At 42.7% G+C, this 129,307-nt stretch overlaps 9 protein-coding genes and 1 long non-coding RNA gene across 13 annotated transcripts; 4 read left to right on the top strand and 6 right to left on the bottom strand.

Moving 5' to 3' along the window:
- Positions 1–5,199: 5,199 nt before the first annotated feature.
- LOC306919860 (neuronal acetylcholine receptor subunit alpha-3-like) lies at positions 5,200–18,076 on the top strand (the record flags this gene model as incomplete). Its single annotated transcript, XM_079496409.1, has 7 exons — positions 5,200–5,260; positions 6,334–6,476; positions 11,532–11,576; positions 14,313–14,422; positions 15,203–16,144; positions 16,256–16,559; positions 17,939–18,076. 7 exons carry the CDS (start codon positions 5,200–5,202, stop codon positions 18,074–18,076), a joined length of 1,743 nt encoding a protein of 580 aa, XP_079352535.1.
- A 16,308-nt stretch (positions 18,077–34,384) lies between these two features.
- LOC306920319 (GTPase IMAP family member 9-like) lies at positions 34,385–39,008 on the top strand. The gene is made up of 4 exons (XM_079497034.1): positions 34,385–34,447; positions 36,258–36,373; positions 37,557–38,035; positions 38,626–39,008. The coding sequence occupies exons 1-4, from the start codon at positions 34,399–34,401 to the stop codon at positions 38,645–38,647; spliced, it is 666 nt and encodes a 221-aa protein (XP_079353160.1). The 5' UTR covers positions 34,385–34,398; the 3' UTR covers positions 38,648–39,008.
- Positions 39,009–51,830: 12,822 nt separating this feature from the next.
- On the bottom strand, positions 51,831–55,423 carry LOC306920872 (polyubiquitin-like). Its single transcript, XM_079497833.1, has 2 exons — positions 55,280–55,423; positions 51,831–53,485 (listed from the first exon to the last, which is right to left on the bottom strand). The coding sequence occupies exons 1-2, from the start codon at positions 55,397–55,399 to the stop codon at positions 53,030–53,032; spliced, it is 576 nt and encodes a 191-aa protein (XP_079353959.1). The 5' UTR covers positions 55,400–55,423; the 3' UTR covers positions 51,831–53,029.
- Positions 55,424–56,568: 1,145 nt separating this feature from the next.
- chrna5 (cholinergic receptor, nicotinic, alpha 5) lies at positions 56,569–77,769 on the top strand. Its single transcript, XM_079496172.1, has 8 exons — positions 56,569–56,700; positions 57,567–57,717; positions 68,606–68,757; positions 69,102–69,146; positions 72,056–72,165; positions 73,438–73,615; positions 75,522–76,238; positions 77,304–77,769. Exons 2-8 carry the CDS (start codon positions 57,627–57,629, stop codon positions 77,457–77,459), a joined length of 1,449 nt encoding a protein of 482 aa, XP_079352298.1. The 5' UTR covers positions 56,569–56,700; positions 57,567–57,626; the 3' UTR covers positions 77,460–77,769.
- Positions 77,770–81,175: 3,406 nt separating this feature from the next.
- On the bottom strand, positions 81,176–83,041 carry LOC306919859 (dolichyl-diphosphooligosaccharide--protein glycosyltransferase subunit 2-like; the record flags this gene model as incomplete). The annotated part of the gene is made up of 1 exon (XM_079496408.1): positions 81,176–83,041. One exon carries the CDS (start codon positions 83,039–83,041, stop codon positions 81,176–81,178), a length of 1,866 nt encoding a protein of 621 aa, XP_079352534.1.
- A 5,715-nt stretch (positions 83,042–88,756) lies between these two features.
- LOC306919858 (UDP-glucuronosyltransferase 2C1-like) lies at positions 88,757–90,410 on the top strand (the record flags this gene model as incomplete). Its single annotated transcript, XM_079496407.1, has 1 exon — positions 88,757–90,410. One exon carries the CDS (start codon positions 88,757–88,759, stop codon positions 90,377–90,379), a length of 1,623 nt encoding a protein of 540 aa, XP_079352533.1. The 3' UTR covers positions 90,380–90,410.
- A 4,683-nt stretch (positions 90,411–95,093) lies between these two features.
- On the bottom strand, positions 95,094–99,502 carry LOC306920865 (UDP-glucuronosyltransferase 2A3-like). 3 transcript variants are annotated; one of them, XM_079497818.1, is made up of 3 exons: positions 99,170–99,502; positions 97,819–97,913; positions 95,094–96,852 (listed from the first exon to the last, which is right to left on the bottom strand). In XM_079497818.1, exon 3 carries the CDS (start codon positions 96,737–96,739, stop codon positions 95,264–95,266), a length of 1,476 nt encoding a protein of 491 aa, XP_079353944.1. In that variant the 5' UTR covers positions 96,740–96,852; positions 97,819–97,913; positions 99,170–99,502; the 3' UTR covers positions 95,094–95,263. The 3 variants fall into 3 exon arrangements, with proteins under 3 accessions (XP_079353944.1, XP_079353945.1, XP_079353946.1); XM_079497819.1 differs by lacking the exon at positions 97,819–97,913; XM_079497820.1 differs by lacking the exons at positions 97,819–97,913; positions 99,170–99,502 and adding an exon at positions 96,987–97,045.
- Positions 99,503–111,041: 11,539 nt separating this feature from the next.
- LOC306920873 lies at positions 111,042–112,200 on the bottom strand. Its single transcript, XR_013789703.1, has 3 exons — positions 112,141–112,200; positions 111,766–112,068; positions 111,042–111,376 (listed from the first exon to the last, which is right to left on the bottom strand). It is a non-coding gene; the product is annotated as an uncharacterized lncRNA (long non-coding RNA).
- A 1,577-nt stretch (positions 112,201–113,777) lies between these two features.
- Positions 113,778–115,649, bottom strand: LOC306919856 (UDP-glucuronosyltransferase 2C1-like; the record flags this gene model as incomplete). Its single annotated transcript, XM_079496405.1, has 2 exons — positions 115,532–115,649; positions 113,778–115,383 (listed from the first exon to the last, which is right to left on the bottom strand). Exon 2 carries the CDS (start codon positions 115,374–115,376, stop codon positions 113,778–113,780), a length of 1,599 nt encoding a protein of 532 aa, XP_079352531.1. The 5' UTR covers positions 115,377–115,383; positions 115,532–115,649.
- Positions 115,650–122,564: 6,915 nt separating this feature from the next.
- LOC306920158 (uncharacterized protein) lies at positions 122,565–126,379 on the bottom strand (the record flags this gene model as incomplete). Of its 2 annotated transcripts, none has more annotated exons than XM_079496806.1 (3): positions 122,565–123,888; positions 124,386–124,483; positions 125,976–126,379. In XM_079496806.1, 3 exons carry the CDS (start codon positions 126,377–126,379, stop codon positions 122,984–122,986), a joined length of 1,407 nt encoding a protein of 468 aa, XP_079352932.1. In that variant the 3' UTR covers positions 122,565–122,983. The 2 variants fall into 2 exon arrangements, with proteins under 2 accessions (XP_079352932.1, XP_079352933.1); XM_079496807.1 differs by having other exon boundaries at positions 124,386–124,460; positions 125,976–126,107.
- Positions 126,380–129,307: the final 2,928 nt, after the last annotated feature.

The following is a 129,307-nucleotide window of genomic DNA, read 5'->3' as shown; positions in this document are numbered from 1 at the left end:
ATGCAATATGGGCGGGCTTTGGTACAGTGACGTTCAATGCTTGAGACCTTTGACTGACAGTAGCTCTGACCATTTGCGTCAAAGAGAAAATGTTTGAACCCGCCCCCCAGGAAACTAGATCCATACACAGCATCTCCAGACTCAAATACCACACGACAGTGTGATTTGAGTCTGGCTTATTAGCCAGGCTACATAATCTGGACTTCGTCTGTCTGTCTCTAAATTAAAGTATTGTATCCATTTGTAACGTGAAGCCATATTTATACTCTGTCATGACAAAGTATGAATCACCCTGCTGCGCACAGCAAGTTACGTTAAGTCGGTTGCACCGACATGAAGGTCGTTTGTATCTTGATAATTGCCACTGTCCGGCGGAAACCTTGTATGTCCAAAACCATTGCTTTTCATTAGTTCAATATTTATAAAATCCACATCCATCCATCTTCAACCGCTTATCCGTAGGCGGGTCACAGGGGCAACAGCTCCACCAGAGTGCTCCAGACTTCCCTCTCCAGAGCAACATTAGTGACTTCCTCCTGGGGGATTCGGAGACGTTCCAAGGCCAGTGAGTCGATGTGTTTCCTCCAACTGCGCCTTGGTCTGCCCCGGGGGGTCTCCTCCCAGTGGGACGTGCGTCGAGGACCTCCCTAGGGAGGCGCCCGAGAGGCATCCTAACCAGAATGCCCGAACCACCTCAGCTGGCTCCTTTCCAGGCGAAGGAGCAGCGGTTCTACTCCGAGTCTCTCTTGTGTGACTGAACTTCTCACCCTATCTCTAAGGGAGATGCCAGCCACAGACACACCAGAACAATTTAACTATAAACTTAAAAACATTGCTTTTGTGTGACACTGTAGCATGACAGTGTAGGGCATTAATTCACAAAGAAAAACATACATTGAAATAAATGAAATGCAAGGTTTCTGCCCGACAGTAACACGATGTTATGACTCCTCCTTTGTAGTCCCAGCCAGTATAGTATCACCATGTGGTTGAAATGTGATAGTGGTATTATTACCAAAATGTGTAAATGTATGAAATCGCCAATTAATCTGTGTCATCTTCTGCTCGAGTGAAATGTATTAACACTCCAATAAATGTCTTAAAAGCTGTGGGGACTTGCCAAAAGTCCTTTGTAAATCTATAATGTTCATGTTGATAATAATGTGTCTCCAAGTCAATACGATGTGCTAATTGGAGTGTTTAATCAAATGGCTAGGACAGCTATTCAGCTGAAAGTGTGATTGAGTGACCAAGCAGAAAATATCTTGTGAATTTTACAGGGCATGCAGTAAACTGTTCCTATACTCGAAAAGGTTGCTTTGCATATTATTAGTTGCAGCAAATGTGCAGTGTTATAGGCAACCACAAGTTCTGAAAATAGCCCACTGCAAAAATATACACTTTCAAAAATCTTTTGATCTTCCATTGAGGTTTAAATATTTAAATAAAATGTGTGTGGGGTGTTATGGCCTGGCTCTTGGGCCATAACAAAGGAGGAAGACACACGGCTGTTTAAAAGTGCACAAAACAATATTTATTTACAATATAAATTAACTCAAAGCTTCAACATGATATGGGGTGTGTTAATCAGTGAAGTCAGTAGTGTAGGTGAGTGGATGTGTGCTAAATGTAGAGTGTGGGGTGTTGCATGGTGCAAACCAAAGACAAAACTAAAGTGGTGCTGCCATCAGGGAGAGAGAGATACTGAGTGTGGCCAAACCCAGCCTCTTATAGAGCGTCGCAGTCCCGCCCCCTACCATGTACCAGTAAATGAATCCCAATGCATTTTTCCCATAGACATTTCTTAAAGTATTTATTTAAAGACGGTTACGCCGCGGACAAAGCCAACTCGAGTCGTGACAACTCATGACAACACAAACAATATTTTTGACCAAACAAATAATTACAAAGAAGAAAAACAACAAAAAAAGTGTTGTAACCTGCCGTTTTTTTCTTCTTTCTAATTATTTTTTCGGCCCCAAAAATTGTGTTTGTTGTCATGATTTGTCACGACTCGAGTTGGCTTTGTCCGCGGCGTAAACGTCTTTAAATAAATACTTTCTGAAATGTCTATGAGGAAAATGAACGGAGAATCATTTCCTGGTCCAGGGTAGGGGGCGGGACTGCGACGCTCTATAGTGCACCCTGGGAACACTGGCCAGGTGCTCCCAATGCACTCGATTGGCAACTCGGCAGGACCTGTGGGAAGCACAAGACTACTAGGCCTACCTAACAAACCACACAGGCCCAAGTAGACCAACTACAGGGGCTGTGACAGTGGGGAAACAACAACATGGCAGAATAGTGCGAGATTATTTCAACACATACTTGTAGACAGTGGTTGTCAAACCTTTTCATGTCAATGGCCTCCACATTATGTATTTGGCCGCAGACCCCCATCTGAAAATATGTTGTGCCTGCAGGGACACCCATACAAGATCTGTGCTGTTATAATGTTTCCCCCAAAAGATCTTTTGAAAACTATAGCAGATCTACAAGCGTACAAACGCGTCAAGATGTGATGTGTGAAGCTTGTAGATTGTTGCTTGTTATTTCCAAATAGCCAATGCATGGCTAAAGAGGTTAAACCTGGGGGGTCCCGGACCCTACTTTGAGAACCACTGTGTAGTGTGTAGTGTAGTGTAGTGTAGTGTAGTGTAGTGTAGTGTAGGGTATACTGCTTTATTTGTTCAGTATTATTGACAATATTCTGAGGGGGAAAAGGCACTTGATTGAAGAACAATTTCTGGTAAATGTATTTGCACTGAAAACAATAAGCTGGTTTAAAGACAATCCAAACATAGGTTAATTACTTATTAGGATATTCATTGTTGCTCTGCTATATAGCTGAACTTGTGAAGAATCTACTGTATACTCCTTTCCTGGGGCTGTATTCCTACAATATTCTCTCCAAGAGGAGCTCAAGTGATAAGCTATAGGCAGTGGTGGAAAAAGTAGGCTACTCAAATGTTTTACTTAAGTAAATGTATAAATACTGCAATGTAGAAATACCTGTTACAACTAAGGGTGCACTCACACGGTTCATGCAATTCTCTGTGCTCGTTGGGTGTTGTGTCATGGCCGCCCAGCGGCCCAATGCATTTCCAATGGAGGTCACATGGTTTGACCCAACATTGTGTTGTGTGAGGGGGAGGGGCGCAGTCGTGCGCCCCTCCCCCTCACACAACACAATGTTGGGTCAAACCATGTGACCTCCATTGGCAATGCATTGGGCGGCCATGACACAACACAACATGCATCCAACGAGCATCCAACGAGCAGAGAATTGCATGAAAGGTGTGAGCTCAGCCTAAGAGTCCAGAATTCAAAATGTAGGCTACTTGAGAAAAAGTGCAAAAGTATTGGCGTCAAACCACAAATATTGGTGTCAAAATGTAGCCTAGTCATGAAGGAAGCATGAGTTCAAGTCCGTTGCTCTCCCCAAGTCCCCCATATATGGGGACTAGGTTGGCGGAGGGTGTGTAGAGCCCAGGATCACATTAGATCATTGACACAGGGGTGAAAAATGGGTTACGAAATCGTGGGATAAAAATGTTAGCCTAGTTAAAGTACCAAAAGTAAAAGTAGTCATTATGCAGAATGTCTCATTTCAAGTTGTATAAAATGTATACAAATGTATTAAAAATCTTTTGAAAATAACAGATCTCACAATGCGTCGCATCGTGACACATTGCGAGCTTGTAGATCTGCTATTTTCAAATGGCCAAAATGTAGGCCTATATATAGGCTGAAGAAGTGGTAATACTGTTTATTTTTGTAATAATCAAAACATGCAAAGTAACTCTATGAAGTTTTCAAATACATTTAGTGGAGTAAAAGTACAACATTTGCCTCTGAGATGTAGTGTATAAGTAAGTACTGGACATTGGAAATACTTAAGTAAAGAAATACCTCAAAATTGTACTTAAGTAAGTGTAATTAGTGACTTACCACCACTGAGCTTGGGCTAGCTATTATGATAGTTTCATATATAGTGCCATCTACTGGTGACATGTGTCTGTACATGTATGCACGTATAGCGTTCACAGACGCATGGACCCGGCCGTCGGAGGCGCACGCACATCCAACTGGACCAATAATGCTCAATAAACAAACAGTGCTGAGTGGGCTCGTCGTTATACAGATTCTGCAGACTGTTGCTTATTTTGTGAGAGCTTGATTTAAATCCAGAGATGGCCTATCAGCACCATCCATATAGCAATGCCAGGATTTGTTTTATCTCATATAGTCTCCAGACGTACAAAAGCTCTAATAGCTTAAACATCGATTTCTCAGACAGTGTCGCAGCCTATAGTTGAGAAAGTTACCCCACACGCACGCGCCAATGCAATTCAGCAAAGCTCGGGGAATGAACATCGAGAACTAGGATTGTATTTAGCAATTAGCACAGTCGTTATATTAGAAGTAGAAATGCATGTCAATTGACTTACAAAATTAATCAAATTTAACCAATCGATTGAATTCGATTTTTCTTCTTCTCCACAGTCTGATAGAAATAATGAAAGAGTGTCGAAAAGTATGCACAAAAACGTGCTAATGTGATTTATGAGGAAAGGAAAGCATATAAATAGTCAGCTGAATATAATTGTGTTGCATTAAGTAATTAAGTATAGCGATCAAGCACATTCATTCAGGACAATTAGGCAGGCTATATTGCCGGAGCTGTCCATGGTGCTGACTTTGAAAAATGTGGCGGTATATCTCTGCTTTCCCAGTATTTCTTGTTAAACGAAGGATCAATACTTGCACCAAGCCAGTAATATAGGCTATAGGCTACCGTACCTCTGACATTGTACAAATGGAACCAAATGGTCCCGCAGGTTCCATTTGTACAATGTCAGAGTAAGAATTCTGCAGTGTAGCCTCGAACTCGGCTATTATTATCCACACTATTAACTTATTTGAAATGTTCAAACACTGTCCCACACACATGTGATGGACTGATGGTCATGGTTTTTTTTTTTACATGCAGTTAGCAGCACCCTCCCTCCCTCTCTAGCTCCACTGACTCCCCCGCACACAATGTGCGTCTCTCTCTCTCTCTCGTCCTCCCCCAGCAGATGTGAACTGTCCCCATCACTTTCTCCTCGTCTGTTTGTGCTGCTTTACGCGACGCTATACTGTAACTGTAGCCCAGCGGATTAATTTTGAATTTGTCATTTGGATTCTTTAGCCACGATGAAAGATCCATTTGTCTTCGTTGTCATCACCTGTTCCTTTCATCTCTTTCTTCTGTCGGGTGAGTATAGAGTAGAGCCTTTGTAGTTTATCCGGAGATCTTGATACTTGTTGCGTTACATGTGTCTGCTGCTATTGCTGCATGCTCAATATCATATCTATCAGTATCCTATATGCACGTTGAATTAATAATACAATACATCTATAATTCTAACAGCTGAAGAGATTGTTTGTTACCTTTATGAGACAGTGAGTGGACTATTAAAATGAGTATGTTTCCATATAGTATCCCATCTTATCAGCTATATCACGGTTTAATCGATGACATTTCGCAGCTCTGTCTTGTGTGCGTTATATATGAACGCCCTGCACGTCACGTACTGTGGCCTTTGATTTAAATCCATTCATTTCCCATTCACATCCTATTCATGTAATATGCTCCTGTGATTGACATTCACATCCTATTCATGTAATATGCTCCTGTGATTGCTTCCTTATAGTCATGAGTGAATCTGACCTTCAAAGGAAATCCAAACCATGTATACATAACCAATTTGAGGAGAAAACCAATTTGTGTTATTGAAATAGACATCTACTTAATGCATTATATAGCCTCTGCCTAAGACAACACTATAGAAATGAGTCATTGTGAGTGAGTCATTGTATCATTGTTTCTGCTGAAACAACTGCAATTTCCCTCTCTGGATAAATAAGTATAGCTATAACTATCTATCAGTGGAGAATCAATCAATCAATCAATCAATCAATCAATCAATCAATCAATCAATCAATCAAACAAACAAACAAACAAAAATAAATGAATCAATCGGGCGGCATTGGTTCAGGGGTAGAGTGGCTGGTAGAACAGCCAGATGGATGGAACCGCGAGGTTCCCAGTTCGATCCCGGGCTCCCCCAGAGTTAGTGCCGAAGTGTCCTTATGTGTTGCCTTATACACTTCAAGTTTATCAGTATACATTTTCTTTGCATCCATTATCATTACTAAACAATCAGTCAGTCAGTCAGTCAGTCAGTCAGTCAGTCAGTCAGACATTGTAGTGGTAGTAGTGGTGGAGTTACTACTAGAGTATATCCTTGTCCTTGACCCTGTTTTTGGCCCACTGCTCTGGTTCAGGTGGTACCGGCGGCTCGGAGGCAGAACACAGGCTGTTCTCTGTGATATTCTCCAGCTACAACCAGTACATACGGCCCGTGGAGAACGTATCAGATCCGGTGGTTGTACAGTTTGAGGTGTCCATGTCACAACTGGTCAAAGTGGTAAGTAGTGACTCATATATATATATATATACTGTATGTGGCCGTATGTCCCCTCACTCTCTCTCTCTCTCTCTCTCTCTCTCTCTCTCTGCTCTGATTGGTGTCTTCTGTGACATGTATCACTCCCACTGTTCCACTGCTCCAGTAAACTGTACGCCTCACGCATCATGTTGTTGATGTCGGGTATGGAAACCTCGCTATTTCCAAAACTGTTACTCCCACATAGCAGATCTACATGTTTCAAAACGCTTTGAGCTTGTAGATCTGCAATTTTCGCTACTTTTGTGTGACGCATGCAGCGTGCAGACAAGACAGTATGGCGTTAATTTTAAGAAACATAGAAAGCTAAAGTATGGCGATAAGAGCTTTCTGCCCGACAGCAACAATAAATGTCCTGTACAGTTCTAACTCCACCACAGTGGAACATATTTCACAGAGCTCAATGAGCTCATGTCCTCAGCTGGTAAGACAAGGCATTGCATGAATAAAGTATTGAATGGGGAGGCCCTATATATGCATTGCTGCGTGTGAACATGCCATTGATTCATTGTGATTTATGTCCACAAGGAATACACATGGATGTACAGTAAATGGAGCACAACGTTGCTCAAAACCTCAACCTTCCCCTTATGATATTTAGTTTAGTGACACAACTAACACAGTTTGTGTTTGCTTGAGATTTGCTCCAATTTCCATAAGGCTATAAGAGAAGAAGAACAATAGGAATTGGCTGAGGAATGCTTTTATGAGGCTGAGGAATGCTTTTATGATCATCAAATAGTGAAAAGAAATGCTACTCATCTGAAAGTAGACTTGGGTGGGAACATCAACTACGAATTAAATCTTCAAAATGTTCCTCATTTCGCTGGGGACCCCCTGGAATCCCACCAAGGACCCCTGGGGGTTTCCCGGACCCCACTTTGAGAACCAGCACTGTGTTAATTCTCAAGCCGAAAATGAAGGTAGGAGATGGATGAGTCATGGTTGTCAGGGCCAATTGAGATGCCTTGGATTCTCCCAGCCCCTATAGCTGGAACAAAGGCCCACTTCCAAAATGTCAGCCAGAGGGAAACCGATGAGGGATGGCCTGTCACTGTGTGCTTTTATGAGGAATTGTTGGTACCATTTAAGATCCAATATAGTGCCAATGCAGAGTGGCTCCCAGTTTTCTAAACCTGAGCCATAATCTATGGAAACCTGAGGACATAAAGGGCAGTGTGACATGCAATTGGTCATAAAAAAAGATGGGAAATTTCAGCTCCGTACTCCGTAATCTTCCGTACTACTACTATTCCGTACTGTTGCTCACAGAGCAGCGGTTCCCAATCTTTTTCAGTTTGAGATACAAAACAGATTTATACAGATTTATAGATCGTAGATCTATCAGAGGATCATACCAGACTGAAAGCGTAAAACTTTTTTTTTTTTTTTACACTTTCCAAGTTAAATCAACAATCTAGATGTTATATAAAGGCTTTATTCAGAAGAGCTGGGCAGGTATCCAGGATGTGGCAGGATCTGACCATGACACATGTTGTAGATGTATTACTACTAAAATACTACTAGTGTTGATGGATGGCCGTTATTTCCCTACACGTAACGCTTCAAACCCAGCCAGCCTATGTCAGTAGGGACTGGACTACGTAGATTACAGCAGCGATAGCAATATGAGCTCATTTAAAACGTCAATAGCTCATTGGCTGTGTTGGCTCAACCATCATCTTCCAATAAGGGATATTGCAGTGTGCTGCTGGCTCCCCAACGTGTTTGTAAGGCCTCACTCAGACCTTTACTGCATTGCTGTATGCTTGTTGGATGAATGTTGTGTAGTGTCATGGCCGCCCCAATGCATTTCCAATGGAAGTCACATAGTTTGTAGTCCACATTTTGGACTACAAGCTGTTGTATGGCTTTCGGCTGTGTTTCGACTGCGTCCCTCCCCCTCATACAACACAAATGTTGTGTCAAACCATGTGAATCCCATTGGAAATGCATTGGGGCGGCCATGACACTACACAACATTCATCCAACAAGCATACAGCAATGCAGTAAAGGTCTGAGTGAGGCCTAAGTGGCATGTTTAGACATTACATTCCTTAACCCATGAGGTCACATGTTCAATGCAGCGCAGCAGTCATATATGTCCATCCATGGTTTTCGGCAAAATCCTTTTTGGTAAAATGTGTACATGAGTGTGTAAGGGCTGCAGTGTGTAAAATACAGCAAAGGAAGTGATAGGAATGGGCTATAATTATTATGCACACAGAATAACTCTTCCTACATCAGGGCCGCTTACCTACTTCCTTCACAGGTGTTACTGATTATACTAATTAAGGGCTCTGTAGGTGAGAAGGTGTCTTCACATACTTTACTCTACAGGTTGTGTATTCAGATTTTCAGAACATAATATTAGGAGAGAATATAAGGAGAGATTATTCAGGAACAACTATAAATATGATGTTTTTCTGCTCAGTGTAATGGTTGAATAAAATGTCAGAACAACATTAAAGTGGTGTAACTGTATTCTGCTCAAGGAAGAGCAGATACGAATTTACTGCCCATTATAATTACGTGAAATCTTATTTCCTCTTCAGTTCAGTGCACTGTTTCACCGCCCGCCGCTGGCACAAAACATTAAGAATGAGTGCATCGATACATTTCTATAGAAAAGAAAAGAAAAGAAAAGAACCCTGTCTGGGCATCACTGCCTCCTTGGATGTTGGTGAAGATGCCACTGACAGATGTTTGGCCCGGGATGCCAGCCAGGCACTGGGCCCAATGGAGAGATGGCCCGGGATGCCAGCCAGGCACTGGGCCCAATGGAGAGATGGCCCGGGATGCCAGCCAGGCACTGGGCCCAATGGAGAGATGGCCCGGGATGCCAGCCAGGCACTGGGCCCAATGGAGAGATGGCCCGGGATGCCAGCCAGGCACTGGGCCCAATGGAGAGATCACTGCAGTCCTCTAGCCCATTTTGGGCGGGAACCCCTTTTGGTGTTTCAAGCATTATGTTATACTTTAGCTATTGAAAAATAGCAGATCTACAAGCTCATAGCGCAGCACTCGATGCACTATAACTTGTGTATGAACAGTTGTATGTATGTATGTATGTATGTATGTATGTATGTATTTAAAAGGGTGCCTAGCCTCCTCACAACACTTCACCTTGCACCCAGTAGCCCAGGCCTATAGCCTCCTCACAACACTTCCCCTTGCACCCTAGCCCAGGCCTAGCCTCCTCACAACACTTCCCCTTGCACCCTAGCCCAGGCCTAGCCTCCTCACAACACTTCACCTTGCACCCTAGCCCAGGCCTAGCCTCCTCACAACACTTCACCTTGCACCCAGTAGCCCAGGCCTATAGCCTCCTCACAACACTTCCCCTTGCACCCTAGCCCAGGCCTAGCCTCCTCACAACACTTCACCTTGCACCCTAGCCCAGGCCTAGCCTCCTCACAACACTTCCCCTTGCACCCAGTAGCCCAGGTCTATCCTCCTCACAACACTTCCCCTTGCACCCAGTAGCCCAGGCCTATATCCTCCTCACAACACTTCCCCTTGCACCCAGTAGCCCAGGTCTATCCTCCTCACAACACTTCCCCTTGCACCCAGTAGCCCAGGCCTAGCCTCCTCACAACACTTCCCCTTGCACCCAGTAGCCCAGGTCTATCCTCCTCACAACACTTCTCCTTGCACCCAGTAGCCCAGGCCTATATCCTCCTCACAACACTTCCCCTTGCACCCAGTAGCCCAGGTCTATCCTCCTCACAACACTTCTCCTTGCACCCAGTAGCCCAGGCCTCCTCACAACACTTCCCCTTGCACCCAGTAGCCCAGGCCTATAGTCTCCTCACAACACTTCCCCTTGCACCCAGTAGCCCAGGCCTATAGCCTCATCACAACACTTCCCCTTACACCCAGTAGCCCAGGCCTATCCTAGCCTCCTCACAACACTTCCGCTTGCACCCAGTAGCCCAGGCCTATAGCCTCATCACAACACTTCCCCTTGCACCCAGTAGCCCAGGCCTATAGCCTCCTCACAACACTTCCCCTTGCACCCAGTAGCCCAGGCCTATAGCCTCCTCACAACACTTCCCCTTGCACCCAGTAGCCCAGGCCTATAGCCTCCTCACAACACTTCCCCTTGCACCCAGTAGCCCAGGCCTAGCCTCCTCACAACACTTCCCCTTGCACCCAGTAGCCCAGGCCTATAGCCTCCTCACAACACTTCCCCTTGCACCCAGTAGCCCAGGCCTATAGCCTCCTCACAACACTTCCCCTTACACCCAGTAGCCCAGGCCTATAGCCTCCTCACAACACTTCCCCTTGCACCCAGTAGCCCAGGCCTAGCCTCCTCACAACACTTCCCCTTGCACCCAGTAGCCCAGGCCTAGCCTCCTCACAACACTTCCCCTTGCACCCAGTAGCCCAGGCCTATAGCCTCCTCACAACACTTCCCCTTGCACCCAGTAGCCCAGGCCTAGCCTCCTCACAACACTTCCCCTTGCACCCAGTAGCCCAGGCCTATAGCCTCCTCACAACACTTCCCCTTGCACCCAGTAGCCCAGGCCTAGCGTCCTCACAACACTTCCCCTTGCACCCAGTAGCCCAGGCCTATAGCCTCCTCACAACACTTCCCCTTGCACCCAGTAGCCCATGCAGGCCTAGCCTCCTCACAACACTTCCCCTTGCACCCAGTAGCCCAGGCCTAGCCTCCTCACAACACTTCCCCTTGCACCCAACTCTATTACGGGGTTGTGAGTGTCAAAGTTGAGACTCACTGACTGACGGCTGTAATCCAGTGTGTGAGTCCCCATGGCCCACTTGGTTCCAGCTCTTGGCAATGTGTTAGGAGGGCTCAGGTGTTCACTGAATGCTATTCTCCAGGAACAGTACAGTTTCAATACAACTACAACTCACGTAAATAATATTGTATGGGTGAGATGATCACCTGTGACAGCTCTCAAAATGTATTAATTTATTATACTTAAGCTCATGCTGTATTTCTTTAAAATCCCATTTTACTCATCGGATCAATTCTTATTTGTTTTGCAGGATGAAGTCAACCAGATCATGGAGACAAATCTGTGGCTGAGACATGTGAGTTCTCCATCGCCGTCTGTTTAAATGGACCTTGAGCAAGGTCACCAACTACTGGCCTCTCTGTCATATATGACAGTATACTGTAGGTAGGCCAACAATTTATTTAGAGGTCTAGATTGAATTACTGATTCACTTCAATTTCTGAAGAAGGAGCTTTCAAAAGGATTGATCACCCTTGCCCCAGTCAGCAAAGAGTTGTTATGAAGATGCACACACTACGACACTGTATATTTATATTGAATTGTTAACTTCTTATTAAGAAGATAAATATATATGTCTTTATCTAAGTGCGTATGACTGTATATGAGTACATAGAGGATACTTGAGCAGTACTATGAGCAGTACTTGCTAGTTAGCCTACTCTGTAGCTAGCACATACGGTACATCTCTTCTCCTTCTAATTACTTGACCACATTTACAACCTTGCACTTTGTAAGTGTCTGCTAATGCCTTGACTGTAAACTTACACAGGAAACGTACAGCAAACGTTTTATTACACTGAGCTCATCTTGCCAAATAAATCTTCTGAATGAACACGTGGAAAATCACAAAACAAAATATTTGTTTAACCCATTAAAACCGGGGAAATCTTCTGTGTCATTTTAGTTTTTTGCGTTCAAAAATGGCAGATCTACAAGTTCATAGCATGTCACTTGTGCCACGCTGCGAGCTTGTATGTCTGCTGAAAGTGTGATTTAGAAGGCATTTTGTAGAATCGGCCTCAAAGCTTCATTGGGTTAAACGTCCATGAGAACATCAGATCTGTGATCCAAAGTGTTAAAAGTCGCCCCAGAGATCCAGGTTGGCCTTGAATGATGTTCGTTTGGTAAATGGTAAATGGTGCATTTATATAGCGCCTTTATCCAAGGCGCTTTACATAGATTGTGCATTACATTCACCCAATCACACACACATTCATACACCGATTGTGGCGGAAGCCATGCAAGGTACCAACCAGCACATCGGGAGCAATTTGGGGTTCAGTGTCTTGCCCAAGGACACTTCGACATGTAGACAGGAGGAGCCGGGATTCGAACCGCCGACCCATGGATCATTGGACGACCTGCTCTACCTCCTGAGCCACAAATACAGTTGTATTTTAGAACCATATTACACAGCTTGGTGGTTTTGTTACGCGCCGGCTGATCCCACATACTGTAGTGGCAATATATGCCATGATGGTGCATGATGGCACAATGAAGGCATTCTGAGGGAAATGATGCAGTACAGGTCCTCTCTGGTACAACAACCACTATATCTGCGCTGGGTTAGCATTATGTCTATGGTGCTCACCAGCTGTTTATACAACCATAATAAGACCTGCATGAGGCCGATTTTCTCACACTTTCTTCCTGCCAAGGACCCCCCCCCCTCCCCACACACCAAAATGATATTTGGCTGCCGACCCCCATCTGAAAATGCTTTGTGCCCCCAGAGACCCCCAGAGGAGTGTGTTAAAAAATAAAGTTTTATTCATTTATTTTTTAATCTGAAATAGCAGACGTATACAAGCTCGCTGCACACTGTGAGGCGGACTTACCATTGGGCTAGGGACAAGGGTGGGCTATTTTTTTTTTGTAAGATTTGAAATTGTAAAGTATTGCAATCCAATTCAAGTGAGATTTATGTTTAGTTATTGTACATTTAGTATTATGGTTAAAACATTAGGAGCATCTGCGCTGCTGTCTGCACTGCAGACAGTGACGCTGTGTTGTGGGGTAGCTGGAAATGCATGGCGCAGACCAGGGGGGCCCTGAAATTTTGTCTAGCCCGGGGGCCCTTGGGAGGACAAATCCGGCCCTGACTGTGAGCTTGTATATCTGCTATTTTTGAGAACCACTGGTCTAAATCCTAAGAGTTTTCTGCCTGGGGAAAGAAAATGCTATACAGTATATAGCTAAAATCTAAAATGACACAGATGCTTTCCCAGTTTTAATATCGGAACATTTAATGGCCGAGCATGGAGATCTACAGATGGCAATGGTAAATGGTGCATTTATATAGCGCTTTTATACAAAGCACTTTACATAGATAGTGCATGTAAATTACATGTAAATGTAAATTCACACACACTTTCATACACCGATGGCAGAGGAAACTATGCAAGGCAATTTGGGGTTCAGAGTCTTTTACTCAAGGACACTAATTCGACACTAACTCTGGGGAGGGCGGGATCCCCAAATTGGGATGGGAACCTGGCGGTTCCCATCCGGCCACTCTACCAGCCACTCTACCCCTGAGCCACCGCCGTCCCCCTGTCGGTCAGTGTGGCTTCAAACCACTCTACCAGCCACTCTACCGCTGAGCCACCGCTGTCCCCCTGTCGGTCAGTGTGGATTCAAACCTCTCACTGTAGGCCATAATAGAGCTAAGGAGCAGCATGGCCTCTTTTAGACGTGTTCATTCATAAATGTATAGTATGAGCTTTTGACATATAAATAAAACAGTTGCATGAGTCATGACAGGTTAAGATAAATAATTTGCATTACCAATAAAACATGTATCATTAACACTCAGAATAGTCACTCTAATATTGTCTCCGTCTAATACAATACATGTTGTAGAGATACCAAGTCACACACTTGATTGATAATTAAGTTAGATTAAAATAATGATAATGGCTTTATTTATGGCCAGAATGCAACATAACTATAATATACTGCTAAAACGGAATGCTACTCTCATTGCAGGGTTTGCACAATGTTGACGCCTGACTTTCTTTCTCTCTTACAGATTTGGAATGACTACAAACTCAGATGGGATCCCAAGCAGTTTGGTGGTGTAGAATTTATCCGCGTGCCGTCGAACAGGATTTGGAAGCCAGATATTGTTCTTTACAACAAGTGAGTTCAAGAGGGAAGTCACAAATGACTTTATTGATTGCTACGGTTTCATAAATCATATTATGCACACAGTGTGCACAGAGAAGTATATCACACCACATTGTATACATGGGCTCATTGTGTGTGTATGTATAGATTGTGTTGTTCTTAATGGAGTGTAAAAGAGCAGACTGCAATGAAATGATGCTGCAGCCAGGCCATAATATGTCTGGTTAATGGCCCTGTGACACACTAGTCAATTGTCTAAAGCAGGGGTGGGCAACTTTGACGATGGAGAGGGCCACTATATTTCCACACTCACTCACTCACTCACCATATATTACTGTCGTAGCAAAAATAGCTGATCTACAAGCTCAAAACACGTCGCGCTGCGACGCGTTTTGAGCTTGTAGATCGGCTATTTTTGCTATATTCGAATTGAAATCTTGCATTATTTTTTGCTATTTTTGAATTGGAATCCTGAAAATTAACATTTTTATGTAATTTCAAATGCCTTTAATTATACGTGTGTTGAGCATTGAGCTACTAATTTAGAATGCAGTAATTAAAGCGGGTCAGGTTTGCATGTTGTGGAATTGTAAACAGCTGAAACCAATATTATATCAGTATTCTGACATTAACCTGAGGGCCGTATTAAGTGAAGGTGGGGGCCGCATGTGGCCCCCGGGCCGCCAGTTGCCCACCCCTGGTCTAAAGCCTTCCAATGTAAACTTAATTGACTCATCTGTTCGCCACCAACTTCTACTGTGTCTCTATCCGTTTCTCCTTCTCATTCCACAGTGCAGTCGGAGACTTCCAGGTGGACGACAAAACGAAGGCTCTACTTCGTTACAACGGCGACGTCACCTGGATCCCTCCCGCCATATTCAAAAGCTCCTGCAAGATCGACGTCACCTACTTCCCCTTCGACTACCAAAACTGCACCATGAAGTTCGGCTCCTGGACCTATGACAAGGCCAAGATCGACCTCGTGCTGATCGGTTCGAGCATCAATCTCCGGGACTTCTGGGAGAGCGGCGAGTGGGTGATCATCAACGCCCCGGGATGGAAGCACGACATCAAGTACAACTGCTGCGAGGAGATCTACACGGACATCACCTACTCCCTGTACATCCGCCGCCTGCCCCTCTTCTACACCATCAACATGATCATCCCCTGCCTCCTCATCTCCTTCCTCACCGTGCTGGTGTTCTACTTGCCCTCCGACTGCGGCGAGAAGATCACCCTGTGCATCTCCGTCTTGCTCTCCCTGACCGTCTTCCTGCTCGTCATCACGGAGACCATCCCGTCCACCTCGCTGGTCATCCCGCTGATCGGAGAGTACCTCCTCTTCACCATGATCTTTGTCACCCTCTCCATCACCATCACGATCTTTGTGCTGAACGTGCACTATCGCACGCCAAAGACCCACACCATGCCGTGCTGGGTGCGCAGCGTCTTCCTGGGGCTGCTGCCCAAGGTGATGTTCATGACCAGGCCAGAGAGGGAACCGGAGAAGGAGAATGCAGCGTCTGGGTCTGATCAGCTGCTGCCACCCAGACCCTGTGCCGTCCACTCCTCCTCCTCTGGTACTTTACCGCAGAAGCACAAGCCTCAGACCCTCGCCGCCAGCGCAGTGTCCAGCCTGGCCCATCGTCAGCGGCTCTTGCTCAACACGGAGCTCTCGAACCTCAACAATCTGAGCGGGGGGGATCCCCGAAAGGCTCTGGCCCCTGGGACCCTGTGCAGGGAGGCCCCTGGGACCCTGTGCAGGGAGGGCCCCTGGGCCCCTGGGACCATGTGCAGGGAGGCCCCTGGGACCCTGTGCAGGGAGGCCCCTGGGACCCTGTGCAGGGAGGCCCCTGGGACCCTGTGCAGGGAGGGCCGCTGCACCTGCTGCTGGCACCAGAAGTCTACCAAGCTACCGTCAGACTCTGGGGGAGGGAGCTGTGGGCTGGGCAGCCTCGGGGCCCTTAGCCGAGGTGGGGCTGCCGGGGTCGCGGGACACGGAGGAGCTGAAGGAAGCCCATGCTCCAGCTCTGAGTCTCTGGATGTAGGACTCCTGTCCCTATCGCATCTATCGCCAGAGATCAGGGACGCCATTGAGAGTGTCAGGTACATCGCTGAGAACATGAGGCTACAGAATGAAGCCAAGGAGGTGAGTCTATCTATAGCCATTTACCGTATTCTAACATGGTGGCCATGGCCATTTGAGGGAGGTTGAACAGGGAAGGAATCTTAAATATGTTTACTCTAGCTATTAAAGGATAAGCAATGAAAAATGACTGTGACCTTGGTGAAAATAAATAAATAAAAATACTGAAGTAGTTCCTCGAATGCAACAAAATAATATTAGTGCTACTTAACACGGAGCCCGCCAACAGCATAGCCTACGTTTTCTAGTCTTTATATTCTTTAATTCACGTTTTGATCGGATCGCATCGGATCGGATCAAAACCAATGTACAGGCAACAGGATTCTAAAAGCAATGTGTGGTTCAAGGTATCAAAAGCTTTCGATAAGTCAACAAATAGTGCAGCACAAAATAGCTTGTTATCCAAGGCTGAGGCAATATCATTTAAAACTAATGTCGTAGCAGTTACTGTACTATGCTTGGCCCGGAAACCAGATTGGTAAGGACTCAAAACAGATTTTTTTTTGTAAAAACACCTTAAGTTGATTATTTACAAGGGATTCAAACATTTTAGCGAGACATGAAAACTTGGAGATTGGACGTTATTTGGGTCATTTTTATCTTGTCCTTTGTGCAGGGGAACCACATTAGCCGTTTTCCAGGCTCTGGGTATGATACCAGATGAAATGGACAAATTAAAAATATATGTAACAGTATTATATACAGTTAAACTCAACATACAATAACGTCTTAGCTTACAGTGTTTGTTATGATGGTTGGTGGACTGTGCTACAGTATCTGTTGTATTCCTGTATAATTATTTTTTATATTGATTATGTAATGTTTTCTAGTTTTGTGTATTTATATTATTGTCTTGGACCCCAGGAAGACTAGCTGTTGTTTAGGTGTCAGTTAATGGGGGTTCCGTACTGTATGAATAAACAATAAACAATACAATTTACAATTTACAATTTAGGCATTTAGCAGACGCTCTTAATCCAGAGCGATTTACATTAGGCAAGAACAAAAGTATGGGAATACATCACATATATAAAATGCATTTATCAAGAAACATGCGTAAGCTAAGAACGTAACTAGAACATATCTATATAATGACGCTATACATATTAACTATACATATACTATACTATGCTATACATATGTTCTATGATGTGCTATGACTACATACAATGCAATTATTGTACTGTCTACATGACATGCTATAAGTCTGTTTCAAATGCTATCTAAGTCTAAAAAGTGCTATCTAAGGGGGTAGGATAATAAGCGCAGAAAGACGGCAGTGTGGTACAGTCTGCGTTTTGCAAAACCTCAGCAGGCACCTACATCAGACAATGTCACGACTCACGAGGCAAATGAAAATGTATTTTCACTTTGTATCCCAGGTTCAAGACGACTGGAAGTACGTTGCTATGGTGATCGATAGGATCTTCCTGTGGGTTTTCGTCCTGGTGTGTATCCTCGGAACAGCTGGACTCTTCCTGCAGCCTCTGTTACTCTTTGAGGACATCTTAGCATACTAAGAGACTCCAGACTCTTGAAGTACATGATAACACATGTATCTCCATATTTCAACTTTGTATGTTTTTTTTGTTTTTGTACATTAATGCCCTACTTTGTGATACTAAAGTGTCACTCAAAAGTAGCAAAAATAGCAGATCTACAAGCTCACAATGGGTCGCAATGCAATGCACTTAGAGCTGGTAGAACAGATTTAATTTGCTGTTATTTCTTTACGTGAACGTTAAAGTGGCTACATCTGTGGATTTTATAAATGTTTAACCAATGAAAAGTAGGCCTATTAACAAGAGCTAAATAATAACTATGGGCCTCAAATGGCCAACCTATGCATTAATTGGAACTCCCTTTTTCCCATTTTCTGAAAAGTAGCCTAACTGTTATGGACATACATGGTTTCCACCCGACAGCGACAAAATGTAATTTCCGACAGGCACGGCACGGCCCCCCCACAAAGAAGAAAAGATGGTTCCATTTGTGAGCTGATCCCAGTTGTTGTCTCGCCTCTGTATCTATACATTTTGATGGACTGTATATTTTCAAACGTTTCCATGTCAAGAACCCCCGAATCGATGCGCATTTGGCCGTGGACCCGATTTCATGTCAAGGACCCCCGAATCGATGTGAATCAGATTTTGTGCCAGGGACCCCCACAAAGATCTTTATAAAAGGAACACTTGGGTTCATGCAATCTGAGTACCAATTGGCAAAACAAAGGAAAAACAGCGCCCTCTATAGTCACAGTCTGGCTTGAGAGACTAGGGTTCATGTGGTTAAGCTGCTCAAGTATCTTCTGTAAGCTACAGGATTAATTATGTTTTCCTTGAGGAAAGTCTGATTGGAGTAAGAAAATGTGAACTGAAATTCTAATCCAGGTACAGGCCTACTGTATATGCAAATAAAGAAAAATGACACTGATGCAATGGAGCCAGTTTGTACTACTGTATACAGTATCCAGTCAGTGTGCTGTAAAGATGGAGCCAGTTTGTACTACTGTATACAGTATCCAGTCAGTGTGCTGTAAAGATGGAGCCAGTTTGTAATACTGTATACAGTATCCAGTCAGTGTGCTGTAACAGTGTGTACTACTGTATACAGTATCCAGTCAGTGTGCTGTAAAGATGGAGCCAGTTTGTACTGTATACAGTATCCAGTCAGTACTGTAAAGATGGAGCCAGTTTGTAATACTGTATACAGTATCCAGTCAGTGTGCTGTAAAGATGGAGCCAGTTTGTCATACTGTATACAGTATCCAGTCAGTACTGTAAAGATGGAGCCAGTTTGTACTGTATACAGTATCCAGTCAGTGTGCTGTAAAGATGGAGCCAGTTTGTAATACTGTATACAGTATCCAGTCAGTGTGCTGTAACAGTTTGTACTACTGTATACAGTATCCAGTCAGTGTGCTGTAAAGATGGAGCCAGTTTGTACTACTGTATACAGTATCCAGTCAGTGTGCTGTAAAGATGGAGCCAGTTTGTAATACTGTATACAGTATCCAGTCAGTGTGCTGTAACAGTTTGTACTACTGTATACAGTATCCAGTCAGTGTGCTGTAACAGTTTGTACTACTGTATACAGTATCCAGTCAGTGTGCTGTAAAGCCAGTAATTATTGTATTAATTAAAGCAACATTTTGTAATGTAAACACAACAGCATTGGTTACATGTTATTGAATATATTAGTAAATATACATGAATGGTTCAACATAAAAGTGAAATTACATTTAATATGTAAAATACAATGATTTTCAAAACCCTTCATTGGAGTAACAGTAAATGTTCATTTTGTCCATTTTCAATAAAACTTTTAAGACCTTTAAGACTTAAATTTAAGTCTTTGAAGACTTAAATTGGAAGGGCTTAACCCATTTTGGGCGGGAACCCCTTTTGGTGTTTTAAACATTATGTTATAATTTAGCTATTGAAAAATAGCAGATCTACAAGCTCATAGCGCGCCACCGAGTGGCTCGCTACGAGCTTGTAGGTCCGCTATTTTTGAAAAATCCTTAAAATGTGCCTCAAATCTTTCAGAAAATTGTCGTGATTTAGAAGATCTTTTTTTAAATGTCGACGTCAGGTCCAGTTCCAGTCTTAGAGCGAGGTCCAGGAGGTTGCCACGCTTTGCTCTCAAGCAAGCTTGTTTCTTACAATAAATAGACATAAATTACACATTTAAACCTGTGATTTGTCTTTTCTTTAAACCCATTTTGACCTGAGATCAGATTCTATAAATGTCTTCTACATCCTGACAGTTTTCTGAAAAAGCTATGTTTCTGTGTCAGTCGTTCAATTTTTCAAAAATAGCAGACCTACAAGCTCGTAGCGCGCCACTCGGTGGCGCGCTATGAGCTTGTAGATCTGCTATTTTTCAATAGCTAAAGTATAACATAATGCTTAGTTAAAACACCTGACGCCGATTCTAAAAACACAAGTGGTGGAAAAAGTACTAAATTGTTTTACCTAAGTAAAAGTATAAATACTGCAATTTAGAACTACTCTGTTACAAGTAAAAGTCCGTAATTCAAAATGTATTTGCGTAAAAGTACAAAAGTATTGGCATCAATTCAAAATGTACTTAAAGTACAAGGTTCAAATGTATAAAATAAAAAAGCAGATCTATAAGCCCACATTGTGGCAAGATGCGAAACACTGTGAGCTTGTACATCATCTAATTTTAAATGGCTGAAATGTATAGGGCTGAAGTGGTTAATGTATATTTTGTAATAATGATACAAATCTACAAATTAACTAGTAACTAAAAGTAAACTAAAAATGTAGTGAAGTAAAATTAGAATATTTGGATCTGAGCTGTAGTGGCGTAGAAGTAAAAGCATAAGAAATTGAAAATACTCAAATAAAGTTAAATAAAAACATTGTACTTAAATGACAAAATAAAAAACCCAAGCCTTTACTTACTGTACATGACTTTCTCCCAGAAAGCTATCCAACAACAGCAAGGTAGAAGAAACTAACATATTGTCAAAGTAAGTTTTTCCAGTAATAATGACGTCTCATCCAAGTCCTCAAGCCTCCAGTCGTAGTCGTAGTTAGCTCCAGTAGTAGTTCGGTAGCTGATATAGCCTATGGGGCTGCTGATTCCATCATATAGGCCTACACTTCTCTGACAATCAGCTTGATCAAAGGCTTCTCTCTCTCTCTCTCTGACATCAAAATTAAACAAGGTAGGTTAAATTAAATGAGGAAACATATTGTAACAATCACAGGAACCGGGAGGCAGAGGCGTAATTCACCAGTTCAGGTTCTCTATTTATTAATCACCAGTCCAACTTATCCTGTCATTTGACGTAACTCTCTACAGGCAACTCGATCTCTTATGTGTGTTGATCACACATAACCGGATTCTCACAGCGACTTTTACCTGGTCAGTGACGAAAGCAACGTGAACAATGGAAAGCGTCCTGGACACGGAATATGGGCTATTCAGTCCTTGTTGGCCCGAAGAGACAAGCTCCAGCTTAGCAAAGGGAAGAGATCTTTCTTTCTCATTATTTTGTTACTGTCTGGCGACATTGAAAGTAACCCTGGTCCCGTGAACACACGACAAATGACAAGACTACTCCGGAGTGAACAAGAAACCGGAGAGAACAAAGGAATCCCCATCGACTCAACAACACCAATGCCGACCAGCCAGGCGACGACCAACAACAACAACAACACCGCTAGCATCATTCCTCACCACCAGCCAACCTGCACACCCATGCTGGATATACACGCTGATGTCCCGGCTGTGAATAATACATTCGCAAGAGCCGAGCGCGTCCCAGACAACAGCAGGCGGAATAATCCTACATCGGCGGCAGTCGAGGCAAAAGACACGGACAACACCACCATCTACAGGCGTGAAGAGTCTCCACATCCAACCAAGGGGGACAAAGCGGCTGGAGACGGACACCGTGATACTTTACCTGCTATTTCTGCTGTTTCTCCGGTCGACACCATGGCTCAATCGGCCCCACCAGCGCCCTCAACAAACCTGGACGAGGGACCCCATCCCCCACTCCCGCCACCCCACGACGACCCCCACGCACCCCCCACCCTCCCCCCACGGCACCCCGCGGCTTCTACAGACATCAACAATGGCCCTCCGCTCCCCTATTTCGCCATGGAGGAAATAAGCACCATAGTCAGAGCCAACGGACTTCATATCTTTCACCTGAACGTCAACAGCATTGGACCCAAAATGGCTGAAATCAGGCATATGTTTCAATGCGGTAAGGCGAACATCATTAGCTTCTCTGAAACCAAACTTGATGAGTCAACCAAAGACCCAGAAGTTGAAATAGAGAACTATTCTTTGATCAGAAACGACAGAAACAGGCATGGTGGTGGCGTGTGTATGTATATTCACAAAGACACTGAATATGTTACTCGTACTGACTTACAGCATGATGAAATTGAAACTGTGTGGGTTGAATTAATTTTCAAAAAAGCTAAATCAGTATTAGTGGGCACCGTCTACAGACCGCCTGACCAACATGGGTTCTATGATATACTTGAGGGGTGCTTAGCTGAGGAGGAATGTGTAGAGAAAATCCTGATTGGCGACTACAATACAGACATGCAACGAAAGGAAGCACCTGTGTTTAAGTCATTCAGTAAGTTCTGTGATCTACATAGTGTCAGTCAGCTAATTACCCAACCCACTAGAGTGTGTGATTCTACTCAAACTGTCATTGATCTCATTCTGTCCTCGGACAAATCCAGAATCTCCAAGAAAGGGGTTATTGTATGTGGGCTTAGTGATCATTTTATGATATTCTGTACCCGCAAAATACAAAAACTTAAGACCGGCTGCCACAAAACAGTCATATCAAGGGACCTCAAAACCTACTCTAGTGAGGTCTTTAACCAAGTATTGGAGAGTCTGGATTGGTCCGATGAGCTTAAAAGCACACATGTCGAAGAAGCTTGGCTTGGCTTCAAAACCAAATTTACATCAGTACTGAACAACATGGCTCCTTTGAGAACCACCAGGGGCAAAACCCGCTCGGAACCATGGATGAATTCGGACATACTGGCTGCAATGAAAGCCAGAGACAAAAAATGCTCTGAAGTTCTAAAATGCAAGTCAAAGCTAGCCAAGCGCTTCGACAGTGTTCGCCAAGCTCGTTTGAACAACCTAAATACACAACGAATCAAACTACGAAACAGTGTAACTGCCATGACCAAATCAGCTAAAAGTAACTTCATTAATGATAAAGCTGAGGAAAACAAAAACAATCCTCATGAGCTCTGGAAGCTACTAAACAATCAACTAAGCTATGGTCAGAAACTAAAAACCAGATTTTCGAACATAAACATCAAATCTGACAACACTCTCATCACTGACAACCTTGATGTGGCCAACTACTTGAATATCTTCTTTACAAACATATCAACAACTCTGGTTAACAAACTGCCCTCCCACTCTGGGCTCTTTGGTGTAGAGCACATTACAACCTTCTACAAAAACCTAGGTGTTTGTAAAGACGATTTTAAACTAGTTATGGTAACAACTGATGAGGTAATTAAGAAACTGAGTGCCCTCCAACCCCACAAGGCCACAGGACATGACAACATTCCCTCCAAATTTCTCAGAGACTCAGCCATCTCTATAGCTCCAATCATCACCCACATAGTAAACCTCTCCATCAAACAGGGACAGGTCCCCCAAGATTTCAAACTGGCCAAAGTAACCCCCTTGCACAAGAAAGGGAGTAAATTAGACCCCGGCAACTACCGCCCTATTTCTATTCTTAGTTCCATCTCGAAAGTGATGGAAAAAATAGTCTATGAACAGGTTGAAAAGTATCTTGCCACTAATAAATTATTGTACGAGTTCCAATCTGGCTTCAGAACATCCCACTCCACTGACACATGCCTCCTCTATTTGAGCGACCACATCAAACAAGAGGTGGACGCTGGCAAATACTGCGGCATGGTCATGCTGGACCTCCAAAAGGCTTTTGACACCGTGAACCACTCCATACTGGTTAACAAGCTAAAAGCAATTGGTTTCGATAGCACATCAGTGAGCTGGATGCAATCCTACCTGGAGGGGAGAGAACAGATGGTGGAAGTGAACGGAACACTGTCCCCCCCCCTCCCAGTGAGCTGTGGCGTTCCACAAGGAAGCATACTAGGGCCTCTACTGTTCCTAATATATGTAAACGACATGACTTCAGCCTGTGACTGCAACTTGTTCCTGTTCGCAGATGACTCAGCACTGCTGGTCTCGGACAGGGACAAACTGCAGGTTGAAAATGCCCTCAGCTCTGAACTCGGTAGAATCTGCACCTGGCTCGCTGATAACAAACTATCTTTACACCTGGGAAAAACTGAATCCATTCTCTTTGGCTCTATTAGTAATCTCAGCAAGGCAAATGGCTTCTTGGTTAGAGTGGGTGACAATGTTATCACACGTAAAGATGAAATTACCTACCTAGGTTCCATCCTGGAGGCTAATCTTTCCGGTGATAAAATGGCCACCAACGTAATCAAAAAAGTCAACCATAGAACAAGATTCCTCTACAGGATCTCCTCACTGGTCAACAAAAACACCTTGAAGACCTTAACAGGAGCCCTTGTACAGGGTTTCTTTGACTATGCATGCACCTCCTGGTACCACAGCACCTCAAAGGCCCTTAAAACCAGGCTCCAGACTTCCCAAAACAAACTGGTCAGGCTCCTACTTGATCTAGCCCCCCGAACCCACCTCACCCCTGCCCACTTCGACAGGCTGGAATGGCTTAGGGTCGACGACAGAGTACAGCATCTTGCAATGGGTCTGGTCCACAAGATTCGATACACCACCAAGATACCCATGTACCTGTCTAGATACTTCCTTAATGTTAACGAAGTCCACACCCACAACACCAGAGGGAGTGCAACGAACCATGTACAACCCAGATTCGGCACAAACAAGGGACTAAATTCTTTTCGCTCCTATGCCACTAAAATGTGGAACGCCCTACCAACTGTCATTAAGACATGCGAATCCCTTGACTCTTTCAAAACCGCTCTCAAAGGGCACCTACGGTCGGCTGCAATTCGAAACTGGCCCCTGTAAAATCGGAATCCCTCAAACACGAACGCAAGGACAACACTAGAGACGGTCGCGGCCACACAGCCAACTCAAGGTATGGCCACTGAGCCAACTTGGGGACCCAACGCAAGGACAACAAAAGAGACGGTCACGGCCACACAGCCAACTCAAGGTACGGCCACGGAGCCGACTTGGGGACCCAACGCAGCTCCTCCAAGGAAAACAAACAAATTAACGGAGCTGAACGTGAATCCCCCCCACCGCCCACCCCTTTTTTCCCCCTCACTGTATATGTTTCTTTTCCCTTTTTACCTCCTTTATGATGAATTCCTGTTCTGTCTATAGAAGTGTCTATTTGTACGTCTCTAAATGTTTTGATGATTTGAACATGGTGGACCCTGTTGGAAACAAGTGTAATGCTTAATTGGGTCGTCCACTCACAGTTAACAGCCTTTGTATTGAGTTTGTGCCTGAAATGTACTGTAATTCTGCAAACTGTTAATAAATTCTTCAATCAATCAATCAAACACAACAGCATAACCGGTAGCGCACACACACAGTCATACAACCGTCAATCACTTCCTCACTTGGAAATGCATTGCGAGCTTGCATCAGTCAATAAATCTCATGCATCAGCTATACATCAATCTGTTGCGAAGGTGTGAGTCAGGCCTATGTCTTTCTCGACTTCCTGTCTGCAACTCTTGTGTGAGATTTGACTCTTTCTTCATTAAATACTTTGAGATCAGCCCTTGTTTGTTGCGACTTTGCATTTGGGTTCAACTCACACTGTCTGCATCCATGACAGTATTTCTTTAGAACATACATAATGTACTTGTAAATTCTGATGATTCAATAAAGTAAAATAAATAAATATGAAAAGCAGTTAATTAAAACACATTTAACAATTAAAGTTGTACTATTAGTTGCATCTGTGGTGGACTATACTTTACAGATGCCATGCAAGCAATACTCCATAGTGTTTAAAGGGTGACACCATGTGGCCACTTTGTGATACCACATGTGAAAATCTCCCAAACAATTGTTCAGGGGTGGGTGGGTGTGTGTGTGTGTGTGTGTGTGTGTGTGTGTGTGTGTGTGTGTGTGTGTGTGTGTGTGTGTGTGTGTGTGTGTGTGTGTGTGTGTGTGTGTGTGTGTGTGTGTGGACGTACTGTACTGTATTACCCATGGACACGCCTGAAGTCCAGTACTGATTTTGCTTTTAATTTCTTTCTTGATAATTTTCTTGCTGTGGTAAACAAACGCGCCCCCCTTAAGAAGGTCCGAATTAAGACCAGGTCAAATCCCTGGTAAAAATGGCCATTATCAATGGCATTTAATGTTTGTTAGGACAATGTTTGTGTTTACGCACACCCTCAAAGCTGGACTTTAAAGGAGAATTCCATGCTAGAAGGCTTTCTTACCTTTATTTGTAGTCGTTACGTCCCCACCAAAGAGGTCCAGGTGTTATTTTGTGCAAAAGCGCATTATTGGCTATTTCCCCTACCATAAGCCCTCAATGCAACTTGTTCCTGTTCGCAGATGACTCAGCACTGCTGGTCTCGGACAGGGACAAACTGCAGGTTGAAAATGCCCTCAGCTCTGAACTCGGTAGAATCTGCACCTGGCTCGCTGATAACAAACTATCTTTACACCTGGGAAAAACTGAATCCATTCTCTTTGGCTCTATTAGTAATCTCAGCAAGGCAAATGGCTTCTTGGTTAGAGTGGGTGACAATGTTATCACACGTAAAGATGAAATTACCTACCTAGGTTCCATCCTGGAGGCTAATCTTTCCGGTGATAAAATGGCCACCAACGTAATCAAAAAAGTCAACCATAGAACAAGATTCCTCTACAGGATCTCCTCACTGGTCAACAAAAACACCTTGAAGACCTTAACAGGAGCCCTTGTACAGGGTTTCTTTGACTATGCATGCACCTCCTGGTACCACAGCACCTCAAAGGCCCTTAAAACCAGGCTCCAGACTTCCCAAAACAAACTGGTCAGGCTCCTACTTGATCTAGCCCCCCGAACCCACCTCACCCCTGCCCACTTCGACAGGCTGGAATGGCTTAGGGTCGACGACAGAGTACAGCAACTTGCAATGGGTCTGGTCCACAAGATTCGATACACCACCAAGATACCCATGTACCTGTCTAGATACTTCCTTAATGTTAACGAAGTCCACACCCACAACACCAGAGGGAGTGCAACGAACCATGTACAACCCAGATTCGGCACAAACAAGGGACTAAATTCTTTTCGCTCCTATGCCACCAAAATGTGGAACGCCCTACCAACTGTCATTAAGACATGCGAATCCCTTGACTCCTTCAAAACCGCTCTCAAAGGGCACCTACGGATGGCTGCAATTCGAAACTGGCCCCCGTAAAATCTGAATCCCCCCCCCGCCCCCCCCTTTTTTCCCCTCACTGTATATATTTCTTTTCCCTTTTTACCTCCTTTTTGATGAATTCCTGTTCTGTCTATAGATGTGTCTATTTGTACGTCTCTAAATGTTTTGATGATTTGAACATGGTGGACCCTGTTGGAAACAAGTGTAATGCTTAATTGGGTCGTCCACTCACAGTTAACAGCCTTTGTATTGAGTTTGTGCTTGAAATGTACTGTAATTCTGCAAACTGTTAATAAATTCTTCAATCAATCAATCAATGAATTGAATTGAATTGCATTGAATTGAATGGGGCATTGGTGTTGTGCTAATTCGCTTATTTCCATCGCTCAAAAATCTTTTTTTTTGTATATATCCTATCTTCATAATGTAAATAGTATCCCAAGCGGCACACTTTACTATGGAAATAATATGGATGGAAATAAGCGAATTAGCACAAAACCCCAAACCCCATTGAGGGCTTATATTTGGACCTCTTTGGTGGGGACGTAACAACCACAAATAAAGGTAAGAAAGCCTTCTAGCATGGAATTCTCCTTTTAAGTGTAAGAGACAGTCGATTTGGACCCCTGGTGGTGGTCCCCTGGGCCCTGACCAGAGAAAACGGTGATATGAATTCCTACTTTCTCAGTGTTTCACCGTTATTGAAGAGGTGGATGTAACATGGGCACCATGCAGCAGCAGCAGCAAAGAAGCAGCGGGAGGATATACCGTAGACATGATTAAAGAAAGCCGCTGTGGGGTCTGTGTATTACACGTTAATACTACGCTGGCTGTCGGAGCTCGCCTCAGCTTATTGGATAACAATCACCACAGAAGGGGCGGTGATGAAGGACCTCATTAGAGCGGTCTCTGGTCTTCGTCTCCCCAGTGCAGGCGGCCTCCAGGCCAATAATAAAAATAAAAAAACAATATCCTGCCCATATCACTACATGTATACCACTAGCCATGGTGGAAAAAGTATCAATCAACACTGCAGAATACTCCGTTACAAGTAAAAGTGTACAAAAGTACAAAAGTATTGGCATCAAAAAGTACTCATTATGCAGAACAAATTTTCAAATGTATAAAAATCTATTGAAAATGTTCAAAATCTACAAAGTAACTTGCCTCTGAGATGTAGTGGAGTAGAAGTAAACGTACTGGAAATTAGAAATACTCAAGGAAAGTACAAATACCTCAGAATTGTACTTGAGTAAATGTACTTAGTTACTTTCCACCACTGCTAGCCACCACCACCACCACCGTGGCGTCCACCACCACAGTGTCCTGAGCAGTGCAGTGTGAGCTTCGCTATGAGCTTCGCTATCATTTCAGTGTTGCTGATAACGAGAAAAAGGCATGGTTGAGCTTTCAGAATATTGTCCTCATCAAGGATAATGTATGCACGGGAAGTAGAATTGGCTTGATGCAAGAATACAATATTTGAAATGCAACCAGTCGCGCCCTACATTGAATAGAGTCGACAGCAACCAGTCGCGCCCTACATTGAATAGAGTCGACAGCAACCAGTCGCGCCCTACATTGAATAGAGTCGACAGCAACCAGTCGCGCCCTACATTGAATAGAGTCGACAGCAACCAGTCGCGCCCTACATTGAATAGAGTCGACAGCAACCAGTTGCGCCCTACATTGAATAGTCGACATTGACCTTTACTTTTTGAGCACCAAATTGGATCATTATGTCAGATAGCAGAATTAGAATAATCTTTATCGTCACATATTAGATATAGACAGAGTTACGCAAACTGCGTTCACTTTATGGGGCTTCAGTCCAATGGAGGCTCTCCTACGTACATAGACTTCTATTGGCTTCAGTCCAATGGAGGCTCTCCTATACATAGACTTCTATTGAGAATGGGGACAACCAACTGGGACAACATCAGTTGCAGCTTTAATGATCTTAAATCCCTTTATTTTAGATTGTTTTGTAGTAATAGTACAAATGACATACTTTAAAACAGTTGTCATGTTGCGCACATTGCCTAAAATAGCTCTTATTTGCGCCGCCCTCGTTGAAAACAATGTATTTCTAACTCCAGCTTGTCTCAGTTCAGGCTGCATGAACAGCGCTCGGTTTCTGCCCCCTCAATGTCGCAACTCTACATTTAGATGGCTCTGCTCCAGTCTAGCTTGGTCACGTGATCCACCTGCTGTGTTGATTGTGGGTTGTGTTCAGCTGTTGTGTGTTGAAGAGAAGAAGAAGCAGGTTTGTTGTTTAATCACTTTTATTAGCAACAAACTATTTTAAGGCCTATAATCTGTCATCCATTGTTGGATGCTAGATGTAAACAAAGGGTTTGTTTACATCTTGCCCCAATGCATTTCCAATGGAAGTCACATGGTTTGACACAACATTTTTGTTGTACGGCTTTCGGCTGTGTTTCGACTGCCCCCCTCCCCCTCACACAACAAAAATGTTGTGTCAAACCACGTGACTCCCATTGGAAATGCAGTGTGAGCTTGCATCAGTCAATACGTCTCATGCATCAGCTATACAACAATCTGTTGTAAAGGTGTGAGTCAGGCCTAAGGCCTTGTTCTGTGCTTTAGTTTTTAACTTTTAATTTAAGTTATAGCATTAGTGTTTCTCAACCTTTTCTGGATCAGGATCCACTTGAAAATCTCAAAAGCGTTTCGCATTTTCAAAATGAACGAGTGGAACTAACGTAGAATAAAAATCGATTCGAATTAGAATCGCGATTCCGTTATGAACGATTCAAAATCGATTCATAATTTCCAAAAATCGATTTATTTATTTATTTTTTGGTTACAGTTACAGGAGTTTTCACTACATGGTGTCTGTGATATGAAATGTAAGCTTACTCTAATCACAGTAAACATCATGTCTTCAGTCATTTTCAAGTTACTGTAGTCACTTCAGTTCAAGACTGGAGTAGATTGTGATGAAATCCTATGTATTGAATCGAGAATCATTTTGAATAGAAAATCGTTTTGAATCTGGAAAAAAAATGCTTTTGAATTAAAAAAAAAAATCGTGGGACACCCAAAGATTCACAGCCCTAATGTATAGTAACTCTAATTATTTCTAGTAACTGGATGTTGGCCCAGCTATCAGAGATGTTCACGTTGGGTGAGGTTAGGTTGATGTTGGCCCCCAGCTATCAGAGACGTTCACGTTGGGTGAGGTTAGGTTGATGTTGGCCCCCAGCTATCAGAGACGTTCACGTTGGGTGGGGTTAGGTTGATGTTGGCCCCCAGCTATCAGAGACGTTCACGTTGGGTGAGGTTAGGTCGATGTTGGCCCCCAGCTATCAGAGACGTTCACGTTGGGTGGGGTTAGGTTGATGTTGGCCCCCAGCTATCAGAGACGTTCACGTTGGGTGAGGTTAGGTTGGAGCTTAAATAAAGTGGCCTTAAATAAATAAATACTGGAAACTGTTTAAAGTCAACGTCTGTTTTATCATTGGTTTCCTAAATGGAATGTTTTAACGCTTGATTCAACCGTCTTCCTAAAGGTCTGAAGCAGGGGTGGGCAACTTTGACGATGGAGAGGGCCACTATATTTCCACACTCACTCCCTTGGGCCATATATTACTGTCGTAGCAAAAATAGCCGATCTACAAGCGTTTTGAGCTATATTCGAATTGAAATCTTACATTTTTGCTATTTTTGAATTGGAATCCAGAAAATGAACATTTTTATGTAATTTAAAATGCCTTTAATTATACGTGTGTTGCGCAATGAGCTACTAATTTAGACTGAAGTAATTACAGCGGGTCATGTTTGCATGTTGTGGAATTGTAACAGCTGAAACCAATATTATATCAGTTTTCTGACATTAACCTGAGGGCCACATTAAGTGAAGGTGGGGGCCGCATGTGGCCCCCGGGCCGCCAGTTGCCCACCCCTGGTCTGAAGAATGGAGACACACACCAACGGACCCACATGCAGAAACAACGGTCGGACATATTAGACAGAAGCCCGTCTACAAACACACGCCATGTTTAGCCCTCGACAGTAATAAACAGTATACAGTCAGTCATCAGCTCTCTGATATAAAACAATAAAGTGTGTGGACTTTAATCCACAATCATTCCATACGACAGGTTATGGTTAATTAATGATAGAGTATGTTTGAGTGGCGCGATCCCCTCCGGTGCATGGCTTTAGAAAATTATGTCATGCATGGCAGCCAAGGCTATGGACTTTGTTTAGAGCACTTGTGACGTGAATCGAATGGTAGTCAAGTCTACAGACTTTTAAATGTTTGTTCAGGGCAGCAGTTAAACAAACATTGACGACGTGAGACGTCATCTGGCCGATATGAATACAGTGGACACCCCTCACATCACATGTGATTTATTATTTACTTACTTATACGGGTATACTTATTGGGTCCCAGGGAGAAGTATGTGAACCCCTGCTGATTCCAATCTAAATGCAGGAGGAATGTAAACATCTCCATTCTCTCTGATATAAACCAATACAGTTATGTGGTGTTATCAGCTCTTCTCCATTCTCTCTGATATAAACCAATACAGTTATGTGGTGTTATCAGCACTTCTCCATTCTCTCTCTGATATAAAACAATAAAGACGGTGGACTTTAGTCCACAGTCTTTCCTTACAGCGGCTCAACGATTAAACAATGTTCTCCATTTACAGGAATCAGCTGTCAGTCAGTCGTACATGTTGACACTGGAGCAGCGAGCTTAGAGAGAGCTGTTTCTACAAAGACAAACTCTGTAGACACCGAGAAGGTAAGAATGAATATAATATATATTATTATTATTAATAATGGTAAGATCTGACTATAGTCCAGTCAATTTGTGGTTTAATTGACCCAAAATAAATTGCAACAGTAATCGTTCCAGGTATTTTTTTATGATCCTTAGGGTCATCCAAAATTATATTCTTAGTGGATTAAGGTAAATTCAGGGGCTGAAATGTGGGGTCTTTGTGCCTTCAGTGTGACACAAACTAGAGCATATCTCAGCTTCTGAACATCTATTTTCATATAATGTATAATGGACACGTTTTCAGTATTCTGTAACACTAATAATAAAATCACACCCGTGTGAACTGAGTGGTGTAAGGTCTTATATAGACTGATCAGCTGTGGTCTGACGTAATGTCTGACGTAATGAAATCACACCCGTGTGAACTGGGTGACCATAGCAACCGTGCTCATTTTTTGAGCACAGACAGACAGACAGACAGACAGACACGTAAACTAACAAAGCCAGTTGTAGGAGTGGTTTACACCACTCAAAAAACACTGAACTGACTATACTAGTGTTGCTATTGGTGGAAACCTAGTAGGCCTATGTCAGAAACTGACTTTTCTGGATAAAAAGATCAAATATTCTGAGTTCCAAATATTTATTTAGTTAATTATTATTAGTTATTATTTATTCACAAGATCTTGTTAATACTTGTCATTGGATCAATATTAATTCATAAAACCCTCAGTCAGATGATCAATGTGGCTCAAATATATATCCGATCTACAAGCTCACAACGTGTCTCAATGCAATGCTTTGTGGGCTTGTAGATCGCTACTTTTGCATCATGATGAGGCAGGTCATAAAAATAAATCATAATAAAGTTTAAATATTGTAGATACAGTACAAGGTTTGAGCCTAAACAGAAACTATATTATAAATCAAATTCAATCACATTACATTAATGTTTCTAAAGCACTGATTTAACCATAAATGAGGTCACATTTAGACCAATCCAACCCTGTGCATTGGAACGGCGAATCATCGTTATCAGCACGTTTGAATGGTGCCAAAATGTCCATACTGGCATCCTCACCACATAGCCTGGTCAAGGTTTCCCCCTGGTGGACGTGTCATTTCCAACTATTGTCGGTGCATGTAAACTAGGGGCTACTGATATATACTATTCTCTGCCTATCAGGACGTAACTCAGACGGCGCTGAGTCGGGTCTGGTGGCCTTCGCAACGCTCGACACGGCGACTCGCTCGGCTAGCGCCTCGCTCGGCGGTGCCTCACGTAGCTCATGGCCACCAGACACGGCGCGCCTCCGTCAGGACATCAGTGATAATGACAATCGCTACAATCGCAGATAATGACATACTGAACAGTGAGGATGCCAGTATGGACATTTTGGTGTGTGTGTGTGTGTGTGTGTGTGTGTGTGTGTGTGTGTGTGTGTGTGTGTGTGTGTGTGTGTGTGTGTGTGTGTGTGTGTGTGTGTGTGGTTGTTGTGACTAAACAGTGTTTTCTCTGACAGGAATGGCTTACCTCAGGATTGCGTTGTTGGGAGAGTTTCAGTCTGGAAAGAGTTCATCAGGAAACACCATTCTGGGAGGAAGTGTTTTTAAAGCTGCAGTTCTTTGGTCAGTGCTGAGTGTAAGACATGGTGAAGTATCAGGGAGACATCTGACAGTGGTGGACTCACGAGGCTGGGACAGCTACGGACCACTACAGAAGAGACCAGAGATGGACAAACTGGACATCCAGAACAGTGTGTGTCCTGGACCACATGCTGCTCTTCTGACGGTTCCTCTTCGTGAAGCATTCACCAAACAACACAGAGTAGCATTAGAGGAACACATGTCACTTCTGTCACAGAGCGTGTGGAGTCACACTATAGTTCTGTTCACCTTTGGAGACCGTCTGGGAGGCAGAAGCATTGAGCAGCACATTGAGGCTGGAGGGGAACACCTCGGCTGGCTTGTTGCCAAATGTGGGAACAGGTATCATGTCTTCAACAATGAGAAGAGAGATGACACTCAGGTCACACAGCTGCTGGAGAAGATAGAGGAGATGGTGGCAGGAAACAGAGGTGGACACTATGAAGTTGATGGAGATGTTGCAGAGAAGTTGTCCGAGAGGAAGAGGAACATGAAGGAACATGTCCTGACATTGATGACCAAGACACACAGACACAGAGCTGTTCTGAAAGCTCTGTTTGAAGGTAATGAACATCAATCAATCAATCAATCAGTCAGGCTGGTAAATTATTAAAATAATAATCGATTCAGCAATGTATCGCGATTCAATAATAGATGCAGCAACGTGACTGTTACGAAACCCCTAGACCAAATAGTCTTATGACATGTCTAGAGGCTAGGGTTTCACAACAATGTAAGAAAAAGGGATATCAAGCATTGGAGGTGCAAATAAACGGAGTCAACACAGGTTTAGAGTCACCAAAGGTGATGTGCTTTTTTACTCTTGATTTGAGGTATATTTACATGTGGTCAAAAATATATGCATGAAGCATATAATAAAGCAAAAACAATTAAGCCACTACCAGGGGACACGGGTGTTGCCAAAATAACAAAAGAAGCAGCTAGGGAAACAAAAGACAGACTAACTACAGTATCTAGTAATTAGTAGTAGTGATTCGTGAAGCCTAAATATTTATATATCATATATAATTATAATATAATTATAATACCGTATATTATATACTGTATAATAATTCTAATTAAAATATGTTGTATCTATATATATGTGTATATATCTTGTATTGAGCGCTGCGACATGTTCTCAGCTTGTAGATCTGTTATTTGTTATACTTTTGTGTGACTTTTGTGACTTTTGTATGATGAAGTAGGGAGTTATTTATGGAAAGATACATGATAAATATGTTATCATGGCATAGCATAGCATGGATATGAAGACTGCTGTACAGTCTAATAAATATGTTTCTGTCTCTGACAGCATGGATATGAAGGCTGCTGTACAGTCTAATAAATATGTTTCTGTCTGACAGCATGGATATGAAGGCTGCTGTACAGTCTAATACATATGTTTCTGTCTCTGACAGCATGGATATGAATGCTGCTGTACAGTCTAATACATATGTTTCTGTCTGACAGCATGGATATGAATGCTGCTGTACAGTCTAATAAATATGTTTCTCTCTGACAGCATGGATATGAATGCTGCTGTACAGTCTAATACATATGTTTCTGTCTGACAGCATGGATATGAATGCTGCTGTACAGTCTAATAAATATGTTTCTCTCTGACAGCATGGATATGAATGCTGCTGTACAGTCTAATACATATGTTTCTGTCTGACAGCATGGATATGAATGCTGCTGTACAGTCTAATAAATATGTTTCTGTCTCTGACAGCATGGATATGAATGCTGCTGTACAGTCTAATAAATATGTTTCTGTCTCTGACAGCATGGATATGAATGCTGCTGTACAGTCTAATAAATATGTTTCTGTCTCTGACAGCATGGATATGAATGCTGCTGTACAGTCTAATAAATATGTTTCTGTCTCTGACAGCATGGATATGAATGCTGCTGTACAGTCTAATAAATATGTTTCTGTCTGACAGCATGGATATGAATGCTGCTGTACAGTCTAATACATATGTTTCTGTCTCTGACAGCATGGATATGAAGACTGCTGTACAGTCTAATAAATATGTTTCTGTCTCTGACAGCATGGATATGAATGCTGCTGTACAGTCTAATACATATGTTTCTGTCTGACAGCATGGATATGAGTCTGATTTAATGACCAAATTATTGATATATTCCAGGCATTAATTCATGTTTAACAAATGTACATAATTGATCACATCAGAACATACAATATAATACTATGTGAGTAATATGTTAGTTATACTGTTCTGTGGTCAGTGTAATGAATATACTGTAGATTAATCCCTGAATCCAGACCTAAAGTGTGTGTGTGTGTGTGTGTGTGTGTGTGTGTGTGTGTGTGTGTGTGTGTGTGTGTGTGTGTGTGTGTGTCAGGAGAACATCAGAGTCTACCAGATGTGAGGCTGATGTTGGTTGGATGTAACCAGGGTGCGAAGAGCTGGGCTGGAGATCACATACTGCAGGAGGATGATGTGTTTACAGGAAGGATGGTGAGTAATATTATATGAACTTCATGTTATAATGAGTAATATTATATGAACTTCATGTTATAATGAGTAATATTATATTATATGAACTTCATGTTATAATGAGTAATATTATATGAACTTCATGTTATAATGAGTAATATTATATGAACTTCATGTTATAATGAGTAATATTATATGAACTTCATGTTATAATGAGTAATATTATATTATATGAACTTCATGTTATAATGAGTAATATTATATGAACTTCATGTTATAATGAGTAATATTATATTATATGAACTTCATGTTATAATGAGTAATATTATATGAACTTCATGTTATAATGAGTAATATAATATTATATGAACTTCATGTTATAATGAGTAATATTAGATGAACTTCATGTTATAAATATTCTATATTCTATAAATTGCCCTATGTGTGTTTATCGATGCCACATCTACAGTAAAGGCTTAACTATACTGTGTCGCACTCCGTAAATATCAGATCTACAAGCTCACAGCGCATCGCAGCATGACACACTGTGAGCTTGTAGATCGCCTATTTTCAGGTTAGAAATGTCAAACTAAAGTAGTTTTCTAAATGTTTGTCCCTGCCTCTCTAACATTCTCTACACATCCCGGTCTGTGGTCTTACTTCCATATTGTAGCTCTATACACTGGTGGAAGATGGTTAATAATTATTAATGTATGAACCATCTTCATATATAGTTAGGTCTAATGATTCTATAGCCTATAGTCCAGTTTAATCTGTGTTGCTGTGGTGCTATTAGACAAGGAGGGTGTCTGTATTTAGGACAGATTAGTCGACAGATTAGATATGTCAGTGGTGCTCAAACTATTTCATGTCAAGGAGCCCCAGAATTATCTGTATTTGGCTGTAGACCCCCATCTGAAAATATGTTGTTCCAGGGACCCCCCAGAAGCAAAGATTTGCTCTGAAAGAATATATATTCAAAGATTTGCGCCACATTTTCACATGTTTTCTAAAATAGCAGATCTACAAGCTCGTAGTGCGGCACTCGATGCCGCGCTATGAGCTTGTAGTTCTGCTATTTTTCAATAGCTAAAGTGTAACATAATGCTTAAAAACCAAAATGGGCTAGTTTAAAACCTCCTAAGTCACATGTATTGATTATTATAACTAACATACAGTAAACCTCATATTCCAGCCTGAACAGACAGAATGTGTCAGACAACAGAGACGAGTTGCTGACAGAACAGTGAGTGTGGTGATGTGTCCAGACTGGTCGACTACACCTCCATCACAGAAGATCAAAGATGTCCTTCTACACGGTGTGACTCTGTGTTCTCCTGGACCCCACACTGTCCTGCTGAATGTTCCTGTCTGGTACGGTTTCTCTGAAGCTGACAGGAGATCAGTGGAGGAACACATGGAGCTGCTGGGGGACAGAGTCTGGAGACACGCTCTGGTTCTGTTCACAGGGGGATGGTGGCTGGGAGGGAGACGTGTTGAGGAGTACATCGAGGCTGAAGGAGAACCTCTGAGGAGGATCCTGGAGAAATGTGGCTACAGGTACCAGGTTCTAGACTGCATCAAAAAGGACATCTCAGAAGTGAAAGAGCTGATGGAGAAAGTAGAAGACATGGTGACGAGGAACAGAGGACACTTGGGACCTTCAAACTCCAGAGAAGACAGGTCTGTCAGAGACACAGGACACCTCAGGGAGGGACATGAGACGAGACAGAAGACCCTGTTAGAAAGACTGACAGGAAAGACATTTACTGATGAAGAATGGAACGGACGAGAAGAAGAATTCAAGAAGAGAGAGGAGGAAGGGAGGAGGAGAGAGGAGGAAGGGAGGAGGAGAGAGGAGGAAGGGAGGAGGAGAGAGGAGGAAGGGAGAAGAGAGATGGAGGAATGGAGGAGGAGAGAGGAGGAAGGGAGGAGGAGAGAGGAGGAGATGATAGAGAAGGTGTTGCAGTTTGTGGAGAAGGAGCCTGAACAACCAACCCTGCCACCTGTCAGGAGAAGGATGAGCAATGAGTTACATAATCCAAGCAGTGAGTATCAATAGAATTGATCTGATTACATTTTTCTCTATTTCAATTCAAAGAAGCTTTATTGGCATGTTTGAGAAAACATACATTTACATTGCCAAAGCAGATGTCGTCATTATTCTTATTACACACGACTTGTGTCTCCTTCTGCTGGAATTAAGGGACACATAATAATAATAATAATAATAATAATAATAATAATCAGTATATTGTTGTCTTGTGTTTCAGTGAGTGGTGGAACGCCATCTGAAGCAGGAAGTTCATACGTCTGGTCACCTGACAAGGTTCGTGATTGGCTGCTGAAGAGACATGCTGGACCAATAGCGTCCTCTTCAGGATATGAAAGTGAAGTTGCCAGCCAGCTCGATGCGATGAGTGTGAGAGATGAAGATGATTCATAGATTTAAATAACAACAACATTTAATAAGAACAATAATTTCACCAATCAAATCAAGAATCATTATGCAGTCATGATGAAATGTACAATATAACTACCAACAACTGTAGCAAACATACAAAAATACACATTTAAGTATTTCCAAATGTGATTAATCATAGTTTGGACCAACATTACATACATTTAAATCATATATAATTGTGTAAAAACAAAAACAAAAACATATTATAGTCTGGTAGGAAGGGGTCAATTCTTGTCCCCGAAATATATATTTTCCTATTAAACAGGTTTACCGGTGTGAAGAAGTGGGTGAATATTTTTTATTTTTTCCCTTTTTTTTGGCAGGCTCTATCATTTTGTAGTTTTCTGTGAGAAGAGAGAGGATAGAGATAGAGTGAGAGCAGAAGAGAAAATTAATGTGGGATAGAAACACACACCCATGCAGGTGTTCTTGTAGAAACAGAAAGAGGGGGGGAGCTCCAAGAAACTTACTTTATTAAAGGCAAAAATGCAACGTTTCGACCCTCTAGGAGTCTATAGGTCTTCATCAGGCAAATCAGTCTTCATTGCCTGATGAAGACCTAGTGGGTCGAAATGTTGATATTTTTTTGCCTTTAATAAAGTAAGTCTCTTGGAGCTCTAGAAACAAGTGTGCGGATGTTTCTTCCTCCTCTTTGATGTTTGCCTTGATGCCTCGACATCCATCACCTAAATACAGGCAAGAGATGTGCACACAATCTTCTCTGTGAACTTGTAGAAACATTGGCATTATAAAATAGCTCAAGGCTGTATTGCTGATTACTTAGCTTAGGACCCCCGCAGTGGTGTCCGGTTAGAACTTAAACCAGGATGCTTTGACTTCTGCCTTCTCCCTGAAGCCGACCCTCTATATATTCTCCGACCAGGCTTGTCACGATGACTAAGCCAGTTAGGTCTGTCCATATATGGTTCTACCATATTTATCTGATATCAACACTAGGTCGGCTCGGGCCCAAATATAGGGATTGTCATACTAGACATGTCATATGTCATATAGCCCAACGTCCTAGTCAGAGTCTTCGTTACAGCCACCCCAGATTTCACGTTGAAATCTATACCGCATCCAGAAGACTCAGACAATTTTCCTTTCTTTCGGCTACGTTCTAACAGGCCAGGCCTGGTAGTTATCCAGCAAGGGAAGCTCTCGAAGATGTTAATCCTCTCCATTAGTCTGCTGACGATCTGTGTATGCTCACAATCCGAGCTATTTGGCGATCAATGCTCCCTCAATATTATTGACTTGGTTTGGCTGTACGGCAGGAGATACCTCGGAAGATACAGCCACCCCGTGCAAAACTTGAAGATCTCTCATGATTCTGATACGCAACTCTTCAGGTTGACCCTTCAATCCGACCTGCTTGGCAACTGTGTGTAACAAAATGGTTCGCCCTGAACCATCATCCAGAACTGCATATACTTCCATTACTTTTCCACAATTGCAAATTAGAACTTCGCACACCTTTAACATGACATTTCTCCCTTTAGGCGGTGGATAGCCCACATGCAAGGACTCTCCTGCTATAGTCAGGATTGTAAAAGCTGGCTGCGGTAATTCCTCTTGTACATCCTGTCCCGTCTCGATCTTAGGTGTCCTAAAGTTCCACTTCGTGTTCGCCACCCCCAGATTTCCCATGGAAATCTGTACCATATCTAGAAGGCTTGAACAGTGGACCCCTCAGGCCACCCCAATACAAGCATACGGAGTGGAGGCTTGAACATCAAACGTCAGCCATTCAGGCCACCCCATTGAGGTCATCACCAGTTCCCTCCCTCTAAGACAGATAGTCTCTCTCTCCTGCACATCACCAGTGCTCTCTCTGCTTCTTGCCATCTTGCTCGTTACTCTGTGTACGATCGGCAGAGTTGGGTGCTGTTCGTCTCCGGTTATGCGCATGGTCATTGGCGAGAGTGACCGTCCAGCCTCCTTGCTGGACTACTTCGGTCCCTGTGAACCTGGACTTCTGGTCTAACAGCTTGCACTTTCATCTCGATACGAGACCTTCGTCGTCCTACGGCTGTTCTATCTTTCGTGGAAGTAATGACGGAATCCCAATATTCTCGTTCCTCATTCCGTCTGGATAATCTGCTCTCACGGTGCTCCCCAGCACCTTCTGACTCTAAGGGCCGGGGAGGTCTCACGGCTCCGAGATTCTGGCATCCAGATTCTGGCAACAGGGTGGGTCTCACAGCTTCGAGACGCTGCTGCTCACCTAAGGAGCAGCCAGGACCGCCAGAGCGTTCATGCTCTGGCGGCAACAGGGTGGGTCTCACAGCTTCGAGACCCTGCTGCTCACCTAAGGAGCAGCCAGGACCGCCAGAGCGTTCATGCTCTGGCGGCAACAGGGTGGGTCTCACAGCTTCGAGACCCTGCTGCTCACCTAAGGAGCAGCCAGGACCGCCAGAGCGGTCATGCTCTGGCGACAACAGAGTGGGTCTCACAGCTTCGAGACCCTGCTGCTCACCTAAGGAGCAGCCAGGACCGCCAGAGCGTTCATGCTCTGGCGGCAACAGGGTGGGTCTCACAGCTTCGAGACCCTGCTGCTCACCTAAGGAGCAGCCAGGACCGCCAGAGCGTTCATGCTCTGGCGGCAACAGAGTGCATCTCACCGCTTCGAGATGCTGCTGCTCACCTGCGGAGCAGCCAGGACTGCCAGAGTGTTCAGACTCTGGCAGCGACTGGGTTACCATCTGGTTAGAATCTTGCCACTGAGTCATAGAAGCTACTCAAGGTATATGGGTTGTAAAGCCAGATACCTTGGTTCGTATGTGTCTGGAAGACTTCAGCATCCCGTTACTGCGGTAAGCCCTAATCCGTACTCAAGAAGGACCATATAAAATAGCTCAAGGCTGTATTGCTGATTACTTAGCTTAGGACCCCCGCAGTGGTGTCCGGTTAGAACTTAAACCAGGATGCTTTGACTTCTGCCTTCTCCCTGAAGTCGACCCTCTATATATTCTCCGACCAGGCTTGTCACGATGACTAAGCCAGTTAGGTCTGTCCATATATGGTTCTACCATATCTATCTGATATCAACACTAGGTCGGCTCGGGCCCAAATATAGGGATTGTCATACTAGACATGTCATATGTCATATAGCCCAACGTCCTAGTCAGAGTCTTCGTTACAGGCATCTTAGCAGTTACAGTAAAACCACCTCAGGTGAAACCACACCAGCTACACAAGGGAAGGTTATCTAAAAACCAAAATGACACAGATGCTTTCCCGGTTTTAATGAGTTAACACTCGGCCAGCGGTGGCAGAACGGTTTGCGGAGCGGTCTTGATACCGGAAGGTCGCCAGTTCGCCTGAATCGCTAGCCACGCCTATTCAAAAATATGTTCATATGAAACTAAATGAAGATTCTGGCTCAGTGTCAGGCTAGGTCACATGACCGAAATGCATAGCAAACTGGGGGTCCTTGAAATTAAAAAGGTTGAGAATCACTGAACAGACTAATCACTGAACTATTCACTGAACCGACTAATCACTGAACCAGTGTCCAGGCCCAACGTTTTAGAGCGAGTGTCGTGACATGCAGGCACTCGTTTAATCTCACCTTGATGGCTGCTCATCAGTCATTGATGGCCGAGTGCAGCAAAAACATAAAATAAAAGTATCTTCCTGAGCTTCAAATAGAGTACAAACTACAAAGAGAATGTATATATTCTCCCTATTTCCCATTTCATCATTGGTTTTAATATACACACCAATCTATCTACATTGTAAAATCCTTTTTTTTCTCTTTTCATGTCGGTTCATTGTCATTGTTAATGTGAAATGAAAGTAAAAGTGTCCTGTAAGTCCATATGGGCTGGGCTTCCTTGGAAGCATGACACTTAAATAAAGACAAATCAATCATCAAAATCAATCATATATGGAGGTATGCCTGTCTGTCATGGCTCAGAGTTGCTGAGAGGTTACCTTGCAATTTAATAGGTTCCTTTGGGGAAATCTGTCAAAGTAAACAACCAAACTGTAGCCTACTCACAAATGCATTCTTGTTTTATTCTCAAACACTTTCATGTGAAGGACTCCCAAAATGTATATGTATTTGTCCACAGACCCCCATCTGAAAAGACCCCCAGAAGAGTAGATTATAGTAGTAAATCAATTTTTTTTGAGTGGTGCAAACCACTCCAACAACCAGCTTTGTCTGTATCTATGTTTGTGTCTATGTATGTGTGTACCTGTACGTGTGTGTACCTGTACGTGGGACCCAAAAAAATGAGCATGGTTACTATGGTCACTGACATTACGTCAGACCACAGCTGATCAGGCTATATAAAACCTTGCACCACTCAGTTCACACGGGTGTGATTTTTTAAAAGCGTGTTGCAAAGCTTGCAGAAGTATAAAATAGGGTTAAAGTGGTTAAACTGATTTTGAGACTATATCGACTATTTTTTTCTGGGACCCCCTGAAACCCCTTCAAGGACCCCTGGGGGTACCCAGACCTCGCTTTGAGAACCACTGTGTTAATGTAAACAGCCTCATTGTCTGCACTCACAAATAAAATAATGGCATGGATCCCAAGTTCATGTAACCTGTCTGTGAGGCTATGACTTATATACCATGTATCACTCTATATTTGGGCAAAGTTTCAGCCTGATCCAAACTGCTATTCACTTCCATTATAAGATTAAAAACTCACAGACCCTCTCACGGACAGCTTGGCCTCTACAGGAGCCAGTAATCATGTAATGTGATGATGATGATGCTGAAACATGCACTTCATGCGGCACTTTATATATTATATCTTAAGCACTTTTTTGCTTTCTTTTTTTTAATCTCTTATTCTTCTACCTGCACTAGATGCGACCATACCTCTGTTTATGCCATGGTGTCTCTTGTCTGTTGTTGTCCTGTATTGTTTGTATGTCGGAAACCACTACTGTTCCTGTAAACACAATTGCCCTTCTGGGACATTAATAAAGACCTTGAACCTTGAACCTTGAACCTTGGTAAAAATGTAATTAGCAACAACCCTGACGTTAATTAACTTAACACCTTAATGTGTTGTGATGTTTAGTTGTGTACTTCAGGGGTTTTCAACCTCTTTATACTGAAGTACCACCACAGAAAATATCTGTACCACTACAATAATTGATGTTAAAATACACGAGCAATAGACCTGCCACATCCTATTCAGCTATTATTAACCCAGGAGGAAAATATCATTTATTCTTCTTGGTCAGAACTGACTGGATTAATATAAATATTTCATTCCACTATTGTCTTTTTCCCCCCTTTTTTTGGGCGACTCCTCTGAGTACCACCAGAGGGCGACTCCTCTGAGTACCACCAGAGGGCGACTCCTCTGAGTACCACCAGAGGGCGACTCCTCTGAGTACCACCAGAGGGCGACTCCTCTGAGTACCACCAGAGGGCGACTCCTCTGAGTACCACCAGAGGGCGACTCCTCTGAGTACCACCAGAGGGCGACTCCTCTGAGTACCACCAGAGGGCGACTCCTCTGAGTACCACCAGAGGGCGACTCCTCTGAGTACCACCAGAGGGCGACTCCTCTGAGTACCACCAGAGGGCGACTCCTCTGAGTACCACCAGAGGGCGACTCCTCTGAGTACCACCAGAGGGCGACTCCTCTGAGTACCACCAGAGGGCGACTCCTCTGAGTACCACCAGAGGGCGACTCCTCTGAGTACCACCAGAGGGCGACTCCTCTGAGTACCACCAGAGGGCGACTCCTCTGAGTACCACCAGAGGGCGACTCCTCTGAGTACCACCAGAGGGCGACTCCTCTGAGTACCACCAGAGGGCGACTCCTCTGAGTACCACCAGAGGGCGACTCCTCTGAGTACCACCAGAGGGCGACTCCTCTGAGTACCACCAGAGGGCGACTCCTCTGAGTACCACCAGAGGGCGACTCCTCTGAGTACCACCAGAGGGCGACTCCTCTGAGTACCACCAGAGGGCGACTCCTCTGAGTACCACCAGAGGGCGACTCCTCTGAGTACCACCAGAGGGCGACTCCTCTGAGTACCACCAGAGGGCGACTCCTCTGTGTACCACCAGAGGGCGACTCCTCTGTGTACCACCAGAGGGCGACTCCTCTGAGTACCACCAGAGGGCGACTCCTCTGAGTACCACCAGAGGGCGACTCCTCTGAGTACCACCAGAGGGCGACTCCTCTGAGTACCACCAGAGGGCGACTCCTCTGAGTACCACCAGAGGGCGACTCCTCTGAGTACCACCAGAGGGCGACTCCTCTGAGTACCACCAGAGGGCGACTCCTCTGAGTACCACCAGAGGGCGACTCCTCTGAGTACCACCAGAGGGCGACTCCTCTGAGTACCACCAGAGGGCGACTCCTCTGAGTACCACCAGAGGGCGACTCCTCTGAGTACCACCAGAGGGCGACTCCTCTGAGTACCACCAGAGGGCGACTCCTCTGAGTACCACCAGAGGGAGGCTCAAGTACTACTAGTGGTACTAGTACCAGTGGTTGGGAACCCATGGTGTACTTGACCTTTACTAGTACCACTAGTGGTACTAGTACCAGTGGTTGGGAACCCATGGTGTACTTGACCTTTACTAGTACCACTAGTGGTACTAGTACCAGTGGTTGGGAACCCATGGTGTACTAGTGGTACTAGTACCATGGGAACCCATGGTGTACTTGACCTTTACGGATCATTAACATGTTTTTATTGAGACTTGTTACATACATATATGTGTTATATTATGTGTTTTGAGGGACGCTAGCCCCTCCAATACATGGCTTTCCGAAATTACATCAGTAATTGTGGCAGCCATGGACTTTTAAAGGTATATTCAGTGATTTGACTTAATTCAAATATCACTTATTTTTTCATTTTTTTCTGGATAATCCTCCCTACTATAGAGTGTGCTGACTATATAAGGAGTTCCTCCCTGTCCCCAGTGAGCCCCTGGGGTCAAAAAACCCTAGTTTCAGTTTTGGTGGCGGGTGGCAAAGCCTTCATCCAATCAGGATGAGAGGGGCCTTCCTCCAATCATGATCGAGTGGGGGCGGGCCTTGGTGCACATGCCGTTGGCCTGTTGCACTTCCCCCCACTGTAGAGCGTGCATGTGCACATTTTGTTACCGGGGCGGACTGGGTGGTTTTCCAAATCACCCAAATCACTGAATGCTCCTTTAATGTTTGTTTATATTAACAATGTTTGTTATTAACAAAGTTTGCCAGCCAAGTCTATGGACTTTAATGTTTAGTGCAGTAAATTACATGGTAAGACGTCTTCTGGTTGATGTGTGTGTGGACCCCGGAGCTCATCAGCTTGTAGATCGGTTATTTTTAGCGAAGACATTTGGTGTACTGTACTGTACTGTACTGTACTGTACTGTACTGTACTGTACTGCGTACAGTGAAAAATGAGCGTTCCATGCATGTGCGGTTGCAACTTACTCAGGTCAGTTTTGTGAAGTATAGAGGGTTTAAAGGACCACTTCACCACTTTTCAACCTATCTTCATATAATAGGTTTGTTTTTGATTGATTGAAAATTGTATTAACAGTTTGCAGAATTACAGTACATTTCAAGCACAAACTCAATACAAAGGCTGTTAACTGTGAGTGGACGACCCAATTAAGCATTACACTTGTTTACAACAGGGTCCACCATGTTCAATTCATCAAAACATTTAGAGACGTACAAATAGACACTTCTATATAGACAAAGAACAGTACAGGAATTCATCATAATGGAGGTAAAAAGGGAAAAGAAACATATACAGTGAGGGGAAAAAAGGGGGGGCGGTCGGGGGGGATTCAGATTTTACGGGGGCCAGTTTCTCACTAATAATCATGAAAGAAATGGTGCAATTTTTTTCTACTCGGTCTGTGTCTCATAGGAGGGCTGTGGGCAGTTCAGAAACCGTCCTCCAGTGACATCATCGATGGGGAATACAAGCTAATAGAAACTGCAGGCTTTCTAGTCCTGAAAAGTTGCAATGCGAAAATGGAAGCCATCGTTCTCACGATAATGAAAATGTAATTTTTTTGTAAAAAATTCTTGTTTAAAAAAAGAAAATCTTCCTAATGATGATGTCACTGGAGGACGGTTTCTAAACTGCCCACAGCCCTCCTATGAGACACAGACTGAGTAGAAAACAATCGTGCCATTTTATCAGTTCATTAGTGAGGACCTATTCTATGAAGGTAGGTTGAAAAGTGGTGAAGTGGTCCTTTAAGTGTTTAAGTGAATGCTGGCAGACACACACACAGACAGATAGCACTATAGTAGCTTCCCGTCACATCAGATGAGATAAGATTAGCCGCAAGGCTAATGAATTGAATTAAAGCCAACGCAGAACTCATACCAGGGATGACCAAACTAACTACGTGAGGATTGTAGAAATGTCAAACAGTCATTTCAGTGTCCATTATAATCCATCACAATTCACAAAATCCACATGGCAAGACATGCCGGGCCCCCATCCAATTCCTTGTACAGAATACAGGCTCGACAATCCTTAGATTCACTTGACCGACCCAGTGTAGTCCTTAGATTCACTTGACCGACCCAGTGTAGTCCTTAGATTCACTTGACCGACCCAGTGTAATCCTTAGATTAACTTGGACCGACCCGGTGTAATCCTTAGATTCACTTGGACCGACCCAGTGTAATCCTTAGATTCACTTGGACCGACCCAGTGTAATCCTTAGATTAACTTGGACCGACCCGGTGTAATCCTTAGATTCACTTGGACCGACCCGGTGTAATCCTTAGATTCACTTGGACCGACCCAGTGTAATCCTTAGATTCACTTGACCGACCCAGTGTAATCCTTAGATTCACTTGGACCGACCCAGTGTAATCCTTAGAATTCACTTGGACCGACCCAGTGTAATCCTTAGATTCACTTGGACCGACCCAGTGTAATCCTTAGATTCACTTGGACCGACCCAGTGTAATCCTTAGAATTCACTTGGACCGACCCAGTGTAATCCTTAGATTCACTTGGACCGACCCAGTGTAATCCTTAGATTCACTTGGACCGACCCAGTGTAATCCTTAGATTCACTTGACCGACCCAGTGTAATCCTTAGATTCACTTGGACCGACCCAGTGTAATCCTTAGATTCACTTGACCGACCCAGTGTAATCCTTAGATTCACTTGGACCGACCCAGTGTAATCCTTAGATTCACTTGGACCGACCCAGTGTAATCCTTAGATTCACTTGACCGACCCGGTGTAATCCTTAGATTCACTTGGACCAACCCAGTGTAATCCGAAATCCAAATCTGTTCTCTAGTTAGTAGTAGTAAACAAGGGGACCCCATATCTTTTTAAATTTCTCTTTGTTTTTCCTTTAAGAGAGTAGATAATATTTTCCGTAAAAAATTCTTGTTTAAAAAAAGAAAATCTTCCTAATGATGATGTCACTGGAGGACGGTTTCTAAACTGCCCACAGCCCTCCTATGAGACACAGACTGAGTAGAAAACAATCGTGCCATTTTATCAGTTCATTAGTGAGGACCTATTCTATGAAGATAGGTTGAAAAGTGGTGAAGTGGTCCTTTAAGTGTTTAAGTGAATGCTGGCAGACACACACACAGACAGATAGCACTTGGACCAACCCAGTGTAATCCGAAATCCAAATCTGTTCTCTAGTTAGTAGTAGTAAACAAGGGGACCCCATATCTTTTTAAATTTCTCTTTGTTTTTCCTTTAAGAGAGTAGATAATCTTTTCCGAAGATAAGCCTAAAAGAGAATGCTATTTTACTGTAAACATAAACAATATGATATCATGGCCTTTGAGGATATTGGAAGTCTAAGGTTGTAGTTTTCACATTCTCACATTTTAGTCCATTGACGTCACACGACTTTGGACCATTATGGATTTGGTGATAGGATTATAGTGAACAAAATAATCATAATCATGGATTATGGAAGTAAGTAAGTAAGTACATTTTATGCTTTGCATGCAGAGAATAAAAACAAAAACAAGCAAAATAAAAACGAAAAAGAATATTAGTTAAATTGACAACATAAAACTTTATACTTTCCACACATTTTTTAATATAGTTACTGCCTTTCAAAACACTAATAATACTGTAGTAAAAAATACAGTAGCAAATAAAAGTAATAAATACAAATTAACAAAAGGTATATTTATTTGGGGGAAATAGACGTCCCTGCACACACACACACACACACACACACACACACACACACACACACACACACACACACACACACACACACACACACACACACACACACACACACACACACACACACACACACACACACACACACACACACACACACACACACACACACACACACACACACACACACATGTTGAGCTTTGTGATGATTTAAACCGTGGTTAATAGTACAACTGTTAACCCATTTAGGCCCATTTTAGGCAAAATTAAAACAAAATCTTCTAAATCCTCCAGTTTTCTGAAATAAATATTTTCACGATTTTTCAAAAATAGCAGATCTACAAGCTCGTAGCGCGCCACTCGGTGGCGCGCTACGAGCTTGTAGATCTGCTATTTTTCAACAGCTAAATTATAACATAATGTTTAAAACACCAAAAGGGGTTCCTGCCCAGAAATTACAGTAGTCCCATCCCTATATTTCAGAGTCACACAGACGAAGGCATATTGTATGGCTGCTAAAGGAGCTATAAAACAAATTATATATAGAGATGATGATGTTACAAATTGTGATAGTTTCCCTGTAACTTTGTTTAGGCCATGGAACAATAATTCAGTCAGCTCTTCAAATTGCATTTCATGCGATGACTAACGCAGCAGCACCACAGGACGTTGTCACTTATTGAGATCTATCTACATTTTTAGCAGTGCAGCAGTCTTACTCTCCTCCTTGGTTAGACAGCAACAGTACATTTGTCAGAAGCAATTTATTAAGACATTTCATACCTACGCAGTATACTGGGTTGGACATATCATTACAATGGAAATCATTGTCCTTGTTCTCTTGTGTAAGTAGCCTACTATATGGATAACTGGCAGTAGCCTATAACTTGGGTTTTTAACTCATTATTTTAATGAACAATTTAACAGAATTGACTGCATTTATTTCCTCCCGGTTAAGGTACTATATAGGGCTCCATTTCTGTCACCGCTAAACCCCTTATCCCTAAACTTCTTTGCCTTTTTTTTACTATTTTGAAAAACATTTTTGAATAGCTCACGTTGTGAGCTTGTAGACTGGCCATTTTAACTATTCAAAAATGTTTTGCAAAATAGTCAAAAAAGGCAAAGAAGTTTAGGGATAAGGGGTTTAGCGGTGACGAAAATGGAGCCCTGTAGGCATAACTTAACAAAAGTGGCCATAGGCCAAAACACAGGTAACATCATTAGTCACTGGGGTTATTATGGAAAGTTGGAAACATGTCTACAATATATTCAGTGTTTCTGTACATGATATAGGCTTATACAATATATTCAGTGTTTCTGTACATGATATAGGCTTAGGCTACAAGTTGGTAACAGGTTAGAGCTGTTTTAGCTGAGTGACACTACAACAAAGTGTTGATGGTGCTGTCCAAGGCTAATGCATTAAACTAAATTGTATCCAAATTATTAAATTGAAGGTTTTTCTAATTATAGCGTGTAGATTTAGCTCATTCCAAAAACAGACCAATAAAGGTAATAAAGGTTAACATTATTACGTTCACTCTCTTTTAACAGGGTGTCCAAATTCATGCAACGACTGGTAAGTTATTTATTTGATTATCTGAATGTCTGTTCACAGGTTGTAGAAAAAGTCTGTAGGCGTATGTACAGTATGTGTCATTTCACGTAGGAGGTGGCAAGAATGTTACCACCTAACATAAAAATAGATGATCGTGTAGATTGTAGAAACACTAGTTTCACCATTTTAGAATAAAAATCACACCCGTGTGAACTGAGTGGTGTAAGGTTTTATATAGCATGATCAGCTGTGGTCTGACGTAATGTCTGACGTAATTAAATTACACCCGGGTGAACTGAGTGACCACTTTCCTAGATCTAGGCTATTGAGTTCAGCATTCAGCATCTCTGTTTCTCTGGTGGTTAGTTGAAAAAAAAATATGTTTTTGTTTTTGTCCGATGTGAGGTATTATATAAGGTAAGGTATTATATAGCCTGATCAGCTCTGATCTGACGTAATGAAATCACACCCGGATGTGATTTCACAACTGGCTTTTTTTGTGCAGAAAAAATGAGCATGGTTGCTACGGTCATCCAGTTCACCCGGGTGTGATTTAATTACGTCAGAAATTATTTTGAACATAGCAACCATGCTCATTTTTTTCTGCACACAAAAGCCAGTTGTAGGAGTGGTTTACACCACTCAAAAAAAAGCTTGGCCTATAATGGTATTCCCAGAATAGGGACGCCATGGTGAAAGTGGCTATTGAATCCATGGTGGCGCTATAAAGAGCAGATGTGAAAGATTCCAGGCAAAGGTGTTTCCTTGCCCTCTAGGGAGTGTGCATACAAAGTTGTAGGCTACACAGATCCGTGCAGTTAGAGGTAAAAACACTAATTGGCCAGTTATAGCGTGAGGCTGAGTTGAAAATATTCAAGTGGCATTTCTTCCTCGGCCTAGTGGGAATGTGCGTGCTCCTGGTGGCGCTATAAGAGGATAATGTGAAAACCTTGGGGCAGAGGTTGAGCTGTGGCATTCAGGGAGTGTGTGTGCAGAGTATGACTGCGATCAAGCCAACGGTGCTGGAGATTAGCTGTCCACAGACGGACAGACGGACACACACGGAATGCAAAACATACTCTCTCCACATCGGACTGGTGGAGACAATAAGCATACAATAACTGAATTTGAATTAATGTCAACACTAGGGGGTGCCAATTGCCACCCCCTGCATGGGGCTACAGCTTAGAGTATATACTCTAAGGGCTACAGTCATTTTATCAATCATGCAGTATTGCAGTAGGCTATGCTGAAACAGGTCAATGATGAGAATACATATTTGTAACATTACATTGTTTATGTTTCAGTCAACAGGTCAATGATGAGAAATGCAGACAGAGAAGACGGCAGGCCAGAGAGAGGGGTGTGTGTGTGTGTGTGTGTGTGTGTGTGTGTGTGTGTGTGTGTGTGTGTGTGTGTGTGCGTGCGTGCATGACTCAAAATTGTCCATTCATTGTCAATGGCATTTTGGTTGGATGGTTGATATTTACAAAAGCCAGTAGCTACACATTTATTTTCTGAAATCATAGTAGGCCTAATAGAATTCAATGGGGCTGTGATTGGGTTGAAACCTTGCACAACATTTGAAGTTATACTGTACATCATACGTAGATACGTGCAAGTTGTGCATAACTGCATACATTCATTTATCTCCAACTGCACAGGCGATTAGCCATGCATGTTTTACCAGAGCCCCATTAGTAAGCATTACCTGCTTCCACCTCTCACGACGAGGACATAGGGTTGGATTTGGAGAGGCATTATTTTTCTTTTCTTTTTGGCGCCTCGTGGGTCACCAAGTAAAAGCACATATACCATATAGACTCCAGTCCTTCATTCTTCTTGCTGCAGACAGTCTACTGCATTTTCATCATGGTAGATCCAACTCTTACTCGGTGAGACACCACGTTCGCCTCTTTTTCTTTTGCCAATATATTGGCAATTTTATTGTATAAAAATGAAGAGGTCCCGGTCTCTGATCTACGTCCGGGAGCGTGAAGACAACTAAAAAATCACACCCGTGTGAACTGAGTGGTGTAAGGTCTTATATAGACTGATCAGCTGTGGTCTGACGTAATGTCTGATGTAATGAAATCACACCCGTGTGAACTGGGTGACCATAGCAACCATGCTCATTTTTTGGTACGAACAGTCTCAGACAGACAGACAGACAGACAGACAGACACGTAAACTAACAAAGCCAAAGCCAGTTGTAGGAGTGGTTTACACCACTCAAAAATACTAACTTAAACAATATATAAAAGTGGAGTGGAGAAAATAGCAGATCTACAAGTGCACAACACTTTGCATTGCCGTACCGTGTCGTGAGCTTGCACATTTCTTCAAAAATAAAATCTACCTAGTGTTGTCAGTCAGTAGTATCAATTTTGCACCATTTGGGATAAAACTACCACATACATGATTGGTCCCTGGGCTTGACGTGCAGAGGTAGCTTGTACACGACCCACAACCTGTCTGGTCTCATGTGGTGTGAGTTTTGGGAAGATTATTATGGAATAATTTACTGCCCGCCCCTCAATCGCAGCACAAGATGGAGGGTGGATTCTTTCTGGATGTTGTAGTCCGAAAGGGTGCGGCCATCTTCCAGTTGCTTGCCAGCAAAGATCAGTCTCTGCTGGTCAGGGGGGATGCCTTCTTTGTCTTGGATCTTGGCCTTGACATTCTCAATGTTGTCACTTGGCTCAACCTCTAGGGTGATGGTCTTGCCAGTTAGAGTCTTGACAAAAATCTGCATCCCTCCCCTCAGGCGCAGCACAAGATGGAGGGTGGATTCCTTCTGGATGTTGTAGTCCGAAAGGGTGCGGCCATCTTCCAGTTGCTTGCCAGCAAAGATCAGTCTCTGCTGGTCAGGGGGGATGCCTTCTTTGTCTTGGATCTTGGCCTTGACGTTCTCAATGTTGTCACTTGGCTCAACCTCCAGGGTGATAGTCTTGCCAGTGAGGGTTTTGACGAAAATCTGCATGTTTGCCGAATTTGAGTTGTGATTAGAAAACTTTTATCGTATTCTGCTCTCTGCAACAATACTCTGCAAAATGCAATGAATGCTTGAACATTATACCCTCTCTTATAAGAACAGTGATGTCACAGTTCTGTCATAGTTCTGACCTTGCACTGTGATTGGCTCGATTCGCTAACCGCTCCAACACATGCCTATGTGTGTATAGCATTAGGCTATTAGTCTGTACGGTTACCATGGTTACTGCCATGTGAGATCATGTGGGTCTATCAACCCGATCTCACAGAAATACGTAGATATGTAAGGAATTGCAATTTCCGTACATACACGACTAGAAAACCCAAAAGTCTGTACATATGACACTGAAATCCTCCCCATAGACAATGACAGAGGGGCGCCGTCTCCCTGCAATCAAGCCCAATTGACTGACTTCTATGTAAACAAAGATGCATTAGCCCTCTAAATAGCCAGCACCCCCACTCACCACACGAGTTGCCGTGTCGAGCGTTGTGAAGTTCGGTAGAGCCGACTAATCCCCGTCCGAGTTGTAACCCGATATGGACAGAATCTATAACTATAAATGCACCAAGTCTCTGTCTGTGTGTGTGTGTGTACTGTTGTAATCCGTAACTCGAGAACCGTTCGCCCCAATCGACACACGCGTTCCACCCCACCTCAGGGAGTGCAGTGCCCGGTGTCGTGGGTTCGGACCCACGGTTGAACCGACCCAATCTGACGTCTGCATAGACTCCATATTTGGGCAGGCCTGACAAAGAACTCCATATATGGGCATAAAAGGGACACAGATAATAATATCTGGGTTTGGCATGCATTTCCAACTTGCATCGTTCCAAGTAGGCCAGTGCCCAACAGGCACCGCTCTAGTAGTAAATAATCACACCCGTGTGAAGTGAGGGGCGCTAATATATTAAAGTCTAACTCAGGTGATGTAATGGTGATGTAAAACAAACGGTGTCCAAACAAACATTAAATTATCTTTATTGTTATAATTGCATTTAATGTTTGTGTTAGGGACAAGATGACATACATTTTCCCTTCATTGTCAATGGCATTTTTAAAACAAACATTGAACTAAAAACAAACATTAAACCTGTACATAGGAGGGGCTAGCACCCCTCAATAATCACACCCGTGTGAAGTGAGGGGCGCTAATATATTACAGTAACAAAACAAACTTAAATTCCCTTTATTGTTAATGGCGCTTTTAAAACAAACATTGAACTAAAATCAAACATTAAACCTCAATAATGTCAAACCCGAACTCACCCAGCAGCCACGGTGAAATAGCACTTCCGTATAGTGAACGCCACGCCTCCGTATAGTGAAAGCCACGCCTCCGTCGTGGTCAAAACAGTAGTAGTGTCATATTTACGGATCTTTGGGTTTTCTAGTCGTGTATGTACGGAATTGCAATTCCGTACATATCTGCGTATTTCTGTGAGATCAGGCTGGGGTCTCTACATCACCATATTATCATCATGATAAAAGGCACCGCTCACTTCACATGGGTGTGATTTTTGATGGGTGATAGTCCCTCCAACGCCAGGCTTTGTGTGTGTCGCCTGTGACGTCATGTGTGTGACCATGTCTCCGTTGCTGTGACCAATGCTTGTAAAGTTCAACTCTGTTCCACTCCAAAAGGACATACAAGGACTCAACTCCAATTTCCAACTCAATCCAATGAAGTTGAAGCTACTAAACACAATTAGCCAGATTTAACCACATCAAACAGTACATACATAAGTATAAATAAAACAATACAATATCACCGACCATTGGCGTCTTTGGAGGTAGAACCCAAGAGTTGTCTTTGCTGTTTGCATCTGGTGTTTGTTTGAATGACTGAAGCTCCATTCCTTTTAAGGTGCTCCTAATCAGGTAACGAGCAGCCATCTTGCTGCTGCATTCTGGGAGATGTAGTTTCTGAGGTGTGAGATGTCATGCTGACCAGATTTTGTCCATTTCTGAGTTTTGACTCAACAATGCTGTATGACTTCAATTCATCATCATACACGATTGTCATGATAAAAGGTGAATATAACTATTACTATTACTGTATATAAGAGGGCAACTGAATGGATTGTGCAGAATTCCACTGATTGTGGTATGGATTTACACCACGCACACACGCACACACACACACACACACACACACACACACACACACACACACACACACACACACACACACACACACACACACACACACACACACACACACACACACACGCAGGCAAACAGATAGATATCCAGCCGACTTCCCACTACTGCACACTCAGCTGACACGCATGTCAAGTTTGAGGTCAATCGGGCACATGGCGCCAGAGTTATGCCTGGGGGCGGGGCAGACGTACACGTAGACAGACAGTAATTAATGTACAGTACAGTACAGTACAGTACACATCTTAGTGAGCAAATAAAATACAAACAAATAAATATGTTATTTGCACTATTCCCAAAAAAACATTCATATCGAACAAATAAAAAGCAATGACATAGGCTACAGAACAAATGAAATGATTAATAACAAAAGCAAGTACGGTAAGTAGAAAGAAATACAATAAATCCTTCCCCGTGCAGTTGGCTATAGCAACAATAGGCTAATTGGGAGGTCCAAGGATGCTGTCACCATGGAGACATACAGCACACACGCACACGCACACACACACACACGCACACACACACACACGCACACACACACACACACACACACACACACACACACACACACACACACACACACACACACAAACAAACAGCAACAGTGTTGCCCTCAGGTTTGAACAACGGAGAATATTTTAGACGGATGCTATATAGGACTGCTCCATTCACAGGAGGCAGGCTGCAGAGCAGGGCTGTGTCAAGGCTGGCTGAGAGAGAGAGGCTGCGAATCGATGCTTGCAGCAGCCTCCCTGGGGGGAACGCCCCCTGTCACTGATTACTGATCACACTCCCCTGGGAGGAGAACGGTGGGGTGTGTGTTGGTTGGGGGAGGGGGTGGGGGGGGGGGGGTCTTTCAGAAGTAGAAGGAGGGGACATGCAGCCTTCTGCCCATTCTGAAGGCGGCGGGGACAGAGATCGACAATCTGTGTGAGGCGTCCGTGGAGGAGAGGAGACCTGCGTAGAATGGAGGACTATAGCTGGGCTATACCAGCCACCCAGGATCGTGTGTGAACGGCAGCCACACAGAGGAGGTATTTTACTATTTATGTCCACAATGCTACAGTATGTGCATGTTTATATTATGTACAATATGTGCCATATTATGCACTCTTTCCTTATAATAATGTTGCATAGCAAAGGTCTATATGGTGAAAATATGTGCTACAGGTATTTTGTCTTTACAATTACTTTGTCACTCAATAGTCCAGGTATGGAGAATAATTTGACCGCACAGCAAGTCCATACAGTATGTTATTTACAGTAGGTGGATGCATTTATCTATTACATAATTAAGGGCAGGGCATTACATTAAGGCATGGGTTAACTCATATATATTTGTGCTGTTTTGAGGATTGCTCAAAAAACACTTTCTGATATATATTTTTCCATTATCGAGATATATATTGGCCCATTCATGATTGTTATTGAATTCTGAGGTCTCTCAAAACATACCGTGTCTTAATGACAAAAAGTGCTATATTCTGTGTTGTTGTTGTTGTTGTCACTTAGGCTAGATTGAATAATAATAAAATGCTATTTTGATGTGGGTGGTCCAACTCTGATTTCATAATTTAGGGTCAATGTTTGAGGTTTTGAGAACTGAAATCCTAACAAAGTATAAGAGTGACAAAGGACCCACATGTTCAAAAGCCTGGACTGCTCCTAAATAAACCATACATTGCAGATAACAGGAGTTACCAATCTTTTGGAAAGATGCCCTGATTTAATTTTTATTTTTTATTTTTTACATACATTTATTTTATATTAGGCTAATGTTATACATTATCTTAAAATTATTTGGGGGCTCACTTGCAAAACATCCACACAGGGCACATGTTGGGAATCAATCGATGCCCTATAATTACTAAATGCATGTCCATTGTTGTGCTGCCTGCAGGCTCCATGTCTGCGATGCCTGAGCGACCAGCTGTGTACATCTGCTGCCATCTCTGATACCATGCTGGGAGCGGGAGGAGGGTCTGCCTGCTCTCCGGTCCCATTGTTGCTGTTGCTGCTGCTGCTCTGCTGCCACCTGTTCCACTCACTGCGTAAGTTATATATCCCAGTGGTTCTATCAGCCTGTCTCCCCACATGGGGGGGGGGGGGGGGGGGGGGGGGTCCCCCAGATGATTTGCTTAACCCATTTAGATCTGACATCAAAATTTAAAAAAAGGCTTCTAAATCCTGACAGTTTTCTGAAAAACCTTATGTTTCTTATATGTAATATAGAAACTATAGTAAAATACGCACATCACTTCGTGGAGGTGCTGGGTTCAAATAGTAACATAGGAAAAGAGAAGGGAAGCCGCACACTCATATGCTCCAAAGGATCTTATATGTAATATGCCTCCGCCCCCCATCTGAAAATATGTTGTTCCAGGGACCTCCCAGAAGCAAATATTTGAGTTAGAGACGTTGGCTCTGAAAGAATATATATATTCAAAGATTTATACATTTTCACGATTTTTCAAAAATAGCAGACCTACAAGCTTGTAGCGCGCCACTCGGTGGCGTGCTATGAGCTTGTAGATCTGCTATTTTTCAATAGCTAAAGTATAACATTAATGCTTAGTTAAAACACCAAAAGGGGTTCCCGTACAGAATGGGTTTAATGTGCAACATTGTTTTATCACTCAACGGTAAACAAAACAACATACAGCATATGTGTATTACAGCTGGGTATATCTGCACATTTCTAAAGTGACAATTTAAGGTACCTTTTTAATACATCTAAAATGAAAAGTAAGACTATTATACTGCGTCAAAAGTAATCGACAAACTAGACTATAAAAGCAGGTCATTTTTCCACACTATTTATATCAGTGGAACCCAGTCAAACTAAAAGTAATGCCTCAACTCCTACAATTCCAAGTGCTTGTAAGGGTGGGGGGGGTCCCCACTCCTTTAAAAAAAAAAATTATCCCTCGATTTTGTAACCCATTTTTTCACCCCTGTGCCAATTATCTAATGTGATCCTGGGCTCTCTACACACCCTCCGCCAACCTAGTCCCAATATATGGGGGACATGGGGAGAGCAACGGACTTGAACTCATGCTTCCTTCATGCCAGAGTGTCCAAGTTGCTCCTTTACACGTGACAGGGGGGAGTTTCCCTGGTTGGACATAGCGCGTGGAAGGAACACGATTTCCAACCAGTTCCTTTCCCCTCCATCAGGCGCCCCGGCTGGCCAGGGGGAGGCAGTTTGGAGTCCCCACTCCTAGTTCAAATTATGATTATTTTGGGGGTGGTCCCGGCCTGAAAAGGTTGAGAACCACTGCCCTGTCAAAAGACACCACTTCACCTCAGTGGTGAGTTGTATATTTGTAACACAAGAGAGCGTTCAAAGTTCAAACATGCACAGTGATACATTTGAACACTATTTAACACTGGAGGATTTCACACAGCACTCTCAGTGATTGTGTTGATGTACTCCAGAGAGGATTGATGGGGAGGGAAAGAGAAGGGAGGACTATCAATATTGCCAGTCCATCCATCCATCCATCCATCTTCAACCGCTTATCTGAGGAGAAATGGACATAGTGGCCGAATTTGATATTGCAGCGTGGGCCCAAACACATGAACGCGCTGGTCCGTTGACTATCATTGTGCACGTTCACGATGACACGTGAACGCTGAATGCCTGCAATGATAGTCAGCGGCAGCGCGTTCATGTGTTTGGGCCCAATCCATCCCAGAATGCACTCTGTTCCTACCCAGAATGAACAGTGAAATCGCCTCATGCGCTTTTGAGCAACTTAATGCAAGTGGATGGGAGGAGAACTCGGGTGCCGTCTCTATTCATATATACTCTAAGAGTGCTCCAGACTTCCCTCTCCAGAGCAACATTAGTGACTTCCTCCTGGGGGATTCCGAGACGTTCCAAGGCCAGTGAGTCGATGTGTTTCCTCCAACTGCGCCTTGGTCTGCCCCGGGGTCTCCTAGCCCCAGCGGGACGATATTAGTGGGATAGTCGATATTGCCAGTCGACTATCAATATTATCAATCACTGACATTTGGAAACCTGGAGCCCTGGATAGCTAGTCTTTAATGTCTTTCAGGCCAAGGACCCCAAATTAGCCGAGACTGAGATGAAGCAGGGATCCCCCAACTTATGGTTTTCTCTCGTTCTCTCTCCCATGCAACTTGAAGGTGCGTGGAACTAACCCCTTTTGGGCGGGAACCCCTTTTGGTGTTAGCATTATGCTATGCTTTAGCTATTGAAAAATAGCAGATCTACAAGCTCATAGCGCGCCACCGAGTGGCGCGCTACGAGCTTGTAGGGTCTGCTATTTTTGAAAAATCGAAGAACGACTGACATAGAAACATAGCTTTTTCAGAAAACTGTCAGGATGTAGAAGACATTTTTAGAATCTGATCTCAGGTCAAAAAATATAATATAAATGTTAAATCTCTTAATAGTTCCAAGCATCTTCAAGTTGCATCATACATATTAATGTATCATATTATACAATCTATCAGCAGTAATATGTAACTTTATTACATGGCTTGGTTGAATGCTTGATTCTGATTGGTCAATCAGCACCACCAGCTGCGCCGCTGCGCCCCGCTTGATTTACTGCCGTTTCCAACATAACAGCCATGTAAACACACACACTAGTGACACACAATGTCATTTACAGCTAAACATTGCTCTTAAAAATGTTTTTGAAAACATTTGAGCGAGAAATAGACGAAGCAGGACCCGAAAATGGATTCTATTTGATCAACTCACTTCCTTGTTTTCTGACAGTGCTGCAGCCCTGCAGCTGGGCAGACGCAGCCAGCGCAAACTTATGGAATACTTTTTTTGTTGTGTTTTGGGTCAATGTATTAATTTATGTTAGTTAGCCATGTAATAAGCGGGATAATATCTGGCTAGGTGGTCATTGTCGGGAGATAATTCACCGACAGGGAGTGTCGGTGAATTATCTCCTATTATTCCTTACATACGAATGGATATACAGACTAATGACAGTGAATATGATGTAGGGCTGATACAGGTATGTACAGTACAGTACAGTACAGTACAGTACAGTACAGTACAGTACAGTACAGTACAGTACAGTACAGTACAGTACAGTACAGTACAGTACAGTACAGTACAGGGCGACTGTGGCTCAAGAGGTAGAGCAGGTCGTCCAATGATCCATGGGTCGGCGGTTCGTATCCCGGCTCCTCCTGTCTACATGTCGAAGTGTCCTTGGGCAAGACACTGAACCCCAAATTGCTCCCGATGTGCTGGTTGGAACCTTGCATGGCTTCCGCTGCAATCGGTGTATGAATGTGTGTGTGAATGGGTGAATGTAATGCACAATCTATGTAAAGCGCCTTGGATAAAGGCGCTATATAAATGCACCATTTACCATTAACCATTTAGTACAGTACAGTACAGTACAGTGTCAGCCAGCAACACAGTGGTAATATGGATTGGATATACATACTGTATGTACAGTCAATTGCATATAATGAGGAATATACAGTCCTATCAAGACTAAAACATTTACAGCAGTCGGCCTGTAATCATGGCACCAGTGTACATCCCATTAACCCATTTTGACCTGAGATCAGATTCTAAAAATGTCTTCTACATCCTGACAGTTTTCTGAAAAGGCTATGTTTCTATGTCAGTCGTTCTTCGATTTAAAAAAAAATAGCAGACCTACAAGTTCATAGCGCGCCACTCGGTGGCGGGCTATGAGCTTGTAGATCTGCTATTTTTCAATAGCTAAAGCATAACATAATGCTAACACCAAAAGGGGTTCCCGGCTTCCCGCCCAAAATGTGTTAATACATAAAAGGGCCCAGTGAGTCATTATTCCAAGGACACAACAGAACCCACTGGGGCATGGTTATGTAACCAGACTGGCCCAGTGCATATCAGCGCTCATTAGGCACTGACAAAAAGCTTTATTAATGACTGTGGAACTACCATTCTTGCCAATAAATCTCTGCTAACTGGATTAATTGGCCATTACAGTAGATGAATGTTTCAGCCGTTACGATGGAGTCTAGCATTTGTTGGAGAGCTGCAGTCTCTTTAAACTGTTATTGTAATAATAAGCCCTATTAAGAAAAATGAAACAAAAAATAAAACCAATAATGCAGTACATCTACAGGGTCTGAGCATGCAGATCTGCTGTTTTTAAAATAAATAAATACATGAGTAAATATTTAAAATGTTTTGCTTATGCCAAAAATTGGGATGGCAGACTGAAAGTGGTTGATAGAAGAATAATAATACTTGAGCCTTTGTAATATTATAGTTTTTTTTGTCTTCTTTTTTAAGTGAGTGACATACTCAAAATATGCCTGTCTGAAACTCCTCATGAATCAATTAGACGTTGCAATGGCCCGTGTTTGAGTTTTTGGGGGCCAGCATCCCTATCCAATACCCACGTCCCTTATTACGGCCGCCCACAAAACCACAACCATTTATAAATGTAAGCTCAGTCTGAACATTTGTTTGTTTATTATTCTGCTGCTTAACTTAAAAAAAATCACACCCATGTGAAGTAAGTGGTGCAACTCCGTGTGGGGGTCCCTGGGGGGGGGGGGGAGTTCCAGACCCACAGGAACGCACCCAGGGTGCCGGCCCGATTCCGGCGAGCCGCCCCGCGTCCGAAACGGTTGAGAAATGACAGAGTTACCGTGTGGGGGTCCCTCTACTGTACCCTCTACTGTACTGTACTGTCACTGTACTGTACTGTACTGGCACACCCGGGGAACGTGAAATCACCATAGATACAGTTAATATGTGCGTGTGTTTGTGTGTGTGTTAGGTTGCGCACAGGTGGTGAAAAACAACCATGCTGTTTTCGTGCTCAGACACACCCACCCAGCCACCCACACACACACACACACATAGTCACTTAATAAGGAAGTGGTTGCACCACTTAAAAATCACACCCGTGTGAACTGAGTGGTGTAAGGTATTATATAGCCTGATCAGCTGTGGTCTGACGTAATGTCTGACGTAATGAAATCAGCATCAACCAATCGGCATCAACCATGCTCATTTTTTGAGCACAGACAGACAGACTAACAAAGCCAGTTGTAGGAGTGGTTTACACCACTCAAAAATACCTTACTGAATACCAAATAATGAATTTGACAAGCTGGACTGTTAGAATGTGATTATTAGCCTAGCCAAGGAGAAAAGAAAATAGAAGTAGGATTGTAGCCTCAAAATAGGCTTATCAGCACAGATAATTCTTGACAACCGAATCTCAGGCCGACTCGACACCGGGAACCATGCACTCCCTCAGGTCCTCCGTGCACGCCGGGTTTGAAGTTGGACAGTTCTCAATATGTGTGATCTACAGACACACACAGGCACACACACACACACATTCAGATACTGTATATGACGATTTCATTTTTTGAGGTTATGACTTTGTAGATTGGCTATTTCTGCTATTTTTGAAAGATTATGCCAAAATAGGGCTTTTTACGGTACGGATCACAGGTCACACTTCAGGTGGGAAACAAAACAGACCTGGTTCTCAAACTATTTGCTCCATCGAGTTCCCTTAAACCACTTGGACACCAGCGTCCCTATTCTGGGGGAACATTCGTCAACGATAGCCGATCTTCAAGCTCACAACGTGTCTCAACGCGGTAGCCTACGTTGTGAGTTAAGGGTGTAAGACAGTCTATACACCTAGTAAAAATGGACCTGAGTTGCACACCAACATTTCTTTGCCAAAAATAGCCCATCTAAAATAGCCATCTGCAAGGCACCTCGGTCCCCCCGTTTCAAAAATGTTCTTCTTAATATTTCTTATCCCACGATTTTGTAACCCATTTCTTCACCCCTGTGTCAATTATCTAATGTGATCCTGGGCTCTACACACCCTCCGCCAACCTAGTCCCCATATATGGGGGACATGGGGAGAGCAACGGACTTGAACTCATGCTTCCTTCATGCCTGAGTGTCCAAGTTGCTCCTTTACACCTGACAGGGGGGAGTTTCCCTGGTTGGACGTAGCGCGTGGAAGGAACACGTTATTCCAACCAGTTCCTTTCCCCTCCATCAGGCGCCCTGGCTGGCCAGGGGGAGGCAGTTTAGAGACCAGGATTGAAAAATCAGTTTAAAAAATGTTTCTTTCAGCGGCCCCCAATATTCTCTGAACAGCGCCTGGGAGATTGTAGCGCCCCCATTGAACAACGTTAACCTATAGCATTAAAGAGCTGAACAGCACCTGGGAGATTGTAGCACCCTCATTGAAAAACGTTAACCTATAGCATTAAAGAGCTGAACAGCGCCTGGGAGATTGTAGCACCCCCATTGAAAAACGTTAACCTATAGCATTAAAGAGCCACACAGCAAAACCTGCAGCACGGTATTGTGCTCTCTAGGAAAGGCAGAATGTTGCTGAGAGCAGAAGAGAAGCTGTGGAGAAGATGATGAATCTTCTAATCATAGCGGTATTGACCGCAGGGGGCTCTAGCATGGTCCATATCGATCGTCCTGGGGTGACACCGTGGTATCAGCGGTCGTTGCCTCTGTCATCCCCTTTTAGGTGGATTTACAACCACATTCCGCAAATCATAAAATAAGCTCATAACCATCCTGGAGAGTGACTTAACCCATTCTGGGCGGGAACCCCTTTTTGTGTTAGCATTATGTTATGCTTTAACTATTGAAAAATAGCAGATCTACAAGCTCATAGCGCGCCACCGAGTGGCGCACTATGAACTTGTAGGTCTGCTATTTTTGAAAAATCGAAGAACGACTGACATAGAAACATATCTTTTTCAGAAAACTGTCAGGATGTAGAAGACATTTATAGAATCTGATCTCAGGTCAAAATGGGTTAAAGATGGGAGATATAAGATGGGAGATATAAGAAATGGTGTCACATTTAACAATGCGATCAATATTTCTCATTTCCCAACTCTGCATATGAAGTGCGCCTCGGCAAAATAAGAATGCAAGCTGCCTGTACGGGTTTACTGTAGGTTGTTGTAGTGCAGGGGTTCTCAACGCTTTTGGCCGGGGTTCAAGGTTCAAGGTCTTTATTAATGTCCCAGAAGGGCAATTGTGTTTACAGCAACAGTAGTGGTTTCCGACATACAAACAATACAAAACAATACAGGACAACAACAGACAAGAGACACCATGGCATAAACAGAGGTCTGGTCGCATCTATTGCAGGTAGAAGAATAAGAGATACAACAAAAAAAAGCAAAAAAGTGCTGAAGATATAAGATATAATATATAAAGTGCCGCATAAAGTGCATATTTCAGCATCATCGTCATCACATTACATGAATACTGGCAGCATTGACTGCACGAATCGAGGCAGGGACAAAGGAGTGCTTATATCTGTTGTTTTTGATAACGGGGGCACCCAGACGACGGCCCGATGGCAACAGCCTGTACTCTGACTCGAGTGGGTGGGCATTATCCTGCCGAATGGCCCTGGCCTTCATGAGCAGCTGTCTATTGTAGAAAGGATCGAGGCTCTCCAACTGAATGCCGGTAATTTTGGAGGCAGTTTTCACAATACTTCTAAGAGAATTTTTCTCTTTAATGGCGAGGTTGCCATACCAACAGATGATAGAAAAGGAGATAATAGAATGTACATAGGGACCCCCGAAAATGCTTTGGCAACGTCCCCCGCCCCCTCCCGACCCCCAATATAAATTGACTGCTACAATAACCTTAATAATAGAGACACCATAAATAAATACTGAAACCAGATATAATCATTAGGGAAGGTGTATATGCATGTACTATGTGTACTATATGTAAACTCTTCATTTCCATTTCCATTCCATTCAGCCATTCAGTTATTTTAAAAAAAAATATTTGGGGACCCCCCAAAATTATTTGGCGACCCCCCCGAGGGGTCGCGACCCACGGGTTGAGAACCCCTGTTGTAGTGTACTGTACTGTCCACATTGCAGTACTGTTTAGGTTACAGTATAAGTTCTTCACTCTGCATAAAAGGTATATTCAGTGATTTCACTTAATTCAAATATCACTTATTTTTTGGATAATCCTCCCTACTATAAAGTGTGCTGACCATATAAGGAGTTCCTCCCTGTCCCCAGTGAGCCCCTGGGGTCAAAAAACCCTAGTTTCGGTTTGGGCTTTGGGTGGCAAAGCCTTCATCCAATCAGGATGAGAGGGGCCTTCCTCCAATCATGATCGAGTGGGGCGGGCCTTGGTGCATGTGCTGTTGATCTGTTGTACTTCCCCCACTGTAGGTTGTATGCATGTGCACATCTTGTTACCGGGGCGGACCGGGTTCTTTTCCAAATCACCCAAATCACTGAATGCTCCTTTAAGATCTAGTAGTCAACTCATCAGTTGTGTGCTATGTTGTCTGTTATGTGCTGTATTGAGAACGAAGGTTTTATTCACGAGTCAAGAACAGTACCGTAGAAGGGTTAAGTATTATTGAAATTAATAAGAATGGACTAGGCGGGGAAGTTACCTAGGTTCCGGGAGGGTTGCTGACCCTAGTCTTTGGACAAGAGATCATTTGCATAGTCGGCAAGGCGTGAACCTGAGAAATTCAATCAACCTACATTTATTTTCTCATTGAATACATTGATGTACATTGATGATTGGACCCTAATTTTAATTAGACAAATGAAATGAAAATGTTGTAAAAATGAAATAAATCAGACAATGAGAACACGACCATCAACATTGGCTAAAACAATTCCTAGTGGAAACAATTTCATTGAAAGCATTAGGCCCCCTTATTGTCCTCCCTGGCTATAGGGTCACAGCGAGTCAACCTCCCTGGCTATAGGGTCACAGCGAGACAACCTTTCTGCATCTTAACCCATTTTGACCTGAGATCAGATTCTAAAAATGTCTTCTACATCCTGACAGTTTTCTGAAAAAGCTATGTTTCTATGTCAGTGGTTCTTCGATTTTTCAAAAATAGCAGACCTACAAGCTCGTAGCGCTGCCACTTGGTGGCGCGCTATGAGCTTGTAGATCTGCTATTTTTCAATAGCTAAAGCATAACATAATGCTAACACCAAAAGGGGTGCCCGCCCAAAATGGGTTCATGTTGCTGGCCTGTGATGTGATGTCAGTCATCTATGTCATGACCTGCATTTGTTAAAGTCCACATTTGTCCACAAGGTTTCAGCCTGATCAGAGAGAGCGCCATTGACTTCCATTATGAAATTAAAGACAAATATTTAAAAAATATATACACCAAATCATTAGTTTGCATACAAGCAGTGTGCCAAAGAAATGTGGTGTTGATCAGTCCAGCGGTGATGGCCTCATAGACAGTAATACTGGGTACTGAAAATAGTCACATTACATCAATTCCTGCCAGCGACAGTGATTGCATCCCACACTCAAGTCACATTTAATCTTCTTTCTGAGAAGACAGATAGGACTATAGGCTACACTCAATTACTGAGCAAATTAGACCAAAGTTGAAAAGATGCCAGTACCATCCCATTGTACTGTAACTTCTGTGCAAACATAGAAAATACTGCAGACTCTTAGAAGGGCTGGGCCCCAGCCAGGTATCTAATAGCACGAATATTCTGATATTGGTCTCCATTGAATAACTTGTGCGTGTTTTGGCCAAAGGTTAAATCTTTTCCTCTGTAGCCAGGAATAGCCCCACCACTGAAGTTAAGGCCAGAGACGTGAGTGCTGGAGACAGTGCTAGATCTATTGTGACTGCTCCAGCTTGCAGTGACTCATTGGGACTCAGCGCTCTGTGCCAATACTTATTTTCACCCACAGTAACAAGGAGTTTCACTGACAGAGCATTCAGACTATCTCTCCAGTTCTTGGGTGGGTGGGTGGGTGCCTGGGTGGGTCTGAGCACGAAAACACCATGGTTGGCTATGTGTGTGGGTGGGTGCCTGTCTGGGTGGGTGGGTCTGAGCACGAAAACAGCATGGTTGGCTATGTGTGTGGGTGGGTGCCTGCCTGGGTGGGTCTGAGCACGAAAACAGCATGGTTGGCTATGTGTGTGGGTGGGTGCCTGCCTGGGTGGGTCTGAGCACGAAAACAGCATGGTTGGCTATGTGGGTGGGTGGGTGCCTGTCTGGGTGGGTCTGAGCACGAAAACAGCATGGTTGGCTATGTGTGTGGGTGGGTGGGTCGGTGCTTGGGTGGGTCTGAGCACGAAAACACCATGGTTGGCTATGTGTGTGGGTGGGTGGGTGCCTGTCTGGGTGGGTGGGTCTGAGAATTAAAACAGCATGGTTGGCTATGTGGGTGGGTGGGTGCCTGTCTGGGTGGGTCTGAGCACGAAAACAGCATGGTTGGCTATGTGGGTGGGTGGGTGCCTGTCTGGGTGGGTCTGAGCACGAAAACAGCATGGTTGGCTATGTGTGTGGGTGGGTGGGTGCCTGTCTGGGTGGGTCTGAGCACGAAAACAGCATGGTTGTTTTTCACCACCTGTGCGCAACCTAACACACACACAAACGCACATATTAACTGTTTTGCGGTAAAGGCCGTCGGGATCTGGAGTTGAACACGCGGCACACATGCCAGACTGGATTACCAGCCAAGGGGCCTGGAGCGCAGAGCCACGGCCCAGGCCTGATTTATAGTTTTAAAGTATAGATTATTGTCCTCATATTGGATGGCTCGGCCGGGCCAAGCTACCGGCCCGGGCCTCTAAGCTCGTGCTGCTCCAAGTTTGACAGAATCTTATTCCATTTTGGGCGGGAAGCCGGGAACCCCTTTTGGTGTTAGCATTATGTTATGCTTTAGCTATTGAAAAATAGCAGATCTACAAGCTCATAGCGCGCCACTGAGTGGCACGCTACGAGCTAGTAGGTCTGCTATTTTTGAAAAATCGAAGAACGACTGACATAGAAACATAGCTTTTTCAGAAAACTGTCAGGATGTAGAAGACATCTTTTGAAACTGATCTCAGGTCAAAATGGGTTAATTTCTCTATATTTAACGCCAGTCTTTCCACACCTCTACAGGGATTCCCAAACTGTCATCCTATGCAAAGTCAGAAGACAAGCTGTACAAGTACCTCTTCAAAAACTACCAGAAATGGGTCCGGCCAGTAGAATACCTCAACGGGACAATCCAGGTGAAATTTGGGCTAGCCATCTCCCAGCTAGTCGACGTGGTAAGTGTGAAAGGAGTATTTGTGTGACGTACACAAATATAAATTTGTGAACTTAAAGTAATGTTCTATATTATTCAGAGCACACATGCACGACAGATTGCATGATTAATGGTTTTATTGGTACAAAACTATCTATACTGGACAGTGGACACATGTTTCTGTGCAGACTTAGACTAGTTAGTGTAACAGTAAAATAACACAGTAAGTCAACTCACATTTGTAACTATGGGTTACAAAAGTTTAATTATTTTTTCAAGTGCATTAATGTGAAGACACATAAAAGCATACTTTGAATAAAGGATACACTCTAAAATATAAACCTATTTTTTTATATACATTACTAGGATGAAAAAAAGCAGCTCATGACAACCAACGTGTGGATGAAACAGGCAAGTACAACCCTTGCAACAAATCATACATCATCATCCATCCACACATGTACGTACATTACTGCTGACACTGACAGTCAAATTACAGAGAACAAAATGAAGACTGTTAGGACTGTTTAGGAAAAGCCTGTCAGTGATGTTTCAAGGGTGTGAACTGTGAAGATGCTGCAAAATGAATGTACAAATTGGGCTTACAAGGTCTTTTTAAAAGGACATAGACAGTCCGCTAACCACTGATTGGTTATTTCCACAATTTAAAAAAAATCACACTCATGTGAAGTGAGGGGCGCTCACCTCAAATTTGGTACACACAAACACACAAAGCTGGGCATAGGAGGGGAACCCAGTGTACTCTCTGCTGCCCCATCTGGCGGAGTCAGGTTAGGACTATAGCGCCCCTCAAAAAGTATAAAAGTCATCAAATATGGCAGTAATGTCTCTGTATATCTAAGTAATGTGTCATATCTGCTCTGTGCACCTTTTGTTTACAAAGCCTGAAAGCCAAATGTTCAGTGCCAAAAACACAACTAAATCGTTAATCACAATTATTTGTAAAGCAGTTCATGATCGCTACTGACAGCCTTATACTCGCTACCCTGCCCACCGCCCACGCATCTACCGACAGCCTTATACTCGCTACCCTGCCCACCGCCCACGCATCTACTGACAGCCTTATACTCGCTACCCTGCCCACCGCTACTGACAGCCTTATACTCGCTACCCTGCCCACCGCCCACGCATCTACTGACAGCCTTATACTCGCTACCCTGCCCACCGCCCACGCATCTACTGACAGCCTTATACTCGCTACCCTGCCCACCGCCCACGCCTTATACTCGCTACCCTGCCCACCGCCCACGCATCTACATCCACCTGTTGTTGCCTAACTCCCCCTGTCATTTTTATTAACACATTTTGACCTGAGATCAGATTCTAAAAATGTCTTCTACATCCTGACAGTTTTCTGAAAAAGCTATGTTTCTATGTCAGTCGTTCTTCGATTTTTCAAAAATAGCAGACCTACAAGCTCGTAGCGCGCCACTCGGTGGCACGCTATGAGCTTGTAGATCTGCTATTTTTGAGTGGTGCAAACCACTCCAACAACTGGCTTTGTACCCGTGTATCCGTGTTTGTTCGTACCAAAAAAACGAGCATGGTTGCTATGGTTAGCAACCAAAAAAACAAGCATGGTTGCTATGGTTAGTATGTGACGTCACTGACATCACAGATATCACGTCAGAGTGAATCAATCTCTACATAATCAATTAGTTGCACCACTCAGTTCACACGGGTGTGATTTTTCAATAACTAAAGAATAACATAATGCTAACACCAAAAGGGGTTCCCGCACAAAATGGGTTAATGGCCTTGGATGCCCGCTGTTCTGTGCGGGTGGTGCAGCCAAGGGAATGACCACTCCACACCGTGTTCTGCCGCTCAGGTCAGGCACTCCCTTCAACAGTGATAAATGACAAAAGGCCAAAATGCAAATGAGGAGAGGGAAGGGCAGTGGGTGCCATGGTTACGGCCGTCAGGGATTGGCTTGCTAGGGTGTTGTTGGGACAGGGTTGATGGAGAAGTGGTTTTCAAAGCAGGGTCCGGGGACCCCCTATAAGGTCCTTGAGGGGTTTCCAGGGGGTCCCCAGCAAAATGTGTTCATATACAGCAGTGGTTAATATTATACAGTATAGGCATTAAAACGTTATGAAAGATTTTGAATATTTTTTTAAACATTAATATAATACTAGAAGTAAAATGAGAATAGTATCAATTCTTCCCTTTCCTGTTTTGGGGTTTGTGCTTATCCTTGCTGAACAAGGTAATATGTTGGGGCAGGCAGATCGGCATTAGCCTGGCATAGCCAGACCAGAGGCGTATCTACAATAAGGCAAGGGCAGGCCAAATCCATTTTCTGCCTGGCCAAAATTCATACAATGTGAAAAAAAGAGAGGGCAAAAACGAGACCTGAGAATTATTAGTGGACAGCCGATTGGCCGTTGCGGTAGAGCGCGACCCTCAATCACCCACTGGAATGTAAATGCATGCCTTTCAGCCTTTGTATCCTACTGTCTGGCAGGTATATCTCTTTGAAAACCTTTAGTGCTACGATTGTGCGCAGGGAGACGACAATTAACACATCTTGCCTGCCCAAAATGTAATTCCTGGAAACGCCACTGAGCCGGACTAATATCACTGCCTAGATATTCGTCTGGAACTTCGGTGTGGAAGATTTATTTGCAAGGGGCGGGGCTACAAAAAGTCTCACTTTGAATAGTGGGCTCTGATTGGTCACCCATATGGGGTGAGCGGAATGTAATTCAAAATGAAGATTGCCAGACCAATCTTGCCAGAGATTATTATAAAAAAAAATATGTGGCAGATTAGTCTGGTTTCCAGGCTAGATTGGCATGAGGCATATATACATTGACTTGGTGGTGAATTGACAATTTTTGGTGTTTAGTACCAGAACTTTTTTTATTTTTTATTATATGTACCAGCTCAGTGGCCTTGTGGTTAGAGTGTCCGCCCTGAGACTGGGAGGTCGGGGTTCAATCCCCAGCCGGGTCATACCAAAGACTCTAAAAAATGGGACCCAGTGCCTCCCTGCTTGACACTCAGCATCAAGGGTTGGATTGGGGGTAAGTCCCTGCGCCATACTAGCGTCATGTCCAGGGGGTGTACTTGTACATCAAGCTGCCTCACGCTACAGAAACAGGAGATAGGCTCCTGCCTGATGGGCCTCATGGCTCGGCAAGGCTACTTACTTACTTACTTTTACCAGAATTTATGGAACAGGAACCAGACACGTACTGTACAGAGGTGAAGAGTCCAGTAATTTTTGTTTACCTGCATTACACTTATATTTCATGTTTTATCTTTTTGTATACTCTTTGCTCTCCACTGTCTAGGAATGGGTTGACAAGAAGCTGAGGTGGTCCCCAGATGACTACCTGGGCATCACTTCTATCCGAGTCCCCTCGGACACTATCTGGATCCCTGACATCGTGCTGTACGATAAGTATGTTACACTATCTGGATCCCTGACATCGTGCTGTACGATAAGTATGTTACACTATCTGGATCCCTGACATCGTGCTGTACGATAAGTATGTTACACTATCTGGATCCCTGACATCGTGCTGTACGATAAGTATGTTACACTATCTGGATCCCTGACATCGTGCTGTACGATAAGTATGTTACACTATCTGGATCCCTGACATCGTGCTGTACGATAAGTATGTTAACGATGAGAAAACCAACACATATGTAAAGCATGATATTCATGATGCAATATCATCATATGATATCTGAGTCATCGGATATGATATTAAGGACGAGTGAACAAAAAACCTCAATAAATAAATGTGATCACAGCATTAGACTCTAATGATTAGAGGACCCATAAGCATCAGTGGGTCAATGCACAGCTTCGCCTATAATAACTTGCATTAACCCATTTTGGGCACATTATGTTATGCTTTAGCTATTGAAAAATAGCAGATCTACAAGCTCATCGTGCGCCACCGAGTGGCGCGCTACGAGCTTGTAGATCTGCTATTTTTTTTTAAATCGAAGAACCACTGAAATAGAAACATAGCTTTTTCAGAAAACTGTCAGGATGTAGAAGACATTTATAGAATCTGATCTCAGGTCAAAATGGGTTAACAAATGTTAAAGGGTTTATTTTCAAATATCCAAACAATCAGTCAATGTTGGCTAAATAGAATTGGACATGGACATGTTAATAAATACATCTTTGCTCTATAGTGACTATAGTGACTTCCAAATCGAAATTTGGGGGTTCTTGATATGAAAAAGTTTGACCACTGTCTTAAAGCAAGTAACTACTTCAGATAAAGTTAATTGCTTTGTTTGAATCTAAATAATCTACTGTAGCTAACTTGCTATAAAACGTTTGATCTTATATTATACAGTATTGATTGATTGAAGTATGTATTAACAGATTAACAAATATGTTAACTGTGGACGACACCATAAAGCATTACACTTGTTTACAATAGGGTACACCATTCAACCGTTCAATTCATCAATTAGAGACATACAAATATACACTTCTATATACACTTCTATATAAGCCAAAAACAGGAAATCATCATAAAGCAGGGATTCTCAACGTTTTTGGCCCGGGACCCCCGGAAATGCTTTGGCCAAAAATTGAAGTTTTTTCAGAAAACTTAGGTCAGGATTTAGAAGATGTTTTTAGAATCGGCCTGAGTCCTAAATGGGTTATACTGTATATATATATTCTTTATTCTTCTTCATATAGTTCTGACGGCCATTTTGAGGGTACTGTCACCAAGGCTGTGGTGAGATATGACGGTACCATATCATGGAAACCACCGGCCAATTACAAGTCCGCCTGCACCATCGATGTCACCTTCTTCCCATTCGACCTCCAGAACTGCTCAATGAAGTTTGGCTCCTGGACCTACGATGGCTCACAGGTTCTGTTACCTCAAACTCAAACTCAAACAATTTCTTGTCAAGGACCCCAAAAATTATATGTAATTGGCCGCCGACCCCCATCTGAAAATATGTTGTTCCAGGGACCCCGACAGAAGCAAAGATTTTCACGATTTTTCAAAAATAGCAGACCTACAAGCTCGTAGCGCGCCACTCGGTGGCGCGCTATGAGCTTGTAGGTCTGCTATTTTTCAATAGCTAAATTATAACAATGTTTAAAACACCAAAAGGGGTCATTGGTGTTCAACCCTTTTCATTATTTATTCAGCATTTGAGCCACGGGACCAACATTTGATGACATTTAGCCTCTCAGACCTAAAAACGTAGAATATTGTGTCGTCGTTGGATAAGATTTTGTCCACAATTCCATGCTGTATTGATGTTGGTACCATTAGGAGAGATAACAGGCAATCTTTGATAGAAATAACTGTTCTTCTACATTCTGTAATCGTGTAGAAGTCTTGTAAATTAAGTAATGTATATGTTTAACAATAATTTAACTCAAGAGTTAAAGATAGGGGTCCATTTGGTTACTTTGGGACACCTGGAACTCCTTCAAGGACCACTGGTGGTCCCTGGACCACTGGTTTAAAAAAACACTGATCCAAGTCATTACTAACACCTGTTCTATGTATGAAATAAAAATCACACCCGTGTGAACTGAGTGGTGTAAGGTCTTATATAGACTGATCAACTGTGGTCTGACGTAATGTCTGACGTAATGAAATCACACCCGTGTGAACTGGGTGACCATAGCAACCATGCTCATTTCTTGGTACGAACAAACAAGTAAACTAACAAAGCCAGTTGTACGAACAGACACGTAAACTAACAAAGCCAGTTGTACGAACAGACACGTAAACTAACAAAGCCAGTTGTACGAACAGACACGTAAACTAACAAAGCCAGTTGTACGAACAGACACGTAAACTAACAAAGCCAGTTGTACGAACAGACACGTAAACTAACAAAGCCAGTTGTAGGAGTGGTTTACACCACTCAAAAAGGAGAAGCATGCACATCCAATCTTTGGTCCATGGACAACCGACAGATGCAAAATAATAATATTAATAATAATAATAAGTTTGCACACTTGTTCTCAGCCTCGATTTTTTTTTTAAACATTTCAATCTCGGACGATCTCCATCAGTGTGTGGACTTGTTTTTTGCTGGCTATATATCTATGAAATACACCACATGGATTCATTTAAAGAAACGAGTCAATTACTGAAGCATATTTCCTTTTTACGGTTTGATTAAAGTAAGTGTGATAACTTTATATATCAATTTTTGATTAGATTGATTGAGACTATTCGAGATAGTTGAGACATTACATTGGTCACATCATTTATTCTATAAAGTGGAAAACTCAATAATAAGAAAAATGTTCCTGATAGTTCATGAACAAAGAGTAGTAGCCTTTCTGTGTGGAGTTTGCATGTTCTCCCCGTGTCCCCTAGGGTAGGTACCCTCACAAAAAACATGCAGTAATCCTGGACTCTAAACTGCCTCCCCCTGGCCAGCCGGGGCGCCTGACGGAGGGGAAAGGAACTGGTTGGAATAACGTGTTCCTTCCACGCGCTACGTCCAACCAGGGAAACTCCCCCCTGTCAGGTGTAAAGGAGCAACTTGGACACTCAGGCATGAAGGAAGCATGAGTTCAAGTCCGTTGCTCTCCCCATGTCCCCCATATATGGGGACTAGGTTGGCGGAGGGTGTGTAGAGCACAGGATCACATTAGATAATTGACACAGGGGTGAAAAATGGGTTACAAAATCACGGGATAAAAATTATAAAAAAATAAAAAGAGTAGTAATTCATGATCTGTCAAGAAACACAATACATAATGATCTTCTGGTGGATGACGTTCTGTTCTCTGCGCGACAGGTGGACATCCTCTTGGAAGACTTCCACGTGGACAGGAGGGACTATTTCGACAGCGGCGAATGGGAGATCATGAAGGCCACGGGCAGCCGCGGCGTGAGGACGGACGAGAGCTCCTTCTATCCCACCATCACCTATTCCTTCATCATCCGCAGGCTGCCCCTCTTCTACACCCTGTTCCTCATCATCCCGTGCATCGGCCTGTCCTTCCTCACCATCCTGGTCTTCTATTTGCCCTCCAACGGCGGCGAGAAGATCTCGCTGTGCACCTCCGTGCTGGTGTCGCTCACCGTCTTCCTCCTGGTCATCGAGGAGATCATACCCTCGTCGTCCAAGGTCATCCCGCTCATCGGGGAGTACCTGGTCTTCACCATGATCTTCGTCACCCTCTCCATCGTCATCACGGTCTTTGCGATCAACATCCACCACCGCTCCTCTGCCACGCACCACGACATGGCCCCGTGGGTGAGGAAGATCTTCCTCCACCGGCTGCCCAAGCTTCTGTGCATGCGCAGCCACGTGGACCGCTACAGGTACTGTACAGCTGCTGAGGTGGGCAAAGGGGGAACAACGGGGGTCTTTGTGAGATCGGGTGACAGTGCTAAAAGCTTACCGCCGGAATCCACCCCTCCTCCCTCCACTCGGCACAACCTACAGGCAGCACTGGACTCTATTCGCTACATCACTATGCATGTGGTCAAGGAGAACGAGGTCAGAGAGGTAAGGATCATGGACTTAATGTTGGCCTGCATCCAGTGCTTGATGCCAGTATGCAATATTTTTATTATAATTTGTCCTGCTGTTATCAATGCAAGGGAAATTGTTTAATTTCAATCCCCAGTTTATTAGTTTGTTGTGCGTGTGTGTCAGATGCTATGGAATGAACATCCCACTGGGAAAACTACATCTTGCTGTCCAAATATGTACTTCCACACGGCTCCAGACTGGCCTCCAACATAATGTTGCATTCTCCCTTTACACAGCCTGGTTAGGCCACCCAGCCTGGCGGATATATATGCGCTACACTGAACACCCCTTTCTAGTTCATAACAAAAAACAAAATGCTCAAATGTTCTGAAATGTTTTGAGGTGCATCATATTGATCAGTTTTTTATATCAATCCTGGGCAAAAGCTCAACACAAATTATTACATTCGTATTTTTGAGTGGTGCTAGCCACTCCAATTACGTGACTTTGTGTGTGTGACGCTGCTCAACAGTGCCATCCAGCTGTATTGGCGTGATGCGCCCGCCCACCCACCCACCCACACACACACACACACACACACACACACACACACACACACACACACACACACACACACACACACACACACACACACACACACACACACACACACACACACACACACACACACACACACACACACACACACACACACACACACACACACACACACACAATAATTATAAATGTAGGCTCTGCACCCTTACATTGACTTCATTCATCCAGTCACCTTTACACAAAATGGGCTTCAAAGTCAAGTTATTTTTGATATATTTCAGTTTCAGATATTTCTTTCCACAATAACCATTCCACATAGCCTATTTTTTTATTTATTGTAAACTTCTCTAAACCTTATTTTAGTCATGATCAGAAATGTATTTATATAGTCAATAAGACAATAAAGTTAATCGAACGATCTTTCCATGTTGTTTTCTGAACTGAACTCTTGACAACGGGTCTTACAGAGAATTACTTTATAACCATTGATTTAATTCTCTGCACTGAGACTGATTGTGTTCTTTCGTTTTCTTTTCACAGGTGGTGCAAGACTGGAAGTTTGTGGCCCGGGTTCTGGATCGAGTGTTCCTGTGGGCCTTCCTTATCGTTTCAATCCTGGGCTCTGCGCTGATCTTCATTCCTGCCATCTACAAGTGGGCCAGCATCATTATCCCCGTTCAGTTTCGGGGGACTTAAGCCCAAATCAACGGGTTGGGTGGGGACAAAACAGTTTTTAAGGTAAACCACACCAATGCAACTCATTGAGGTGCAAGGAGTTGCATTGGTGTGGTTTACCTTAAAAAACGTTTTGTCTCGACCCGACTCTTTGGTGTTGTTTGGGCTTTGGACTGTTACATTGTTACGAAAAGGAATATGAAGATGGGAGGAAAGGAAAAGTTGAACTCATTATGCTGAAACATATTTTCCGGCCCTCGAAAGAAATAATCAATAATTTCCTATGCATTTTTATTCACATATCACAAAATAATAAATGTCATGACATTCATATCGCTCAGATTCTCTTGTTATTACTGTATTGTTACCCATTCAAGATAATAATGACATATTAAGGGGTGGATAAACATGTTTGCTGTGTGGCAAGATGATGGAAAGATACCAGGCACTCAGGCAGGTGGGATGCCAATTTCAGACAATCAGGAGAGATTAGCCATTGATCAAGTTCAGTTGTATATAGTGTTCCAGTCCTGTCTGCTCACTTCTTTATGTCATCACTTCCAATTTAACTTGTTACTTGCGCAAGCAAAGTGCGCAGGTATTGTGGTCGTGCTGGTACGAATGCACGTGTATGCTTGGTAGGTATTGATGGTGACGTAATTAAGATATGCATCAATGCCGGGGTATAACTGGCTTTTGATGGTGACGTAATACAGATTACATACATGTATACATACAGACATTACCTTTAATTCACCCAACATTGAAACATATCCTAATTACGTCACCATCAACATATATACCAATTTATTTATGGCCTACCTGCGTGCAACGTGCAGGTAGGCACTCAGAGTGCGGTTCTAGTTTATCCTGTGTGAGTTCTCTCTCCTGATTGGAAAATGGATTTTCTGCTTACTAAAGAGCTGGAGAGATGGGGAGACGCCTGTTTGACTGAACAAACACTAAATCAATGATTACTGTTGGAATATAGAGCCATTTAACCAGGGCTGGATTAGCACCTCTGAGGGCCCCTGGGCACTGAAGCTCGAAGGGCCCCCCTGCACATGCACGTGCAAATCTTTGTGTGCGCACACGCAAAATCCTGGCCGTTTTGGGGCGTTTTTATGCTGTTATAATGGCCTATTCCCCCCACCCCAGAGTGACAGTCAGGCAGTAACAAGCACATTATTTTTATTTGACCCACCTAGTAAGCAAATGGGTGCGAGAATCTGACAGTGCCATGCAGTGTATTTCAGTGTTGTTACCTTTTTTTGTCGAGCCACCTGACACGCTATGCATGCAGAATGAAACCTCTTTTATTCCACCAGAATCATGCACCTCTCAACCTTAGAGTATATATGAATAGAGACGGCACCCGGAGGAAACCCTGAGGCGAAATGGACATAGTGGGCGAATTTGGTATTGCAGCGCTGGACCAATTCTGGTCCGTTGACTATCATTGCGCACGTTCATGATGACACGTGAACGCTGTTTCATACGTGAACGTGTGCAATGATAGTCAACGGCACAGCACGTTCACGATTTAGCCCAATTCTTCCCAGAATGCACTCTGTTCCTACTCGGAAGGAGGAGTGAAATCGCCTCATGCGCTTTTGAGCAACTTAATGCAAGTGGATGAGAGGAGAAATCCGGTGCCGTCTCTATTCATATATACTCTAAGCTCTCAACCTGACCTCACACAGCCCAGTGGGCCCACCCACCTTGAACAACAGCCAATCTAACGCATTGTTGCTGCTTTACACACAATTGCACTTTTCAGCTGCATTCTCACAAACAATAAAAAAAAGTTTAGACACCATTTATTTCATTCGGATTAGTGGGGGAAATGTATGTGGAGCTAACATTTTTGGAGGGCCCGCTGGTGTCCAAGGGGCACGTGCCCAAAGTGCTCATATGGTAGATCCGGCCCTGTATTTAACACTTATTTTAACAAGTCTTTGGCACACCAGTGCTAGGTGCGTAGAAGACCAGACGGGGTCCAAACGTAGAAAAACTCCTGTCTTTAAATGCAGGAAAATACTTCTATTAGACATTCATCAGGTTATTTTTAAAGCAATCTGGGAACCCATTGGCAAAGACAAGAAACATGTTTTCCTTTCAATTTGCTACTGGGGACTCGTTCACTCTCCTTCAAGCCCTCCTCTTCTGGTGGTGCGCCATTGTTTTCATTCCCAATAACAACAAACCCTACACGTTGTAATGGGAGTTGCCGGCAGATTCAGCTTCGGAGCTCCCGTCGTCTGCCGATTACGCCATTTCAACTAAATGACCGCTTAATCACTATGAAGTGCGGCATCAACGGAAACCAGCCTGTAGTCATGCCCCGGTTGTTTGCAACGCCTCCGTACACGGCCCCCATAGAGCAGTGGAAACCAGCCTGTAGTCATGCCCCGGTTGTTTGCAACGCCTCCGTACACGGCCCCCATAGAGCAGTGGAAACCAGCCTGTAGTCATGCCCCGGTTGTTTGCAACGCCTCCGTACACGGCCCCCATAGAGCAGTGGAAACCAGCCTGTAGTCATGCCCCGGTTGTTTGCAACGCCTCCGTACACGGCCCCCATAGAGCAGTGGAAACCAGCCTGTAGTCATGCCCCGGTTGTTTGCAACGCCTCCGTACACGGCCCCCATAGAGCAGTGGAAACCAGCCTGTAGTCATGCCCCGGTTGTTTGCAACGCTCCGTACACGGCCCCCATAGAGCAGTGGAAACCAGCCTGTAGTCATGCCCCGGTTGTTTGCAACGCCTCCGTACACGGCCCCCATAGAGCAGTGGTTCCCAAACTTTTTCATGCCAAGGACCCCCAAATTGACACTAATTAGCCCACGGACCCCCCATTTGAAAATATATGCCAGGGACCCCTCCATAAGAGAAGATTTTTATAGCAGTGATTTTTAACCCCCAGTTTGACATGCATTAGTCTATGGATATATAGCATTTATATCTCTGGGACCCCCAATTTATAATATAAAATCAATGCTAATTTAACTCTGAGAGCGTACAAATGGAACCAAATGGACCCGTTAGGGTCCATTTGGTTCCATTTGTACACTCTCTGAGTTACAGACCCTTAAGGGTCCATTTCGTTAAAAATTATCATCTAGCTGGGTCCCCCCTGGAACTCCCTCAAGTACCCCTGGGGGTCCCCGGACCCCACTTTGGGAACCACTGCCATAGAGGACCAGTTAAAGAGGGATCTAAAAAGCCCCGTAACTATGAAACTACGGGCGCTGTAGATGACAGAGGATGAAACATCCGATGTTTGGATGTGATTTGTGATTTTTCACCCGCTGACGATCAACATATTACCGTTTCTGGTGAAAGATAAACATTATGAGCTAATGCTAACATTACCCGTTTCTTCTAACATCCCTCCGTTAGGCCGGTAGACCGGAGGTAATATCCCTCCGTTAGGCCGGTAGACCGGAGGTAAATAACTAAAATGTCGTCAAATCCATTGGCAGGGTTGAACTACCCCCTCAGACCACAAGGTGGCGGTCAAAGAGTTTAAATGTGGTAAAAAAAAAAGTGATTTCTTTATGGATGTTTTTGGGTAGAACTTTTGATTTATTGAAGAGGTGAGGTTTGAAACCACACTGTGGGACTCTGTTTTTACTTTCAAGTTTTGCAAGAGTGATTGATTCAACAAATGGGTTCATTCAGATCAGAGAATGAGGTTTAGTGTTTTAGCAAAACCGTAGATTAATTTACTGCTGTAGCCCTATTTCTTGACTGCTTTCTGGGAAAGCACACAGTTCCCGGCAAGGAAGGTTAGACTGCCTAGAATGGCTAGACCCAGGAGGGTCTGGAACATGTTGAGGTACATCCAATACATGTACATTAGGCCCAGCATGGCTGAATGTAATATATGGAACAGAACAGAGCTCGGAGAGAAGCTGAAGTTGGAAACGTTGACCCCGAGTTTAAACCACAGAAGGAGCAGCAGTAGAAATGTAGAGAGGGTAAGAGCAGTGAAGGCGTCGGACATCATCCTAGGAGCCTTCTTCTCCGGCTCCCTGAACAGATGTTGGATCTCTGGTTTGGGCATGTAAAGGGACTTAGGCTGCATGGTGGTGGGGGCCTCCTCTCTGGGAAACGTCAGATCAACATCGGCCACATTCCACAAAATGGGATTCGTCAGGGTCACGTCCCCAACAATGAGATGGAGAGAGTAGGTGCCAGACTCCAAATCGGCTATGTCCAGCTCAAGTTTGTAAAGTTTCTTACTGTCTGGCACAGCCACAAACACAACCTCTTGGTCGGTTTTCTGATTACGCAACATCACAAAGGTCTGGTGAGGCATGAGCTTGGCTCCTGTGTTAACATCAGTCAGCTGGAAGGTCACGGCAAACCTTTGGCAGCTGTCTGCTTTCACAGAGATCTTGGCTTTATTAGGATAGTCCACCTTGGTAGTCTTTGTACCAATGCTCCGGTCCTTATCCACCACAGAAAGATCAACATTGTTAATGGCCACCTTGGTGGACACCTTTACTTTCAGCTCAACGCGATTGGCAACCATTCTGTCATCTCCAGTCACAGCGACAGTGAGCTGGTAGTATCCACTGCCTGGTTGGCTCGACATGAAGTTCATTTCAAAAACACCATCTCTAAGGGCGAAAGGTGTTTGGCTTATTATGACACTCTTGGAGGCCACGGCATAAGCGGATTCCGCCTGCACATTGGCTGAGGCCAGGGGCTGAGAAAGGACATTGGTAACAAGGAGCTGCAATGTCGGTTGGCTGTGGGAGACTGTAGCCAGGCCCTGGACAGTGACAATAACTGGAACATGGAAGCGGTTGTTAGAGAAGACGGCGGCAGCACTCGCCACACTGAAAGCCTCGGCCAGAGAGTCCCAGGACTTCTTCCTAAAGATTGAGTTGACCAGCCGGACAACCTGGTCTTCCTTTAGAGGGGGCTCTATATCCACATGGTCTGACAGTGAATAAGCACCCGTCACAAACAGGGCGGTTGCCTCCAGTCCCTCTTCAAACTGGAGGTAGACGCCACCCAGATCGTCCAAACGAGCCGTCAGATCCTCGACCCCTCGATCCAGTATTCCTCCAAGCTCTGCATCCTGCTGTGAGAGGCGGGCTGCTGTTTGCAGGGCTATTATTTTGTCCATTACGTTGTCCTCGTTGAGGCAGCCTGCCAAGGCACCGACTGCTTCCTGAGAGGCCAGAGGAAGTCCCAGGGAGCTGAGCGCACTCACAGCGCGGTGGATCCGAGTCACTGTCGAGTCATCACTAACTGCTGCCAAGAGGATGTTGTGGCTGTCATTGGACACGGAGATCTCACATCCCGACAGGGCTCGACTGGCCTCGGCAGCGAAGAAGAGAGAATCGAGACTCAAAGGGTCAAGCTGGGATTTAAGGAACTGGCATGCCTCACTTTGATTAGGAACAGAGACTCCAAGTTTGGTCAGACCAACAATAGAGTAGTACGCTGATTCTAGGTCTGTGAAAGGTTGACTCAGTAGGTTTTGCAGTCTCCCCACGTCAGACAAAGACAGATAATGAGATGTTGAGAGAGCCTTGGCTCCAACTGCCAGGGTGAGAAAACATAAGCCTAAAACTCTATAAAGCACCATTGCTGTATTGTATATACAAGCTGGATCATCTGGAATAACACCAGACTGCTACTGAAGGCCGGTTTTAAGCAGAGTGACACACTGACGCCCGCATCATCACTATGACGTCACTGTGATACCAGCTATGCTCAAATGTGGCAGGGCAATTAACCAAACATAATATATAGAAACCCATTTAGAACCAATAAGTTATAACCAACGTATAATTGAATAATCGAGAAGAAAGGTTTATTTTCTATATACAGCTTTTGTCCCCACACGCCTCATATTTTCCATTGACAATGAAAGGAGAAATTAGGTCATATGTGCCTCAAATGAGACGTAAATTTGTGGCAATACAAACATTAAATGCCATTGACAATGAAGGGAAATTTTACATCATGTAGACAAGGAAATCGGCTAACCAATCACATAAATCCAGTTGTTCATGAGATGATGTATGATGATGTATAATGATAATAGTGACCCTCACAAGGGCTAGCGCCCCTTAAAAATCACACCTGTATGAAGTGAGGGGCACTCTTTTCATCGTACATCATCATGACGTAACATGTCGATTTGTCAACATCAATCTGTTGTGAAGACACCTTCACAACAGATTGATGTATAGCTGGTGCATGAGACTTATTGACTGATGCAAGCTCACAATGCATTTCCAATGGGAGTCACATGGTTTGACACAACATTTGTGTTATATGAGGGGGTGGGGGGCAGTCGAAACACAGCCGAAAGCCGTACAACACAAATGTTGTGTCAAACCATGTGACTTCCATTGGAAATGCATTGGGGCAAGATGTAAACAAACCCTTTCCTTTTTTTACATCTAGCATGCATCAATGTTGTATGCTAGATCGAAAGGTGTGAGTCAGGCCAGTGTGTATGCCTATGGCCTCACTCACACCTTTCGATCTAGCATACAACATTGATGCATGCTTGTTGTATGAATGTTGTGTAGTGTCATGGTCGCCCCAATGCATTTCCAATGGAAATCACATGGTTTGTAGTCCACATTTTGGACTACAAGCTGTTGTATGGCTTTCGGCTGTGTTTCGACTGCGCCCCTCCCCCTCATACAACACAAATGTTGTGTCAAACCATGTGACTCTCATTGGAAATGCATTGGGGCAAGCTGTGTCACACCCTTTGTATACAACAAGCATACAGCAATCTGTTGCGACCGTGTGAGTGAGGCCTAAGGCTGAGCTCACACCTTTAATGCAATTCTCGTGCTCGTTGGATCAATGCTATGTAGTATCATGGCCGCCCAATGCATTTCCAATGGAGGTCACATGGTTTGACACAACATTGTGTTGTGTGAGGGGGAGGGGCGCATTCGACTGCGCCCCTCCCCCTCAAAACGTGTCGCAGCGCGACGCGTTTTGAGCTTGTAGATCAGCTATTTTTGCTATTTGAATTGAAAACTATTTTTTGCTATTTTTGAATTAGAATCCTGAAAAGTAACCTTTTTTATTGAATTTCAAATGCATTTATAGTTATAGTTATGTTAACTTTATGAACTGTTAACAACTACATTGGACACAAAAAGACAATAACATTTTAATACTAGTCATTAAGTACTAGCCATTTAATACTAGTCATGAAGTAATTAAAGCGGCTTTAGAATTGTAACAGCTGAAATCAATACTATATCAGTATTCTGATATTAACCTGTGGGCCGCATTAAGTGAAGGTGGGGGCCGCATGTGGCCCCCGGGCCGCCAGTTGCCCAGCCCTGGTCTGGAGCTTGCAAACCCCTGGAGCAGTCAGCGCCACATTTCCAGTAGGCAGTGTGCACACATTGGCTACAGTGGAGAAAGTACAGGCGCTGCCATTCTACTTTTGGCTGAGGAAGCACCTGGTCCCTGTTTCAATAGGAAATGTATTAAGATACCGTGGCTGTGGAAAGCCATTACAGTGATGGAAAAGGTACTTTCATGTTTTACTTAAGTAAAAATATCAATACTGCAATATAGAAATACTGAGTTACAATTAAAAGTCGGGAATTAAAAATGTACTTGAAGGGGCATTACACTCATTTTCAACATTTTACTATGTCATTAATTATACCTTAGAGCTGTTGTGTGGAAATAAAAAGGTCCCCCCATTCTGTGTTTCCTAGAACTGGAGGTCTGAAAAAAAAATCATTAACATGGTGAAGTACATCTTGATGATGTCATCAAGATGTGATTCACCATGTTAATGTTTCTTCTTTTTGAGTGGTGTAAACCACTCCTACAACTGGCTTTGTTAGTTTGTCTGTCTGTCTGTTCGTACCAAAAAATGAGCATGGTTGCTATGGTCACCCAGTTCACACGGGTGTGATTTCATTACGTCAGACATTACGTCAGACCACAGCTGATCAGTCTATATAAGACCTTACACCACTCAGTTCACACGGGTGTGATTTTTTTTCCTGTGTTCTAGGAAACACAGAATGGGGGGACGTTTTGTATGATTTCCACACAACAGCTCTAAGGTATATTAATGACATAGTAAAATGTTGAAAATGAGTGGAATTCCCCTTTAAGTAAAAGTATAGGCATCAAATTGTACTTAAAAGTACCAAAAGTAAAAGTAGTCATTATGCTGCTGCAGAATGTTTCTGTAAAATCTACAATGTAATTTTCAAATAAGTGTAGTTGGAGTAAAAGTAGCCTACAGTATTTATTTAGCTCTGAGATGTAGTGGAGTAGAAGTATTGGAAATGTTATACTCAAGTAAAGTACAAATACCTCCAAATTATAATTAAGTACAGTACTTAAGTAAATGTACTTAGTTACTTTTCACCACTGCATTTCAGGTGGGGTACAATATAGAATATATGAAATTAATGCGAGAGCATATCTTCAGCAGCAGTGTCCAATGTGCAAAAGAAGTAGAAGGCATACAGTAAGCTGCTCAGCTGCCATGACTTAAAGGACCTGTCCCATCTGGTGTAAACATCAGTGGTTCTCAAAGAGGGGTCCGGGGACCCCCAGGGGTCCTTGAAGGTGTTCCAGGGGGTCCCAGCAGCATTAGTTTACATGCTGTAGTGTAGCATCAAAAATCAATTTAACCACTTCAACCCTAATTTATAGGCCTACTTCAGTTTTTTTCCCCCCCTGGCACGTCCATACTCCCCCTGGCACGTCCATACCGGGACGGGCCTCTCGGGGCGGGTAGAGCCGCCATGGTCCTCTTTTCCTCCAGTTAGCCATGTCTCGTAAGGCTGTGTGTGTGGTTCCCAAACTTTTTCATGTCAAGGACCCCCAAATTGACACGAATTAGCCCGCGGAGCCCCATTTGAAAGGATATGCCAGGGACCCCCATAAGAGAAGATTTTTACGGCTCTAGCAGTGATTCTCGACCCGTTTAATTTCAAGGACCCCCCCCCAGCTTGACATGCATTAGTCTACAGACCCCCATTAAATGGCATTTCTATCTCTGGGGACCCGCTTTATATTGTAAAATCAATGTTAATTTAACTCTGAGAGTGTACAAATTTGTACACTCTCTGAGTTACAGACCCATAATGGTCCATTTGGTTCCAAACTATCATTTAGCTGGGGACCCCCTGGAACTCCCTCAGGTACCCCTGGGGGTCCCCGGACCCCACTTTGGGAACCACTGTCTGGGAAACTGGAGCACTGCTCCTGGCCATGTTCCTGTTGCCATTGTCATGATTAGAATGCCAAGAGAGAAAGCCACACAAGCCTAACAGGATCTGACAACGCTGCCACCACGTGGACAAAACAGGAAGCTCACACCACCATGACCTGGAGGAGAGTCCTGTCCTTACTCTATGGTCCTTACTGTGATTGGTCTTTGCGTCCATCATTCTTCTTTAGCTCATCTCCCCCTCACTCTACAGTCTACACTCGCGTGATTTCTTTCTACGTACGCTTTAAGACATAGACGCGCCCAGAGGGCGGGTCTATGTCTTAAAGCGTACGTAGAAAGAAATCACGCTCTACACTCGGAACCATAGATATATATAAACTCTAGATAGCTCACCCGCGCTGTTGGCCAATGGAGAGTGACGTCGTTACGTGGCGGCCATCTTACCTCAGGACACATAACATTGTGTCTATGGGGCATGTACTCTTAAATGACCATAACTTGCTCAATTTTCAACCGATTTTCAAACGGTTTGGTTTGTTATAAACGTCAGAGACGTCCGCATACTTATATGCTTTTATACGACGTTCATATAAAAAAATAAATTAAGCAGATAAGTGTCCTGAATCATAGCCACGTTGACAACGTTTGTAATAAACCAACCCGTTTGTAAATCCGTCAAGATTTGAGCGAGTTATGACTGTTTCTGTTTGAGCTGCCATTGAACATACTGTACTGTAGCCCCGAAGTAAGATGGCTGCCGGGTGAACGACGTCAGAAACTCCGCCTTGAGCCATCTAGTGTTTATATATATCTATGCTCGGAACTGCTCTCCTAGCCTGGTTAACCACGCCCCCTTAAAAACATTTTCATTCCATGCTCACAGAATGGAATGTGTTTTCAAGGGGGAGTGGTCACTCAGGGTACTGCTGTTGCACTCCTTTTGCCGTCTGTATAGGCTGAAACTTTGGTCTGTGCCTCACTGCCTCCAGAATTAACCAAGCACATCTTGTTACAGACTATATAGGTAAGTGCGGTACACAGCAGAGCACACACACAGGTTTGTATGTGTATCTAGTAGGCTACTGTATGTTTAACTTGAACTGTCTCAGTCTCTGTCGGTCTGTTTGTACTGGATGAATAATAAACAGTTATTAGTCCTTACCCAGTGAGCTGTGACTGACTGATTGCTTAAATAGGGCTGAAGTGGTTAATGCATGTTTATTTGTAATAATAATCCAAATCTACAAAGTAACTAAAGTTTTCAAATATTTGTAGTGGAGTAAAAAGTACAATGTTTGCCTGTGAGATATAAAAAAGTATTAGTAAAATGATTGAAAATAGGAAATTCTCAAGGAAAGTTAAAAAAGAAATCAATAAAAATACCTCATAATTTGTACTTAAAGTACTTGAGTAAATGTACTTTGTTACTTTACAGTTTACACCACTGGGCTCTTGCTGTCTGTCACATAGCCCTGGTCCAGTGCTTACAGCGAGTTTTTTGATGAATTGAACAAGGTGGACCCTCTTGTAAACAAGTGTAATGCTTAATTGGGTCGTCCACTCACAGTTAACAGTCTTTGTATTGAGTTTGTCGTCAAGTTAGGACATACTTCGCTCCGCCCTCTCTGAAGGCAGGGCCAGAGTTCATGTTTTGGCCCTTTCTTTGGATTCTGTCTGTGGGTCTGTGCCTGGTTAGTCTGTGCCTTATACTTAAACTACTACACTGATCAGCATTGCCCACTTTATATTTTGGCCTACAAGTCTGGAACACTAACTGTTTCTCTGGATTCATTGGTTCATCAATAATGCAACTTCCCATATATGCAATGCCCATTATTGCCCACATTACAATACATTACACTACTCCTGTACAGTTTGTCAAACGCACACAAATTGCCACACATGACATTATAAGTTATAATCGTGTTTCTTTTTTTGTCTTTTTTTTTTATCTAATGATTTTTGTGGAAACAATGTTCTCGAACAAAACATGTCAACATGTCAAACATGACTTTGTTTTCCTAACTTGATTTATCTGAACCCCCAATACAGAAATTCCATTGAAATATGCAGTGGGCTCTCATGGTGGCAGGACTGACTTCTGGATTGACCAACATGCTACTACTACGTGCAGCTTGTAAGAGGAAATTGTTTTTTCCATTTGCTCCCATCCTATTGTTTTTGACCTTCACCCACCCGGTTGCCTATGGTGGGAAAGTCCTGGTCTTTCCGCATGATGGCAGCCACTGGGTGAACATGAAGGTGCTTGTTAAGGAGTTGCATTCAAGGGGCCACAGTGTAACAGTAGTGCGAGCGCCGGACAGCTGGTACATCAGCGAGACCTCTCCCTTCTACACTTCAATCACCGTGGATGCCGCTGGGGGCGCCGACGAGGATTTCTTTCGTTCCTTCATCTCCGAAGTTATCCATATAAAGAGAGGAGTGGCTAGCTGGCCAGCGTGGACGGCGCGATTTGCTTTGGACATGGAGTTAAAGGAAAAGTTTTCGGAAATGCACAGGAAGGTCTGTGAGATGGTGGTGAAGATGTTAGAGAATAAGGAGTTTGTGCGGTCTCTTAGAGACGTTAAATATGACGTCGTTTTGACCGACCCTGCTAATGGGGGAGGAGTGATCCTGGCACACTTCTTAAAATTGCCACTAGTGTTCAACGTTAGATGGACTGTCCACGGTGAGGCCCATTTTGCGATCGCCCCATCCCCACTTTCATATGTTCCATTTCCGGTTTCGGAATTAACAGATAACATGACTTTTTCAGAACGGGTAAAAAATGTCTTTGTTTATGCTATGAGAATGTATTTATACAAACAGGTAGTGGGGGCCCATTATTCTATATTATGTGGCCGCTACTTTGGTCCCGATGTAGACTACTTTTCTCTGTTTCAAGCAGCAGACCTGTGGCTGATGAGAGTTGACTTTGTGTTTGAGTTCCCTCGCCCCACCATGCCTAATGTTGTCTATATGGGTGGGTTCCAGTGTAAACCTGCCATACCTCTTCCTCAAGACCTGGAGGACTTTGTCCAGAGTTCTGGGGAACATGGAGTCATCATCATGTCTTTGGGGACTCTAGTTGAAGAACTTCCCCATGACTTAGCAGATGAGATAGCTGCAGCTTTTGCCCAACTACCTCAGAAAGTCATCTGGAGGCATAAGGGTGACCGGCCAGCTACTCTGGGCAACAACACTTTACTGGTTGACTGGATGCCACAGAATGACCTGTTAGGACATGCAAAGACTAAAGTGTTTATATCACATGGGGGAACAAATGGTATTTATGAAGCTATATATCATGGCACTCCAATTGTAGGCATTCCGATTGTGTTTGACCAAGCAGACAACCTCTCCAGGATAAAAGCAAAGGGCGTGGCAAAGGTTGTGGATATTTCCATGTTAGATCAGAACCTTTTTGGGAATATCCTGCAGGAGGTTCTCCATGAGCCTTCCTACAGGACGAACATGCAGAGACTCTCCAGGCTGCACAGAGACACACCAATGAAGCCAATGGACAGCGCCATCTTCTGGATAGAGTTTGTTATGAGACACAAAGGAGCTGCTCACCTCCGCACAGACTCCTACAAAATGCCCTGGTACTCTTACCACTCTGTTGATGTCATGTTGTTTTTACTAACAGTGGCACTTCTTATTGTGATTATATTTGCTGCTTTTATCAAGTGTGTATGTTTCAGGGTATGTTATAGAAGAAAGATTAAGTCGGACTAAATGTGGGATGTTTCAAGGCTGCAAGTGGCCATAGATTATATATATAATCTTTATTTCAGACAGTAGTCCATATCACATAAGATCAACGTACAAAAAACAAAAAGACAAACAACATGGGAAAAGGATAAAAGCGAGCAATTCATACAATACAAGTACAGTAGTGCATATAAAACATACAGACCTACCTAATCAGCAGCAGGCTGCTGAGCCAGTGCTTACGCAGCCTGGACGTGACCCGGTAAAAGCTCTTCATAGGGTTCGTTAGTGCCACTATGATGCTGTTACAAGACACCTCCAGACGTTGCATAAAATTGTACATACGTTTTCTTAACAAAGCATCACATGTGGGCACACCAACAGAAGTAAACAACTGACTGGCACTGTGCCACCTAGGAACATGTAGCAGTAACCTCATGGCATCGTGGCCACTCTGAGCCGTTGCATGTTTTTTGAGTGGTGTAAACCACTCCTACAACTGGCTTTTTTGTGCAGAAAAAAGGAGCATGGTTGCTATGTTCACCCTGTTGTAATGACGTAATGAAATCACACCCGGGTGAACAGGGTGAACATAGCAACCATGCTCATTTTTTCTGCACAAACAAAGCCAGGTAATGAAATCACACCCGGGTGTGATTTCATTACGTCAGACATGATTTCATTACGTCAGACAGACCTTACACCACTCAGTTCACACGGGTGTGATTTGTATTCTGTACGAGGACCATAGATGGGCTGTGTACAGAGGGGTGACATACAATCTAAACAGGGCACATTTTACATCTACTGAGCACAAAGAACATTTTCTTAAAAGCATATTGGCCTGAGCATATATTTTGCGACACTGTCGCTGAATGTCACTGTCATCCCTGAGATCCTCAGAGAGGATATGTCCAAGGTATTTTAATTCCTTGGACACAGCTATAGAGTGGCATCTGAGAGACAGAATGCTGGAAAGGTGGATTTCCTGTCCTCTCTAGATCGAACAATCATAATACAACTTGTTTTGGCATTATAAGTAATATCATGCTCTTTGCCATACTGTGAGCATATTTTCATTAACTGTTGTAACCCTGCAGTATATGGGCTAAGTATAACCAGATAATCTGCGTACATGAGATGATTAATAACACTTTCCCCAACTGTTGTGTAGAGCCCTAGCATTTGTACCTCTTCGAATATATGGCACTAGCTTTTCTACAAAACATTGAGAACATAATGATTTGTTTACCATTTATTTCTCAGAAAGCACTGCTCATCTCTGCCTAAAGTCTTACAGAACACCGGCACAGGCACTGCTACCATTGTTGAGATTATTGTATTTTTGAGGGGCACAAGCCCCTCCTATATTCAGCTATAGTGTAGATTTTCGTCTTACACAAATATTAAATTCCCATTGACAATGAATGGAGAATTAACATCATCATGTAGACGAGCAAATCTGCTATTTTTGTCCTACACAAAGCTTAAATTCCCATTGACAATGAATGGATGATGTATGATGATAAGAGCGCCCCTCACTTCACACGGGTGTGATTTTTTGAAAAAGCGTAATTGTGATAATTATTGTTCACTTTCGCTGCTTTAGTCAATTCATGTGCAATCTGAGAATCCCATCACGGGACAGCGCCCCCCCTGTCTTTCCTTGAAATCAACAGTCTGTCTTGAGAGACTAATTCATGTGTTATGTTGCATTTACAAATAAATATATATTTACATGTATTAAATCAATGATAACAGACAGTTAGATCTCTATTCCTGGTAAACCATACTGTGTATGTGAATTTTCTAACAGCTACTGCACTTGCTGTTTTAACTTAGTTATTTTCCCTGCTGGCAACATTACAGTTAATCCATCCGGCATTGATCAGTCTACTGCTCAGACTGAAGACATTAAGAGAGACGCATGAGGCAGGCAGGGCACTGCACCAGGCAGGCAGGGCACTGCACCAGGCAGGCAGGGCACTGCACCAGGCAGGGCACCAGGCACCAGGCAGGCAGGGCACTGCACCAGGCAGGCAGGGCACTGCACCAGGCACCCAGCACTGGTGGGGAGAAAACTGACACTGTGGGAGGCAACCCAAGTTAAACACCTGCATTGCATTTAAAATTAAATAATTTAATATTTTACTCATTATACAGTAGTTTGTCGAAATGGGTTGATTTAGACTAGTTAAGGTTTTCTTTTCATCTCAGCTTAAAGCTGACGTCATGACCAATGTGATGAAGTGGCTATGGCTGCTTTTAGCCCAAGGAGTGCTACTTAAAGCAGTGGTGGGCAACTGGCGGCCCGGGGGCAACATGCGGCCCCCACCTTCACTTAATGCGGCCCTCAGGTTAATGTCAGAATACTGATATAATATTGGTTTCAGCTGTTTACAATTCTACAACATGCAAACATGACCCGCTTTAATTACTTCAGTCTAAATTAGTAGCTCAATGCTTCAACACTTGTATAATTAAAGGCATTTGATTTCAATTAGAATATAGCAAAAATAGCCGATCTACAAGCTCAAAACGTGTCGCAGCGCGACGCGTTTTGAGCTTGTATATCGGCTATTTTTGCTACGACTAATATATGGCCCTCTGGAGTGAGTGTGGAAATATAGTGGCCCTCTCCATCGTCAAAGTTGCCCACCCCTGACTTAAAGTAAAGTTTGACATTTTTGCCTGCCATAGGACGTTAGTAGTAGGGTCACAAGAAACCCCTATAATAAAACATTGCCCAATAGTGACAGCCAGTCAGCAAGTGTATTCATGAATGTATGTATATAGACTACATTTTTTTAAAAATACTATATACCAAATTTCCCACTTTAAACAAAAGAAGCCTGTTGGCTGCCGGACTATAATAGGCCAAGCAGAGATGGACATGAAAACATGTAGGGCAGGCCTACATAAAGGCCTACTACATAGTCGAAGAAACCTTGTACGAGGGCTCCTGTTAGGGTCTTCAATGTGTTTTTGTTGACCAGTGAGGAGATCCTGTTGTTCTTTGGTTTACTTTTGAGGGGAGTGAGCCCCTCCTATACACAGGTTTAATGTTTGTCTTAAGTTCAATGTTTGTTTTGTAAACGCATCGACAATGAAGGGGGAAAGTCATAATGTGTAATTTACGTCATATTGTCTCTTTATTGTTAATGGCGTTTAATGTTTGTGTTGGCACCGTTTGTTTTACATCACCATTACATCACCTAATCAACATGAGTTAGACTTTAATATATTAGCGCCCCTCACTTCACAAGGGTGTGATCTTTGATTACGTTGGTGGCCATTTTATCACCGGAAAGATTTGCCTCCAGGATGGAACCTAGGTAGGTCCTGACGTCACCGTCAGTAGAGGGCGCCAGTCCACAGGTTTGTGTACTTTTTATTTGCATTGAAATCCCCATCGGGATTTTAGATCTCTTCATATAAGAACTGTGTTTGAAAAATAAACCGATCATCCCGGCCTTTTCACTCATATGGATATGAAGCATCGACTGAAGGTGGAAATGTACAAATATACCCAAAGAGTAAAAAAATAAGCGTTAGAAACTCGTCAAACAACCCAGAGACTACATTTCCGGGTAGGCTGGGTGGCTGCAGCAGCCTGTCGCACAACAGAAACTGACATGTTAATTAAGTTTTTATTTGTATTGATATTGAATGGTTCGTGGTAACTACGAGTCGAGTGAGCTGAGCTTACGTCAACGAAGAATCTCAGGAACGCAATGTGTTGACAGCTGGGCGTGACGTATATTAGCAGCGACATTGCTTTCATTGTAGTTTCAAGGGTTTTGCGGCCACATTAATTCCATTTTCTCCAGAAACTGGCTGTATCAAATATGAATGGACATCATTAACGACGCACAGCCACCCCCCTGACAGAAAGGCCGGGATGATCGGTTTATTTTTCAAACACAGTTCTTATATGAAGCGACCTAAAATCCCCCTATGGGGATTTCAATGCAAATAAAAAAATACATGAACCTGTGGACTGGCGCCCTCTACTGAAAGTGACATCGGTGCTCTATAGTCATCCACTCTAACCAAGAAGCCATTTGCCTTGCTGAGATTACTATTTTATCCAAATAGAATGGATTCCGTTTTTCCCAGGTGTAAAGATAGTTTGTTATCAGCGAGACAGAGTTCAGAGCAATAACAATATCAGTACACACAAAATCACAGCACAATTTTTACATCACATTATATATAATATATCATAGTTAAAATGGAAAGGCACAGAATGACCACATCAGGGACTCAAAACGCATCAGAAGGAACAACTAGACATCAGAAACACCAAGATTAACAGAGCACATGATAAGAAAGGGTTTAGGAGATGAAGCCTGTGGTTGCATGGTGTTGAGTTCATAGATGTTCCAAAACATTAACCCCTCTGGTGGTAGTAACTTGTTTTTTGTATCATTTTTATCCCACAAATTTGTAACCCATTTTTCACCCCTGTGTCAATTATCTAATGTGATCCTGGGCTCTACACACCCTCCGCCAACCTAGTCCCCATATATGGGGGACATGGGGAGAGCAACGGACTTAAACTCATGCTTCCTTCATGCCTGAGTGTCCAAGTTGCTCCTTTACACCTGACAGGGGGGAGTTTCCCTGGTTGGACGTAGCGCGTGGAAGGAACACGTTATTCCAACCAGTTCCTTTCCCCTCCATCAGGCGCCCGGAACCGGCCCGGCCCCCTGGGCACATTCCTGGGGGTCTGGAGCTCCCTAAACATAGGGACTTACATACAGACACCCTAAACATAGGGACAGACATTGCTGTTTCTTGGAGTGGCTGCACCACTCAAAAAAAACAACAATAGGGCAATCCATGGCCCAGGGACGGATTCAGATTCAAGAGGTTCCCTGGGCCAATTATCTTTTTTCCCCACATTTAGTCAGATTTCATTTTTCTTCTAACACATACTCTGGAACATAAACATTTCACAAAGGTAGCAAAGGTCAGCAGTGTAACAAAGACAAATGCTATTAAGAACAACATGACATCTACAGAGTGGTAAGAGTACCAGGGCATTCTGTAGGAGTCCGTGCAGAGGTGAGCAGCTCCTTTGTGTCTCATAACAAACTCTATCCAGAAGATGGCGCTGTCCAGTGGCTTCATTGGTGTGTCTCTGTGCAGTCTGGAGAGCCTCTGCATGTTCGTCCTGTAGGAAGGCTCATGGAGAACCTCCTCAATGCATTTGAGTAATATGTCTTTGGTCATAGTAAAAATGTTAATTATCTTTGCTGCACCCCGTACTTCCATTTTAAATAGGTTATCACTTTGATCAAAAATCAATGGGAGTCCTATAATAGGAACTCCATGGTAGATGGCTTCATAAATACCATTTGTTCCCCCATGTGATATAAACACTTTGGTCTTTGCATGTCCTAACAGGTCATTCTGTGGCATCCAGTCAACCAGTAAAGTGTTGTTGCACAGAGTAGCTGGCCGGTCACCTTTATGCCTCCAGATGACTTTCTGAGGTAGTTGGGCAAAAGCTGCAGCTATCTCATCTGCTAAGTCATGGGGAAGTTCTCCAACCATAGTCCCCAAAGACATGATAATGACTCCCTGTTCCCCAGAACTCTGGACAAAGTCCTCCAGGTCTTGAGGAAGTGGTTTAGCAGGTTTACACTGGAACCCGCCCATATAGACAACATTAGGCATGGTGGGGCGAGGGAACTCAAACACAAAGTCAACTCTCATCAGCCACAGGTCTGCTGCTTGAAACAGAGACATGTAGTCTACACCAGGACCCAAGTAGTTTTCCAACAGACCATCATAATGTGGAGTAATATAATTTCTAATCGCAAATTCACTAAAGGCAAAAGTCAATATATTGATTATTCTTTCCACAAAGTTCATTTTGTCTGATAGCTGTGCCCCTGGCAGTGGAACGTAAGAAAGAGGAGAAGGTGCAATCTTTAAATGACCTTCACCGTGGCTGGTCCATCTCACATTGAAGACTAGTGGTAAACTAAGGTAGTGAGCAAATATAGCGCCGCTTGGCATCACAGGGTCAGTCAGAACCAGGTCATATTTGGCATCCTGAAGAGATTGCATCAGATCTTTGTTTTCAAACATGTATTCAAGTATTTTACAATTGGTCTGGTGCATTTCGCTAGCCTTTTGTATGTATTCCTTTTCTATCTGGAAACGAGTCCAGGCAGATTTCTTTCCTCGCCTCAGGATTGTCAGAAGTCTAGATATGAACGTCTTGGCAAAGTCCTCATCATAGACACCTTCCATGTCAATCGTGATTGAAGTGTAGAACGGTGATGTTTCCTTAATGTCCCAGCTGTCCTTTGGTCGCACGACTGAGACCTGGTGGCCCCTTGCATGCAGCTCCTCAACTATGACTTTCATGTTCACCCAGTGACTGCCCTCAAAAGGAAAAACAGAACTTTACCACCGTGAGCAAAGGCTGAACAGAGGAAGAGGACAGCGATCCAGGTCAGGGGGAAATGCATGTCTTCACTCTAAAAGCAAATGAAGGAAATATAATACATTAATACAATGCAAATATGAATTGAAATAATACAATGCATAGGTACATATTTTTAATAAATATTGTGTCAAAATAGTAGACTGAGACTTAGAATTAATTCACGACCACCAAGCTTTGTTTTGTGTGAAACCAGGGACGTATCCGACACGGGGGACAGGGGGGGGGGGGGGGGGGGGTCACCGCGAGCCAGTGTTGGGTTTAAAAAAGAAAGAAAATTAACCTAAAAAATCGTCAGGCACTAAGATCGTCAGGCCGCCGTGTGATGGGCCAATCACATCACTCCTCTACAGCAGTGGTTCCCAATTTTTTTTTATGTCAAGGACCCCCAAATCATATTTATTAGGCCACAGACCCCCAAATCAACCTTTATTAGGCCATGGACCCGCCATTTGAAAACATATGCCAGTGACCCCGATAAGGGAGGATTTTTACGGCTCTAGCAGTGATTCCGAAACATTAATTTCATGGACCCCCAGTTTCACACACATTATGCTACGGACCCCCGATTTAATGGCATTTCTATCTCTGGTACCCCCAATTTATATAGTAAAACCACTGTTAATTTAACTCTGAGAGTGTACAAATGGAACCAAATGGATTCCATTCGGTTCCATTTGTACACTCTATCTCTAATTGAGGTACCCCCTGGAACTCCCTCAAGTACCACCAGGGGTCCCCGGACCCCACTTTGGGAACCCATGCTCTACAGCTCTACTGCACCGCACTGAGCACTGATCTCTCGGCCGCTCTGTCCACCCCCACCCCCTGTTTGTTTTCACGGGGAGGAGGGGGAAAGAAAGTTTTCATCACGTGGATCTTTTAACCGTTTGCCCGCCAATACGTTAATTGTCGGGAAGCGATGCTGCCAAAATACGTAGACTACGTGTATTCAGTTGTATAAATGTATATGATCCGATCTAGTGGAAAGGCTACTCACATTAGCTCCGGCTTGTTGTTAGCTTAGACAATGGACTGCGCCATCTTGATTGTGCACGCGCACGCACGCTTTCAGTCGCCTCCCAGGCGGCATTTCTGGTAAAAAAACAACGCTTATTGCACGGAGCCTAGTGGTCGCAGTAATGGCCTGTACTTCTCCTCGACTTGTGAAACAATAACAATCGATCCGACAACACACACACCATTAAGCTGACACAACATCCGGTCGCGGTGTTTTGGATCTTCAAAATAAGGGTTGGACGGGGCGATATCCTGGCATGTCATTAATTAATCCGGGCGGGTATTTAATCCCAGAGTTGTTGGTCAACAGCTCAAAACTAAATCCCACATGGCTAGTGGCTGTGTTGACATTCTGCAGCAGAGTGCCTCAAAATGCACGAAAGTTTCTACACGTGAACTTTGGACCTATACGGACAAGCAAATCTATAGTACTTGTTTTAAGTGGAAGGTTTTGGGAGCCAATGAAAATGGCTGTTTTGTGAAAATTCTTCTTCTGCCCATAATACATACATGCGGCGTCATATGCTTATGAAACTTTACAGTATGGTAGGGGGTCATGCCAAATAGCACTGAAACCAGCCTTACTCCAAATGGCCAAAGGGGGGCGCTATAGATTTTTTTTGAAAATGAAACTTTTGAGGGCATAACTCGTGCCTCGTTTGGCCAAGTCAATGCCACCTGTTTCCACATGTTCCTTGGCAAGTTTGTACATGAAAACAGCGAACACATTGTAGTAATGAATGACATGCCCAAAACCAGGAAACACAATTGTTATCAAAAACACTGAATGATTTTGCCGTTTACAATAAAACAACTGATTGTGTCCGGATAGCTCAGTAGGTAGAGCTCTTGCCTTTGGAACACAACGTCATGAGTTCAAATCCGGGTACCGACAACTCAGCATATGAGTCTTCAAGAACCGCGTGCGCGCGCACACACACACACAAAAAAAAACCCAACCCTGTCACAATGACATGGTCTTCTTTTTCTCAAGTTCAGTCTTCCATGTTTCTATGGCTTATTGTGCATATTGTTCTAATTACTTATTGCTTGGTCCCGCCTTATCGCTGCTTGCAGCTATATTTGGTTTTTAAATCTGTGTTATTCATGTCCTCACTGTTTTTGCATGATTCACTGCCACGCTGTTGGAGCTCATAGGAAAATCCTCAGTTAGGTAAACTTATGCGGTCTATAACTCACAGTTCCTTAGAAAACCTGTGCAGGAGCTGCAGTGTCCGAACTCCTCCTGTGTGCTGTAGTGTCCTGTCCTGCAGAGTGGCAGACCCATTTTCAATCAATTCTCACATACTGTATACAGTGCTCATACTCACTCAGAACTTGGTGCAAATTCAAAATAATGTCCTCCAGTGACCTCCACAGTCCACAAACGCTCGTCTCCTCACAAGTGTTAAACTTGTTTGTGTTTAGCTTAGCATGTCGTCAACGTCAACACAACTGGTTGTGCTCCATGATCTAGTCTGACTGACACACAAGACAAACCAGAAACCTAAAACTCCCCGGTTTAGTTTTTTCCTTTACAGGGCTAAACCTAAACTGATACAAAACCACCCTGACAAACTGTGTGACTCGTAACTGAGATGCAACGAGATTTGACAATTTACAGAATTGATTTAAACACTTTATTATGTCCGTCTGCCACTCGAGTCAACGGCCAACGCTCGCCTACTATTCTCTCTGAAAACACTCAATGGCTCTGGCCCGGTGGCCCCACCCCTCAGTCAGTTGGCTCAGGTTGATTGACACCTCGATCCCCCAATAACAATTCTTCGATGAAAATAAAATAAATAGAAATATAATGTAACACATCTGTAGCAGGGTTTTCACACACAACACATTTAACAGTGTACACAACATTTTATGTTTTAGCTTTATTTTTTTCTTTATTGCTCTGTAAAGCACTTTGGGCTGCATTTCAGAAAGGTGGTATACATTATTATTATTATTATTATTATTATTATTACACTTACTGTTTTTGTAATTCAAGTTAACAACTTCGGTAGGACTTGGACTTGGACTAAGAGCGTCTGCTAAATGCCTAAATTGTAAATTTACTTTCATACTGTAGGCCTATGGAATTTTATCAGATAACAAAGTTGGCCAAAGCCGGGGAGTTAATCTAGCCTGGAATCCAGCCTGATTCAACTGGGTTGAATGGGTTACAACTACATTCATGGATTTCTTTTGGCTGGATGCCAAAAGAAGAAAGATCATGCACATACAATCCTCAAAATGTAGCAGGTGTTCGCTTTTTACCTATTTTTGAGTGGTGCAACCACTCCAAGGAACAGCAACACCACTCAGTTCACACGGGTGTGATTTTGCTAAATGTTCGCCTTTTATACAGACCAAACCCACAAGTTTCATGTGGTTAATATGTTGTATGTAGTAGAAAGAGACAGAGCATGTGCATGTACACTTCGTTTTATATGTGCAAAGTTGCAAACATGTGCAAAGTTGCAAACATGTGCAATGTTGCAAACATGTGAAATGACAAATAAAGTCAACCTTGAACCTTGTGTTGACATGAGATAAGATGGCTTAGGGCAGCTAGGCCCATTCACTCTATTTATTATAGGCCTATTGTGAAGTGCGGTCCGATGCTGGTCCTATTCCAAAAGACAAAAAAGGATTTTGTAACCATTGCTCAAAGAATCAGGCAGACGGATATTGAAAATACAAACCCTTTCCCCCATATAGGCTACATATTGTCTGACACCTTAACCCATTTAGGCCTAACGTCGATATTTAAAAAAAATGCCTTCAAAATCCTGACAGTTTTCTGAAAAACCTAATGTCTCTACAGTATATCAATTTACAATTTAGGCATTTAGCAGACGCTCTTAATCCAGAGCGACTTACATTAAGCAATAACAAAAGCATGGCATACATCACATATATAAAAAGTAGTTATCCTGAATCATGCGTAAACTAAGAACGTAACAGTGGAGTATCTATGTAAACTATACATACTATACTATATAATATATTATACATGTGTACTATAAAGTGCTATGACTACATAAAGTGCAATTCTAGAGCTGTCTACGTAACAAGCTATAAGTCTGTTTAAAATACTATCTAAGTCTACATAATGTGCTATCTAAGGGGCTAGGCTAGGGCAAGTGCTACGGGCCATGGTGGAGTCTGAAGAGGTGGGTTTTCAGACTACGGCGGAAGATTGGGAGTGAGGCTGCAGTTCTGACTGTGATGGGAAGTGCACTATCAGTGGTGCTCAAACTATTTCTTGTCAAGGACCCCAAAAATTATATGTAAATTGGCCGCCGACCCCCATCTGAAAATATGTTGTTCCATGCAGGGACCCCGACAGAAGCAAAGATTTTCACGTTTTTTCAAAAAATAGCAGATCTACAAGCTCGTAGCGCGCCACTCGGTGGCGCGCTATGAGCTTGTAGATCTGATATTTTTCAATAGCTAAATTATAACACCAAAAGGGGTTCCCGCCGAGTATATATAATCAGAACGTGAGGTCATCAGAACTCAGAGTTCAAAGACAAGACCACATGATTATAAGATTCAGAGTCCAGAGTTAAAGGACAACTTTTTTTTCAACCAAGGTTCATGTTTTAGGTTGTTATTAGAGAAAGTAAAAGATGAGCGTTAATTTTTCTTCATTTGCTGCATTCTTTCGATTTAGGGATTTTAGCGGTTTTTGACAGGGGGCGGGGGCATTCGAGCATGGGGCTAAATATGTATTTCTTTAGAAAATATTTTGGTGATTTCTTTTTTTATTATTTACTATAGTCCTAATATACCCCAGGAAATTACATCTGGCCACGGAAGATCACAGGATCTACTGAATGTGAAGGTACACACAGAAAAATAATGGTTCTATAATGGTTCTTTAAAAGGTTCTTCAAGGTTGCATGGTTCTTCGAAGAACCATCACCTACTAAAGAACCATTTTATTTAGTGAATGGTTCTTCAGATCCGCATATGGTTCTTTAAAAGGTTCTTCAAGGTTGCATGGTTCTTCGAAGAACCATCACCTACTAAAGAACCAGTGAATGGTTCTTCAGATCCGCATATGGTTCTTTAAAAGGTTCTTCAAGGTTGCATGGTTCTTCGAAGAACCATCACCTACTAAAGAACCAGTGAATGGTTCTTCAGATCCGCATATGGTTCTTTGGGATTTAAAAAGGTTCTTTAAAAGGTCCCGCCTACTTCTTCGAAGAACCATCACCTACTAAAGAACCAGTGAATGGTTCTTCAGATCCGCATATGGTTCTTTGGGATTTAAAAAGGTTCTTTAAAAGGTCCCGCCTACTTCTTCGAAGAACCATCACCTACTAAAGAACCAGTGAATGGTTCTTCAGATCCGCATATGGTTCTTTGGGATTTAAAAAGGTTCTTTAAAAGGTCCCGCCTACTTCTTCGAAGAACCATCACCTACTAAAGAACCAGTGAATGGTTCTTCAGATCCGCATATGGTTCTTTGGGATTTAAAAAGGTTCTTTAAAAGGTCCCGCCTACTTCTTCGAAGAACCATCACCTACTAAAGAACCAGTGAATGGTTCTTCAGATCCGCATATGGTTCTTTGGGATTTAAAAAGGTTCTTTAAAAGGTCCCACCTACTTCTTCGAAGAACCATCACCTACTAAAGAACCAGTGAATGGTTCTTCAGATCCGCATATGGTTCTTTGGGATTTAAAAAGGTTCTTTAAAAGGTCCCGCCTACTTCTTCGAAGAACCATCACCTACTAAAGAACCAGTGAATGGTTCTTCAGATCCGCATATGGTTCTTTGGGATTTAAAAAGGTTCTTTAAAAGGTCCCGCCTACTTCTTCCTCCTTCCCGCTCTTCAGTCTTCTACGTCGTTGGCAGCTGCCAGTGAAGAGAAGACTGTAAACACTGACAGAACTTCACAGAAGAACATTAACAAACACTTAATTCTTCACCGTCCATTCTACTACATATGAATTGAACAGAGTGAGGTGAGGTTATTTTCTACTTGTAACATGTTTTAGTTGATGTTAGAAGAATGTTCCACAGCCATGTAACTTGCAGTAGCTTTGTAGGCTACAGTATGTTTGGTTGTGACAGAGGCAGAAGGAGAGACGCCATTATGTGATATTGTTAGTGTTTGCAGCTAAGCTAACATTAATCTGAGGTAACAAGTGTTAGCTAAAAGGTAAAAGTCATATAGAAGTGTATAATGTGTTTAAGTGTATAATGTAATTTCTGTAAAGTAAAGTTGTTTAAGGCAATGTGGCCTCTGTTATGGAGGGCGGGTGTAAAACAGCGCCAAAGCAGTCCATGATGAAAGCCTCCCTTTACACAGAGATGAGCCCTGTATTTCCTTACAGAAATTGTGTTAAGGGATTTTCTGCCTGACAACAAATTAGTAGCTATATTGTCAAATCCTCTACTCTGCTCTATTGTTCTCATTTTATTTCTTATCTATATTTACAGTGAAACCCCATTGTGTAATGTCATGTGTAGGCCTGTGTTCAGAAACATGTGTCCATAGTGTAAGGTATTAATTCGGTATTAGATCAGGACAAGTCATTCTTATAATACTCATATCCTATATTAAGGGGAAACAAGTCATTGTTCAGGTTGTGTTGCTCTGAGGGAATGAGGCACTCTTGGAATTAGTTTCAATAGGCTTGTGTCTGCACTTTATTGTGTCTGCACTGTCAGATGCCGTCAATGACATTCTCTTGCACCTACAACCCCAACACACCACCAGGCAAACACAACAAGCCAGCCAGCTACTCTGATGGCTGGGTGTGGCTCCCAGAACTACAGAAATAGGTCTATGACACATAACGTATTATTATTATCCTTTGTGAAATGTTAAAGGTGCTGTAACTTGTAAGGGATATGTTTTGTTAAAATAGCTCTAGTAATCATTGCTATATTGTTTGTTCAGTAACAGAGGTCTTCCCACGTCTCCATACCCAAACATAATTATTACTATTTCTTAATGTGAAATGTGTTAATAATAAAATTGACCAGTACTATGAAGAGAAGAAGGCCCATGGGCTCTACAATTTAAGAACTTATGACACAATATTTCGTTCACAGGTTTTAATTAAAAAAATGCTCACATGTGCTTACCACATACATTAGGCCTATATACAAAAACGTGTGCTAATTTCTCTCTCAGTTGGAATGGAGACACATCTGAAATGGTAACCAGAGAATTGGCCATTTGAGATGCATAATCTGAGTAGGAAAGAGAGAGAACACATCTTGTGATGTCAAAGTGCAATGTCAAATATAAAATTAAAATAAATACAAAAATGAAATAAAACGATACAGAAATGCATCAAGTAGAAAAAGTAGAAAATCAAAAAATGAATTAAAAGTAATAATCACTCACCCTCACACATTATGTTTGAGGATGAGTGGCAATGTGTCTAATTAAAAAAAAGTTAAACAAAATCGATCTATACATACAGCTGTATGGTCACAAAAAAGATATATACCAAAGGCTTTTCCACACACATCACAATCATTTGGGTTTCTCTCCTGTGTGAATTCTCTGGTGGCTTTTAAGGTGTGCCATTTGAGAGAAGTGTTGTCCACAATCATCACATCCATATGGTTTCTCTCCAGTGTGAATTCTCTGGTGTGTTTTAAGGGTGTCCATTCGAGAGAAGCGTTTACCACAATGATCACATCCATAAGGTTTCTCTCCAGTGTGAATTCTCTGGTGGCTTTTAAGGGTTACCATGTGGGAGAAGTGTTGTCCACACTGATTACACCCATAGGGTTTCTCACCAGTATGAATTCTCTGGTGTGATTTAAGGTGTCCCATTGTAGAGAAGTGTTGTCCACACTGATCACATCCATAGGGTTTCTCTCCAGTGTGAATTGTCTGGTGTTTTTTCAGGGTGGACTTGTCAGAGAAGTGTTGTCCACACTGATCACATCCATAGGGTTTCTCTCCAGTGTGAATTATCTGGTGGCTTTTAAGGCTGGTCATTTGAGAGAAGTGTTGTCCACACAGATCACAACAATATGGTTTCTCACCAGTATGAATTCTCTGGTGTGTTTTAAGGTTTCCCATTGTAGAGAAGTGTTGTCCACACTGATCACATCCATAGGGTTTCTCTCCAGTGTGAATTCTCTGGTGTTTTTTCAGGGTGGACTTCTCAGAGAAGTGTTGTCCACACTGATCACATCCATAGGGTTTCTCACCAGTATGAATTCTCTGGTGGCTTTTAAGGCTGGACATGTGAGAGAAGTGTTGTCCACACTGATCACATCCATAGGGTTTCTCTCCAGTGTGAATCCTCTGGTGTATTTTAAGGCTGGACAATGCAGGGAAGTGTTGTCCACAATGATCACATCCATAAGGTTTCTCTCCAGTGTGAATTCTCTGGTGGCTTTTAAGGGTGTTCATTTGAGAGAAACGTTGTCCACACTGATCACATCCATAGGGTTTCTCTCCAGTGTGAATTCTCTGGTGTGTTTTAAGGTGTGCCATTTGAGAGAAGTGTTGTCCACACTGATCACAGCCGTGGTGTTTTTGCTTAGCCAAGCTTATTTGTTCATTCACCTCTGGTAGAACAGGGAAGCCAGACTGATGATGCAACACTGCATTGGAAATAAAGAGAAAGGAAATGTTGTTTAGAGGCATTCCTATTTCGATTACACAATAGTTTTATATTTTAGAAAAGACACAAAACAGTTAGTCAATGCTAAAATAGATGAAAACAAACAAATGACTAGATTTCTTACAGTAAGTAACTTACAGAGGTCTTGGTGATCATTGGGTCCTCCCTGTTGAGCAGAATCGTTTGAGGTGGCATTGAAAGAGTCCATCTTCACTTCAAGTCTGGAGTCCACAGTCAGATGTGATCAGAAGGTATTGATATCCTGGAGGAGTTGTGGAGAACTGACAACTACAAACTCTTCTTATACTAGAGAGCCTGAGGTGGAACCACTAACTGCTTGGTGTTGATTGGCCAAAGAGGGGAACAATAGAATCATCAGCCACCAATCACAACCTAACAAACTGCTGCATGTGCTCCACCCCTATCTGACTCCTCCCCCAGGTCTATGCAACATTCTAGAAATAAACTGCTAACTGTGAGATTGCTTTGTAAGCTTCATATTTATTAATCTATCTATAGCCAATATAAAGTATCTGACTATCTGGATAATATATATACAGTCTAACAATATTGAATAAGTGGATATTAATGAAGTGTTACTGCAGCAGAGCCATTAAGGGGATTGCTCCACATTCTTTCAGTAACATAGAACCAGCTCTGGTGAATAAACAAGAAAAACAGTTAATGTTTAGGCCTGTGTGCTGAAACATGTGTCCATAGTGTAAGCCATTATTAATTCATGATCAGGATAAATCAGAATAATTCATTGAGATTATAATAATCATAATCTATATCCATGATTACACTGTCATTAACAACAAAGACACAATAACAGCAACTGTATTTGTGAGGTTGTTCACGTTGTGTTGCTCTGAGGGAATGAGGAGCACTCAGGTGTGTGGAATTAGTTTCAATAGGGTTGTGATGACTGCACTTCTCATTTTATTTCTTATCTATATTTACAGTGAAACCCCATTGTGTAATGTCATGTGTAGGCCTGTGTTCAGAAACATGTGTCCATAGTGTAAGGTATTAATTCGGTATTAGATCAGGACAAGTCATTCTTATAATACTCATATCCTATATTAATGGGAAACAAGTCATTGTTCAGGTTGTGTTGCTCTGAGGGAATGAGGAGCACTCTTGGAATTAGTTTCAATAGGCTTGTGTCTGCACTTTATTGTGTCTGCACTGTCAGATGCCGTCAATGACATTCTCTTGCACCTACAACCCCAACACACCACCAGGCAAACACAACAAGCCAGCCAGCTACTCTGATGGCTGGGTGTGGCTCCCAGAACTACAGAAATAGGTCTATGACACATAACGTATTATTATTATCCTTTGTGAAATGTTAAAGGTGCTGTAACTTGTAAGGGATATGTTTTGTTAAAATAGCTCTAGTAATCATTGCTATATTGTTTTCCCACGTCTCCATACCCAAACATAATTACTATTTCATAATGTGAAATGTGTTAATAATAAAATTGACCAGTACTATGAAGAGAAGAAGGCCCATGGGCTCTACAATTTAAGAACTTATGACACAATATTTTGTTCACAGGTTTTAATTAAAAAAATGCTCACATGTGCTTACCACATACATTAGGCCTATATACAAAAACGTGTGCTAATTTCTCTCTCAGTTGGAGACACATCTGAAATGGTAACCAGAGAATTGGCCATTTGAGATGCATGATCTGAGTAGGAAAGAGAGAGAACACATCTTGTGATGTCAAAGTGCAATGTCAAATATAAAATAAAAATAAATACAAAAATGAAATAAAACGATACAGAAATGCATCATCAAGTAGAAAAAGTAGAAAATCAAAAAATGAATTAAAAGTAATAATCACTCACCCTCACACATTATGTTTGAGGGTGAGTGGCAATGTGTCTAATTAAAAAAATATGCCCAATAAGAAAGTCCATTAACAAGTTAAACAAAATCGATCTATACATACAGCTGTATGGTCACAAAAAAGATATATACCAAAGGCTTTTCCACACACATCACAATCATTTGGGTTTCTCTCCTGTGTGAATTCTCTGGTGGCTTTTAAGGTGTGCCATTTGAGAGAAGTGTTGTCCACAATCATCACATCCATATGGTTTCTCTCCAGTGTGAATTCTCTGGTGTGTTTTAAGGGTGTCCATTCGAGAGAAGCGTTTACCACAATGATCACATCCATAAGGTTTCTCTCCAGTGTGAATTCTCTGGTGGCTTTTAAGGGTGTTCATTTGAGAGAAACGTTGTCCACACTGATCACATCCATAGGGTTTCTCTCCAGTGTGAATTCTCTGGTGTGTTTTAAGGCTTACCATGTGGGAGAAGTGTTGTCCACACTGATTACACCCATAGGGTTTCTCACCAGTATGAATTCTCTGGTGTGATTTAAGGTGTCCCATTGTAGAGAAGTGTTGTCCACACTGATCACATCCATAGGGTTTCTCTCCAGTGTGAATTCTCTGGTGTTTTTTCAGGGTGGACTTGTCAGAGAAGTGTTGTCCACACTGATCACATCCATAGGGTTTCTCTCCAGTGTGAATCCTCTGGTGTATTTTAAGGCTGGACAATGCAGGGAAGTGTTGTCCACACTGATCACATCCATAGGGTTTCTCTCCAGTGTGAATTATCTGGTGGCTTTTAAGGCTGGGCATTTGAGAGAAGTGTTGTCCACACAGATCACAACCATATGGTTTCTCACCAGTATGAATTCTCTGGTGTGTTTTAAGGTTTCCCATTGTAGAGAAGTGTTGTCCACACTGATCACATCCATAGGGGTTCTCTCCAGTGTGAATTCTCTGGTGTGTTTTAAGGGTGTCCATTCGAGAGAAGCGTTTACCACAATGATCACATCCATAAGGTTTCTCTCCAGTGTGAATTCTCTGGTGGCTTTTAAGGGTGTTCATTTGAGAGAAACGTTGTCCACACTGATCACATCCATAGGGTTTCTCTCCAGTGTGAATTCTCTGGTGTGTTTTAAGGCTTACCATGTGGGAGAAGTGTTGTCCACACTGATTACACCCATAGGGTTTCTCACCAGTATGAATTCTCTGGTGTGATTTAAGGTGTCCCATTGTAGAGAAGTGTTGTCCACACTGATCACATCCATAGGGTTTCTCTCCAGTGTGAATTCTCTGGTGTTTTTTCAGGGTGGACTTCTCAGAGAAGTGTTGTCCACACTGATCACATCCATAGGGTTTCTCACCAGTATGAATTCTCTGGTGGCTTTTAAGGCTGGACATGTGAGAGAAGTGTTGTCCACACTGATCACATCCATAGGGTTTCTCTCCAGTGTGAATCCTCTGGTGTATTTTAAGGCTGGACAATGCAGGGAAGTGTTGTCCACACTGATCACATCCATAGGGTTTCTCTCCAGTGTGAATTCTCTGGTGTGTTTTAAGGTGTGCCATTTGAGAGAAGTGTTGTCCACACTGATCACATCCATAGGGGTTCTCTCCAGTGTGAATCCTCTGGTGTATTTTAAGTCTGGACATAGTAGGGAAGCGTTTTCCACACTGATCACAGCCGTGTTGTTTTTGCTTAGCCAAGCTTATTTGTTCATTCACCTCTGGTAGAACAGGGAAGCCAGACTGATGATGCAACACTGCATTGGAAATAAAGAGAAAGGAAATGTTGTTTAGAGGCATTCCTATTTCGATTACACAATAGTTTTATATTTTAGAAAAGACACAAAAGTTAGTCAATGCTAAAATAGATGAAAACAAACAAATGACTAGATTTCTTACAGTAAGTAACTTACAGAGGTCTTGGTGATCATTGGGTTCTCCCTGTTGAGCAGAATCGTTTGAGGTGGCATTGAAAGAGTCCATCTTCACTTCAAGCCTGGAGTCCACAGTCAGATGTGATCAGAAGGTATTGATATCCTGGAGGAGTTGTGGAGAACTGACAACTACAAACTCTTCTTATACTAGAGAGCCTGAGGTGGAACCACTAACTGCTTGGTGTTGATTGGCCAAAGAGGGGAACAATAGAATCATCAGCCACCAATCACAACCTAACAAACTGCTGCATGTGCTCCACCCCTATCCGACTCCTCCCCCAGGTCATGCTCTATGCAACATTCTAGAAATAAACTGCTAACTGTGAGATTGCTTTGTAAGCTTCATATTTATTAATCTATCTATAGCCAATATAAAGTATCTGACTATCTGGATAATATATATATACAGTCTAACAATATTGAATAAGTGGATATTAATGAAGTGTTACTGCAGCAGAGCCATTAAGAGGATTGCTCCACATTCTTTCAGTAACATAGAACCAGCTCTGGTGAATAAACAAGAAAAACAGTTAATGTGTAGGCCTGTGTGCTGAAACATGTGTCCATAGTGTAAGCCATTATTAATTCATGATCAGGATAAATCAGAATAATTCATTGAGATTATAATAATCATAATCTATATCCATGATTACACTGTCATTAACAACAAAGACACAATAACAGCAACTGTATTTGTGAAGTTGTTCACGTTGTGTTGCTCTGAGGGAATGAGGAGCACTCAGGTGTGTGGAATTAGTTTCAATAGGGTTGTGATGACTGCACTTTTATTTAATGTTTTTTTTTCAAATGCTAAATAATGAACAAACCCCACATTCTTTCCCCAGGTTAAAATGTAAATAGGCTATAATGTTGATGGCTAATGCTTCAATCTCTCCACCAATCACAACCTAACAAACTGCTGCATGTGCTCCACCCCTCTCTAGGTCATGTTCTATGCAACATTCTAGAAATAAACTGCTAACTGTGAGATTGCTTTGTAAGCTTCATATTTAATGATTCTAAATTTAAACTATGAATCACAATAATAATAAATGGTTTTATTTGAAATATTCTCACGTGTGCTTACAACATATCACTAAAAAAAAAAATGGGCACTACAAGTTAAGAACTTATGACATAATATTTCATTCACAGGTTTTAATTAAAAAAAATGCTCACATGTGCTTACCACATATATCACTATAAAATACATTAGGCCTATATACAAAAACGTGTGCTAATTTCTCTCAGTTGGAATGGAGACAAATCTGAAATGTTAACCAGATAATTGGCCATTTGAGAACATGATCTGAGTAGGAAAGAGAGAGAACACATCTTGTGATGTCTAAGTGCAATGTAAAATATAAAATAAAAAGAGACAGAATGCCTCAAGTAGAAAACCTGGAAAATAAAAAAATGAATTAAAAGTAAAAAAATATCACTCACCCACAAACATGAAAATCAGTCACCAGAATACAGGTGTTTTCAATTAATCTGATGAAAGGAGATGTAGTTCGCACACCGGCCTTGAGCTCCACGTTTTTATTTAATGGAGAAGATGATACGTTTCGACCCCTTCGGGTCTTCGTCAGGATATGTTCAATTAATCTAACATGGTTAAAATGGTGTTTGAAAATACAATGGGAAGCTTGTATATGGACTTCTGTTAATATCTCCTTTCACATATTTGACCAATGGCTGTAGCCATAATATATAAGAATGTACACAATATGTATTTTGTAACACGTTTTATTTCATCCATACTTATGTGGCCATGGCACTAAGGCCCGGACACAGAACACCAGACTACGCCACTCTGGGAGTTTCACCCAGAGAATATATGATAACACATACATAAGGGAGCAGAGACGCACATTTCTAGTACAAAAATTTAATAATTTATTTAGGCTCGATGCAGAATACTTTAATCACTTAAAACTACAGGGAAGCGTCATCAGGTCAGAAATAGAATAATTTATTTGAACAACCTATTTAAAAAGGATGACACAACATATCAGAAACCAGGTTAAAATGTCAGTTATGCTAACTATTACCACAATATCAGTAGCCAGGGGAACCAAAGGTGTCCTTGCTGACAGGGGGAAGGCAGGGAGTGAGGGAGTGAGGGGAGAGCCACTCGCACTGCAAGACAAGAGAACACGATTATACACACACACACACACACACACACGACACTGATTTCACAAGCCATGCACTATACTAGTTAAAACCCCAAGACAGCCTATACCACGTGACCCACCACCTGTCGGGACTACAACTCTAGCCCACCTGTACTACTGCTACTACTGGCACAGTCAGAGGCAAATATACTTTATATTCAACATCCATTTTGCATCGATTCAATATAGTGAGCTGGTTTGCACAAAACAAAATAAACAAATTAAATAACACAACTAATAAGGACAAAAACAGCAGGGGCACAGAGCTCCTCCTAATAAAACAAAAAGACAATTAATAGACATAATTACAAATTAAAACAACAAGTACAATATGCAGAGGCAGCCCTTTACCTCAGATTTAAGAATGCCACACTAGGCAATGAGAGGCCATGCTGTCATCAGTGCTCGGTCCCTGGAGCTTGTCACCGAACCAACTGGAGCTGGAAAAGCGCTGCATAAATATATACGAGGCCATGGCGTGGAGAAGCCACGCAGTCAGTACTCCTAGCTGGTCCATGGGGCGGCAAGCCACTATGCTCAGGAGCCAACAAACAGCAGCTCCGCATGAGAGTCATACGAAGCTATAGTATAGCCTACAAAAGGTGGGGGGCTACCAGCAGCCTATCCCAGGGTGGGATTCCCACTGTCAGATGCCTGCAAAGTAAGAAACACTTAGATTGTGCTCATAACTTTACAATTATAAAAACACATGGAGACCTTACATACCGTCAATGACATTCTCTTGCACCTACAACCCCAACACACCACCAGGCAAACACAACAAGCCAGCCAGCTACTCTGATAGCTGGGTGTGGCTCCCTCTTATTCAGTGAGCAGCCAGGTGTCTCAGCTGTCCTGAATATGGGTAATTGGGATGTCACATGATTGGAAAAGCTCAACCCACTACACTTACAACACATGTATGTACAAAATGTGATTATGTGCTAATTTCTTCCCTGTCACAGACAATGTGTCTAATTTAAAATGTTTTGAAAAATGCCCAATGCCCAAAAATGCCCTGGGGGGAAGCCACACTGTGTGTCATATAGGCTCAATATGTCAGTTTGACACATTCAGTAGATCTCGTGATCTTTTGTGGCCAGATATAATTTCTTGGGGTCTAGTAGGACTAGAGTAAATAATAAAAAAAAAAAATCGCTATAAAATGTTGTAAAAAAATACATATTTAGCCCCATGCTCGAATGCCCCCGCCCCCCTGTCAAAAACCGCTAAAATCCCTAAAACAAAAGAAAGCAGCAAATGAAAAAACAATTAACACTCATCTTTTACTTTCTCTAATAACAACCTAAAACATGAACCTTGGTTGAAAAAAACTAAAGTTGTCCTTTAAGATATTGTGGCCTATTATATGAGATGGATTTTAAAAAATCTCAAAGGTTTTGACTTTAAAACTATGGATATACTGGAAGGATACTGTCAATGTGTAAGCATTGGCAAGAACCACTGACCTCACAATGCACTTAAACGTTGTCATATCATGTATGCAAATAATTGGCATGATTTATTATTGTCACTGATGTGTGTGGAAGGCAGGCAGGTCAAATCCGGTGTTTATAAAACTTTTTTATTTTTTTATAATATATTTTTTATTTGGTTTTTAACATTTTAAAGAACAAAACATTTCATTTCCCCACACCTTCCCCCCCAGCATAAATACAAATACATCATTGTCCTCTTTCTCTGTCACGTCTCTGTACACTTCATACTCTGTTTCCTCACATGATAGGTATTGGATAATAACAACAATAATTACTGCAACAACAAAAAATAACGAGTACATATATAAATATACACACCAGCAAAAGGAGATTAAGAATAAAGAGAAAGACAGCTTCAGGATAGACTTCGATAGACATCAGTGAGGAGATCGACACCCTCTGGCAAGAGGATCCTATTTTATTATTTTCTTAGTGAGTTTATCAGTTCATCAATCTACAAGTTAATCATATAAAACAGTTAATACAACAAGAGAAACATGCATGTGGAGAGACAGAACGTGACAGTTATCAACTGTTATCTAATAATTAAGACAAGCATGGTTTCCCTGATTGCCTTGCTGTACAATCAACCTGTATTTGGCAGGGACTATAACTGATGGTTATAGGCCATATAATACACAAATACATTTTTGATTAGGCTATTTGAAAAGAGCAAATAATATGGTATGGCACTGGAGAGAGATTTTTAGAACAATGTCCAACACAAAATAAACAAGACAGAAAATAATCCAATTTAAATTACTAACATGAACTTGTTTATGTGTTTATTGTACCATAATTCTACATTGCTTTGCTGTATGATTTACTGTATTATTATGATTGAGAAAACATGATATTTCACCATCATTCTTTTTTCTTTTTTCTTTTTAAGCATTTCTTAACACAGAAATATTGGACACATGCAATGAAGAGAGAAGTAACCACTGCAACAGCTGCCAGCAAAGTCACAACCACATCAACAGAGTGGTAAGAGTACCAGGGCATTTTGTAGGAGTCTGTGCGGAGGTGAGCAGCTCCTTTGTGTCTCATAACAAACTCTATCCAGAAGAGGGCGGTGTCGAGTGGCTTCATTGGTGTGTCTCTGTGCAGCCTGGAGAGTCTCTGCATGTTCGTCCTGTAGGAAGGCTCATGGAGAACCTCCTGTAATGCTTCAAAAAAGTTGTTATCTTTGTCCACTCTAGCCATAGTTAGGATCTTAGCTGCTCCTCTCTCTTTGAGACGCCGGAGGTTGTCATGTTGGTCAAAAAATAAAGGTAGACCCAGAATAGGGACTCCGTGATATATGGCCTCTTGAACTCCATTTGTACCTCCATGAGCCACAAATAGCTTTATCTTTGGGTGTCCTAAAAGATCATTTTGTGGCATCCAGTCAACCAGTAAAGTGTTGTTGCCAAGAGTAGCTGGCCGGTCACCTTTATGCTTCCAGATGACTTTCTGAGGTAGTTTGGCAAAAGCTGCAGCTATCTCATCTGCTAAGTCATGGGGAAGTTCTCCAACCATAGTCCCCAAAGACATGATAATGACTCCATGTTCCCCAGAACTCTGGACAAAGTCCTCCAGGTCTTGAGGAAGAGGTTTAGCAGGTTTACACTGGAACCCGCCCATATAGACAACATTAGGCATGGTGGGGCGAGGGAACTCAAACACAAAGTCAACCCTCATCAGCCACAGGTCAGCCCCCTGTAACAACTCAGTAAAGTCTACGCCTGGGCCAAAGATTTCATTGCAGACTGATTGATATTGAGGCCGTATTAAGAAAATATCCTGAACTTGCCAAAGAGAGTAGAAAACTAGATTTTTTACTCTCTCAATGAAAGTCATTTTGTCTGATAGTCCTGAGCCCGTCATTGGAACATATGATAAAGGTGAGGGTGCGATGGCAAGATGTCCTTCACCACTAGTTATCCACCGGACATTATAAACTAATGGCAGCTTAAGGTAGTGAGCCAATATTGTACCTGCACCCCATGCCGGGTCAGTGAGAACCATGTCGTACTTAGTCTCCTTAAGGATAAGCATTAAATCAGTGTTTTTTAACATGGCAGTGGCCATCATGCACACCATTCTATGGTTGTGAAACATTGCATTAAAAATCTCCACCTGCAAATGTACAAAGTTTAATAATGAGCCCTCTCCCCTCTCGATAGCCATTAGATTCCTAAGGATTGGATGAACAAAGTCGGGGTCAAACGCTTCGGTGACAGGAATGGTGATCACGTTGTAATATGGAGAATTCTCTTTGACGTACCAGCTCCTTGTGGTCCGTACCACCGTAATATAGTGTCCCTGGGAGTGTAGAGCTTGGATGAAGATGTCCATGTTTATCCAGTGGCTTCCTTCCATAGGAACAATCAGAATCTTGCCTCCTTGACATAGTCTCCATGGCAGAAACAGAACTGAGAGTAAAAGATATGAGCCCAGGCTACCAAGAAATACTTTCATCTTTAAGCTGGAAAAAATGAAATAAAAACAGGTTACAACGAATACCCACAATGGAAGAATATGGTTGAAGTATTTTGTTTATTCCAGTGTTACTTTAGTTTAGATTAATGTAACTTTGGTTTGCATTAATCTATTAAGCTTGAATGTCAACATACCTGTTTTGTTTTGCATCAAGAAGTCTAATTTCTAAGGCATTGGTGTGATGGTGTCAAACCCTTTTTTGAAATGTTTGAATGTGAACTGTAGCTGTAAGCTCCAGCCAAGTACACATGAGAGGATTATACATTAACTCTTTCTTGAGCTTGTTTTTTCCATATTTAAAGTGATATTTCACTTTTGACATCGGCTTCACCTGAACAATTAATGAAAATAAAAACACTGTCAAATGGGCATATATGCATCCATGCCATTTTGGAAAGAACTTAATTGGGCCACTTCACTACTTCCTTCACAATGTTACAGATGATAAACAGTGTCGGGGTTCTGTTATTGTGCATGTTGGCTCACTGGAAACACGCACACATGCTACACCATTGCCAGTGCGTCTCAAAAGTGTCCTTGACTATGTTCCAAATGGCCCTACAGGGCTTTTTTATATTCATTTTATCAGACATAAGCTCATAGTAACTTCAAACTTCAAATCACATGTCATTGGTTCTGGTGACTGATATTGTCCTATGTTGCGAGGCGCCGTTATTTTTTTCATTTACATTTTATAATTGTATTTAAAAAACCCAAAACAGCGCCCGCTGGCCAAGTGCATGTCTCTCTCATCCCTTTTTCCTGTCTATCTTCACTTGATACTATCAATAAAAGGCAGAATAGCCGAAAACAAATCTTAAAAAACAAAGAAATACAAAAAGGTAATTGAAAAAACACAGCCCCCTCCATGTTAGGAGGATCAGTCACCAGAACCTGCGTTTTCAATGAGTCTAACATGATTAAATAGAGTTTGACGTTACAATGGGTCTTTATAGGAAAGGGGCGTGTCTGATCAAATTAATCTAAATATTGAATACAGCTGTCTGTGGTGCACACACAAGCCTGAGTAGACCTGAAATGACAAGGAGGGGATGTCCGCACACTGATTCACTGCTCCCAGGAAAATTCTTTATTTGTATGAACAACGTTTCGACCCTTGTGGGTCTTCGTCAGGTATGAGTACACAACATCGATGAGGCGTATTATATGCAACAGCATATGGGCAGGTCAACAAGGAACAAGCTCTGTTGCAATGAGGAAAATCAAGCAAGACACGCCCACCGCATCTGAGAGGATGAGGCTGCAATCAGCATATAGGGCATGTCAAGCTAAGGACTCTATTTATATTGAAAATAGTGGCTCTAAGGCCAACTCTTTAGAACCCAAAAGAAAAGTGTAAAGGTGCAGACATAGTTAAAAGTAAGCTGCAAACCAATAAAAACATCGCAAAGGATAAAAAAAATACTGCCTACAGGATGAGACCATAATATAATAGCAAAATATATAGTAGGCCTAGGGTACTGTAATTACAGTACAAAATAATGAGGACATAGCATAGGGTCAACTAAGCACCTGTAGAATTTCTGGAGATGTGCGCGTGCTTCCTGTCGGATCCTAGACCTGAAATGACCCCAGAAATGTGTTATAGTGAAATACCTCTTTAAGTGTCACAGGAATGCTGGTACTTAGAGGAGGGCAGGAATGGTACCACTAGACTAAAGTGTACTTTGTACCAAAACCAAGTTCGTATGTTTACTTAAAAGGCCTACTGTACTTTTCACATGGTAAACTGTACTGCAGTTTGATCGTTGCTGTTTTTTATATTGTGAGCTTGTAGATTTTGACTAAAATGTTAAAAAATTAGAAACGGTTTTGGACGTATGAGTTTACCACCCGATAGAAATGATATAAATTTAGCCCATGTTTTTCAATTGTATCTTACTGGAATACTGTGTATTTGCATTGTCCATCTACAGTTCTACACTATAATCTACAGTATAAATGGTGCATTTATATAGCGCTTTTATCCAAGGCGCTTTACATAGATTGTGCATTACATTCACCCATTCACACACACATTCATACACCGATTGCGGCGGAAGCCTTGCAAGGTACCAACCAGCACATCGGGAGCAATTTGGGGTTCAGTGTCTTGCCCAATGACACTTCGACATGTAGACAGGAGGAGCCGGGATTCGAACCGCCGACCCATGGATCATTGGATGACCTGCTCTACCTCCTGAGCCACAGTAAACCAAAGGAAACATCTGTGCTGTATTACACACTGTTCTTAACGCTGGGTGCAGGGACCATCAGACAGTGTACAAATGGAACAGATTTTCTGTTTCCAAATCTGTTACAAAACAAATTACAGATCTACAAGCAGGAACATGCAGTGAAAATAATTCAACAGTTATTGAATGAAAGCACGTATTCTCTGATTACTTTGAATGAATAGAAACGATCAGTACATTAAATGGTGTACAGTATGTGATCAAAGCAGATAGAACATATCTGTCAGGTGTAAACGTATTTCCAAAACACAGTTACTTTTATTATTTCTAGTTTTTATTATTACTATAGTTATTATTCACAACCTCTCGTGGATGCTTTTCATTGGTTCATTATCTTTTTATATTAAAAGTAAGGACCACGTTGGAAAGGAGGAGAAGAAAAAAGAGAAAGCGTTTTGACATAGCATGAAAGGGTAACAGGTCAGGTCGCCCCAATTCCATCTCGCCCCAGATCTTTTCCGCCGACCTCACGCCGACAACTCGGTGCGGCGGTTCTTGTATTCTTTATTCTTTATATTTGTTTTACTGAGAATAAGGTTAGAAATAAGTTTAGGGTTAGGCATAGTTTTACTGGGGTTAAGTTTAGGAATAGGGTTAGGTTTAGGGCATAGTTTTACTGGGGTTAAGTTTAGGAATAGGGTTAGGTTTAGGGCATAGTTTTACTGGGGTTAAGTTTAGGAATAGGGTTAGGTTTAGGGCATAGTTCTACTGGGGTTAAGTTTAGGAATAGGGTTAGGTTTAGGCATCGTTTTACTGAGGTTGAGGTTAGGAATAAGGTTAGGTTTAACCGTTTAAGCATAATTTACTTAGATTACTTTAGGAATACCAGGCCGCGCTGTTCCGCCGGCTGTACGCCCGGGGCGAGTTGGTAAAGGGGCGAGCAGTCTCGTATTCCATGAAAGCTGTGTTGTATTACCAACTGATAATGTTCTAAATTTAGGCCAGCAACTGCCATGGGCATAGATTGGCCATTGACAATTGACCAATCACATACAGTGATTGGTCTGCTCATTCTGCCCCTCTTTTCAAACAACTCAATATTTTACCAATCTTTAATTTAAATACATACCAAACCTGCAACTTTATTTTCAAAGTATTGTTCCAGCCAGTTTCATGTCCTTTGTCATGTAAAGACTTTTTCCAGTTCAACAGAGATGTGCACCATTTCAATACGAGACAGGCAAATAATTTACATCTCCCAAAGTTCCGTACTGGTCTGTGTCAGTTCTCCATCAGATATGGAACATACAGCAATCTCATCTAATTCTACTTCATTAAATAATTTCAAACATAAGTTTAGGACCCACTTAATTGACCAGATCACTTAATTATATTTCTTTGTATCATCTCTTATTTTCTCTAATCATGTAGATAACCAAGTATTTTAATCATGTTGTTGCTTTTTGTTTTGTTTGTTTGTATTCTGGATATTCTATATTTCTTGTACAATGTTTCATTGTGTTTTACATATAGGTAGAGGCCTCGTATAAGCCCCTTGGGCTTTTTTGCCTCAGCCTAGCACTTTTACTTTCTTATATTTGTATGTTCACTGTATTGTTTTTATACTGTGCTGAAAAAAGAAAAAAAAACAGTCAGATTCCTGGCCTGCCCCATGTCTGATTAAAATGCATGAAAGTCTCTCTCTCTCTCTCTTCAGTACCTCCTAGAACATTTCTGTATATTTGGTTTCTATTCAGGACGGGAACCCCTTTTGGGGTTCTTGTTTCAGTATATAGCAACATAACATTTCAGTCCTAAATGAGTTAAGATGAAAGAAAACTGTAAAGTTACATAAAAACACCACACACCTACTCTGGGTGGTGAATTAAATGGTTTAAAACACCACACACCTACTCTGGGTGGTGAATTAAATGGTTTAAAACACCACACACCTACTCTGGGTGGTGAATTAAATGGTTTAATAATTGAAGTGACAGTATTCATGTTCTTGTTTAGTACAGTGACATTTGGTCACTGTACTAAATGCCATCTATGTAATCATGTATTGAAGAGAATCAATATTCCAGTAGATAATGAGGCAAAAACAATTAGGTATAATCAAAAAGGTTTATTTGAAGATAATACAAAAAAGGATAAGTCAAAAAGTAAAGTAGATAATACAAGAGAATAAGTTCAAAAGTACAAAAGTACAAAAGTCGATTAAAAAAGAAAAGTACAAGAGTCGAGAGGATATTGCCATACAAAGCAACGATGAATCAAAAGGAGATGTGGTCCTCAGTTTAGTCGGCTATTAGCTGACTTTACCCTACTCGTATACAGGTTCAGTGGCAGTCTCCAAGTTCTTCCCGCAAAACACACAAGTCATATCCCACAGCACCGATCGTCTCAGAACATTTGAGAACTGCCAAAGAAGTCGCAGTGACCTGGCTACAAGATGGGATGATTTCATATTACACATGGACAGAAATACAGGCACATGGCCCAGGCGGTGGCGTAACCGTCTGGGCACCCGACTGGTAATCCAGTCGCAGTGTGCCGCGGGTTCGACTCCCGAGCCCGACATGGCCTTTACTGCATGTCTTCCCCCATCTCTCTCCCGTTTCCTGTCAGCCTACTGTCTGTCCCTTCAAAAAAAAACAAAAAAAACAATAAAAGGCGTAAGCCGCAAAAAAATATCTTAAAAAAAAAAAAAAAAATAAATACAGGCACATAACAAACCACCAGACCAGCTCTCCTCTGGGAGGACCATTCGGTGGAGCAATCAGAACATTTTGTGGTGTGCTATAACACTGTACTGGTTCAGAGTGAGACAACGTGTCACACAAAGTGCAATAACACACAGTTCAGGGTCAACATGAATACACTTGGTCAGAGGGTCAATTAAAGCATACACAGGTCAAAGGGTCAATAGAATATACACCCCTAGATATGTCATTCTATAACATAATACCCCCCTTGAGACTGTTAATCAGTCTAATCGAAACATATATCATTATAACATATCATTGTGCTTTAAGCATATTAGGGACTTGAATCCCTAGGCTTTTCTTGCTCTTTTAATGGTTGCATTGTAGTTAACATATATGGATATATGTATTCATTTCGGATATAGGTTGATATAGGCTGTGAGATTGAGGATTCCTGGAGAGCACAGAGCCCGGCAGCTGGTTAAAACAGAAAATCAACGGAAACTAGAAAAAGTGCCCTTCCGGGCAGAGGTCTCCACCAGGAGGATAGGAGTGTGTGTGATGTTTGGCAAAATGTTTAGGAGGATGTTTTTTTTTTATTTGTTTTTGCAACAATTTTCTTCATTTTGTTGAGAGAGCCAGATCACTCATAGCATCTCTGAGGATAGAATTCTGGATGAGCAGGACATGTGCAGCATTTTGTACAAAACTCCTGAAAACTTTGGAAGGCAATGTTAGCCAATCAGTGTACAATCTGAGAAATCCAACAGACTCGTCTTGATCACATGACTACAGAGATCATGTATTTCTGTAGCCATTTCTTCATACGCCTTTGATGGCAATTGGATGATTTGAGGCATTTTGTTCCAAAAATGTGTTTTGCAAAAATCAACCTGTTGGTGGCGCTATAACAGGCCAATGTGAAAAGGGTGGGATATATTCCTCAGCCTAGTAAGAAAATGTGTGAAAGATTTCACGTAAATTGCATGCTGCGTTCATGATTTGAGGCTATTGTTCAAAACGGGGCAATCTTGCAAACTGTGAAAGCCAATTATAGCCAATTAGGATGGAATATGAAATATCAGACAGATCCGACTTGAGCACATGACCATAGAGATACTGTGTAACGATTTGTGAGATTTTTGGACAGAATCTGGAGGAGTAATATCAAAAAATGTGTTTTACAAAAGTCGGCCTCCTGGTGGCGCTATAAAAGGCAGATGCGGAAAATGCAGGTCAAAGGTTTGTCCTTGGCCTCTAGGGAGTGTGCATGCAACGTTTCACGCAGATTGGTGCAGTTTTAGGTAAAAATGTGAAAAGCTGCCTCATGGTGGCGCTATAACAGGCCGTTCTGGAAAATGTGGGGCAGAGGTTCATCGTTGGCATCCAGGGAGTGTGTGTGCAAAGTTTGGCATCGGCCGGGTTAACGGTGCCGGAGATTAGCTGTACACAGACGGACGGAAGGAAGGACGGACGGACACACACACGGACGGACGGACACACGGACGGAGTGCAAAACATACTCTCTCCCCATGCCTTCGGCCTGGTGGAGACAATAACAAATGGACAGTTTTTCTTCAGCCAGGGCCTGGCGAGCGTCTATTCCCCCCTGTCTCGGGTTACACTCTCTCTCCCTTCCACACACAGCACATTACACTCTCTCTCCCTTCCACACACAGCACATTCCTCCTCAGCGCTTTCCGGAGTGAGCATGCAGTATTAGTAGGGCGACTGTGGCTCAAGAGGTAGAGGTAGAGCACTAGACAATTGACTCAATCAGTATCATGGTATGAATATATCAGTGTACATGTGTGTCATATCAATATACATACAAGCAGGTACAATATATATACACAAAGAAAAATGCAATGATATGACGCAGGCACAAGGGAGAAGTTTGCCCTCAATGCTTTATGGCAGTAAAACGTGACCACGCCTGTAGTGCTCAACCTCTTCTTTGTTCTTCCTTGAGTTCAACTTCTTCCATGTGCTTTTGCAATTTGCAACTATGCCTATAAAGCCAACTTTAACCCTAGCCTTAAAGGAGAATTCCATGCTAGAAGGCTTTCTTACCTTTATTTGTAGTTGTTACGTCCCCACCAAAGAGGTCCAGGTGTTATTTTGTGCAAAAGCGCATTATTGGCTATTTCCCCTACCATAAGCCTTCAATGAATTGAAATTAATTGCATTGAATTGAATGGGGCATTGGGGTGTTGTGCTAATTCGCTTATTTCCATCGCAAATATCAGCATCAGCACAAAAACCCAACCCCCATTGAGGGCTTATATTAGGGGAAATAGCCAATAATGCACTTTTGCACAAAATAACACCTGGAACTCTTTGGTTGGGACGTAACAACTACAAATAAAGGTAAGAAAGCCTTCTAGCCTCACAGAAACTAAGCCTAACACTATAACCAACCGTAACCATAAGCTCACAGAAACTGTCTAAACCTAACCTCACACAAATCTATGCTTAATCTCAAAACCAACATCTATTGGGCTTTGGAATATTAATTCTTTATTAACCTGTGATCTAGGAAAAACATAAGAAAGGGTGCCACCCCCTTTCTGGCAGAAAGAACGTCTCCCTCTGCATGACACAGTGAAAAATATTAAAAACTAAATAATATATAAATTATTTAGCTTTATTTTTTTTCTCCTATTCCACACTGGTCACAGCATTAGGGCTTCTCTCCTGTGTGAATTCTCTGGTGACTTTGGAGACCACTGCTTTGGCTGAACCGTTTCCCACACATGTCACAGTGGTAGGGCTTCTCTCCTGTGTGAATTCTCTGGTGATTTTGGAGGCTACCGCTTTGGCAGAACCGTTTCCCACACTTGTCACAGCGGTAGGGCTTCTCTCCTGTGTGAATTCTCTGGTGTTGTTTGAGAATACTGCTTTGGTTGAAACTTATTCCACACTGGTAACACTGGTAGGGCTTCTCCCTTGTATGAATCCTCTGGTGCTGTTTGAGATAATGTTTCGTGCTGAACCTTGACCCACACTGGTCACAGTGGTAGGGCTTCTCTCCTGTGTGAATTCTCTGGTGATTTATGAGAGTACTGTTCAAGCTGAACCATGACCCACACTGGTCACAGTGGTAAGGCTTCTCGCCTGTATGAATTCTCTGGTGATTTTGGAGACCACTGCTCTGGCTGAACCGTTTCCCACACTTGTCACAGTGGTAGGGCTTCTTTCCTGTGTGAATACTCTCGTGATTTATGAGATGACTGTTCTGGCTGAAACTTATCCCACATTGGTCACAGCGGTACGGCTTCTCTCCTGTGTGAATTCTCTGGTGACTTTGGAGACCACTGCTCTGGCTAAACGATTTTCCACACTCGCCACAGTGGTAGGGCTTCTCCCTTGTATGAATTCTGTCGTGCACTTTCAGATAACATTTACTGCTGAATCGTTTCCCACACTGGTCACAGGCATAGGGCTTCTCTCCTGTGTGAATTCTGTCGTGCACTTTCAGATAATATTTACTGCTGAATCGTTTCCCACACGGTTCACAGTGGTAGGACTTCTCTTTGTTTCTGCTGTAGATAGTTTTCTTCAGTGGTAGTTGGGCAGGAAGGACATCTTAGATGGAGAATGAGGAGAGATAAAAAACAGAATTAGTTTTAAAATAACATAAAAAAGAACAACAAATGTTCTAAATGTAGGTCAGCACCTGCCAGGCATAGATTAGCCATTGAAACATTTAGCCAGATTATGGCCTGCCTGATGTCTGATTTGTCCTGCAGCCAGTTGAAACTAGAACCATCTATTCTAGTCAAACTACAAGAAAGTCAGTCAGTCAGTCAGTCAGTCAGTCAGTCAGTAAGTCAGTCAGTCAGTCTATTCTAGTCAAACTACAAGAAAGTCAGACAGACAGACAGACAGACAGACAATCTTCAATGTTTATTTATAGTTGATTTAGTGCTGGAAGGAAGCATTAGTACCTAGAACATTGCAGTATATCTGGTTTCTATTAAAGTTACAAGAAGTTAGAAGTTAGAAGTGACAACAGTAGCCTACAACAGTAGTTACAACAGTAGCCTACAACAGTAGGCTAGTGACAACAGTAGCCTACTCACCTATTCTGTGTAACTTTAGCACAGGCTGCAGCATTGTTTGCTGGTAGATCTCTCTCCGTTCCGCCTCTGATGCAGCTGAAAAGGTCAGCTGAAAAACTCTAAAAACAAAGTACACACAGTAAACAAGGAACAGACATAGACATGTACATTATCACAATACACATCCAATGTGCAACCAAAGTCCAACTACAACCATCCTCACCACCCACCTCTGAAACTAAACAGCAGGTACCGCCTCCTGCTTCCCTTGTTGATGGCACGAATGATGGAAGTAGGTATTAATGAAAATATTTACCTATTGTTTTTAGTTGCAGGGGTCTTTAACCATTGGCCAGAAGGCACTAATTGATATTCCGGTGTTAGGGGGTGAGAGCTGTCTGCTCTAATAGATTATGCTTTTTTGAGCATTACCATTACCATACCAGCCTTACACACTATTTCAGTATTAGAATTGAATTTCAGACGCTTGTCAATAATGGAGCCGAGATATTTATAAGTGGCTACCACTTATTTATATACAGTATGACTATGTGGCACTTATTATATTAATATATAATACGCGGCGCCTATAGAGCTCCGAAGTCTGACGTCACTTTCAGTAGAGGGTGTCAATCTCCAGGTTCATGTATTTGTTTTTTGCATTGAGATCCCCAAACGGCGATTTTAGGTCGCTTCATATAAGAACTGTGTTTGAAAAATAAACCGACCACCTCGGCGTTTCTGTCAGGGGAGTGGCTGTGCGTCGTTAATGATGTCCATTCATATTTGATACAGCCAGTTTCTAGAGAAAATGGAATTAATGTGACCGTAAAAGCCTTGAAACTACATATGAATGCAATGTCGCTGAGCATATACGTCACGCCCAGCTGTCAACATATTGCGTTCCTGAGATTCCTCGTTGACGTAAGCTCAGCTGGTGGTGACTCGACTCGTACTAACCACGATACATTATATATCAATAAAATAAAAATAAAAATAAACGTAATTAACGTTCAGTTTCTGTTGTGCGACGGGCTGCGGGCAGAAGCAGCCTACCCGGAAATGTAGTCTCTGGGTTGTTTGGCTCGTTTCTAACGCTTATTTTGTTACTCTTTGGGTATATTTGTACATTTCCACCTTCAGTCGATGCTTCATATCCATATGAGTGAAAAGGCCCGGGTGATCGGTTTATTTTTCAAACACAGTTCTTATATGAGGCGATCTAAAATCCCCCTATGGAGAGTACAATGCTTATAAAAACATACATGAACCATGGCGCTCACTGCCCTCTACTGGTAGTAGAGGGCAGTGACGTCAGGACTACGGTGCTCTATAGCCTATGTGGCATGCGCCTGGACCACTTGGCCAGCGGGCGCCCCCGTCTGGCCATTTATGACATTACTCTGAGGAGCTGGTGGACATTGTCTGAAATGAATGATGTAGTTTACCAGACAACTTCCAATTCGCCCTTACCCTCTGGGTTAATTCGTAATAATAATAATGTATTAATTTAATAATTTGTGAGGAAATCAAGAACCCCTTTTGCTCAACTAGAATGGTGTTAAAGATACAAGAAAACTGTAAAGTGACAGTGACAGCTGCACCACTCACCTATTCTGTGTTAGAGGTGGAAAGCCTAGTGGTGACGCGAGGTTAATTCTGTGTAACTTTATCACAGGCTGCAGCATTACTTGCTGGTAGATCTCTCCCTGTTCCTCTGATGCAGCTGAAAAGCTCTTTGGCGACATCTCTCTTTTAAAACCACGAAATAGTTCCTCTTCAGCCCATTTTGATAGTCGACATTTGAGGCCAGGTTTACCCGTCTGGGATGTGACTTTACTTGCAGACATCTTCTTTCTTGCCATCAGGACTAATTTGACTCCTCTTCTCCGCTTTGTGGCAGTCAAAATAGAGGGTATGCGCGTGATATATTTATACTGAGTGGCTACTTTCTGGCTTCGACAGCCCAGCCCACACATCCAAACAGAAAAGTAAAGTACTAAATCTGATTGCATTAGAGACAACAACAACGTTAAACTCACTTTGCCACTCGGACAGAACAGTACAGGACACACCTAGCCTGGCTAATAAGCCAGACTCAAATCACACTGTCGCGTAATCCGCCGGCAGGCAATTTCTTTTTGCCAACGGCTGATTCGGTCTGGCGTATTAGCCAGGCTAGGACACACCCACTCTCTAATGAATCCCACCAACGTTCTGGGATAGACCCGCCTTCGGCTATACCATGTGTCTGATTGGCTCCCGGGCAGGCATAGTTTTACTGAGGTTAGGGTTAGTGTTAACGTTAGGTTTAGGCATAGTTTTACTGAGGTTAGGGTTAGTGTTAACTTTAGGTTTAGGCATAGTTTTACTGAGGTTAGGGTTAGTGTTAACATTAGGTTTAGGCATAGTTTTACTGAGGTTAGGGTTAGTGTTAACATTAGGTTTAGGCATAGTTTTACTGAGGTTAGGGTTAGTGTTAACGTTAGGTTTAGGCATAGTTTTACTGAGGTTAGGTTTAGGGTTAGGTTTCGGCATAGTTTTACTGAGGTTAGGTTTCGGCATAGTTTTACTGAGGTTAGGTTTAGGGTTAGGTTTCGGCATAGTTTTACTGAGGTTAGGTTTAGGGTTAGGTTTTGATATTTCACTTTCAAACATGTCTGGTGTCATTTTAACGTCTAGTCAGGCTTTTGTGTTTAGCCCCAGACAGTTTTTAAGTTGCTTGATTCAGTCTTTCTTTAGACTGTACTGTAAGTAATTATGACAGTTGCATGGATCGATGTAACATGTCTGGACACAGTGGACAGGGCCTATTGTGCATGGAGAGATGTGTGCAAACGGAGTAGTAGGAAAAGGCGGACAAAGGCGAACGGATAAACGGGCGCAGGGCTTTAGTGTGGCAAGATAATCATTTTATCAGACACAACCCCTTCCATTGTAACTGGTTCTTTTTTTATTTACTTTTTTCATTTATTTTGAAATTTTTGGAGGGGAAAAATAGTAATTGAAAAAAACAAAAACATGCACCCTCGCCCTCACACTAGAAGGAGAATGTTTTGCTTTCTTTATATCAGTGATTGTCTTGTAATGTTCATTGTTGTTTTTTTTGTATATTTGTATTGTCATTTGTGTGTAAAAAAGGAAAAGAAATACATTGTTGAAAAAAAAAAAGATGATTAAAGGAAAAACAAAAGAAAAAAGAAGGAGAATAGCAGTCAACCAGAACCCATGGTGTGTGGTTTGGTTTACATAAAGAAAAAGAAGTAACGACTTTATTAAGAATAAATGCTACATTAAAAAGATATAAGGTTAAAGCATGGGTTGAGGAGGCAAATTTACCAGTACTGTTACATTGTACAATGTGGCCCTCAAGGGCTCCTGGCAGCACTAAGCTGCATTGTACAATGTGGCCCTCAGGGCTCCTGGCAGCACTAAGCTGCATTGTGCAATGTGGCCCTTAGTGTTTCTAACTTTCTATCCTCTCATGATTGACCCCTGAACAGCTGGCAGCAGTAAGCTGGGTTGTACAATGAGGCTATTGGTCAGATTGTACAACCCAGATCTCCAGATTTAGCCTGACACTCAGCCTGAATTGTCATTTCGTTTTCAGGAAATATTTTTTTAATGGTAGCGATTCAGGGCTGCAGATCTACGAGCTCGTATTTTTCAATAGCTAAAGTATAACATAATGCTTAAAACACCAACAGGGGTTAAGCAGAACACTCCCACACTTTAACATTCTGCCCATCTCGGCTTGGCTTTGCATGCTTTATCCTGTAGATGGTGACAAAGACCATGGCAGTTGCCCAATATGACTAGTACTGGGTGTAGTACTTTATATTTTAGTCAATAAACATCTAAATAGGATAATGTATTTAGCAATAGGTGTAATTACCGGTATATTGTAGTTTACATTTTGTTGCTATTAAAAATATATTTGCTAGAAGCATAAAAAGCTTCAAACACAGACAGATGTGGGTAACCATTTGAAGTGGTCATGAGAAAATGTGTTCCCACTAGGGATGTCCTGATACACTTTGTTCGCTTCCGATCCGATCCCGATACCACAATTTCTGTTAGCCGATAACGATACTGAATACCGATACCAGTGTCGTGATCTCATGTTGTGTTTATAGCAATCTAGCTATATATCTCGTGTTGTGTTTATAGCAGACTCCTCACTCAAATGTGCACTTGCAGTTTGGGCAACTCCAAAGCAAACTCCACATGTCCCAACATTTTATTTACCTGCCATAGTGTCAACCTCTTACCCCTGTGTCGGATCTGTGGTTAGACTGGCATATTCACCGATACCGATATGACCCGATATGACAAATAAGGGCCGATCCGATACTTTTCCCGATACCGATACAGTATCGGGACATCTCTAGTTCCCACTATATGGCACTATATGACCCTGAAAGGTTGCTTTTGCTGAATAAAATCACAGTCATGAAGAATACATTATTACAAATTTTCGAAATGACCATTCATGCGTGTAACCAGGTCAGGGAAAGAATTTTCTTTTCACAGGACATGCTCCAGAAAATATCATTTTATAGTGAGAGTTGAATAGGTCTCTGGTGAAGGCTGCATAGCCAAAGCGTTCCTTTTTGGTGTGTGCCAATAAAGAAATGGAAATGTGAGTACTTTGTCCACCGCTTGTTTAATTGTTGGATGTGCTACCTTTTTGGAATTTTTTAAATTCCTGTTTTTTGATGTATACTGGATTTGGGTCTGGCACTCCACTGAAAACCATTGCTGATGCGCAACCTCTTTTTCTCATTTAGTTGAATAGGTCTATTTGAATGCAGAACTTGACCAGAAAAAAAAGGTGCAAAAACTACAAACCATTTTATAATAAATATAATGAAATGTAGATATTAGCCATCCTTTCGTTCTTTCAGTATGATGAAATACCTCTATGTAGTATGAACATTTTC

This window comes from Electrona antarctica (assembly GCF_951216825.1).
Source record: "Electrona antarctica genome assembly, chromosome: 3".
NCBI lineage: Eukaryota > Metazoa > Chordata > Actinopteri > Myctophiformes > Myctophidae > Electrona > Electrona antarctica.
This window is presented reverse-complemented; position numbering and strand designations above follow the sequence as displayed.

Coding starts and splice junctions, on each gene's coding strand:
- LOC306920865 (XM_079497818.1), bottom strand. CDS start 96,739: ATGAAAGTCATAGTTGAGGAGCTGCATGCAAGGGGCCACCAGGTCTCA.
- chrna5 (XM_079496172.1), top strand. CDS start 57,627: ATGCTGGGAGCGGGAGGAGGGTCTGCCTGCTCTCCGGTCCCATTGTTG. Junction 57,718..68,605: donor CCACCTGTTCCACTCACTGC/GTAAGTTATATA, acceptor ACACCTCTACAG/GGATTCCCAAACTGTCATCC. Junction 73,616..75,521: donor GGACCTACGATGGCTCACAG/GTTCTGTTACCT, acceptor TCTGCGCGACAG/GTGGACATCCTCTTGGAAGA.
- LOC306920872 (XM_079497833.1), bottom strand. CDS start 55,399: ATGGCTGCTCGTTACCTGATTAGGAGCACCTTAAAAGGAATGGAGCTT. Junction 53,486..55,279: donor TACCTCCAAAGACGCCAATG/GTCGGTGATATT, acceptor GCAAACATGCAG/ATTTTCGTCAAAACCCTCAC.
- LOC306920319 (XM_079497034.1), top strand. CDS start 34,399: ATGACCAAGACACACAGACACAGAGCTGTTCTGAAAGCTCTGTTTGAA. Junction 34,448..36,257: donor TCTGAAAGCTCTGTTTGAAG/GTAATGAACATC, acceptor TGTGTGTGTCAG/GAGAACATCAGAGTCTACCA. Junction 36,374..37,556: donor ATGTGTTTACAGGAAGGATG/GTGAGTAATATT, acceptor CAGCCTGAACAG/ACAGAATGTGTCAGACAACA.